Source organism: Homo sapiens, chromosome 16 (assembly GCF_000001405.40).
Source record: "Homo sapiens chromosome 16, GRCh38.p14 Primary Assembly".
Taxonomy (NCBI): Eukaryota; Metazoa; Chordata; class Mammalia; order Primates; family Hominidae; genus Homo; species Homo sapiens.
The window spans coordinates 20,307,129-20,449,269 of record NC_000016.10 but is presented as its reverse complement, the minus strand read 5'-3'; the positions used below and the strand labels follow the sequence as shown (position 1 = coordinate 20,449,269).

The window sequence follows — 142,141 nt, the reverse complement described above, 5'->3', positions numbered from 1 at the left end:
CTTTTGACTATTTTACGTTGACAGCATTTTGGTCACAACCATTTAACCAATCTCTAAGAAGTTTCAAACTTTCCCTCAACTCTTTGTCTTCTTCTGAGCCATCCAAACTCTTCCAACCTTTTCCATTGCCCAGTTCCAAAGCTGCTGTCATATTTTCAGGTATCTTTATAGCAATACCCTACTCCCTGGCAACAATTTCCTGTTGTAGTCCATTTTTCATTGCTATAAAGAAATATCTGAGGCTGGGTAATTTATTTCAGAAATGTTTATTAGGCCCATGATTCTGATAGCTGGAAATTTCAAGATTGGGCATCTGCAGCTGGCAAGGGCCTCGGGATGCTTCTATTCATGGTAGAAGGTGAAAGGGAGCTGGCGTGTGCATGGATGACATGGTGAGAGAGGAAGCAAGAGAGATAGTGGGGAGATGCCAGGCTCTTTGCAACAACCAGCTCTTGTGGGGAATAATAGGATTAGGACTCACTCACTCCCTAGGGAGGGCATTAATTTATTCATGAGGGATTCTCCCTCATGACTCAAATACCTCCTGTAAGGTTCCATCTCAAATTTCAATATGAGTTTTATTGAGAGCAAACATCCAAACTGGAGCACCTCAGAACACTTTTCTCCTTGGAAATGTCTGTCCTTATCAAGTAGTCAACAAATATTGACTGAGTGTTACTCTCAGGTAGACACAGAGGTGACCATGACAGATTCATTCCTGTTCAGAAGTGACACAGATAATAACATGTAAAGTAATGAAGTTCATTTTATATACTGTAAAGGATAAGTCAGAGGTCAGATCATGTCACACCTCTGCTCACAACCTACCGGTGAATCTCAGTTTCATGCAAAATTAACTTCAGAGTTTTTACCTCATTATTCAAGGTCTGGTAAGATTTTCACACACTCTCTTCATCTCTGGTTTGATGTCCTGTTCCTTTACCCCCTTATTCACTGCATGTCAACTACAAGGGCTTTCTTCCTGTTCCTTGAAGTCACACTCTGCCTTTAGGGTATCTGCACTTGCTGTTTCCTCTTCTCAGACTGATTTTTCATAGATATCTACATGGATAACTCCCTCTCCTACTTTATTTCCTTGCTAAATATTTTTGTCAACTTCTCAATGAAGCTTACCTTGACCACCTTCTCAAAACGGCAACCCACCTCCAAGTTGGTTCTTCCTCCTCCTCATTACTAGGCACTATTGTCTCTAATACTCACTACCTGCTAACATACTTACTTACTATTTTTGCCTCTCTCTCCTTCCATTAGAATCTAAGCTTCATGAGGGCAGATATTTTTGCTCATTTTGTTCAATGATTTAGCTCAAGGACTTTTAACGGTAGCTAGCACACAGTAAACATTCAGTAAATAGCTGAGAGAATGAATAAGGGCTGTAAAGAAAAGAAAACATGTTGTTATAATGTGTGTGCCTGTGTGAAGTACATAGCTGTGTATGTGAGATAGCCTAAGTGCATGCATGTATGTTTTTGTGTGTGCACATGTGACTGTGGGATGTATGTATAGCTGTTATGTGTGTGCGGTTCTGTGTGTAAAGACATGTGTGTAAGGTTGTGCATGTTTGTGCCCATGTGTGCCTATGTGTCAGTACATGGATGTATGTGAGACTGTGTATGTGTACATGTGTGCAAGTGTGTGTAGAGCTGTATGCGCAGGTGTACAGGTGTTTATGTATACTTACATGCATGCATGTGTGTTGGTAGATTTGGATGTGTGTGAATGTATGTGTGAGACTGTGTATGTAACTATGTGTGTGACTGTCATGTATATGTAGCTCTGTAGTTAAGTGTATGTCTATGTATCTGTTTATGAGTTTGGCATGTGCATAAGATTGTAAGTGTAACTGTGTGTATTCATGTGTGTGAGTGTCTAGAAGTGTGACTAGATATTTGTGTGTGCTTGCATGTGTGAGTGTCTATGTGTGGCAGTGAAACTGCAGATGTGTGTGGCTGTATCTATATTTGTGTGTGTGTGCATGTGTCTGAGTGTGTGTAAGTCCTAAATAGCACTCACACTATTTACAGTGGTCTGAAAACACCTCTCTGGGTGCTCCTTTGCACCTGGCCACTGGGGACACTGCCAAGTCATGATGCTGGACTTTGCTGACTTTCTTTTCCATTCTTTCTGTTTTTCAAATGTTGACCTTTAGACACATTTCAGGACAGCACATTCCTGTGGGAAATCTGTGAGGTGGAAAATCAAAATTCTCCTGATGACTGTTTATAAAGAATAACGGCTAGCTCATGTCTTCAGTGTTTTATAGAAGTGCTCACATGTAATCTAAACAAGAACTCTACAAGAGAGGTATCCAGAGCCACATTTTATAGATAAGGAAATTGAGGCTCAGAGAGGACTAGAAATTTGGCTAAGCTCCTGCAGCTGGTAAGTGCTACAACAGGACTCAAATCTAACTTCAAAGTCCAGTGTCCTTCTCATAGGGAACACCGTGTTTCGGCAAAGAGCCATTTTAAAAGAAAATGGTTTGAAATGGTCACTGTTGGAGGCTGTGCACAATCAGCTGGCCACCTTTGTGTCCCTAGAATCTGACCCACAGTGGGGATTCAATGTTGGGGGAAAATAGAAAAAGTGCTGGAGTTGCTGGGGAAATGCTGGGAGCAGAACTCCGTGGTGGGGGCTCAGAATTTCCCAGGGCAGGGGGTTTTCAGTCAGGAATCATCGCGGGAAAAACAGATTTTCTTTATCACATTCCACCTCTGATTGTCTCAGGAAGTCTTTGGTGGTCTGGCTGGATGGAGCCAAGGTTTTGGAGGCAGCCTGGAGCAAGAGACAATGCCTGAGAATTGCCATCAGAGGACCCATTTTAAATCTCGGCTGTACCACTTACCAAAAGAACACACACACTGACCCACTGTGCCTCAGTTTCCTCCTGTACAAAATGGAGATAAAAATAGCATCTATCTGGTAGGGTCATGGTAAAGCCTGAGTAAGACAATTCTGGAGGCTTCTCAGTTGTCCGGCTGCCAGAGGGGTGGGATGCTGCTCCCCTAAGACTCTTAGATGTGGAGAACAATGCAAAGTGCTAGACTTCTGCAAAGCCTTATGTTTGATCTGAAAAACCTGCTCAAAAGTATCCATGTGCTTCAGGAGATAACTTTGTCTCTGCTTCTCACTTTCAGAGTTGGGGGCTGCATCTGACAAGTGGCCGTGGTTTCAAGTCTCTGGAGTCCCATTTTTTTCTCTTCCATGGAGTTTGTTTGCTGCAGTTTGAGGAGCCGAGGCATATGATAAATACCAGGTACATAATTAGTGCTTTGGAAAGAAACTGCTATTTCAATGGTTATTAGGAGCTTTCACGAGGCAACTCACCCAGAGACCCCTTGCATGAAGGTGGGAAACTCACCAGTCTTCTGGGGTGCAGAATCTTAATGTCCCCTCCAGAAAATGGGGCTGTAGACTGAGTAATAGTAACTAGGAATAACATTTATTGGTTGGGCGCAGTGACTCACACCTGTAATCCCAGCACTTTGGGAGGCCAAGGTGAGTGAATCATCTGAGGTCAGGAGTTCGAGACCAGCCTGGCCAACATAGTGAAACCCCTTCTCTACTAAAAAAAATTTAAAAATTAACTGGGTGTGGTGGTGGGCACCTGTAATCCCAGCTACTCAGGAACCTGAGGCAGGAGAATCGCTTGAACCTGGGAGGTGGAGGTTGCAGTGAGCTGAGACAGCGCCATTGCACTCCAGCCTGGGGGACAAGAGGGAAACTCAATCTCAAAAAAAAAAAACAAACAACAAAAAAAACAAACAACAACAAAAACACATTTATTGAGAGAGCATTTAGTGTGCCACAAACTGTGCAGGTGTTTCGTTCAACCACCTCTATAACCCTAGCAGTTATCTATTATTATCCCCAATTCAGCATGTGGAAACTGAGGCTCAGACAGTTCAAGTCAGCCACCCAAGGAGGTAAGTGGCACCACAAAACCTGAACCCAGGTCTGGTTCACATCACGTCTAGCTCTTAAGCACTCTGCCGATGCCCCAACACCTACATCCTCAGTGTCTGAATTGAAAAATATGAGAAAATGAGAAACAAATGCAGGTTTTGGTGGTATCGGGCCTGGCATTCGAATCCCAGCTCTGCCACTTACAGCTGTGCAAGTTTGGATGAGTGACTCCATCTTTCTGAGCCTCAGATCTCTCTTCTGTAAAATGGGGATCACCAGGCGATTGTTTCTGTCTCAGGGCCTTTGAACCTGCTCTTCTGTCTCTGGGACAGTGTCCTCCCCGACCCCCACATCTGCACAGCTCGCTCCCTCACCTTTCGGTTTGCTCAAACGTGGTCCTCGCAAACCCCTTCCTGGCTACCCTATTTAAAATCCTGCACCACCATTCCGTAGTCCCTATTCACTACTTGTACTTTATTTTCCTCCTTAGCACTGACACTGTCCGACATACTCTAATTTTTAAAATTAGATTTGTGCAAAAGTAATTGCGGTTTTTACCATCAAAAGGAATGGCAAAAACCGCAATTGCTTTTGTACCAACCTAATAGTTCTTTGTTTGTTATCCCTCTTTTCACAAGGTTGCCATTTCCAGAAGTCAGGGGTTTCTGTCTCTTTCATTCACTGCTGTATCCTCAGTGCCTAGAACTGTGCTGGGTACAGAGTAGGAATAGAATCATTTTTTGCTAAATGAAGGGATGAATGAAAGATACCTACTTTATTGCTTTTTGCGGGGCTTAAATGAGATAATGTCTAGTAAGCCCACACTGAAGTTCAACAGTTAAGAAAGAGCTCAACCAGTGGTAGTGGTTTACTATCATCATCATCACCACCACCACCCTCATAATCCTCTTCATTACTGGAAGTGTATAAGGTGAGCTGTGGATTCTCAGGCAGAAACCCTGAAATGAAAGGATCAGTGTTCCCATCTTGGCATATCTTGGACTTCCTTGATTCTCTCCTTACCTTAAAGATGTTGCTTGTGAGGCTGGACACGGTGGCTCACGCCTGTAATCCCAGCACTTTGGGAAGCCTAGGTGGGTGGATCACTTGAGATCAGGAGTTTGAGACCAGTCTGGCCAACATGGTGAAACCCCATCTCTACTAAAAATAAAAAAATTAGCTGGGCATGGTGGCGCATGCCTGTAGTCCCAGCTACTCGGGAGGCTGAGGCAGGAGAATCACTTGAACCCGGGAGGAGGAGGTTGCAGTGAGCCGAGACCATGTCACTTCACTCCAACCTGAGTGACAGAGTGAGACTCCCTCTAAAAAGAAAAAAACCAAAAGTTGTTGCTGTGATTTACCACATTGCACAATAGGAGGTTGGGCCCTTTCTAGCTAAGGATTATTTATCAAAACCAAGATAAAAACTGAAACAAGAAAAATAAAATAAAATTAATAGCTAACATACAAGCGTCATTACCCAATAAAAGCTGACACCACCTCAAATTCTGATGGACATAGTGGATTGGAAGAAGTATGAACTTTGAGAGAAAATCTTTCCAAACATGATGGCAGAATGATAGAAAGGAGTCCACAGCAATGGAAAGGCTGGGGAAAGTAGGTCTAGTATTACACTCCAGCCCCCAATATAGAGATGTGGAAAAAGAGGCCTAGAGAGGGAAAGTCACCTGCCTGTGTACAAGATAGAACTGTTAGGTTTCTATTAAGAATTTTTCAGCACTCAAGAAAATAAACAGATATATTCATTTGGAAAGAAAAAAGAGGTGAACGGTCTTCAGGTGTAATTCTTGCTTGACGCCTCTTCAGCTGCTTATTCCCCTCAATTAGTATCTTATTTTTCATTCATTCATTCATTCATTCATTCATTCAATGACTATTTACTGATACCTACTAGGCAGCAGGTCCTGATATTGGCACTGGGAAGACGGACAAGACTATCATCTAGCCTATGATCTAGAAGAGTCCACAATCTACTAGGAAAGACAGGCAAAACAAACCTAAAATAATAAGCAATAGCAATGAGCTATGACACCCATGAAAGAGAATGTTAAATGGGACTTCCTCTGTTGTCTCAGAATCTTGGCTGAAGCTCCAAGTGGAGACCAGGGTAACAGATAACCACCGTTTAATGAGAGGGTGTTACATGACATGCTCAGAAGTAATCCCAACTTGACTTTGGAGCTTCACTCACCTCCAGCCTGTGTATGACAAAAGGCTGCTGATAAAGCCAGCAGGTGGGCTTGATGGAAGGGAATTGTAACTGCTCAGTGGGTTCGCCTTGCCCACTGCCTAGACAGAGCCGATTTATGAAGTCTCATTCTGTCACCTAGGCTGGAGTGCAGTGGCGTGATCTCAGCTCACTGCAATCTCTGCCTCCCGGGTTCAAGCAATTCTCTTGCCTCAGCCTCCCGAGCAGCTGGAATTACAGGTGCACACCACCACACCCGACTAATTTTTGTATTTTTAGTAGAGACGAGGTTTCACCATGTTGGCCAGGCAGGTCTCGAACTCCTGACCTCTGGTGATCCACCCGCCTCAGCCTCCCAAAGTGCTGGGATTACAGACATCAGCCACTGCACCCAGTCCAGGGACTTTCTTATAGAAGCCTCCCTGATACCCTCAGTCCCCTGAGTCTTGATCAGTTCCTCCAGTCTGTGTCTTAAATGTATTCTTTTCTTCATGGCATTACAATTGTACATTTACTTGCATTATTCTGTGATAAGTAATAATGACCTTCCTACTAGACTAAACTCCACAAGGATTTGGGCTGAAATGTGTTTCCCCAAATTCTTATGTTGAAGTCCTAACCCCAGATACCCCAGTTCCTCCCAGTACCTCAGATTGTGACTGTCTTTGGAGACAAGGTTTTTAAAGAGGTGATTAAGTTAAAGTGAGGTCATGAGGGTGGGCCCTAATCCAATCTGACATGATAGGTGTCCTTAGAAGAAGAGGAGATTGGGCCCCAGACACACATGCACAGAAGAAAGACCACGTGAAGACAGAGGGAGAAGACGGCGATCTACAAACCAAGGAAACATCCTCAGAATGAAACCAACCTTGCCAACCCCTGATCCTAGACCTCCAGCCTCCACAACGGTGAGGACATTAATTTCTGTTGTTTAAATGGCGCAGTCTGTTGTACTTTGTTATGGCAGCCCCAGAAAACTCACATAGGTAGGGACTAGGCTGGCTTTGGTGTATCACTGCAGTCTCAGAGCTCAGTACTGAGTAGGTGCTCACTGAATTTTCCCTGGAGGGTGTGGAGGTGCTGGGGGTGGGGTCAGCAGCACTGGGATTGCTTCAGTTTCCATCTGCTGCTTTTCCTCCAGGGTTGCTCCCAGAACCACCCTTTCCTGTTTGCAGGCCTGAGCTGTGGCTGCACGTCTTTATGCCCCTCCTGGATAAGACATTGTGACGGTTAATGTTAGGTGTCAACTTGACTGGGTTAAGAGTCCCCAGATAGCTGTGAACATTACTTTTGGGTGTCTCTGGGAGGTGTTTCCAGGTGATATTAGAGATAGAGCCATAGACTAAGAAAATCTGCCCTCACCCACGTGGGCAGGCATCATCCAATCCATTAGGGCATGAAGAGGAGAAAAAGGAGAAAAGAGGAATTTGCTCCTTCCTTTTGGGCTAGAACATCTGTGTTTTCTTGTCCTCAGACGGTGAAGCTCCTGGTTCTCGATCCTTTGCACTCGGACAGGGAGTTATAACATTGGCTCTTCTGGTTTTCAGGTCTTTGGACTCAGATGGAATTATACCACGGGGTTTCCTGGGTCTCCAGCATGCAGATGGCAGATTGTGGAACTTCTCAGCCTCCAAAATCGAGTGAGCCAATTCCCATCATAAATCCCCTCTCCTGTGTCTAAATATGTCCTATTGCTTCTCTTTCTCTGGAGAATGCTGACTAATACAGACATAATACAGCAGTCTTTGGGGATGATGTATGAGTATGTGGAGGAAGAACTAGACATGAAGCAGAGTGTGCTTTCTTTAACATAACTTTTTCATTAAAATAGTTGTATGTGCTTCGTACAAAAACTTGGAAAATACAGAAATGTAATGGAAAAAGGAAGAAGAAAAACTACCATCCATTATTTTCTCTCCCTCCCTCCTCAATCTCCAGGAGGATTACAATTAACCACAGTTTTCCCTTTATTTTTCAGAGTTGGGATTCTCCAGTATGAATATTTTTGCTCTGATTTTTAAAATTAATATAGCTTACACTTTTCCCAAGACATACTAAACTGCTCTCAAATATTTTAGTGGCTACATCATATGTAATTGAGTTAATCTACTACAATTTTGTTAATCATTTCCTTGTTGTTTGGATGTTAATTGTTAATTTTTTCTTTTTTTTTTTTAGTTTTAATGCTGTGTGATCATCTTAGTGCACCACACATTTTCTGCATTTTGATTTTTTTCTTTTGTGGTGACTCCCGAAGATAGAATTTCTGAGCTAAAGGATATTTTATTTTATGTTCCTGCATACTTTTGCCAAATGGTTACATACAAAGGATGAAGCCTTTACATTCCCACTGGCAGAAAATGAGTACCCACAAGTGCCCCAAGTCTATGGTAACCTGTCCTATGGAGGGAAATCTGAAAGCTCTTAGTGAGACCAGTGGGCAGATGCTGAGCCTGCCCCCAGACAGAGGGAGAAGTCGAACCACCAAGCATTTGCTAGGCGGCGCAGCATCTATGTGATCAGGGCCAATGATATTCTTTTGCTCTTTCCAGCATTGCCCAGTGATCCTGGGGATGCCGTTTGGAAGCTGCACACCTTTGACATCTTTAGGGTCGAAGAGATGATGCTCCCCATGGGGACTGACCAGTGATCCATTAGTTTCTTGTGGAGTCTTCGGAGGTCTACGGGGCCTTCCTGGGGTGCACCTCATTTCCCCCACTCCTGACTTCGCAATTTACTCCTTTGGATCTTTCCAGAAACCGTCTTTGGCAGTTCTGAAACAAAGGCCACCTAGTGACCAAACACAAAACAAAAAACACTTGGAAATCATCATTTCTCAAAAAGACTTTTGTTTTGAAAGAGACAATACTGTCTGCCTGTCCTTGGAAAGCGTCCCTGATTCAGGGTTTCCCCCTAAATGGCCAGAAGCAAAACAGCTGGAGCCTGGAGCACAGGATCATTTTGACAGCATTTGAGCACTACCTCTTGTATCTGATTTGTGGTAGGGATCAGGCTGTTCTTAGAGTAGGAACAAAATGTGCTTTGGGGAGAATCCAAGTGAAGAAATACAGAAAAAAGCTGAAGCAGCAGCCAGGGTTACAAGTTTCTCCATATCCCCAGTGCCTGGCACAGGGCCTGGCTCTGAGTGGGAGCCCAGGCAGAGCGTGCCCATCTGATTCCCAGATCACTGTGCCCTGGAAACCCTGATATTTACCTTCCTGGGGTATTTGTATGGAGCAGTCACCCTTTTCACATGCTCCTGGAGTTCCCGCGTTAGTGCCTCTGGGTCATGAGAGGAGTAGGCTGGAGTAAGGACTATAAATGCCTTTACCACCTGCAGGAAAACAAAATACCCAGAAAAGATCAGGCCTCGTATAACAACTCTTTTCTCCTTAAGTGAGGCTTGAATAAGTGCCTACATTTACCTTTGCACCATGAAAGTTCTACTAGTTTTTTTTGGGCACAGCCAATGACACAAACAACATCAATTTTTCTTTTGCTGGCCCTTCCAGGTGTGACTATTAGGAGGATTGACCTTTCTGGGATGATTTCAAACTCCTACCTCTTTCTCAAATTACTCCCCATACTTGGAATGACACCATTTGAAGCCAACATCGCTTCTCTTAAGAAGCAAATATTTTGGAGAAAAGAGGTTCATAAACTCCTAGGGCCATTTTCTTCCAGATTTTCCTAATGAGAAAGGTAGGTAGGCATGAGTTTGAACAGGTGGGATTGAGGAAAATGCAGGCACTTGCAAGGGGAACTAGGTCTTTGGGGGTCTGCGTGGATGAACATTTGCAATCAGCAGACCCTGAACTGCACCACTTCTGTTCCAGACATCCCGAGGGACATTCTGCATCTTGGGTCTCTCTGCCCACAACTTTCCTGCAGGCTGTCTTATGCCAGGCAGGAGGAAGTGTCCCAGACTCAAGCACAACAAACATAGTTTCTGTTAGGAATGGAAGGTCACTTGGATGCTTATTAATTCCAGCATTCCTATCTGTTAACAGTATTCTATTAAAGGGGTAGCTCACTGTCCTTGCATACTTCCCACAGGGAGGAAGGCCACTATCATTTCATGTTCAGACAGATATGCTTTTAGAAAGAGCTTCCTCTTACTCTTACTACTGTAACTACGAAACATTTGTTGGACACTTTTTTTTTTTTTTTTTTTTTTTTAAGACAGAGTCTCACCCTGTCGCCCAGGCTGGAGCTCAGTGAGGTGATCTCGGCTCACTGCAAGCTCTGCCTCCTGGGTTCACGCCATTCTCCTGCCTCAGCCTCCCGAGTAGCTGGGATTATAGGCGCCCACCGCCACGCCTGGCTAATTTTTAGTATTTTTAGTAGAGATGGGGTTTCACTGTGTTAGCCAGGATGATCTCGATCTCCTGACCTCGTGATCCACCCGCCTCGGCCTCCCAAAGTGCTGGGATTACAGACATGAGCCACCGTGTCCGGCTTATGTGTTGGGCACTTTCTACACACCAGACTCAGTTCTAAGCACCATACATGGATTAAGTTTGAGCACACAGCCATTTGTCACAGTCCCAGTTAACTCACGGCATGCAGAACTAGGCATACGTTTGAGGTATGATTTCTTCAGCACATCAATGGGACTCCACACCTCCCTTATTATACATTAATGGCTTTGGATTTTAGAGGGGAATCACTTGGCCAAGAATGGCTGGCTAAAATGCAGATTCTCTGGGCTGCATTCCCAGTAATCATGATTTGGTAAGTCTGACTTTAGGTCTACAAATCTATATTTTAAACAAGAATCTCAGATGATACAGTTGCAAGCAGTCCAAGAACCAGACTTTGAGAATCTCTCCTGTGGTCTTGATGCTTCTGAGAATGCAGGCTAATGTTGCACTAACTTTCAAAAGGTAACTGTTGTGCTTTAGGATTATGTTGGATGTAAGCCAGTGAAAAGTACCTAAGTCTGCCTGTTAGCTGATCTTTCCCATAATATGCATTCCTCTGGGACCCACAGAAAGATTTCTCCTAGCCGGGCACGGTGACTCACGCCTGTAATCCCAGCACTTTGGGAGCCGGGGTGGGTGGATCACCTAAGGTCAGGAGTTTAAGACCTCCAGCCTGGCCAACAAGGCAAAACCCTGTCTCTACTAAAAATACAAAAATTAGCCAGGTGTGGTGACATGTGCCTGTAATCCCAGCTACTGGGGGGGGTGCTGGGGCAGGAAGATCACTTGAACCTGGGAGGCGGAGGTTGCAGTGAGCCAAGATCATGCCACTGCACTTCAGCCTGGACAACACAGCAAGACTCCATCTCAAAAAAAAAAAAGGATTTCTCCTATGAAAGCCCAGCTTATTAAATTTGGCCCATCTTTCTGGTATATGTAGGTCATTTTGGATACATATTCTATCCCTCTTAGGTTACAGCCATCAGCAACTATTACTGGTGTGCTTGCTATGTCCTCATCTGCAAATAGAAAAGACTTTTTATTAGACAGGATGGATAACAGAGCCTGCACCTCCCCCAAGATCTCCTGCCCCATAGCCAGCCTCTCTGGGATGTAGTTGTGTCCATTTAAAAGCAAAGTGTTGGTGTTTTCCCATTATGTCCCTTTAGAGAGTAATTGTATCTCTAAAGACATGAAGGCAACGTGTGTCTGATGGTGGCATTTCAACTTTGTGGCACAAGGATGGAGGTGAAATACAGGACAATCTGAGCCTTCCTGCTTGTTCTGCTGGGTGCTAATAGGTACAGAAGCAGGAGGCCATGTTCTTGGGTGCACTGGTTACCTCTCCCCTGATGGGGTCTGGGCTGCTGACCACAGCCGACTCCAGGACAGCAGGATGCTCTGCCAGGGCACTTTCCACTTCAACAGGCCCGATCCGGTAGCTGGAAGGGAAAAACAAACTCTTCCAAGTGGGCTTCCCTCAACCCCCATGAAATTTCAAAGGAAGGAGGAAAGTGCAGACAGCTTGACCTTGAAGAATTGATCACATCGTCGTTTCTTCCCATGAACCAAAAGTAGCCATCCTTGTCCATGCGAGCTCGGTCCCCTGTGATGTAAAAGTCCCCTTGTTCTGATGCAGCTGTCTTCTCAGGATTGTCCTGAAAGACAAAGACAACCCGTGAAGGACCCTCTGGGAACAACTGCTAAGGCCAGTTACTGCCCCAGTAGCCCCCTGTAGGAAGCTGGAGACCACTCAACAGAAAGTTCAGCAGTTCCTAAAGTCCCGGCTGCCCAGAGTTCCCCAATGGACAGGGAGTTATGGCCCTGTTTAGTTGTGGGATTTCCCTCTTTTGATTGGAATCAAGCTGCCAGCCAATGGTTAAGGGCAGTCACCCACCACCATCCTTAGAAGGGGGTCTAGAAAGCATAGTTGAAAGCAGGAGGGTGGGCACAGGGCCACTGGCTGTGGTTTTTAGGACAAGAGAACACATGAATACTCTTTGTGCTCAGGAATCACTGAGGGTAGAAAGTGAAGGGCTAGGCCGGGTGTGGTGGCTCATCCCTATAATCCCAGCACTGTGGGAGGCTGAGGTGGGTGGATCACTTGAGGTCTGGAATTCGAGACCAGCTGGCCAACATAGTGAAAACCTGTCTCTACTAAAGACAAAAAAATTAGCTGGGTGTGGTGGTGCATGCCTGTAATTCCAGCTACTCGGGAGGCTGAGGCAGGCGAATTGCTTAAACCTGGGAGGCAGAGGTTGCAGTGAGCTGAGATTGTGCCACTGCACTCCAGCCTGGGCTATAGGGCGAGGCTGTGAGATTGCACCACTGCACTCAAGCCTGGGCTACAGGATGAGATTGCAAGATTGTGCCACTGCACTGCAGCCTGGGCTACAGGGCAAGACTTCAAGTAGGAAACAAAGGAAAGGAAGGGGAGGGGAGGGGACGGGAGGGGAGGGGAGAGGAGAGTGGGGAGGGAAGGGAAGGGAAGAGAAGGGAAGAGAAGGAAGAAAAGAAAGAGAGAAGAAAAGGGAGGGAGGAAAGGAGGAAGGGAGGGAGGGAAGAAGGAAAAGAAAGGAAGGAAGGAAAGAAAGAGAAAAAGAAAGAAAGAAAGAGAAAAGGAAGGAAGGAAGAAGAAGGAATGAAGGAAAAGAGAAAGAAAGAGAAAGAAAGAAAAAGAAAGAAAGAATGAAGAAAAAAGAAAGAAAGAGAAAGAAAAGAAAGAAAGAAAAAAGGAAGGAAGAAAGAAGGAAAGAAGGAAGGAAGGAAGGAAAGAAAAGAAAGAAAGAAAGAAAGGGAGGGTGGGAGAAGGGCTCACCAAAAAGCTCATTGGTGTGGGGCAAGAGTAGAGGAAAGAGAAAAACAATGAAACTCTGATTCTCAAAGTTTCAAAGAAAAAGCTACTACTCAGCAATAAAAATACATGAAACCACACAGATGACTTGCAGAAACATCATACTGAGTAAAAGAACCCAGACAGATAAACTGGAATAGTTTGTGATTCCATTTACATGAAGTTCTTTTTTAAAAATGCAAAATTATTATATACTGACGACAAACAATGTATCAATCGCTGGGTCTGGAGTGGAGAGGATTGCCTGTCAAGGGAGTGAAAAATGTTCCCTATTCGACTGTGGTGGCAGTTACACAGGGGCGGACATGTGTTAAAAGTCATTGACTTACACACTTAACGTGGGTGAATTTTACTGTAGGTAAATTATATCTCAATTCAACAAGGACCTTCTGAGAAAAAAGAAAAAATATAAGCTACCCTAAAAATACATCTAACACAAAATCTCTGAGATGTGTATGGAGAAAACTTAAAACTCTACACAACATTAAAGAAGATATAAATAAAGTGAAAGAAAGACTTAATCGGCCTGGTGCAGTGGCTCATGCCTATAATCCCAGCACTTCGGGAGGCCAAGGCAGGTGGATCACCTGAGGTCAGAAGTTCAAGACCAGCCTGGCCAACATGGAGAAACCCCATCTCTACTAAAAATACAAAAACTAGCCAGGTGTGGCGGCAGGCGCCTGTAATCCCAGCTACTTGGGAGGCTGAGGCAGGAGAATCACTTGAACCCGAGAGGCGGAGGCTGCAGTGAGCCAAGATCACACCACTGCACTCCAGCCTGGGTGACAGAGCAAGACTCTGCCTCAAAACAAAACAAAACAAAAAAGACTTAATTAATAGAGATGTCAATTATCCCTAAGTTGTTTTATAGGCAATACAATTCTAATCAAAATGCTAGCAAACATTTTCCAAGGAACTTGACAAGTTGATTCTAAAATACAAATGAATGAGCAAAGGGCTAAGAATAGGTAAAACACTTCTAAATGAGTTGAATAACAAGGTTAGAGTTGTTCTCCCACATGTGAAGACTTATGGTAATGCTTTTGTGGATAAGACTTTATGGTATCAGTACAGAGACAGAGTAAGTGATCAAGGAAATACAAGAAAGTGCCAAAGCCTATGTATGACTATATCAAACTTTTAAAAAATGATTTATTTATTTGAGATGGAGTCCCACTCTATTGCCCAGGCTGGAGTGCAGTGGTGTGATCTCAGCTCACTGCAACCTCTGCCTCCCGGGTTCAAGCAATTCTCCTGTCTCAGCCTCCCAAGTAGCTGGGACTACAGGTGCCCGCCACCACACCCAGCTAATTTTTGTATTTTTAGTAGAGAGGGTGTTTCACCATATTGGTCAGGCTGGTCTCGAACTCCTGACCTCAGGTGATCCACCAGCCTTGGCCTCCCAAAGTGCTAGGATTACAGTCGTGAGCAACCACACCTGGCCTATATTAAACTTTTATATCTGACAAAATTAGCATGACAGATAACTGGGAAAAGGAGGATTTATTCAACAAATTGGCTTTTCATATAGAAAAAAATAAAATAGACCCCTATCTCATATCATGCATACATCAACCACAGATGGATTATAAACTTAAATGTCAAAAGCAGAATTATAAAACTATTGGAAGAAACTATTGAATATGTGTATTTTCTACCCTAAAGTTGAAAATGATTTTATAAGACACAAAAAGCACTATCCATAACATTTAAAAACTTAATGATTTGATGACATGGAAATAAATGCTTCTGTTCAACAAAAATAGCTTAAAGAAAGTGAAAGAAAGTGAAAAGATAAGCTACAACCAAGGAGGAAGATGTTAGCAACTCTTAAAACAAACAAAGGACCGATATCAAGAATATATTAAGAACTCCTATAGGCTGGGAGTGGTGGCTCATGCCTGTAATCATAGCATTTTGGTGGGCTGAGGCAGGTGGATCACTTGAGCCCAGGAATTCAAAACCAGCCTAGGCAACATGGTGAAACCCCATCTTTACAAAAAAAAAAAAAAAAATTAGCCAGGTGTGGTGGCATGTGCCTGTAGTTCCAGCTACTCAGGAGGCTGAGGTGGGAGGATCAGCTGAGCCCAGGAAGTCAAAGCTGCAGTGGCCATGATTGTGCCACTGCACTCCAGCCTTGGTGGCAGAAGGAGACCCTGCTTCCAAAAAAAAATTGTATTAAATAGTTGCATAATATTTCTGTGTGGTGGTGATATTATGCATTTGAACAAATTCCTGGATTCTTTTTTTAAAATTTTTTCTCTCTTCTTTTTCTCCTTTTCTTTTGTTTTTTTGCTTTTGTTCACAATGCTATAATATAATCCTTTACATAACTAATTTCTGATATTAGAAATTTAGATAGTCCCTCCACCTTTTTTATCTGTTATAAACAGCCAGCACTATAACAAATATTTGTGCATTTGATAATTTGTTTCCCTAGGAAAATAAGCACATTCCTTATATGGGATATACAGTTGACACGGGCATATTCATTTAACTGACATGTGCAATTTCAGCTAAATGGGAATGACCAACGTGAATTTGAAATGTTTATGTTTATTGTAGGGGGAGAATGAGCTTAGCTTATCAAAACTCACAGAACAATTTTGGTCTGAGATCCTCTATAATAATTTTCACATGTTTCCTGATTCTCACGAAGACATTTAATATTTTTCTCTTAATTAAGAATGAGCTGGGCCGGGCACTGTGGCTGATGCCTGTAATCCCAGCACTTTGGGAGTTGCCCGAGGCGGGCAGATCACTTGAGGCCAGAAATTCCAGACCAGTCTGGCCAAGGTGGCAAAACCCTGTCTCTACTAAAAATACCAAAATTACCCCGGTGAAGTGGTGTGCGCCTGTAGTCCCAGTTACTTGGGAGACTGGAGCGCGAGAGTTGCTTGAGCCCAGGAGGTGGAAGTGCAGTGAGCCAAGATCGCACCACTGTACTCCAGCCTGGGCAACAGAGTGAGAAGACACTGTCACAAAAAAAAAAAAAAAAAAAAAAAAAAGAATGATCTGGAAAGAAAACTAACTGTTGGTACAGGTGACGGAAAGAAACAGTCAAAAAAACTAGATTGTTGTCTAGCAAATAACTTTTCAAATTACTTTAGTACACTCAGTGGAACAATCTCACAACCAGAAAGAAAGTGTACAAGTGCAGTAAGTACCAGAGTCCTGCTCCACACTAAGTACCAGAGTCCTGCTCCACACCGAGCGGCACGAAGTCGACAATAAATAATGAATGAATGCATTTTTTCAGTGGGGTCAAAGATTTACTATTGCTTCCAAGACTGATTAGCAGAAAATACATTAAATGTTAACATGATCTCAGCTTGGCATGATTACTATGTTGTGGGATTTTGTAAGTTTCTGTGATTTTAAACAAAATAAAGTAGAAGATTATTTCTCTTGTAGTGACAGAAAAACCACTAAAATGCAACATTTTGAAAAGAAATGGACTGATTTATTTCTGCTCCTTCTAATTCTGTAGCTGATTGACAGCTTAGTAGACACATGAGATGGCATTTCTATTAAGCAGTGGCTCTCAGGCTTGACATTCGAATCGCCTGGGAAACTGATCCACACCAACAGAAATGTTGATTTTAATTAAGCTGAGGTGGGGCTCAAGCATCAGCAATAACTGAGGCTTGCCAGGTGTTTCTAATGCACAGCCAGGTCTGAGAGTTTTATAGAGAAAGCTGTGAAGAAAAGAAAGCCCGACATAAACACCACCCAAGATGAATACAAAAGAGAAGCAGTTACTGAATTATCCCAGAAACTTGGACTGAAATCCCAGGTTTGTGCCCTGCTAGCAAACCACAAAGAGAATCCTGAAGACAGCTCTGACACAATAGTGCAGTTTGACCTTTATGTATTTATTTATTTTATTATTATTATTATTTTTTTTTTTTGATACGGAGTCTCGTTCCCTCACCCAGGCTGGAGGGCAGTGGAATGATCCTGGCTCACGGCAACCTCCCTGGTTCAAGCAATTCTCCTGTCTCAGCCTCCCAAGTAGCTGGGAATAGAGGCGTGCGCCACCATGCCTGGCTGATTTTTGTATTTTTGGTAGAAACGGGGTTTCACTATGCTGACCAGGCTGGTGTTGAACTCCTGACCTCAGGTGATCCACCTGCCTCGGCCTCTGAAAGTGCTGAGATTACAGATGTGAGCCACTGCACCCGGCTGCAGTTTGACCTTCAGAAGCTCCTTTCCTTTACTGTACCTCGATTTTCACCTCATTAAAACAACAGTGCTGCCCTCATGTCATGTTTACGCTTTCAGACACACCCACATTTAAATCCCATGTCCTGCCTGTACTATTTGCATGATGCTGGATAAGTCACTTCCCCTTTGTAGTAGCTTCCTTATCAATAATAGTCTTCCTTATCAATAACAGAACTTTATTAATAATAGTAGCAACCTACCTCATGCAGTCATTGTAAGGATTAAACAAATAGATATTTACAAAGTGTGGTGCACAATGCTTAGCACACAGTCACTGTCATGAGAACGGCTGTTCCCCGTCTCTTACCAAATAGCAATTGAAGAAACAGAAGGGCCGAGTGGGTCTGATACGGACGGCAACATTCCCCTCTTCTCCAGGAGGCAGGACGTTGCCCTCATCATCCACAATCTGGTAAGGAAATCATCACAGAGGTGCATACGTGAGTGTCTACACCCTGGGCCTCTCCCAGCAGCCCAGCAGCCCGTGCCAACCAGGCCTGTGTGTCTTTCTCCTCTCCATGCCAGGCCTTGCCAGAAGTTGGGGGAGGCTGCTACCTGCACATCGTAGGGTGGGGACGCCTTCCCCATGGATCCAGACTTGATTTTCATGCCTTTTGGATTGGCACAGATGACAACCTGGGGAGAACGCAGTACAGATAAAGAAGAGCCTTTCCACTTAGCTTCTTTCCTGGGCCATGCCTTTCTCTCACCCTGCCTGATAACTCTTTCTCTCATCCTCTTTTTTCTCCTCCCTCACTTTCTTCTTTCTTTCCCTTCTCCTCTCTCCATTTCTCTCCATTCTTCCTCCCTTCTTTCTTTTCTTTTTTCTTCCTTGCTCACTCCTTCCTTTCCTCTTTCTTTCCTTTCTTTCCCCTTTCCTGTTTTCTTCCTTCCCTCCTTCATTTTCTTTCCTCCTTTTTTTCATTCTTTTCCCCGTTATTTCATTCTCCATTTTCCTCTCTCCTCCCTTCTTCTTTGTTCCCTATTTCCTTCCTTCCATTCATCTTTTTCCCTTCCTTTCCTCCTTCTTTTCCTTTCTCTTTCCTTTATTTCCTCCCTCCCTTCCTTCTTCATTTTCTTCCTATTTTCTTCCCTCTTTCTTGCCTGTCTTTCTTCTTTTCTTTCCATAGTTAACAAACAATTATGGGGCACTCCAGTGGGCACTCAAACATAAAGAACTTAACCCATCTCTAAGCCAAAAGACTCAGTTGATCCCCAGATCTCTTCCTAGATGACTATAGAGGACGCTGCTTAGAATCTTGGACTCTGAACAGTGGCAGATGTAGACTGTCTTGGTGGAGACAAACAATGCCTTCAGCAGTGAGGGCTGGTTTGCTGGTCATGGTATAATTGTAAAAGTACTTTAAATTACCTTTTTTTAATTTATAAGTAGTGTGTGTGTGTGTGTGTGTGTGTGTGTGTGTGTGTATTTCAATAGCTTTTTGGGTTCGAGCGTTTTTTTGTAACATGGATGAATTCTATAGTGGTGAATCCTGAGATTTTAGTGCATCTGTAAGCTGAGTAGTGTACATTATACCCAATACGTAGTTTTTTTACCTTCACGCCCCTCCTCTCACCTTCTTCCTTCTGAGTCTCCAAAGTCTTTTATACCACTCTGTATGTCTTTGCATCCTCATAGCTTAGCTCCCACTTATAAGTGAGAACATATGGAAATCAAAAGGGAAGGAAAGCTGATGGAATTTTGTTATCAGCTTCTCCCCTGGGGGAAGGGTGGTCCCTGAGAAGCTTCAGGGAGGTGACAGCCGGAGAGGCAGGAAGCTCTCGAGGGGACCTGGGGGGTAGGGACCTGGCCCCTCCAGCACTCACCGTTTCAGACTGGCCATAGCCTTCGTACAGCTCCACACCAGTCTGGTGTTTCCACTTCTCCCTCACGTCAGGGTTGAGGGCCTCTCCTCCGGTCAGACAGTGCCTCAGGCTCTGAAACTGGTACCTTTCTCAGACAGGAAAACAAGGCCACCTATGTCAGGATCTTCATATCACCCCGCCCTCTGGTGCCACTGCCCAGATGCAAACACCACAGGCACTAGAGGGTAGATGCCCCTGCTTTTTAATCTTCTCTAAGTGAGTCCACCCACTGGCTTTGCAACCATGCTCCTCATGGACAGATAATTTTTAAAAGATCCATCCTATCTGAGTTTGAGATAAAATCAGAAGCTCATATAATAGGTTTTGGCATAATATGGTGAGTTCCAGGTAACTTGGCCAAAATAATTTAGTTGGAAAAAAACTGATAATAAATTGGTTAGGACAGTAATCTGATTGAAAAGGATAGATGAATTAGAAATTGAAAAGATAGGCCAGGCACCATGGCTCACACCTGTAGTCCCAGCACTTTGGGAGGCCTAGGTGGGCAGATTGCTTGATCTCAGGAGTTGAAGACCAGCCTGGTCAACGTGGTAAAACCCCGTCTCTACCGAAAAATACTAAAAATTAGCTGGGTATGGTGGCACATGCCTGTAGTCCCAGCTACTTGGAATGTTGAAGTGGGAGGAAAGCTGGAACCTGGGAGGCAGATGTTGCAGTGAGCTGAGATCATGCCACTGCACTCCAGCCTGGGCAACAGAGCAAGACTCTGTCTCTAAAATAAATAAATAAATAAAAATAAAAGAAAAAGGAAAAGAAAGGAAAGAAAAGAAAATGGAAAAGATAAAAATTAGACCCCTAAGAATCCCAAAAATTCCTACAGATATTAATTATGTTGCAAAATGCCCTCTCTGTTCAACAAATCATCCAAATTATAAAAAAGAACAGTGACTGCAAGTACATTTTTAATCTTGGAGGAGAGGGGAGATCAAATTGGCTTGATTAAGTTACTTATTATTACCAAAGAGCATTCAACGACATTGTTCTTAACGAGGTACTTGGAGCTTGCTTTCAGCCAAAATCATCATGTGGAGATGCACACATCAGATCAATGAATGGGATGATTTTCTTACATTGGAGAAGAATTCACTTTTAGAAGCATGTAAGAACTCCCTTTTTTGGACACTTGGTGGGTAGATTCATGTGATTAGGAAAGATGAGAGGACGACTCCTCATGACTTACGGGAGGACAAAAGAGGGAGAACAGGTCAGGGTTGGTGGATACTGAAGGACAGTGGGCCTCTCTCCATATACCCCAGCAACCAGCCCTGTTCTGCTAGAAGATGTTGCTTTGGCTTCACCCAGGATGGAGCCATCATCAGTGCCTTGTCCCTTTCTCTTGGGTGCCCAATGGCATGTGCTCAGAGAACAGTTGGCTGGGGTTAGTCTGAGGCTGAGAGTTGGGGCATCTACTGCGGTGCGGGCTTGTTAGTTTCACCACACCTGAGGGCCCTGGCCACAGACCCCACTCCACAGGTGGCTAACAATTTTCCAATCATTTCTCTCGCCTCACAGAAGTAGCAGACACACTGCTGACAGAATAGCCCATGGGTGTATGGTGTGAGGAGAAGCCTATCTCAGGTGCTAAAATTTCAGTCTGCCTTAAATCTATTTAGTTCCATCTGGATGCAAATTTTGGGGGGCCAGAAGCTTGTTCTTGAGGGGCATCTGTGAGATTTACAGGTATGTTGACTTGTCAATGTGTACGTGTATAAATGTGTGTGTGAGAGAGAGACAAAGAGAGAGGCAGAAAAATATATAGAGGGAGAGACAGAGAAAGAAAGAGAGTTGGAATGAGAGGGTAGTTGTGTGTGTGGATACCCATGCTATATATTCACATACTTAGGCCCTCAAAGCACGAAATAGACGGGCTGTACCTGGTCAGATCCTCCTGCACAAGCAGCCGAAAGATGGTTGGGACACAGCAGAGGGTGGTTATCGGGAATTTGGAGAGAGTCTAAACAAAAACAAAGGGTGAAAGATGTCCTTAGAATCATTGGGGTGGGACCATGAAGATGGAGCCAAATGCATCTTTATAGTCTCAGTACCAAAGCAGAGAAGCTGAAAACTATGTGTGGAATCCAGCAGCCAAGATGGTGTCCAGTGACTCCTACTTCCTGGCATGTGCACCTTTGGAGGATCCCCTCTCACCTCATACCAAAGTGGGTCTGTGACAGCAATGGCATACTGCCAAGGTGATGAATACCACTTTCAAGATTCGGTTATACAAAGACTATGGCTTCTGTCTTGGATATTCTTTCTCTCTGCCTTTCTTGGATCCCTTGTTCTGGGGGAAGCAAGCCACCATGTTTTGAGTATGCTCAAGCCATCCTACGGACAGGTGCACACAGTGAGAAACTGGAGACTAGCAAACACCCAGTGAGAAATTGAAGTCTACTAAAAACCACCAGTGAGGTTTTTGTTTTGTTTTTTGTTTGGTTTTTTGAGATGGAGTCTCACTCTGTCACCCAGGCTGGAGTGCAGTGGCAAGATCTCAGCTCACTGCAACCTCTGCCTCCCGGGTTCAAGCAATTCTCTGCCTCAGACCCCTGAGTAGCTGGGATTACAGGTGCCCACCACCAGGCCCGGCTAATTTTTGTATTTTTAGTAGAAACGGGGTTTCACCATCCTGGCCAGGCTGGTCTTTAACTCCTGACCTCATGATTCACCCGCCTTGGCCTCCCAAAGTGCTGGGATTACAGGTATGAACCACTGTGCCCGGCCACCAGTGAACTTTTAAGCAATTTTCCAGCTTCAGTCAATCCTTAAGATGATTGCAGTCCTAGCAAATATCTTCTTTAAAATTATTGTGGCAAAATACACACAACATAGGATTTGCCCATTGGAACGGTTTTTAAGTGTATAGTCCAGTGGGATTAAACATTTCCAGAGTGTTGTGCAACCATCGCTACCATCCACCTCCAGAACTATTTTTATCTTCTCAAACTTAAACTCTGTACCCATTACACAATAATTTCCCATTAATCTCTCCCCTAACTCCTGGTAAACACCATTGTACTTTCTGTCTCTATGAATTTGACTACTCTTGGAATCTCATGTAAGTGGAATCATACAGTATTTGTCCTTGTATGACTGGCATGTTTCACTTAGCATAATGTCCTCAAGGGTTATCCACGTTATATCATACAACAAGATGTCCTTCCTTTTTAAGGCTGGGTAATATTCCATTGTACATATACACCACATTTTGTTTATTCATTCATCTGTGGATGGACACTTGTGTTGCTTTCACCTTTTAGTTATTGTTAATGCTGCTATGAACATGAGCATACCTTGCTGACCTCTTGATTGCAACCTCATGAGAGACCCTGCTCCAAAAACCCCTCATTAAGCTACCTCCAGCTTCCTGACCATCAGAAACTGTGAGATAAATGCTTGTGTTTTAAAGTGCTAAGTTTCGGTATAATTTATTACATAGCAATAGATAATGAAAACACTATATCAGAGCTGGGGACAGTGCAAGGAGAAGGTCCATACATTGGCTGATCAAGCACTACATGGATAATGATGGTGATGAGTTTGATCATGATGATAACAATCAATATGGGTTAAGAATCTACTATATTTGGTCCACCATGTGATACCAGCTTACTCCTGCAAGAATGGCCATAATCAAAATATCAAAAAATAATAGATGTTGGCATGGATGCAGTGAACAAGGAACACTTCTACATTGCTGGTAGGAATGTAAACTAGTACAACCACTGTGGAAAACAGTGTGGAGATTCCTTAAAGAACTAAAAGTAGAACTACCATTTGATCCAGCAATCCCACTTCTGGGCATCTATCCAGAAGAAAAGAAGTCATATGAAAAAGATACTTGCACATACATGTTTATAGCAGCACAGTTTGCAATTGCAAAAATGTGGAACAAACCCAAATGCCCATAAATCAACAGGTGGGCAAAGAAAGTGTGGTATATAAATATATATAATGGAATACAACTCAGCCATAAAAAGGAATGAATTAATGGCATTCGCAGGGACCTGGATGAGATTGTAGACTATTATTCTAAGTAAAGTAACTCAGAAATGGAAAACCAAATATTTTATGTTCTCCCTCATAAGTGGGAGCTAAGCTATGAGGATGCAAAGGTGTAAGAATGGCACAATGGACTTTGGGGACTTGGGGAAAATGGTGGGAAGGGGGTGAGGGATAAAAGACTACAAATTGGGTGCAGTGTATACTGCTCAGGTGATGGGTGCACCAAAATCTTACAATCACCACTAAAGAACTTACTCATGTAATCAAACACCACCTGTTCCCCAATAACCTATGAAAATAATTTTTTTTTAAAAAAAGAATCTACTATGTTTTGAAGCAACCTAAGTGTCCATCAACAGATGAATGGAAAAAGAAGATGTACATATACACAATGGATCCATAAAAAAGAATGAGGTCCTGTCATTTGCTGCAACATGGATGGAACTGGAGATCATTATGTTAAGTGAAATAAGCCAGGCACATAAAGACTAACTTCACATATTCTCACTTATTTGTGAGATTTAAAAGTCAAAACAATTGAACTCATGGAAATAGAGATTAGAAGGATGATTACCAGAGGCTGGGAAGGGTAGTCGGGGGCTGGGAGAAAGGTGGGGATGGTTAGTTGGTACCAAAATAATAGAATGAATGAATAAGACCTGTTATTTTAAAGCACATCAGGGTGACTATAGTCAATAAAAACTTAATTGTACATTTTAAAATAACTGAAAGAGTATAATTAGATTGTAACACAAAAGATAAATGCTTTGAGGGTATGGATACCCCATTCTCTATGATGTGATTTTCACGCATTGCATGCCTACATCAAAACATCTCATGTACCCCATAAATATATACACCTACTATGTATCCACAAAAATTAAAAATTATTTCAAAAAAGAACCTATGATGTGCTGGCCCCTTTGCCTTGTATCATTTCATTCTCGCAGCAAATCTATAGAGAAATGTATCCCTTTCTTACAGATGAGGCTGAAACTGCAGCTCAGGAGATTAAGCAGCTTCCCCAAGGCCACACAGCTAGCGAATCAAAGGTGTAGGATCAGAGTCCAGGTCTGACTCTTTGACTGATGGCACAGCCTATGCAGTTAGCTACCATGTGATACAGCTTATCTCAGTACAAATAATATGAGCAGAAGTGTCCTCTGACATTTTAAGGAATGACAGGATGTGGGGGGTGGAAGAAAGGTGACCTGTGTCTTGACTGGGGCCACCAATCTCCTCCCTCCCCATGAGAAGACCCTGAGAGGCTGAGCAGGAGTCACCAGGACTCTCTAGTTGGGCCAACTACTCATGTTAAGAACCATGGACAGTAGCATTTGGAGTTGAGGCATAGACTGATTTTGCCTAAGGGTTTGACAAATACCTAGGGTTTTGGCAGGAGCATAGGGAAGAAAGTGGTGGAAACAAGGGCACCCCATGCAAAAGAAATAGCAACAAAATGGTCTTACATCTAGGAATGTAGCTAGAGCATAGGCAATGATTGAAGGGAACCAGGTGGTCAGGAACCAGATTATGGAAGGCCAGGGAGCCACACCAAAGAAGCCTTAAATTCACTGATTTATGTGTTTTCTCCTGCAGTCTGAAATCTATATCCCACTCATCTCATTTGTACCCAACACATATGGGGTATTGTTGGTTTTTCCTCTTACATTCAGGATAACTTTGGCATCAACTCGGGGCAGCTCATGCACAAAAATGCAAGATCCATTAGGCCAGGCAGAGAAGAGAGTCCAGGCTGCCTTCACCCAGCCAGTGTCAGTCGTGTTCCAGAAGATGTCAGATTCGGTCAAGGCCACCCACCGTCTGCCAAAAATTAGAGAACGTCAGTAACCTTGGCAATGACTCTACCTTTAAAAAGGATTGTATTATCTATATCACCACATTTGGAGCCCTGCTCAGTGGGTACTCACTTATACTTGTGAAACCTGAACAAGACCATCAAGTCAACTATTGTCTCAACCAGCATCTTCCATGTACCTATGCCCTAGGCTAAGAATACAGAAGCAAAAAGAGTTTCCAGAAAGTTCACAGTCCAGTGGATGTGATATATAAGGGGAAAAAATTAACCTCAATACTCTGTGCTAAGGTCACTTTATTTAGCCAACATTTATTTAGCATTTAGTCTGGACTTAGCACTAGGGATCTAGAAATGAACGATTAGTCTTGCTTTGAGGGCCTTATAGGAAGCCCCTGGAGAGCATGTTTTAATAGAGCTAAACACAAAGCCTTGTGCAATTATAGAGAATAGGCACCTAACCCAGAGCAATGATGGACATGGGTTTCTGAGAAATGCTCTGGTAGAGGAAGTGACACTTGAGTTAGACATAAAGAATAAATAGGGATTATATAGGTGAGGCAGAGAAGCAGGAGCATCCCAGGAATGGGAAACAGTGTCTGCAAACATGGAAGACATAAAAAGCGGTCATGCACTTGAATCCTGGGACACGCGCACTCCTGGTTCTCCCCATTTCATTGGCTGTTCCCTTCTCAGTCTCCTCTGCTGAGTCCTCCTGGTCTTCCCCTTCAGTGCAGAAATGCCTCGGGCACTCAGTCCTGAGACCCATTCTCTTTTCAGTTTATATTACACTTTGCTGATCTCATCCCATCTCATGGTATGAAATACCATCTTTACACTGATAAGTTCAGCATGAATCTTTCTCATTAACTTCAGACATGTGTATCCAAATGCCCACTCAACATCTCCACTTTTAACAAGGAGATGGAGATTTCTAAGAAGACTCTCAAATTGACAACTCCATAAACAAACTGTTTTCTTGCCACCAGACAGCTCATCCCACAGTTCTTCCCCCATCATTTAGTGCTTCCAGTTGTTCAGGCCATTCCTCTTAGAGCTCTCCTTGACTCCTCCTTCTCATTCCACACTGATTCTGTCAGCAAGCCTTATTGGGTCTAGGTTGAAAATACATTCAGAATCTCATCTCTTCTCCCACTACTGCTCCCCGGGCAAGCTACCATGCTTGCCTCTTAATGCACTGGTCATCTTCTTTACCTGTTTCCCCTACAGTTACATTGTCAACCCAACATCCTGAGTGAGCCTTTAAAAAACATATTAGATTATGTCACTCCTCTGCTCAAAATACCCAATGCTTCTCAAAAAAAATTAAACATAGAATTACCATATGATCCAGCAATTTCATTTCTGCATGTATATCCAAAAGAAGTAAAAGCAGAGACTCTAACAGATACTCACATGCCAGTGTTTATAGCAACATTATTGACAATAGCCAAAATGTGGAAGCTACCCAAGTGTCTATCAACAGGTGAATGGATTATTTAAAATGTGGTCGAGGCCAGGTGCAGTGGCTCATGCCTGTAATCCCAGCACTTTGAGAGGCCAAGGCGTGAGGATCATGAGGTCAGGAGTTCGAGACCAGCCTGGCCAACATGGTGAAACCCGGTCTCTACTAAAAATACAAAAATTAGCTGGGTGTGGTGGCGGGCACCTGTAACCCCAGCTATCTGGGAGGCTGAGGCAGGAGAATTGCTTGAAACTGGAAGGCAGAGGTTGCAGTGAGTGGAGATCGCACCACTGCACACCAGCCTGGGCAAAAGAGCAAAACTCTGTCTCAAAAAAATAAAAATAAAATAAAAAATAAAAATAAATAAAATGTGGTCTATCCATACAATGGAATATTTTTCAGTCTTAAAAGGGAAGGAAATTTTGACACATGCTATGACACGGATGAACCTTGAGGACATTATGCTAAGTGAAAGAAGCCAAATTGCAAAACAAAAGGACAGACTGCATGATGCCAGTTACACGAAATACCTAGAGTATCAAATTCACAGAGATGAAAAGTAAAATAGAGGTTACCAGGGGTGAGGGGAGAGGGTAATGGGGTGTTATTGGGTAATGGGGGCACAGTTCTCATTTGGAAAGATAAAGTAAATTCTGGAAATGGATGGTGATTGTGGTTGCACAACAATGTGAATGTATTTAATGACATTAAACTGTACACTTAAAATGGTTAAAAGGGTACATTTATGATATATGTATATATATGTTTATATGTGTATGTATGTATATATATGTGTGTGTGTATATATATATATATATATATATATATATATATATATATATAGCCACGATTTAAAAAGAAACCTCCCATGGCTTTTCACCTCACTCAGAGTAAAATCCAGAACCATCAAGATCCTTCCTAAGCTGCTCCTATTGGCTTCTCAGTAATTCTGTTGGCTCTCTGACCTCCGTTCCTGACACCTTTCCCCTCACACCACCCCCTCCAGACCACTCCCCACTTTCTGTTCTTGGATCCTCTAGACAAGCTGCTCTGGTACCTTCCGCTGGCCACAAAACCCAGTCCGTAGCTGCTCTGGGAGTGCTCGACCATCTTGGGGGCCCCGGTGGTTCCGCTGGTAAAGTAGATGGCCAGCGGGTCTCGACTCTTTGTCCTCATGCAGTTGTGCTCTGTAGAAGCCTCCCTGTAAAACGTAAATACACTAGGTGGCACTACCACGGTAAAAACAGTTAGTAGCACCAATAATATGTGTAACAACAATATGACTACCGTTTCATAAATACCACATGTGAGGTGCTGTGCTGAAAGCTCTGGCTTGGGTAATCTGCAACCACCTCATGGGGTAGGTACTATCATTATAACCCTTTTGCAGACCAGGAAACTGAGGCTCAAAATAGATAAATAATTCACGCAAAAGAGTCCATGCTTTCTTACCAAGGTATGAGGACTTTCTGGTAGAACACACACATGTCCATGTCTATAATTCTGCACATTTAGGCACAGCTTCCACCCCCATCCCAATTTCTAATAATTTAGAACTCTTTTCTAAAGGTTTCCCCCAATATGGGGTTTTGAGATCTAGGTAATTCCCAAAGTTCTGTGATCTGGATGATCAGCTAATCCACGGGCTCTCATCCCTGGCTGCACTGTGAAGTCCCCTGGTAAATTTTTGGAAGAAACTTGTCTGTATCCACCCTGAACAAAATAAAATCAGAATCTTTAATGTTTTCTTAAATGCTTCTCAGTAATTCTAGTAACAGCCAAAATTGAGAACCACTGATCTAGGCCCACCTGACAGCTCTCAAAATCATATGAGCCGATTTTTTTTTGTTTTGTTTTTGAGATGGTGTTTCGCTTTTGTTGCCCAGGCTGGAGTGCAATGGCGGGATCTTGGCTCACTGCAACCTCTGCCTCCCGGGTTCAAGTGATTCTCCTGCCTCAGCCTCCCAAATAGCTGGGAATATAGGCGTGCGCCACCACGCCCAGCTAATTTTGTATTTTTAGTAGAGACGGGGTTTCTCCATGCTGGTCAGGCTGGTCTCAAACTCCCGACCTCGGGTGATCTGCCTGCCTCAGCCTCCAAAAGTGCTGGGATTACAGGCGTGAGCCATGGCGCCTGGCCCTATGGGCTGATTTTTTTAAAAAAGATCCCCAGGGCTCTTGCTCAGCTGTGTCTGGTTAAGTAGGTCAGATGTGAGGCCTTGTCATCTGTATTCAAAACAGCAGCCAGGTGAATCTGATGCAGCTGGTCTGTGGGGTGAGCATTCATAACTCAATGGTTCAGGCCCCTGAGAGGCTCCTTTTGGGTTCTGGCTTCCAATCAGGACAAAGTCTCAAATTCTGAGATGGGTTTCCACCAGGCCCTTGCTCCAAGGCACATCTGCTCTCGGCTCTGCCCACTCCTGACTTGACTACTTTTTAGCACCTTGGGCAAGTCACTTTAGTTTTCCAAGTCTCAGTTTCCTCATCTGTAAAACTGGGTTAAAGGGCCCATCACAATGTCCTGTTCAGGGATTAAATAAGGTGATGTTTGATCCATTATGGTGTTCTGAACACCAAACACAATGCTTGTCGTGAAATAGATGTTCATTAAATCTTCGCTGCATGAATGAATGAAGGTGAAGGCTTACATAGCACAGTATCTAGCGATACACTAAGTACCCAATACATGGCCACTAGTTTATTATTAACTGACCACCTGCTATGTGCTAAATGCACCATATTGGTTATTTCATGTACTCTGAATGGTAGCTCTAATAACTACCACCGCATTATAGAAGCAAATGAAGCACAGAAAAGCTGCTGACAAATCCAGCACTGACTGAATGAGGGACCTTGAACATTAAGGTAGGGACCAGGATTATGCTCAGGTCAGCCTGGCTGCCAATGGGAGTGCTCCTCTCTGATTCGCTCTCTATGTGTGGAATCAGCAATGCATTTCATCTTTTGTTGCTTAAAGGGGAAATGACTTCATTTTTCTGCTGTTCTGGAGAGCCCCAATTCACCGGAGGAGTTCCCTGAAGTTCAACCAGCCTGGCCGACTGCTGTCTGACACCAGCAGCTTGGTCTGGAGGGAGGGGCATTCGGCACTGATGGCATCCACCCTTGGAGCTAGGGAGTCACTGGTGATAATGGACTTGGCCCTGGACGCCTGCAGCCGGTACTTGAGGTCCTTCTCTGTCAGCTGAGTCACACCCGGAATCATCACAGTCCCTGGCATAAAACAGAAGGGGATGTTGAGTGGATAGCGGGGAAGGCCTTGGGTATAGAGGTAAGAGATGAAGGCAGGAAGGGGCTGGGGAGGGTTGGAATGCATGAGCTGGAAGACGTAACAATAATAATAATAACAGCCTAAAAACCCTAGCCGTCTGAATAAGTGCATGATCACTTATTCACTCAGCATCAGTGGAGGCTTGCTAGGCTCACTGTGGCCTCTTTCCTCCTCTGTTTCTCTGCTGAAGGAACCATTCTAAGAAGATAATGTTTCACTGCCCTGGACATTCATGACAACAGGAGGACCTGTCCCCCTAACCTCCTGCAAGGGATAATATCACTGGTTCTTTTATTTCATCTTTATCTTCCTTCCTTTGGGAGCTGGATGATGCTGTGATAATGAGAATCATAAAGTCTAAGAGTGAAACTAACATAGATTGGTTATAAGGGTCCCTCATCTATAACTGCATCGTTCGGGTAAAATTCTAGCAACTAAAGCAAGGCTCCCAAACCACAACCAGCAGAAAATATGCTTGATTTGTCCCAGTCAGGACTTTTTAAAATGATAGATGCCAACATTAAAAGACAGGGGGATTTTTCATAAAAATCCAGAGTTTTCAATTACAAATCAGAAGTTCTGATAACACTGGTATTCATTCTGTCGTGGGAACATTTGGTTCGAGTTGAGAAGCAGCGACCCCATTTGATAAAGCATGTGATCTCCAGTTTGCCGCAGTCCTCACAACTCCCTACTGCCTTGCACTGGCCTGCTTTTATCAATTACATCATTGTCTGGCCCCTACTATACAATCAAGTCTGTGATTGTTAGGCAAATAGGAAGTAAACACAACTCCACATACAGTTTATTTTTGCTCCATCTTCAAGACCCTGTGGACACTGCAAAGCTCTGGCAAGTTGTGTCTGCCCCCAACTAAAATTCCCAGCCCTGCTTACTGACCTGTCCGCATGCAAGCCACACTGACCAGCCACCACTCCGGGAGCCGTGGGAGTACCAGCATCATTCTGTCCCCAGGCTGCAGGCCGCATGCACCCCCCAGCACATTGGCTGCCTTCCTGGACTGCTTCCCCAGCTCCTCAAAGCTCCACTTGATCTCTGCTCCTGTGCCATTGACCCACCAGAAGGCAGGATTTGGGGGGCGGTGTCCAGCCTAGATGGTGGTACAGGCAGAAAAAAAAAGAAGCAATTTATTGAGAATTTTTGTTTGCTTGTTGCTGTTTAATGTTTTATAATAGTTAATATAAAATTCACAGGGTTCAAAAAGCAAAGCAATATGGAAAGACATGCATTGAAAAGGCTTGCTCCCCTCCTTATACCTACCTGCCCTGTTTTCCACTTCCTCTGCCTCATAAGTAACCAATTTTATTAGTTTTTTGCATATCCTTCCATAGTTTCTTTAGGCAAACACAAGCATATATTTTTTTCTACTATCTTTTTAATGCAAAAGGTAGCACATGATTAACACTGTTTTCTGTTTTTCCCTTTTTTATTGAAATATAATTCAGGTACCATAAAAATCACCATTTTAAAGTGCACAACTCACTGGTTCTTAGTATGTTCACAAGGTTGTGTAACCATCACCATTCTCTAATTCCAAAACATTTTTATTGCCCTAAAAAGAAACATTGTGCAAATTAGCTGTCCCTTCCCATTCCCTCCTCCTCCAGCTCCTGGTTATCACTTATCTGCTTTCTGTCTCTATGGATTTGCATCTTCTGGATATTTCATATGAATGGAATCATATGATATGTAGCTTTATGTTTGGTTTCTTTCACTTTGTACAATGCTTTCAAGATTTATCTATGTCATAGCATGAATTGGCATTACATTATTTTGATGGCTGAATAATATTCCACTGTATGGATAGACCACATTTTGTTTATCCATTCACCAGTTCATAGACATTAGGGTTGGTTCCACTTTTTGGCTATTATAAATAACACTGCTATGAGGATTTATGTACAAGTTTTTCTGTGAGCACATGTTTTCTATTGTCTTGGATATCTACTTAGGAGTACAATTCCTGGGTCAGTATTATAATAACTCTATGTTAACTTTCGGAGGAACTGCCAAACTGTTTTCCACAGCACTGCACCATTTTACATTTCCATCCAGCCATGTCTGAGGGTTCTAATTCTCTGCATCATCTCCAACGTTTGTTATTGTACCTTTTTTTTTTTTTTTTGCCATGCCACTGGTTATGAAGTGGTATCTCCTTGTGGCTAGGATTTGCATTTCCCTAATGAATAAAGATGTTAAGCATCTTTTCATGTGTCTATTGGCCATTTGTTTATATTCCTTGAAGAAATGTCTCTTCAGATTCTTAGCCCATACTTTAATTGGGTTATTTGTCTTTTTCACTGTCTAGTTTGAGTTCTTTATGCATGATAGATACTAGACCCTTAACCAATATGTGATTTTTCAGATATTTTCTCCTATTCTGTGAGCTTTTTACTTTGATATATAAATACTATTAATTTTCATGAAGTCCAATTAATCTATTTTTTATTTTGTTGCTTTTGCTTTAGAAACCATTGCCCAATCAGAGGTCACAAAAATATACTCCTATGTTTTCTTCTAAAAATTTTCTTGTACTTTATGTTTCTTCATTTAGGTCTTTGATACATTTTGAGTTAATTTTTGTATTTAGGGTCAGGTAGGAGACTCAATTAATTCTTTTGCATGTGAACACACAGTTGTGCCAGCATCATTAGTTGGAAAGACAATTATTTCACCCATTTAATTGTCTTGGTACCCTTGTTGAAAATCAATTGATGATAGATTTGTGGATTTATTTCTAGACTCTGAATTCATACCTATTTATCCAAGTCTATCCTTATGCTAGTGCCACACTGTCTTGGTTACTGTAACTTTGCAGTAGACTTGAAATAGAAAAGTGTGAGTCTTCTTTTTTTTTTTTTTTCAAGGCTGTTTTGGTCCCTGTGGGTCCCTTGCATTTCCATACGAGTTTTTGAATCAGGTTGTCTATTTCTGTAAACAAGTCTCCTAGGATTTTGATAAAGTTTGCATTAAATGTGCAGCTCAATTTGGGGTGTATTTTCATCTTAACAATATTAATTCTTTTAATCCATGAGCATGGGGTGTATTTCTATTTGTTTACATCTTTTCCAGTTTATTTCAGTAATGTTTTGTCATTTTCCATGTACAACCCTTATACTTCTTTGGTTAAATTTATTTATATGTATTTCGTTCTTTTTGACGCTATTAGTAAATGAAATCATTTCTTAACTTCATTTTTTATTGCTCCTTACTCGAGTATTGAGTATTAAGTTATCTGCTCTTAAAATACAATGATGAAGTAGGGATACCATAATAGTCAGAGACATATCCATTCAAACAATGAATTAAAATAAAAGGAAAACAATGAGTCACCAATCCCAAGCAACTCTGAATCCAACTGAGAAAACTCTATTAGGTTTCAAAGCCCTTAATCATCTGTGATTGTGGCTTTGCTTTCTAGTTGCTCAGCTCCACCCTCTGGGCTCCCAATTCCACATTCTTGACTAACAACTCTGCCCTAAATCATCTCTTCTTTTACAAGAAGGGTAACACATGTTTGTAGCTAAGTAGATTTAACCACCTGTTTCCTGCCTGTAGAATTTGGGGAGTCCAACAGCCTTCTTCTATATTTTCCTCTCTCTGTCCAGTACAAGATGGCAGTATTTCTGCTGATAAAACATTCTCAAGAAACTAGTGGTTCTCTCATGTATGTCTCAGTGATTCACCCCATTAGGGAAGTGGCTCCTCCACAGATCTTTTCCAGATAATCCCATCTCTATTGCTGGTTTCTGCCTCCATGGCTGAAGGAACTGAGGAACTTTGTCTAATCTCTTCAAAAAGCTCTCTGTGACTTTTTGATACTCGAATTGCTAGCAAAAGATTGTCCAACCACACTCTTGGATTTCCCTTTGCAGCATACTTTTCTGACAGTGAATATCCTAACTTTAATGTCTTTTATAATATAGGAAGGCTGAGAATTGTTCAAACCACCAGGTTCTGGCTCTATTTTTGCTTAACAATTCTTTCCTCTGTCTATTTCTTTCCTTCAGCATTGTAATATAACCAGCAAGAAGAAATCAGTCCACATCTTCAACACTTGGCTGGGAAATCTCCTTAGCTAAATATCCAAGCTTATCCCTTATAAGTTATTCTATCCATCTAGCTCTAGGACACCATTCAGCCAAAATTTCTGCCACTATATAATAAGGATCCACTTTCCTTCAGTTTCTGATATTACATTTTTCATTTCCTTCTGAGTTTTTATCATCTGTGCCTTTAATGTTCATATTTCTACTAACAGTCTTCATGATTCTTTAAAACAATACAGTCTCATCTGTCATACTCCTCCTTTCTTTTTGAGGTGTCGCTAGCAAAATCATTAATATCTGCATTTCTACTAACAGTCTGCTCAAGGCAATCTAGGCTTTTTTCCGTGCTCCTCAAAATTCTTCCAGCCTCTACCCATCACCTAATTCCAAACCTACTTTCACATCCTTTGGTATTTATTACAGCTCTCATTACTACTCTTGGTGCCAAAATCTGTATTGGTTTTGAATAATCCCATCTATTGCTGCTGTAATAAATTATCACAAACTTAATTGCATAAAACAACACAAATATACAGCCTTATAGTTCTGGAGATAAACAGTTCAAAATCAGTCTTAGTGGACTAACATCAAGGTGTCAGAAGAATTGTTTTCCTACTGGATGCTTTAGTGGAGAACCTGTGTCCTTGCATTTTCTAGTTTTCAGAGGCAATTCACATTCCTTGGATCGTGGCCCCACATCACTCCCACCTCTGTTTTCATTGTCACATCTCCTTCTCTGACTCTGACCCTCCTGCCTTCTCATAGGGTACCTTATGATTATATTAGGCTCATCCAGATAATCCAGAATAATCTCTTCATATGAATATCTTTAGTATAATCATGTTTGCAAAGTCTCTTGCCATGTAAGATAACATACTCACAGGTTTCAGGGATTAAGGTATAAAAATCTTGGGGAAGGGGTGCATTATTTTGATAACCATTGCCATGCTCTTTCTAGTTTCTTTGCGTATCTTGTAAATTTTTGTTGAAAACTATAAATTTAAAATTACATCATGTGATTACTCAGGAAATCAGATCCACCCCCACCCATTCCCCACAACTCCCCAGAGTTTGGTTTGCTGTTGCTGCTTGTTGTCATTTGTTTAGTGATTTTTGTGAACCATTTCTGTGAAGTCTGCATTATTTGTTCTGTGTGGCCACTGAGATATCTACTTGGTTAGCTTAGTAGTCATCTTATGATTAGACAGAAATATCTTTAAATGCCTGAAACCAATAAATCTCCCAGTCTTTGGGTGGGTGTTGGGGCACACCTTTAGCACTCAGCCAGGCAATTAACAATCCTGCCTTAGTGTTAATTTCCTGCATGCTCCAACTCTCAGTCTGCCAGAAGTGCGAGCTTAGAGTTTCCTCAGATCTTTTCTAAGCGTGTGCAAAGCCCTAGGAAAGCACACAGCCTTACTTAGGTGTGTTGATTTCTAGATTTCCAGGAATACAATAGAATTTTTTAAAGCTCCCATAGACATTGGATTCTCCAGCTTTTCTTTTTTCACTCTTTGGTGAATCTATTGTTTGTCCCACTGTTATCCATCACCTTAGGCAACAATGAAGCTAAAACATTTGTCTGTGATTGTTTTGGACAAAAACCCCCAGGGAAAAGGCTTTTCTCATTGGTTGAGCTTCAAGTTGATTCAAATACAGTTTTACAAGTAGGGTCTTCCAAAGAACCAATGGGCAGCTCAAATAACAACAGTTCTTCATAAGTGAAGCTTTGAAAAAACTCCAACTCCATTCTGGCCCATCTAATGGTTGCCGTGATGCACCAGAAATGGGGGCTGTTATTTTTCAAGGCTACCACATAGCTGGAAAGTCCTTATTCTACCATTTTTTTTCCTGACTTAATCCTGCTTGCTTGTTTTTATCATTAGGAGAAGTCTTCTAAGGATACCCCTAGTATTGCAAAAAGAACTTAGATTTTTGCAGGCCATCAGGAATGGAGCATCCTGGCTTCATGTCTTACATGCAATTCTCATTTAATTCTCACTATTACTCTAAGTAGCATATGGTCTGACTACCATTTTACAGATGAGAAAGTTGAGATCTAAAGAACTTAGGGCACTTGTCCAAGGTCACACTTCAAGTACACGGATGAACAATGTCTATCTGACTGCAAATCCTGCTTTTAAGTCTCAGTCATCCTCATACCACCTTCATAAGTTTCACTACATCTGCTGACAGTTAATTTTATTGTATCTACTAACAATGCCATTTACTTCATATTTTTTCTTTAAACAATCTCTTCTTATAATTAACATGAATACAATTCTTTGAATTAAATTTTATATTTCCAGTTTTGTATTCTCCAGCTTTTCTTTTTTCACTTTTTGGTGAATCTATTGTTTGTGCCTACTGTTATCCACCACCTTAGGCAACAATGAAGTTAAACATTTGTCCGTAATTGTTTTGGACAAAAACCCCTAGGGAAAAGGCTTTTCTCATTGGTTAAGCTTCACATTGGTTGAAATACAGTTTTAGAAGTATGTCTTCCTCTTATAAATGAAAAGTTAGTATCATGTAACACAAATAAAAGGTAACCATGAAATAGAGAGACCCAACAGACACAGATATAAGGGAAAATAAAGAAGAAAGCAGATGCACAGAGACACACAAAGAAATCAGGGTTATCTTATTCAATTCTATGTATCTGTTATGATCTGCAAAAAGCTTTGAGCCTGAGCCCTATTCTTTCCTTATTTTATTTTGTTTTGTTGTATTTTATTTTATTTTTTGAGGTGGAGTCTCACTCTGTTGTCTAGGCTGGAGTGCAGTGGCATGATCTTGGCTCACTGCAACCTCTGCCTCCCGAGTTCAAGCAATTCTCATGCTTCAGCCTCCAAAGTAGCTGGGACTACAGGTGTGCGCCACCATGCCTGGGTAATTTTTTTTTATTTTATTTTTAGTAGAGACGGAGTTTCACCATGTTGGTGAGGGTGGTCTCGAACTCCTGACCTCAGGTGATCTGCCCTTCTCGGTGTCCCAAAGTGCTGGGATTATGGTCATGAGCCACCGCGCCCGGCCTTCTTTCCTTATTTAGAAGAGAAGGGCGTGACAGTGAGAGAAAAACATCAAAGACAGAGTAGCAGCAAAACAAAACTTCCTCCTTCAGTTGATGAACAACTGGAAGGGAATCGGAAGGGACATAACTGTCTCACTGTGTGATTTGGGCTCAAGAATGCAGGACACTTCAGAGAAGGAACAAGCATGTCTAAGGCTCACAACACTGACTCAGAATTTTTTCCTAAGTCTCAAATGCCAACAGTTTACATTTTAGAACTAGCAAAATTCCCAGGTCCAAATTTCCTCATCAACATGCTTGGAGCCTTGAGTCTCATTGTGGTACATGAGGGCAGCCTCAGATGCCCCAGATGGACTCTAGGACAGAACAGGCTTCACCTCTTCCAGCCGACTCCACACATCCAGCACATCATGGGCGAAGTTGAAGTACTCAGGCACCAGCTGCCTTCCCAGGCTGATGGCTTCCCAGGTGGCCACGATCTTCTGAGGAACAGGTAGAGGTGCTGGCTTCCCATGAGACCCACAGAATGCCCTGGAGTTCCTCAGTGCCTGGAGGACTAGGTGTCTCAGCCATGGTCTCATGCAGTCGCCTCCTGTCTGTCACCAAAGAGAGGAAAGAGGGCATTGTCATAAATTCTGGGCTTTGGGGACAACACATAGGTTAGGAGAAACCTGTGGTTAGTGCTGATGGTGACTGTGATCCTTACTGACTTGTAGAATAAACTCTCCACCTTCAGTCTCAGTTCTGCTGTGTGATGGTCATTTCTCTCCTCTGACCCCGAGGTCTGTCCTTTTGACCTCTCACTGACTTGTGGGTATCTGGGTCTGAGGTCAGAACTCAGATCCCACTTCTCAAACCTCAATACTTCAAAAGGAATCCCTCAAAAAGGCTTTGGCCAATCCTGAACTGACCTTGCAAAGCTGAAGACAGCTCTAGGGCAGCACTGTCCAACAGAAATAGAACGTGAGCCACCTGTGCAATTTACAATGTTCTAGTACTTCCATTAAGAAAAGTAGAAGCAGGTGAGATTTATTATAATAAAACATTTTATTTAACCAGATAGAGCCAAAGTATGACCATTTCAATTCCTAGTCAATAGAAGAATAAATTGTTAAAGAGATATTTTACATACTTTTATTTATTTTTTGTTTTTTTTGGTACTAAGTCCTCACAATCTGAAATAGACTTTACCCTTACAAACACATGTCAATTTGGACTAGCCACACTTCAAGTGCTCAAAAGCCACAAGTGGCTGCTGTATGGCATGATGGGCTTTTAGTGTCTTTTTAATTTTTTTATTTAATTTTATTATTTTTAAAATTTTTATTATTGTTGTTTTTGAGACAGAGTCTCACTCTGCTGCCCAGGCTAGAGTACGGTGGTGCCATCATAGCTCACTGCAGCCTCAAACTCAAGCAGTCCTTCCACCCCAGGCTTCCTAGTAGCTGGGACTACAGGCACTAGCCACCATGTGTGGCTAACTTTTAAAAAGTTTTTTTGTAGAAACAGGATCTCACTATGTTGCCCAGGCAGGGCTTGAACCCCTGGCCTCAAGTGATCCTCCCAACTCGGCCTCCCAAGTGCTGGGATTACAGATGTGAGCCACTGTGCCCAGCCCAGTTTTAGTGTCTTGCTACTCAAAGTGTGATCTTGGGACCAGCAGATGGGACCCCACCCTACATATGTAGAATTAGAATCTGCAAGTTAACGGGATCTTCAGATGAGTCATATGCATGTTAAAGTTTGAGAGGCACTGGCCCGGGAGCTGCGTGTGACCTCAGTTTCAGTTTCCTTGCATTAAATTCCTCTTAGTAATAATAATAACAAAATATGGTAATAACAACCAACAATAATAACGTGGCACAACAAGAAAAACCATAACAGCTTCAGTCTATTGAAGGCCTACTGTGTACCAAGCATTTTAAGAGTGCTTAGAGGCATTATTTCATGAAATCTTTATAACAACTCTATGCTGTAAATGTTATTTTCTCCATTTAAAGATAAAGAAAATGAGGCTTAAAGGGGAAAAGTGACTTTCAGGTTTCACTTCCTGGAAAAACATAGGCCCCAGCCTCTGCAGTGGCCACCAGGCCTAGGCCTGCAGCCTCAGAGACTTCCTTTCTCTGACCCACCTCTCCCGCCCCTCACCTCTCCCGCCCCTCACCTCTCCCGCCCCTCACCTCTCCCGCCCCTCACCTCTCCTGAACTGAGCTCTGCCCCAGTCCTTTTCCTCAGTCTCCCACCCCTGGATTCCTCAGCCACCTAAACAGCTGATAATTTAGAATCCCCAGGCCTCCTTCCCATTCCCCGACACCATTTCAGATGTCACTTCTTGATTTAATCAGCAAAGGCCTCAGAGGCAGCTGATACCTTCGTCTGAAAAATTTCTTTCCAAATTACCTTGCTCTTGAACCAAAGTAATGCAAAAGGTCTCTGTTTTCTGCTTCAGCTGAGCAGAGCAGGGCTGAGTGGCTGTAAACACTCAGCTCCCTCAGAAAACAGCCTCCCACAGGGAACTTCAGCCCCAAATGCAGCCAAGAGTGGGCAGAGCCAGAACCCAGCAGCTGACACAGTGGCTTCCAGTGGTCAGGGTGCATTGAGCCAGTGAGAGTGGCCCCCTGCCAAGTTTTCTCAGTACTCACAGTGGCTGGAAGATCAGACCTCAACTGTCGTGCCTGGTGGGTGTGCCCAAACTGGTGGATGTATTCCCTAAAAATTCAAGTCGCCATCTAATCGGAAAAAGCAACAGGAAGATTATGACGGGTTTTTTTTTTTGTTTGTTTGTTTGTTTTGAGACGGAGTCTCCCTCTGTGGCCCAGGCTGGAGTGCAGTGGCGCGATCTTGGCTCACCCCAAGCTCTACCTCCCGGGTTTGCGCCATTCTCCTGCCTCAGGCTCCCGAGTAGCTGGGACTACAGGCGCCCACCACCATGCCCGGCTAATTTTTTGTATTTTTTAGTAGAGACGGGGTTTCACCGTGTTAGCCAGGACGGTCTCGATCTCCTGACCTCGTGATCCGCCCGCCTCGGCCTCCCAAAGTGCTGGGATTATGATGTTTTAACAGAAAAGGTGCAATAGTGATAATAATATAAGTCAGACTTTGTTTCTTTTCTGCTTAGAACCCTCCAGTAGATACAGAGAGAACAGAGGAGTGGTTCCAGGGAACGGCTCTAAGGCATCCCTTTGAAGTCATAGAATTGTTCTAAATTTGGATTGTGGTCATGACTGCAGATCTCTGTAAATTTACTACAAAAAATAGTAATAATAATTGTACACTGCCAAAAGAAGTTTTTTGGGTTTTTTTGTTTGTTTTTGGAGACAGGCTCTTGCTCTGTCGCCCAGGCTGGAGTGCAGTGGCGCAATCTTGGCTCACTGCAACCTCCACCTCCCGGGTTCAAGCGATCCTCCCACCTCAACCTCCCGAGTAGCGGGGAATATAGGCATGCACCACCATGCCTGGCTAATTTTTGTATTTTTTTGGTAGAGATGGGGTTTCAACATGTTGGCCAGGTTGGTCTCAAATTCCTGACCTTAAGTGATCTGCCTGCTTTGGCCTCCCAAAGTGCTGGGATTATAGGTGGGAGCCACTGCACCTGGCCCAAAGGTGGTTTTTCGAAAAAGCTTCCTGCAACTCCCTATCTCACTCACAGTCCAAGCCAAAGTCCTGACGATTGCCGGGTGGGATGGCTCACGCCTGTAATCCCAACACTTTGGGAGGCCAAGGCGGGCGGATCACGAGGTCTGAAGATTGAGACCATCCTGACTAACACGGCGAAACCCTGTCTCTACTAAAAATACAAAAATTAGTCAGGCGTGGTGGCGCCTGTAGTCCCAGCTACTCTGGTGGGCGCCTGTAGTCCCAGCTACTCTGGAGGCTGAGGCAGGAGAATGGCATGAACCTGGGAGGCACAGGTTGCAGTGAGCCGAGATCGTGCCACTGCACTCCAGCCTGGGAGACAGAGTGAGACTCCGTCTCAAAAAAAAAAAAAAAGTCCTGGCAATTGCCTACAGGGCCCCACAGGAATTCCTGTGAGCCTTTCGCCTCAAACCTCCTGTCTCAGTCTGCTCCAGCCATACCGGTCTTTTTGTTGTTTGTTCTCTGAAGTTCTTTTTAAATTATTTTTAATTTTTGTGGGTACATAGTAGGTATATACATTTATGGGTTACATGAGATATTTTGATACAGGCATGCAATGCGTTAGAATCACATCAGGGTAAATGGGGTGTCCATCACCTCAAACATTTATCCTTTGTGTTACAAACAATCCATTTATACTATTGTAGTTATTTTAGGTGTATGGTTACATTATTTTTGAAGATAGTCATCCTATTGTGCTAGGAAATACTAGGCCTTATTCATTCACTCTTACTACTTTTTTGTACCCATTAACCATCCCCACTTCTCCTCCAACTCCCTGCAACACTTTCCAGCCTCTGGTAACCGTCCTTCTACTGTCTCCATGAGTTCATTTGTTTTCCTGTTTAGCTCCCACAGGTAAGCGAGAATGTGCAATGTTTGCTTTCTATGCCTGGCTTACTTCCCTTAATGTAATGACTTCCAGTTCCATCCATGTTGTTGCAAATGACAGGGTTATGGGTGTCCTATAGAGAGGATGCTGAGCCATTAACTGCCTATCTTTGCAGTGATTCAAACTTCACCCTGGATTTTTATCCATCACTGTATGTTGTTCCCCTGTGACTCTGTCTCATTTCCTGGCCTGGCCAGTTTGGCCCATTTCCACGCAGGCAGCTCCTCTCCCTTGCCGCCAAGCTTGGCCACAGGGAACCATCTTATGAGCCCTCAATGTCCATTTGCTCAGCATTCAGTCCTCTACTGCGACCCAGGATACAACCTCATCTCTGAATCTGCAGCCAGATGTAAAGATACAATCTCTACCCTCAGAGGGGTGGACGGACTGTTGAACATTATTTCTCCAGCAGTCTAATCTCAATATCGTTACTCTCAATCAGTACTTTTTAGAAGAATATATAATCATAAGTCATGACAAATGTTTCATAAATGTTCAATGAAAGAACTGGATACACTTTATAGACAATATAATCACAATTTTATTTTTAAAAAGTATATATTAATCCCATACGTAACAAAATATGAATGTTTCTCTAAGTAAGATGATGTATGATTTCAATTAACTCATTTTTTCTGTATGTTCTATGTTTTAGAAATTAAATCCTGTTCTTTTCTAATCAGAAAGAAATTAATGTTATTTTATAAAAAGAAGCTTTAAGCCGGGCACAGTGGCTCACGCCTGTAATCCCAGCACTTTGGGAGGCCGAGGTAGGTGGATCACCTGAGGTCAGGCGTTTGAGACCAGTTTGGCCAAAATGGTGAAACCTCGTCTCTACTAAAAATACAAAAATTAGCCGGCCGTGGTGGTGCATGCCTGTAATCCCAGTTACTCAGGAGGCTGAGGCAGGAGAATTACTTGAACTCAGGAGGCGGAGGTTGCAGTGAGCCAAGATTGCACCACTGCACCCCAGCCTGGGCAAGAGAGCAAGACTCTGTCAAAAAAAAAAAAAGCAGCAGCAGCTTTATCAGTAAATGAGTATCATCATAAAAGTGCCTATGTTATGTCAAGAAACAACTGTGTGCAAGAGTGAAGGAAAATGAATGAAGGACATTTGGGATAATAACCCAAGTGTTTTAGTTTGTGACTAACAGTTGACAAGTGTGAAAGATGTCAAAATAATATATGCCAGACTAGATTGTTGATTTAGGCCTGGGAGAAAAAAGAGTCAAACACATCCCAGGAATTATTTGCAAACACAACATCCAGAAAAGGAATAATTGCCAAGAAAAGTTGAAAGGGACATGATGAGTTCAAATTAAGACATTCAGATATTCAGTGAGTGTGGTTCAACCAAAAAGAGCTTTTCTAATAGGCAGATGGAAAACGGTCTTAATAGTAAATGTAATCAATTGATCAAATCCTGGAGAGTAAATGAGAGAGTAACTTATAAAGGGGTGTATTTGAAGTCATGCATTTAAACAAGCCAACAAAAGTATGGAAGTTAAGTATGGAAAGAGAAGAGTGGGGCCGCATGCCGTGGCTCACGCCTGTAATCCCAGCACTTTGGGAGGCCGAGGCAGGCAGATCATTTGAGGTCAGGAGTTTGAGACCGACCTGGCCAATGTGGTGAAACCCCGTCTCTACTAAAAATACAAAAATTAGCCAGACGTGGTGGTGCATGCCTGTAGTCCCAGCTACTCAGGAGGCTGAGGCAGGAGAACCGCTTGAACCCTGGAGGTGAAGGCTACAGTGAGTGGAGATCGCGCCACTACACTGTCTCAAAGAAAAAGAAAAGAAAGAGAAGAGCAAAGCGCTAGGACTAAAACCCACAGATGTTAAAATTTAGTGAAATGAATGTTAGTCATCTCCATCAGTATTTAATAACAGTTGGGCAGCAGATAGCCAAAGGCTGCAAACTCTGACAGTAATAACGATGCTAATAATATCAACAGCCTTTTCTTTATTCATTCAACAAATATTTACTGAGCACCTATCACCAGGTAAGCAAAGTAAATTATGTGGAGTTTAGAAGAAAATTAATGCTATGAAGGAAAATAAAGCCTGGAAGGAGGATGAGGAACGCCTGAGAGGGGGATGGGGCACTTACAAATTTAAACAAAGTGGCCAGGAAAGGCCCAACTGTGGAAGTGACATTTGGGCAAAGACTGGAACGAGCTAAGGGGTGAACCCTGAGTCCACCTGGGTGAAGAGCCTCCCTAACAGGGGAAACCACAAGTGTAGAGGCCCAGACATTGTATTGGAGGACTGGCAGGGACACCAGTGTGGCTGGAGCAGGGTGAGTGGAGATCTTTCTCCCCTAGGAGATGAGGCCAGGGTGGTGATGCGTGAGGGGCTCCTGCCTTCTAGGTACTGAGCTGCTCGTTTTGCATAAATCCTCTTATTTTATCCCATCCCCCTCTCAGGCGTTCCTCATCATCCTTCCAGGTTTTATTTTTCTTCATATCATTAATTATCTTCTAAATTCCACATAATTTACTTTGCTTACAACACCCCCATGAGTTAGATGCCATGTAACAGGCATGGAAACTGAACCTCAGAAAGAGTAAGTGACATTCTCAAGGCCATACAGCTGTTCAAGACAGAGCTGGGATTCAAATTCCAATCTATAGGCACTGAGTTCAGAGCCCTCCTGGGCCATACCCAGCACCCCACACTGAGTTTTGTTTCTAGCCCCTCAAGCAAACTCAGCAAGGGCTGCCAGGCAGGGCCCCCTCTTACTCAACAATGGCCCATTCTTCTACAGGGTCACCCCTGGTCCTCTAGAACCCCAGAACTCAGAACTTTGCTGCTGAGGCTGCTGTGGCCTCTGTGTGCCCAGGAAGGGACTTCATTTCTGCCTGTGGATTCTTTAGAATGCCCAGTCGTCTGCGGGTCCTGCCCTGATCACAAGGAGAAGCCAGGAGCCTCCTCTTCAGGCTACAACCTTCCTTCTTAAGGGCCACAGAGTTTGTGGCCCCACCCCCAGCACAGCCCCACCTTGGCCCCAGGAACCCTGGGAGTGGCCTTGGCTTCCTGCAGGTATGAGCTTCAGTGAAAATGGGAAATCTGACTGATGGGCCCTGCCTTGGGAGGCTTTTCTCTACCAGGAGTCACCAGTTTAAGTTTTAAGTGTCAGTTTTGGTGTATAGATGGCTACACATTAGGATCAACTTGAGGATTTTAAAAAATAATAATAATGCCCAGACTCACCCAACCCCAGATCAATTAAATTAGAACCTACTGGGTTTGGGTTTGAACATCAGTATTTTTTATTAAACTCTCCAAGAGATTCTCAGCATAGTCATGGTTGAGAACCACTGAAATGAACCAATGGGGTTTGCTGTAAGAGTTAAATTAGGCCATTCATTCATTCATTCAACAAACATTCATTGAGTTCCAAATCTGGTACAGGCACTGTTCTGAAGGGGAGAAAACAGCTGTGAACAATGGTATTTACATTAAAAAGTTCAAAATGACAACAACAACAAAGTACACTCATAAATAATAATACAAAATATGATGCAAACAATGGTGATATGGCAGAGAGTGCTGAAAGCTGAGATGGGGTGAGACAGAGTGGCCCGGGAAGACCCTTCTGATGAGCGTGGATTCGAGCTAGGACCCAGAGAACCAGAAAAGGCTGACGATGTGAGGGAAGGGTGCCCCAGACAGAGGCAAAGGCCCCGGGTAGGGTGTGCTTGGGAAAGGGAAGAGGCCAGTGTGGCTCCCCAGAGTGCGGGAGGAGAGAGAGAGAGGAGGGCGATAAGGTCAGATGGGTCCAGAGCCAGTGGGGCCTGGTAGACCACAGAGAACAGTTTGGCTGGTGTGCGGTTTTGCGAATGGATTGTAAAAAAAAAAGAGGCAGAAGCTTTTTTTTGCACAAAAGTGAGCACCTTTTGATAGGCACAGTGGTGTGATGGAATTCCTGTGTCGAAAGGAAATCTCTGCTGGGCACGGTGGCTCACGCCTGCAATCTCAGCACTTTGGGAGGCCCAGGCAGGTGGATCACCTGAGGTCAGGAGTTTGAGACCAGCCTGGCCAACATGGTGAAATCCCGTTTCTACTAAAAATACAAAAATTAGCCGGGCATGGTGGCGGGTGCCTGTAGTCCCAGCTGCTAGGGAGGTTGAAGCAGGAGAATCGCTTAAACCCAGGAGGCGGAGGCTGCAGTGAGCCAAGATCATGTGATTGCACTCCAGCCTGGGCAACAAGAGCAAAACTCTGTCTCAAACAATAAAAATAAAAATAAAGGAAATGTCTGATTGTTGTGTGGGGAATGGGTTGAGGTGAAGCACAAAGAGTAGAAGCAGAGGCAGGATCAGTAAGGAGGTTACCACACCCTCTTGGCGGGAAACCACAGTGGCTGGGACATGGGGTCTCTCCACGGCATACAGGGAGAATGCACACAGGGAGAATGTGGAGGGAATGCACACAGTTGACACTCAGCACAATATGGCTGGTGACCAGCCCCTCGATTTTGGCTATTCTCATTAATAAAAGTTTCCCATGACAGCCACTCTCCTCTGAGTAGGGGGTAGGGAGCTGATGTTGGAGCTGAGCTTGGACTTTGTGAGGCTGGGGGACACAGCGGAGCCACAGTGGTGTCAGGCTAGAAAGGCAGGTGCCGGCAGAACCAAGGGCCAAGGCTGAGAGAATAAAGGGGCAGGTCAGGGCAGGCTGCAGGCAGGATGGCTGAGAGCACAGTCCCAGGGCTGGACAGGGTGGATGCTACAGTCTCAGGGGAGCCCTGGGATGCTGCAGAGCTGAGCCAGGTATTGTGGGAGAGATTGGGAGAAAAAACAGCAGCAGGGCAGAGAGAGACTATTTCTCCCACACTCCCAGAAATGCAAATACAGTAGTTCACTTCTTTGCTTCCCTTAGTCAAATGTCAACTTCTAAATGAAGCTTTCCCACGGTCACCCTATTTTAAAATATCAGCCAGGCACAGTGGCTCATGCCTGTCATCCCAACACTTTGGGAGGCCGAGGTGGGCGGATCACCTGAGGTCAGGAGTTCCAGACCAGCCTGGCCAACATGGCGAAACCCTGTCTCTACTAAAAATACAAAAATTAGCCGGGCATGATGGCACGCGCCTATAATCCCAGCTACTCCAGAGGCTGAGGCAGGAGAATCCTTTGAACCAGGGAGACGCAGGTTGCAGAGAGCCGAGATCGCGCCACTGCATTGCAGCCTGGGCGACAGAGCGAGACCCTGTCTCAAAAGAAAAGAAAAGAAAAGAAAAGATCAACACTCCTCCCTGACTCCAACACTTTTGAATCTTCTCTTATCCACCTTTTCTCCTTTGCATTACCATCATCTGACACACCATTGATTGCATCTATTTATCTCACTGCATTTCCCACTACTAAGATGTAAGGAATATTGTTTGTATCCCTAGCACCTAGAATGGTACTTAACATGTTTTAAGACTTCAAAAATATTTGATGAATGAATGAGTGAGCAAGTGAGTAAAGAGGAGCTGTGGCTGGCTCCGTGGAGCCAAAGGGAAGCCTGGTGGCCAGAGTCTGACCGACTGTGGAGGGCTCTGCTCACTAGCCAGTGGGGCTTGATCTCCGTCCTGTTGGACATGAATCACTGGAAACATTTGAGGCTTATGATCCAGCCTGCCCAGGTTAGCAGGAAACCTGACACCTCCCACTGCCCCTTCCTTGATCAGGAACTCAGGGCGAACACTCTGCCAAAGGCCTGGGAGACGAGGACATGAGAGGGAGCCCACTGTAGCTCCTCCCGCCTGGCTTTTGCTCAGAGGCTCAGCCCTCCACGGTGGCTGAGCTGGGCCCATGGTTCAGCTCTGTACCCTGAAGGTGTCCAGCTGACTCAGGGTCACTGGCCCAGTGTCCTCTGTCCTCCAGCAAGTGCCATCCACACCCCTCAGAGATGGTCTCACAATCTTGAATTTCAAGGTTTCTTCTCTGAAGGCCCCTTGAGGCTTTTGCAGATCTGGCCCTTTCCTGCCAGGCAAGGGATTCTGGGCACCGAGGAGGTTTGGAAGGTTTGAAGGGACTGTCAGGCCTAGGACGGTTCTGGGTGACCCTCCCTACCTTACGTTTATGTCACAAAGGAGGGGTTATTCAAGTGACTTTCTGTAGAATAAAAACTAACTCTCTAGTACTTTGATGTCTCCAGCTGGGCAAAGAATTCTTAGGCAGCCGTTTCTCTCACAAGTAAGTGAATCAAAGAACAAATAAACAAGGAAGTAAATTATTTCTAAGAACAAGGGTTCTACCTAATAGTCATCATGCTGTACCAGACTTAGTCCGGGCTGATAAGTGGCATAACACCTGGTGAATTCTGGGACCTTGAGATCATCAAGGACTCAAGGCTGGGCTGACAGTAATGAGCCCTTTGGCTGAGACACAGATTTAAATGGTCTGTATCATTTAGCTGTCCAGAAAACCAGGTTATCCACTTGCCCTTCTTCCTTTTCTCCACTTGCCCTTTGTTGGTTTCATTTGACCATGTGCTTCTCAAGCTACAAACTGAATGATAGATTTACCTGGGAGAGGCTCAGGAGACAAAACAAGCAATGACAATTCATGGATTTCATTTGAGTCCTGATTTAAACAGACTTAAAATTTATGAGGCCATCAGGGTAATTCGCACACTGTCTAGATATTTGATGATATGATGACATTATTGTGCATTTCATTAAGTATGATCATAGTATTGTGGTTATTGTGTTGTTTTGAAAAATCCTTACCTTTTAAATATTTATAATAAAATATTTATGGGTGAAATGACATGATTCCCAGAATGGATTCAAAATAATCCAAGGCAGGGAGTCAAGAATATAAATAAAATAACATTGGTCATGACAATAAGTGAAGTTGAGTGATGGGTACCTTGGGGGTACCTTGTACCATCTCTCTATTTTTGTACATATTCAAAATTTCCCAAATAGAAGTTGAAATAAAACAAAAGAATCATCTGGGGAGCTTTTGAAACATGTAGGTATCCAGACCCCATCCTGAGCAATTCTGAATTAATTGGTCTGGAGTGAGATTGAGTGTCAGTATTCTCCTAAAAGCTCCCCAGAGGATTTTCATGTGTATCCAGGGTTAAAAAGAGCTAACCAAGCTGCAAAAAAAAAAAAAAAAAAGTATCATCTGATTCCATTTATATTTAAAAATATACATTCAGGCTGGGTGCAGTGGATAATGCCTGTAATCCCAGCACTTTAGGAGGCTGAGGCAGGCAGATCACTTGAGGTCAGGAGTTCGAGACCAGCCTGGCCAACATGGTGGAACCCCATCTCTACTAAAAATACAAAAATTAGCCAGGTGTGGTGGTGGGCATCTGTAATCTCAACTACTTGGGAGGCTGAGGTGGGAGGATCACTAGGGTGAGCCTCTGGAACCCAGGATGCAGAGGTCGCAGTGAGGTGAGACCGTGCCACTGCACCCCAGCCTGGGTGACAAGAGCAAAACTCCGTCTCAAAAAATATATATATATATATATAGATAGATAGATAGATAGATAGATAGATAGATAGATAGATAGAGATATATTCAAAGGTATGTTTACATAGATATTTTCAATATCTGTAAGGATTCATTCCATACTTCTCTAAGAGTCACTTTCTCAGCAGTGAGAGAATGGGAGAGATTTTTACTTCCTTCTTGACATTTGTATTGTATTGCTTGAAACTTTTACAAGTGTGTATTATAGTTATGACTTTTTAAATATTTACACTTGATAAAATTTGTTCAAAAATTAAACAGGGTACACTGCAGGTAGTGAGCTTCCCTTCACAGGGGCATTCAAGCAGGAGCTGGAGGAGGGTGAAGTGGGGGCATTGTAGGCAGGGGGATTCCTGGGGGGCTGTGATGGGGGATTGAACCAGTTATCTCTGAGATCCAGAGGCTCACCCTAGGACTCTGAAATGGGACCTTATCTTTGCACAAGTCTCACCTCGTGGCTGGGAAGTCAGTGGGCTTGAGTGGTCTGCGTTTGCTTCAGCATCCAGCTGCTCCCAGTGGGTTCTTGCTGCTTTAAGCTTTCCCCATACAGTCACTACTGGGCCTGAGGTCGACCTAATACTTTGCTTCTTCTCCAGGGCTGCTGCCAAGCTGCAGGCATTGCTGGGAGGCAATGCTCAGGCCACATTCACCCTACATGGACCAGCTGGACAAGGAAGTGGGGGTGATGACGTGGGGCTCCACCACCTGTGTTGATAAGGTCTCTGTTCCTTCTCCGGCCCCTGCAGGACAGCCATGGACCTACTCTGGATGCCCCTGCTGCTGGTGGCCGCTTGTGTCTCTGCTGTCCACAGCTCACCAGAGGTTAACGCCGGTGTTTCCAGCATCCACATAACCAAGCCTGTGCACATCCTGGAGGAACGCAGTCTCCTAGTGCTAACGCCCGCTGGCCTGACCCAGATGCTGAACCAGACCCGCTTCCTCATGGTGCTTTTCCGTGAGTGCCCCCATCCTGGGTGATGGATGATAGATGGGATGAGGCCTGCCTCCTTGTGTGTGGGGACCAGAAGAGTTTTATATATTGCTAAACACATAAGAACACATATTATTTAAAACAGACATTTAATATATATAGACAGCATCATCTCCAATCTCCAGATGAGAATACTCCAGGGAGGTTAAGCAAATTGCAATATATTATGCCATCCCTGTAGTCTTGGATTTGTATGTGGCTCCTCTGTCCCACTGAAGAGGAGCCAGGCTTTAACCCGAGGTGTCTGTATTATTCCGAGCCTCAGTCTTTCTCCTCTGTAAAATGGGTGTGAACCTAATGACACACTGGATTATAGTGAAGATTAAATGAGATGTGATAAGTTCCTGGAACACATCTAGAGAGAAATAAATGATGGCAGCCTGGGGCAAGCTCTGGAGACAGTTTTTAGACCGTCACTTTTTTGTTTGTTTTGAGACAGGGCCTTGCTCTGTCTCCCAGGCTGGAGTGCAGTGGCATAATCCCAGCTCACTGCAACCTCCACCTCCTGTGTTCACGCGATTCTCATGCCTCATACATCTGAGTAGATGGGATCGCAGGTACCCGCCACCACACCCAGCTAACTTTTGTAATTTTTGTATTTTTAGTAGAGACAGGGTTTCACCACGTAGGCCAGGCTGGTCGCGAACTCCTGACCTCAAATGATCTGCCCACCTCAGCCTCCTAAACTGCTGGGATTACAGGCGTGAACCACTGTGCCCAGCCGAGACCATCACTCTTGCTGTCAGATTTGCATGGCCACTTTTGTTCTTTGGACATTTTGCATCAGCAGACATTTTGGGGGACAGAGCAGGCTGCTTCTTCCTGAGGCATTGGGACCAAGCCATGCCCTGGGACAGAATGTAAGGGATTTTCATAACAACTTCCCCATAGTGAGCATTCATGGTGTGCCTGGCACTGTCCTAAGTGCTTCATTAAATGTGACATCATTTGATCCTCACAACCCCGTGTGATGGGTACTAGTCATCTCCCTATTTGATAGTTGAGGAAACAGAAACTCAGAAAGGATCAGCAATTTGCCCAAGGTCACACAGCACAAGTGGCGACCACAGACCCCATGTTGTCCCATGTTCTGTATGGTAGGATTTGGAGAATTAGACCGCAGGTGTGAACACTGGATTTGGAATCCTGTGTTCAGAGCCACTCCTGGAAAATTGCTGGCTCCGTGTCAGTCCCTAAGGCCTGCTTCCAGGACGTGCCTGACCAGCACCAGGTTCCCAGAGGCTAGGCAGAGCCTAAGGTTCCAGGGAAGAGCAGGGCAGGGGAGGCAGGGTGCCTTTCCCTTCTTGGTTTTCACCTGCTTCCCAAGCTGCCCCTCCACCCACACTCCCCTATGCTCCTCCTCGCGGCTGTTGTTCTGAGACAGCCCTTTCTCCCTTCTCTGTGTGCTGCCCTCTGACCAGAACCATTTACAGACTCCCTTTTATTTCTAGTCCAACCAGTGCAATGTAGTGTGATGAGGTCAGCTTCAGGGGTTCACAGTCCTACGTTCAAAGGCTGAGTTCTGCCACTTACTGGACTGGTGGCCTTGGGCTGGTGATCTTGAGCATTCTGAACTTCTGTTTACTTGACTGTAAAATGGGGAATTTAATAACATTTATAGGCTGGGCATGGTAGCTCATGCCTGTAACCCTGGCACTTTGGGAGGCCGAGGTGGGAAGCTCTCTTGAGCTCAAGTGTTCAAGAACCAGCCTGAGCAACATGGCAGAACCCCATCTTTACCAAAAAGAAAAATACAAAAGTTGGCTAGGAATGGTAGCACACACCTGTAATCCTAGCTACTTGGGAGGCTGAGGTGGGAGAATCGCTTGAGCCCAGGAGGTCAAGACTGCAGCGACCCGTGATCATGCCACTGCACTCCAGCCTGGCTGACAGAGCGAGAACCTGTCTCAAAATAAATAAATAAATAAATATGTACATACATAAAATTTATAACTCCTAGGGTTATTGTGGGGATTAAGTGAAATAATGTGCTTAGCACAGTGACTGATGCGTAATAAGAACTTAAGAAGATGTTGGCTTCCACTATCATCATCCTCGCCAGTTTTCTCACCTGTACAACAAGGTTAATAATTCCTCCCTTGCAGGTTGTTGTGGTGATGAAAGTGGGCTCAGATATGCAGTCCCCTGTCACAGGGGGCACTCCACAGGCAGAAGCTATCACCATTGGGTTCTTATTCACCCCACACTTATGCAGCTCAATGCCAGGCAATGGGTGGGCTCTATGAGTGTCTTGGTTTCTGCTCTCAAGGACTTTACAGTTTAAGCCAGGAATGTCACAAGGCATGAGAAACCCTTTAAAACAAAGTGTGATAAAGTCATGCAATTAAAATAGTCTAAACTGTATACTTTGGGTGCTCTGAAGTGGAGAAGTAATGGTTTGAACTTGTCCTCAGAAGTGATTCTTTCAACTGCAGCAGCTGAGTGACGTTCTCTGGCTTGGTTCCTGCTCCCTCATGTCTTTGAGTGCACGAGGGATTCCCAGGCCAATGCAAATGCATCTGGAAGCTTGAAGTTTGCCTTGAAGTGAGAGACAGCATCTGTTGGGCTTCCACGTAATGCCCAGTGATAGATAATCAAAGCCAAAGAGTTAGTAGAAGTCGTTGAAATTTATGGTTGTTGATATCAATATTTAATCAAAGACCTCATGCCAAGCATTAGTAAGTTCTAAAGAATCTCTCTTAACCTGAATCATTCATGCATCTTGGTTCTTATGCAACATCAAGGTTTGGTGTAACATATATTGGGATCCAGGCAAGACTGAGTGTAAAGCCGAGTTCTTCCATAAACTGGATATGTGGCCTTGGGTGAGTTTCTTGTTGTCTCACTTTCACCTGTAAAGCGAGAATATTGAAAGTGGTATAGTCATTATAGGGATTAACTGAGAGGTTATCACCTGACATGTGGAAGTTGCTCAATAAACATGAGTTCCCATTCTCCCTTACCCTGTGGCACTGAGGCAAATGCAGTTCATCAACCCTGTGTCAGTTAAGACAGAGTTCAACTACAAGTAATTAAGAATCTGCTAATGGTGATGTCTTTGTCTGTTTGTGTTGCTACAAAGGAATACCTGAGGCTGGGTAATTTATAAACAATAAAGCTTTATTTGGTTCACAACTCTGCTGGTTGTAAGTTGGGCATCTGATGAAAGGTTCGAGCTGCTTCTACTCATGGTGGAAGGTGAAGGGGGAGCTGGTGTGTGCAGCAATCATGTGTGAGAGGGGAACAAGAGAGAGGAGCAGCGGCTGCCAGGCTCTTTTTAACAACCAGCTCTTGCAGAAACTAATAGAGTGAGAACTCACTCGTTACCTTGGTGACAGCATCAAAACATTCATGAGGGATCCACCTCTATGACCCAAACACCTCCTATTAGGCCCCACTCTAACACTGGGGAACAAATTTCAACATGACATTTAAAGAAAGTCGAACTAACCAAACTATAGCAGGTGGCTTACTCCAAGAGTTGATCTCACACACTATGTGAGGTGGGACAGGAAGTCAATGCCTGACATAGCAACTCCACAGTGTCAGGGACAAGGCTTCTTCTATTTTCTGACTCCCTCATCCTTGACACATTAAAACTGATGGTCACAAGATGGCTGCTATGCTTCTTGCATTGCACTGCACGTTCCAGCTAGAAATAAAAAGGGATGGGCAAACAACAAAGGGATAAAATACGTCAGCCACCTATGTCCCTTTAAAAAAATCAAACTTTCCCAGAGCTGCACCCAATCACTTTGGTAACATCTTATTGGCTAGAACTTAGGCCCATGGATGTTTCTAACTGAGAAGTCTGGAATGGTGAATGTTTTAGGTTTCCAACCTCTTTAGTTGAGAAAGCAAAACAAAAGGAGGTTATAAATGGCTGATTCTCAGTATTTGCCATAAGATCCAAGGTTATAGGCTAACTTAAATGTGTCAAGCATCTTATTAGTTCTTTACATATCATGGGGTCAATTAATACGAGATCAATGAAATCCCTTAAAGAAATAAATTATATATGTATTACCCACTTTAATACTCAAACTTCTTCTTTGCTCTAATTTTGACTAGTTATCTTAAAGATCACTGTGTTTACTGGGAAAGCTAACTGCTATAACAATCACCAAATCTAGGTTCATAAGGGTCCATATCATCTTAGTCCCAGGTGGGTCTGCAGAGAAGCTCTGCTCCATACAATCATTCAGGCAACCAGTCTCCTTCTACCTAGGACCTCAGCCACCCCTTAGGGCCTAGAGTACTCCACAGAAACCTCTGCCTCCAGCCAGCAAGGTGGGAGGGAGACGAGGATGTGCCTCTGGGTCAGGCTAGGCCTGGAAATGATGCCCATCTGTGCTACTCAATGTGTAGGCCATAAGCCAGCAATGTCAGCTTCACTCAGGAGCTCATAGAAATGCAGACTCCCAGGTTTCATCCTAGAAGCACTGAATCGGAATCTGCATTTTAACAAGATTCTCAAGTGATTCACATACATTAAAGTGTGAGAAGCACTGGTGTACATCATTTCTACCCACATTCCATTGGCCTGATCACTGCCCTATAGCCGTGCTTATCTGTAAGAGAGGCTGGGAAATGTAGTATGGCTGTATACACCAAGAGGAAAAAGAAACCAGGCCTGGGGAACCCACAATATTGCCTTCCTTTAGTCACATTGCACCTGCTTTTTGCTATAAAAGCCTTGAAATGACCTTTGTTCAGAAACAACTCAAAGCTGGGCAGGCTGAGAGGCAGCCTGGTGGAATAAGCTCTTTCAGACAGTGAACCACCAGAAAGAGTTCTCTTCTGGGTAGGAATGTCAAAAACTATTTTCTCCAAGAGATTGCCTTGGCTCAGGCTAACTTTCAAGGGACAGCTGTTTCTCAAATCCCGTGGACACTGGACAGCCCTCACCTTCCTTGACCTTCTTTGCATATTCATGCCAAGACCCCCTAGTGCCTGGTTTCAGTGAACTCAGTCTCTTCTGGTTCCTGTGTATCTCTCTGGCTCCTTTTTCACAGTTCTTTTCTATGACTCCTCCTCTTTCCCATAACATTGAAACTAAGGATATAACAGGAAGCCCAGGAACTGAGCCCATGAGCTGGCAGCTGGCCCATGCAGTGTTTAAAAGAAATGAAACATGTCACAGTTAAAACTGAATGTGCATCAGCTCTTCAAAAAATCAGAAGACCTGGAAGCTCTGGCCCACAGTCCTGCAAGGTGACAATTGGCTGAAGCTGAGTTGTGATTTTTCCTTGTGGTCAGAGAACATGCTTATCAATTTGCCATATTCCTATCCAGCCAACCTCACACTGTCACACTCTCTGCTTTACCCCCATGACATTTGAGTCTATGTCCCCTGCCAGAAATTCGGTCTTCCAAAGCTCCTTCCTCAATCCTTGTCCTTCTCATTTGAGGTATACTCTGTGAGTGGTGCCACTTAAATGAGGAAATTTGGGGATATGGGAGCATCAACAACTCAGCCCCCCTGAGTCCTGGTGCCTCCCCTGCTAGGTTATGCTGCCACTTCATAGAAGCATGAATCACCTTCTTTTTCTACCGTTAACATTTATAGTTCCCACAAGGAATGTCCAATTGGGTCATTTTTGCCTCCATCCAATATTGAACATGCGTGTTGCTTGAAGTTTCATCAATGTAGTTCCAAGCTTGTGACCTCCCTCTAACTCAGGCTGTTCTTCAGGATGCCAGCTTGATTTTACTTCAAAGCCCTTCGAGCAATACCTTGTAAGAGAAATCCAGCCTAGGCCATTTTCTTTACATGAGCCTGTGAGCACGGCAGGCATTTCCACTTTGCTGAAAGACTCCTCCAGCTAGTTCTGCACATCCCTCATCCACACTAGAATTCAGGCCAGCACTTGTGCATCTATTTCATGGTGACTTTTACAGGGAGGAGCAGAGAAACTTGCAGTCTCACTCCACTTGCTGTGGAATTGGTAAACTAATGGTTTACATAGATAAAACATCCAAACCATCTCTTTTGCTGCAGCCCTAATTTCTAATCTGAGACCCTCAATGGAGGTGTTAAAAGGCTTAGAGCCATACATTTACACAAACACATAACACACCTCAACACATTCCCCTTCCAAAAATGGTGCAGTGGATGGATAAGGCTGGGAAACCTGTCCAGTCCACATGAGAATAGAAGGCTCTGCTCTGTTTTAACCAGGGCAGAAGGGTGAGTTCATGGTTCTTTAATTCTTATGACTTAAGAACTGACACTAAATCTGAGGCTACAGAGGGAACCAATCAATTTCACATTCTTGAATTGCATTTGACACAACCAACATGCATACTTTAAACCTAAAGCCTTTCCACTAGCAGGTATTTCAAAGCAGTGAACTCAACAACAGCAGAAATTTTCTTATCTAAAAGGGACACTCAATTAATCTCATTACATTTGCATCTTTGATTCCTGCCAATACATAATTAAATTCAAAATGAGTTCTTAAAAAAACTAGCCGGCCTTCTAAAGTGGCCTTTGGAAAAACAAATCACTTGGGGAAAGCACTATGAAAGCTTTCTTCAAGGGTAAATGGGCTCTTTGCAAAAGAGATTATTTTCAGACACTGCCCCCAGGGACCACCCCAGTCTCAGATCCTTAATGGGTGACCAGCTTTCTCTTCTCTCTGAGAACTCCAGGCCAAGAGCCAGTGGTTGGGGGAGCTTTCCTCTCAATGTTCTTTGCAGTCCCACATTGTCCACATGTGGACATTGCCACATGTCCACGACAGACCTCAGCATCTTTGATTTGGTCCCAACAATCTGCTGCTCCTTATGTCCTGCCTTCACTGAAAGTACCACCATCCACTCAGTATCAAAGTCAGAAACCTCAAGGTTGTTCTTGATTCTTCTACTCTCACATGTAATCCATCACCACGTCCTGTGGATGCCACTTTCTAAATCCCTTTGCAATCTCTGTTCTCCCCATCCCACCACCACTGCCTTGGTTCAGGCCTCATTATTCCTCACCTGAACCACTGCAGCAGCCTCTGAGATGGTCTCCCTGCCTTCTCCAATGCTGTCCTGCAATGCATCCAGAGAGACTTCCTCTAAAATGCAAATCTGATCAGGTCATTCAGTAGCTAAGGTCTTCTGCTTGATCTAGCCCACAGCTACAGCCTCTGGGCCTTTGCACTTGCAGCTTCCATAGTATCCTTCCTACACTCCTTCACCTGGATTGTGAAGTTTATGCCCCTCATTGGTAGGCTGTACCCACCTTCACTCCCACTTAGTCTGGCTGGGAGGCCTTCCTATGCTCCCACTGCCTTCTTTTTAACCTCTCTCTCTCAGCATTCGCTATATGGTATCAAAACTGCTTTTCATCGTGTACATTGCATGATGTTGGGGGCCAAATCTTATTCATCTCCTGATTCCTAACATTCAGCATTGTGCTTGGAGCATGGTAGGCTTCCATAGATGTTAAATGAATGAATAGATGAATGAATGAGATTTCCTTTGGCCCATAATTTTCTCCATCCACATTAACTTGAATGAATCAAGGAGAGAAGGACTCACTACCATTAGTGGAGAGAGGTCAAGATAAGATTAGGAGCTGTCTAGGGTCCTTTATCACTTGTCCCTAAGGCAGAGGTGACAAGATTCTGTCCTAGGAGTAGGTTAGATGATGATGGTGAGCATGATGTGGAGACGGTAATGTGGATGGAATAATGATGAAGATGATGATGATGATGACAATGGTGATGATGGTGATGGTAATGATTATTAATTATAGTGGTGATGATGACAATGGCGATGATGGTGCTAATGATGATGATGATTAACTATGGTGATGATGACAATTTCGATGATGGTGCTGGTGATGACGATTATGATGATGATGACAATGGTGATGATGGTACTGGTGATCATGATTATTAACTATGGTGATGATGATGACAATGGCGATGATGGTGCTGGTGATAATTGTTATGATGGTGATGATGACAATGGCAATGATGGTACTGGTAATAATGATTATTAACTATGCTGATGATAATGACAATGGTGATGATGGTGCTGGTGACGATGATTGTTATGGTGATGGTGATGACAGTGGTGATGATGGTGCTGGTGATGATGGTTATGGTGATGATAATGACAACAATGGTGATGATAACAAAGGCCATTTATCAAGCACCTGTGTTTCAGGCACGGCACTTGAAAACCTTGTCCCCATCTTGTATATGAAGCACGTAGGTGTCAGAAAGGTTAGATCATTTGCCCAAGGTCACACAACTGGTAAGTGGTGAAGACTGGATTTGAGACCAAGCTTGACACCAAAACTGGTGCTAAATTCATCTTCTTGCACTGTGCTGATCATTGGAAACTTCATTCCTTCAGTATTTATTGAATACGGTTATTTCCCAGATATATTGTAGGCACTGAGGATATAGTGGTGAACAAAACAGGTGATCATCCTTGCCCTCCTGGAACTGACATCCTAGTGAGAGAAGACAAAAGAAAAATAAGTAAAATATATAGTATTTCCTACGGTTAAAAGTACTATGGAGAAAAATACACAAGAGTGATAGGGAATGCATGGGGTGGATGGAGATGGGGCTGTAGTATTAAATAGGATGGCCAGGGACAGCCTCCCTGGAAAGGTAACACTTTAGCAAAGATCTTAAGGTGGTGAGGCAGTGATCCATGCAGATTTAGGGCAGAAGGAACAGAGAGTAAAAATACCCTGGGGTGAGGGAGATTGTGCCCATTTGGCTAAAGATATAGGGTTTCTGAAGAGAAGAGGACTAAGAAATGAGGCCAGAAAAATAGGGAGGTACAGATCTTTTAAAAACTTAAAGGCCATTGCAATGGTCAAAACAAATTGGTGGCTGGCCCCTGAGAAACAAGAAGAGATTGATGACAATCCTGAAGTCCCTATCAGCTGTGAGTACCTCTGTATACTGTACATGGCCCTATGGAATGGGCAGAGGGTTATTCTCAGAATATTTTTTTCATGCTTGATCAGAAGTTGGATCTAAAGTAGGGTTTCTTATCCTAAGCCCTACGGACATTTGACTAGATAATTCTTTGCTTGTGGGGCTGGGGGCTGTCCTGAGCATTGTAGAATGTTTAGCAGTATCCCTGGCCTCTACCCACTAAATGCCAGTAGCATCTCTTTTTCCAACTGTGACAACCAAAAATGCCTCCAGACCTTGCAAAACGTCCGACATTGAGAACCACTGGTCTAAAGAAAGGCAGACTCAACTTCCTTGTGCTGGGATCAAACTCCAGTCCCTATACTCATCACCTCCCCATCACCCATCAGCCCCTCCTCTGACTCACATTCACTGCTCAGAGAAGGAAACCTGGGGTTTTCTACTAAAGACCAGGCAAACGTTAATTCTAGGTCCATCAGCCATTAACACATCTACACACCAAGCAGACAGTCAGGGAGCCATTGCCTATTCTAACATGGCCCTGAGTCCCGTGTGCTTACCCTGAAACCCATGTGAGAGCTCCATAATAGGCCTAGAACTTGTGGTGGATGGTTTGGTGATGGTCACTGTTGTTCCCTTTCATCAGTAGCCGGAAGATCTTTGGGGTTCCTGACATTGCCATGGGACCCTCCCTTCCCAGAGAGAATCTGGTCAGAGCAAGACCAAAGAGTCTCCACCTATGTCATCAAAATAGCTAATGTTTATTTGTACCAAAGTTTTGCACACCTTGTCTTATTTTGTAGGATCACTCTGAGACGTAGGATCTATTAATAACCCCACTTTTTATGAATGAGGAAACTGAGTCACAGAGACTTAAAAAAATAAAAACAACTTTCCTGGGCCACAAGGAAAGTAAACCACCATAACTGCCTCTTTTTGATGAGATAGCCTAAGGAATTCACATTCATTGAGCATCTAGTATATGGCAGACAATGAGCTAGGGCCTGAGAGAAGTTGGGTCCATGGGCACCCTTGGCCTCTGCCTATCTACAGCCCACTGGGCACTGCTCAGCCTAAGTGCCAATATACACGTGAATTGTCTCCATACCTGGCCAAACTGGCATTTCCAGTTGACCAGGGCAGAATGTAAATGCTGAGACCTGAGGAGTGTATGCATTCATTTCACACCTACAAACTTGGAATTCAAGGTTCCAGAGCCCAGAAGGAAAACCAATTTGCAATTTTTTTTTTTTTTTGAGATGAAGTTTTGCTCTTGTTGCCCAGGCTGAAATACAATGGTGCAATCTTGGCTCACCGCAACCTCCACCTCCCAGGTTCCAGCGATTCTCCTGCCTCAGCCTCCCAAGTAGCTGGGATTACAGGCGTGTGCCACCACGCCAGGCTAATTTTGTATTTTTTGTAGAGACGGGGTTTCTCCATGTTGGTCAGGCTGGTCTCAAACTCCTGACCTCAGGTGGTCTGCCCACCTTGGCTTCCCAAAGTGCTGGGATTACAGGCGTGGAGTCACCACGCCTGGCCCAATTTACAAAATTTTTAAAGAAAGAAGCCAGAAAATCGGACTCTAAATTTTAAAGAGTGGCGTTGGCTGTGTAGGTTGTCTCTGCTCTGATGGGAACCACCTGGAACAGAAGAAATGAAAAACATGCCCCCATTAATCTGCTCCAAGAAAAAGATTTTTCAGACCAGCTGGCCAATTTGGTCATTTAGAGCATGAACCTTGGAGCCAGTCAGCCTTCGAGTTGACTCTCAGCCTAACTGCATACTAGCTGTAAGACCTCTGGGTTTCCATTTCCTTATCTGTGATATTCCTGCTTGTAATCACAGATAACTCACAGGATTGTTCTGAAGATTAACCAGGGTAATGCATGGAACACTAAGCAAGTACTTAGCACAGTAAGGGATCAATACGTGTTGTTATTATTACTATTCTCATTATCAACATCGCCATCAATATCATCATCATTATGGCGATGATAGTGACATCATCATCATCTTTCCATAGAAGATCCTACATAATCCTATGTCACTCAGATAAAAACCTCAGAGACACCCTTGACTCTTCTCTTTCACCATGTTCCATATCCAAACTCCTCCTCCCAAATCTCTCTAGAATGGAATCACTTCTCAGCCCCTCCATTACCACTCTCCTGGCCCAAAGCCATCACCATCTCTTGCCTGGATTACTGTAGTAGCCTCCGACTGGTCTACCTGCATCCTTTCTCTTTCCCTTTTTGTCTAATCTCCATATAATATTCAGAGAAATCCAGTTAAAAAGTAGCTCAGATCACCACCTAAGGACAGGAGTTCAAGACCAGCCTGGCCAGCATGGTAAAACCCCATCTCTACTAAAAATACAAATATTAGCAGGGCCTGGTGGTGCATGCCTGTAATCCCAGCTACTCAGGAGGCCAAGGCAGGAGAATCACTTGAACCCGGGAGGTGGAGGTTGCAGTAAGCCAAGATGGTGCCACTGTACTCCAACCTGGGTGACAGAACAAGATCCGTCTAAAAAAAAAAGAAAAAAGAAAAAAGAAAAGAAAAAGAGTAACTCAGATCACCTCCACCTCTGCTCCAAACCCTCTGGTACCATTCCATATTCTGGGAAAAGTCAAAGTCTATTCAGTGGCTTGCGAGACCCTACATCACCTGTCCCCTGGCCCCAGCTCACTCTGCTCCAGACCCAATGGACTTCTTGTCATACCTTGAACATGTCACACATGCCCCACCTCAGGGCCTTTGCATACACTGGCCCTTTACCAGGAATTCTCTCCTGCTAGATGTCTACATGGCTTGCGCTCTCATTTCTTTCCATCTTTATTAAAACATTGCCATCTTTAGCCTCCTACTTAAACTTGCAATTTCCCTAATACTCCCAACCTCCAACTCTCCTGTTCTTTTCCAAAGCACATATTATCTAACACAGCACATATTTTACTTTGTTATTCTGCTTATTTTCTGCCTTTTCAAGTGACAGCAGGGGTTTTTATCTGTTCACTGTTATATCCCCAATCCCTAGGACAGTGCCTGGCACATGGCATATCCTAAAAGTTTCATTGTATGAATGAATAAATGAATGAATGCATAAAACGAATGAATGAATCTCCATTACTATTATCATAGGCCCCATCAATCTAGCTCTCAGACCCCAGCACTCCGGTTGCCACAAGCTCTCTCTGTCACTTCCATTTCAGACACCCAGGGGCACTGGGTTGTGTGTGGAACCTCTAAAATTTGCTTTACCATCTGGACAATCATTCCAAGTGTTTCTCTTGCCCTGAGCTTCCGCCCTCAGAAACTCAGATTCGGATTCTATGTCAATCAGCAATCCTGAGCCCAGCATGGCCACATCCACGAGGAAGCCGGGGAGAGCCCCATGGACCAGAGCAGCCAGCAATTGGCCAGTGCATGCTGGTGATGATGGATAGGGGATATCAGGGGATATCGAAGGCGATGACGGTGACAAAGCAGGCAGTGGAGGGGCATCGATCCAGGAGGGAGGCACAAAGTCCCCGCTTCCGGTCCATTGACCGGGAGTTTAATGAAAGCGATCATTCACTTTCCGATCCCATTGCAGGAGCAGGCGTGCTGACCAGCAACGGGGCCCTCGCCAGCTGTCCCGGGGCCCTGCTTTCTGAGCGGCACTTTACAAAAGACCTCTCTGTTGGACTTGGAACTTGCCCTCTGCAGCAGAGGTCATTTGCACTTTCTCCAAGTGCTCCAGATGGACCACGGGGGTGGGCGGCAGTGAAAAAGATAAAATGTTCTGGCTTGAAAGGCAATCAATGACCCCCTGCCCTGGCTCAGCCCCCCTTCCTCAGTCATGGGGTAGCGAGGAACCTGCAGCCTCACAATGTTATCAGGAGGAAGAAAGGCACACTTGGGCGCCTTTTAGTCCCCTCCGTTTAGCCAGAAAAGCCTCTTGCACTGCCAAGGTCACGTGCCAGCTCCCTGATACCGCTTCCAGAAAAGGGCTTCCCCAGTCCCTCCCCACTGCCCAGCAACGTGAGGGGCCAAGGCGTCCAGATCAGATCTCTTAATGGAGAGTTCCAGGTCTCTTCGAGACAAGAGGGTGGACTCAGGGGAACACCACAACCTCCCCTATCCCCGCCCTCCCCACACCTGGTTTTCCTTACCTGCGAAAGTCCCCTGTCCAATTACATGCAGGGCAACTGCAGGGGCTCAATTTGGCCTGTTAGCTCCAGGACGTTCCACCAGATGGCGCTCATGAGCTCTCATGCTTCCTCTCTGTCTCCATAATTTCTGACCACAGAATTTTTTTAAAACAAAAAATTTTAATAGTTTGGAAAATTTCCCTCTAGACTTCTTTTGCCCTGGGCATACACTTTTTAACAATTCCATAAATGTGATCATCGTGTCTATGCTATTGAGTGGTTTGTTTTTGTTTATTTCAATAGCTTTGGGGGTACAAGTGGCTTTTGGTTACAGGGATGAATTGTGTAGAGGTGAGGTCTGAGATTTTAGTGCACCCATCACCTTAGTCATGTTCTTTCTACCCAATATGCAGTTTTTTTTGATCCCTCACCCTGCACCCAGCCTCCCCGCATCTGAGTCTCCAATGTCCATTATACCACTCTGCATGCCTTTGTGTAATCATTGCTTGGGTCCTGCTTTGACCACAGAAATTTTACTATAATAATGGAAGCAGTAATAAGAACGCAGCATGTACTTAACTTGTGCCAGGCATTATACCAAGTGGTTTACATGCCTAGTGGAGATTAGAAAAGAACTCTACAGCCAGACAGAATGGGCTCTTATCCTGGCCTTACCTCTCACTGTCACAGGGCTTTGCGCAAGTAAGTCATTTGTTGTGCTTCAGCTTCCTCATGTATAAAATTGAGATAATAATAATACCTATCCCACAGAGTTATAGAGAGGAGTAAATGGCTTAATGCACGTAAAACTCTTAGAAAACAATAAGCAATTATAGCTGGTTGTGACATAAATCTCATTTAACTCTGACGATTCCTTGAAGTAACCACTATTATTTTCACCCACTTTACACAAGAGAAGTGGAGCTCAGAGAGATGGAGTAAAGTTGCCCATGGTTGTGTTGTTTCCAATGCTACTGAATCCAAAGAACCTTGATAGACATCTCCCAGATTGTCTAATTTCATGAACCATTGTGTCTCACATCTTGTCACATTTATGAAAATTCAGCCATTAACCGCTGAGCACAAGAAAGGTTCCGGGAGCTAAGCAGGCCCAACAAATAATCTACTGTTGGAGATGGGGAGCGAGGAAAGGCCTCTCAAATTTTGTCTTCATACTCTTTCAGACAACCCATCCTCAAAGCAATCCAGGAACTTGGCGGAAGAGCTGGGCAAAGCTGTGGAGATCATGGGCAAAGGCAAGAATGGGATCGGCTTTGGCAAAGTGGACATTACCATAGAGAAGGAGCTTCAGCAGGAGTTTGGGATTACCAAGGCCCCGGAGTTGAAGCTGTTTTTTGAGGGCAACAGGTCAGAGCCCATCAGCTGCAAAGGTAATGGTGCTTGTGTGTCACACTTGTTTCATGCTCATGGAAAGTCCACTTAACAGCTATAGGGTAAAGGTGGGAGGCTCTGCTCCATGCAGCTTCTCGGGGACCCAGGATCCTCCAGCTTGTGACTCTGCCCTTCTCTAGGGCCTTGGAGCCACCTGCTCTTTCCTCTGTATCCAGCCAGCAGTTGGGGTAAGGGGTAGAAGGTCACCACGGGTACTGTTCATGGCCCTGGCCATGAACAGTGGTAAGTATCACTTCTATTCACATCCCATTGACCAGAATTCTGTTACATGGCCAGAACCAGCTGCAAGAAAGGCGGAGAAATACAGTTCAGCTCTGTTTTTAGAAAGAAAACGGGTTTAGTGAATATGTGGCTGCTTCTACTACAGCTTGAAGCTCAGCTGATGGGCCCTAGAAACACCAAGAAGTGGGAGGGTGGGGTGCATGGCTTAGAAACTATCAGACACCAGAGATTAAGTTCTAACTCCACTTCCCACTCCCAATCTTTGACTTTAGAATGATTTGACAGAGTCCTAGGACTAGGGAAGCACTATTTAGCCAAAAGGGAAATTGGGAGATGATGGAACAAGACAGGCTTGGGATGCAATGTCTACCAAACACCTTACGTTCTATCATATTTTTCATTCATTGATTAACTCGTTCATTCATTTATTCAGCATCCATTTATTGACAAGCTACCATGTGCCAAGCCCTATCTTGATGTTGAGGATGTGTGGAGAATAAGGTACTAGTATGGCACATATGGTAGTCCCAACTTTTAGAAAGTTACATATATGAAGGCATTCATGGATGCAGGATGGATAAATGGATGGAAGGATGGAAGTAACAAAACTGATGAACACAGAAGTGCCTGTAACAGCCATGCCAGTAGAATGTTCCCATTATATATGTTAAATTATTGAGTCTTGAGTAACGGAAACTGCCTTCCACTGGATCTGGTGTATAGCCAGCTTCCAATAAGCTGGATTCAGTGTTATTTGCAAGAAACACACATCCAGGGGCTGCAGGATGCTTTGCAGTTCTCAGAATGGACACAAGAGGGCATGAAAGACACAGGATAGACCCAGAGAAAGGCGCCACAAGAGAACCTCGGAGCAATCACCTAAGGGCAGGGCTGCAGCTCCCAGCAGGCTTGTGGGAGGGTGGTGGCTGCGGGCGCCAGAGAAGAGATGGGGAGGGAGGGCGGGAGCAGTGAGAGAAGCAACAGAGGATGCTGTTTCCTATAGATACCAGGGGATGACCCTCAACAAGGGGGACTCGCTGACACCAGCAAGGAGCCCTTTGTGATGTGTTTGCTCTGGGGAGAGCTGTGAGGAAATGAGAGGCCCTAGGTCATCGGAGCCCATGACTGCTAATGGAGTGGCCCAGGTGCTGCAATGACCTTCCCTCCTGAAGGGCAGGAGAGAACTGACTCCACTTAGAGGCGACAAAGTAACAATATGGCAACTTCCAGACTGTGGGTGAAACTAGCAGAGAAGGTCCCCAAGGCATTTGACTTCTGAGCCCCCTTCATCAGGGAAACCAGTGCCTGGGACCTCGTCTGCCATACAGGAAGCTTCATCATCACCCCATCTAGGAAGTCTCCCCTGACTGCTCAGGCCAGGGTGCCTGCTCCACCTCTGTGGCCTCACAGCATCTGTGTTTTCCCCATCAAGGCCCTCGCCTCAAAGAATTACATCTGCTACTTATTGCTTGTTCTCTACAGAGAGCATCACAAGGGCAGTGGCTGATCTCACTTGCACTCCTGGGTCCTCTAAAGAGACTGCCAGAATTGACAGCACTCCCCTCTGCATCCAAATCCTTACCACAGGCTTAAGAAACAATCACTGCCGCTCGTCGAATCTCAGTTTTTCCATCTGTTAAATGGGGATGGTGAAAAGATCTACCCCTCTACACTGTTGGGAAGATAAAATGATGTTTGCAAGGCACACGGCCTGACACATACCTGTAGCATATACTGTGTTCCAGGCATTGTTCTAGACCCTTCTCCTATGTCATAACACCCCAATATAAGAGGTGCTTTTACAGATGGAGAAACTGAGGCACAGAAAGGTAGAATAACTTCCTCAAAGCTGCCCAGTGAGTAGTGGTGGAGTCAGCAAATGTTTTCTGCAAAGGCCCAGATTATTAATATTCCAGATCCTACAGGCCAGGCAGTCTCTGTTGTAACTACTCAGATCTGCTGATGCAATGTGAAGGCAGCCACGTGTTAACAAATGGGAATGACTGTGTTCCAATAAAGTTTTATTTATACAGTCAAACAGCAGGCCAGATTTGGACTACAGGCTATAGTATGTTGAAATCCGCTTTACATTGCGCTGTACTCTAAGCAAGAGGCAGATGTGTTCATTATTATTATCAGACTATTAGTTTTCTCATTCTAGTCCAATGCCTGGAACAATTAAGTTCTTAACAAATAGTTTTTGAGCCAGGTGCAGTGGCTCAACCTGTAATCCCAACACTCTGGGAGGCTGATATGGGAAGATCACTTGTGCCCAGAAGTTTGAGACCAGCCTGGTCAACATAACAAGACCCTGTCTCTACAAAAACCTTAAAACTTAGCCAGGTGTGGTGGCAGATACCTGTATTCTCAGCTACTTAGGAGGCTGAGGTGGGAGAATTGCTTGAACCCAGGAATTTGTGACTGCAGTGAGCCATGATTGCACCACTGCACTTCAGCCTGGGTGACAGAGTGAGATCCTGTCTCTAAATTTTAAAATAATAATAATAAAAGTTTTAGATTTTGAATACAATGGAATTGGAAGCACCCACTGCAGGTGGGCATAGGGTAAAGTACCCACCCATATTTCTGCTGGGCTTGCTTCCTCAGTATTACTTCTAACCAGAGAAAGGGCAAAGGGAATGCCAGGATGAAGCTGGGACAGGGATTGAGGATGCCTGGATTTTAGGATGAGCAGTAACCATGGGAACTTCAACGAGCCTTTTACAACCAGGCTTCCAATTTCTCTTTTTTTTTTTTTTTTTTTTTGAGATGGAGTCTCACTGTTTTGCCAGGCTGGAGTGCAGTGGTGCGATCTCGGCTCACTGCAACCTCCGCCTCCCGGGTTCAAGTGATTGTCTTGCATTAGCCTCCCGAGTAGCTGGGACTACAGGCATGTGCCACCACTCCCAGCTAATTTTTAGTATTTTTAGTAGAGATGGGGTTTCACCATGTTGGCCAGGATGGTCTCAATCTCTTGATTTCATGATCCACCTGTCTCGGCCTCCCAAAGTGCTGGGATTACAGGTGTGAGCCACCGCACCCGGCCCAATTTCTCATTTTCTAAACAGGATGAGTAAGGCCAGTTCTGCCTACTTGCCAGGGCTCCTCTGAGCTGAGAGGAGACAGTGCTTTACGCATCTTCTGCAATGTGACTTTGATGAAAACTCCTCTTAGGACACTGGTGGGATTTAGTCCTTGCAGGGTCAAAGCCCCAGTCCCATTCTCATCTAATCTCCAAGGATTGATGGCAGGAGACTTGGCCATGGCCATTGCTCTGGAAGGAGGGAGACTCAGGTTGCCTCTAGGCCTCTATTAATGATGCAGCCACAGTCTGTGCCTGGAAATATGCAGCCCAGTGCTGGTCCTAGTCAATCATTGACATTGCATTCACACCTCAGTTGTCACCGTGTCCTCTGGCACAGAGCCAAGCACCAAAGGAGGTCCCTGACAAGGGCAGTGCCTGATCTGCAGGCACAAAGGAATCAACAATTTGCAGAGTTCATAACTACCTCGGTCCCACAGGGGCCAGAGGGGCAAATGGAGCTCACACGTCCCCAAGAAGATGGCCCAAGATCAAGTTTCCTCAAGCCAGCTTCCCTGATGATTCATTCAGCCCATTCATTCATTCTAGAAAGATTTCTTAAGCATCTACTATGTGCCAGGCATTACAGGAGCTTACTGGGAGCTCACACTGAACAAGCTAGTGAAAAATCATTCTAATAATTTCAAGAAGGGATAGACTCAATGAAGAAAATAGGGTAGCTCGGCTGGGCACGGTGGCTCACGCCTGTAATCCCAGCACTTTGGGAGGCCAAGGCGAGTGGATCACGAAGTCAGGAGTTCAAGACCAGCTTGGCCAAGATGGTGAAACCCCATCTCTACTAAAAATACAAAAAATTAGCTGGGTGTGGTGGCGGGCACCTGTAATCTCAGCTACTCCGGAGGCTGAGACAGAGAATTGCTTGAACCCAGGAGGCAGAGGTTGCAGTGAACTGAGATCACACCACCGCACTCCAGCCTGGGCAACAGAGTGAGACTCCATCTCAAAAAAAAGAAAAAAAGAAAAAGAAAATAAAAGAAAAGAAAATAGAACAGGTCATAAGACAGAGAGTGATTGGCTAAAAGAAAAGAAGAACCAACTGAGAATTGAACAGGCAGAAGAAGGCACTGCCCTTGAAGAGCTGAGGAAAGGGCAGCCCATCAGGAGGGACAAGCCAAGGCTGAAGCCAGTGTTCTGGAAGATAACTGTAACGTTGGAGTGTGGAAAGGGCAGAGGGTGGCACAAAGTGACATCAGAGCAATGGTTCTGATGACCTGAAATTTAAATTCATTTGGCAGGTTTTGTTTTTGGATATTTTCAGATTTTGTAAATCAATTCCTTTTGGATCACTTACAATATACTTTTGCCAGACAAAAGCATATAAGAGAAACCATTTGTTTCCAAGTGTGACTTATTTTTACCTAAAGATGGCTGGAAACACTGTACAGAAACTCAGTGTTGAGGCTGATATCTCAGAGGAGGGAATTACAGCAGATGTGGGGTACCAAGGTCTGAGGGTGGCATGATGCCTCCTCCTTCTCTCTTCTCTTGAAGCCACCATATCAGCTTCACATGAATTTCCATAGGTTTGACTCATTGTGGCTTTTAACATGACCTTAACTATATCTACTAAAGTTGAACATGGCATCTGCTATGACCAGAAATTCTCCTGCTGGCTATACACCCAACAGAAGTGCATACAGTGTGCCCCAGAGACATGCACAAGAATTCATTCAGAATAGCCCCAGCCGGGCATGGTGACTCATGCCTGGAATCCCAGCATTTTGGGAGGCTAAGGTGGGAGAATTGCTTGAGCCCAGGAGTTCGAGACTGGCCTGGGCAACATAGCAAAACCTCGTCTCTACTAAAAATTGCTTAAAAATTAGCCAGGTGTGGGCTGGGCGTGGTGGCTCATGCCTGTAATCCCAGCACTTTGGGAGGCTGAGGCGGGAGGATCACCTGGAGTTCGAGACCAGCCTGGCCAACATGGTGAAACCCTGTCTCTACTGATACTAAAAAATTAGTGGGGTGTGGTGGCACGTGCCTGTAGTCCCAGCTATTCGGGAGGCTGAGCCAGGAGAATCACTGGAACCCGGGAGGCAGAGGTACGGTGAGCCAAGATTGAGCCCTTACACTCCAGCCTGGGCAACAGAGCAAGACTCTGTCTCAAAAAATAAAAATTAGCCAGGTGTGGTGGTACATGCCTGTAGTCCCAGCTACTCAGGGGGCTGAGGTGGGAGGATGGCTTGAGCCTGGGAGATCGAGGCTGCAGTAAGCCACGACTACACCACTGCACTCTAGCCTGGGTGACAGAAGGATAAACTGTCTCAAAAAAAAAAAATGCCCTAAAATGAGAGCAACTAAATGCCCATTAGCAGAGAATGGACAAATAAGTTGTGGGATATTCACAGCAGTGGAAATGAATCTTCAAGTACATGAAAAACTGTGGCTGAATCTCACAAACATAATGAAACCAGAGCCAAGAACATTTATATGAAGTTCAGGAACAGGCAGACTAATGTAATCTGTTACAAGTTAAGGTGGCAATGGAATACTACAAAGCCATAAAAAGGAATGAGATCGTGTCCTTTGCGGGGACATGGATGAAGCTGGAAGTCATCATTCTCAGCAAACTAACACAGGAACAGAAAACCAAACACACTCACTCATAAGTGGGAGTTGAACAATGAGAACACATGGACACAGGGAGGGGAACATCACACATTGGGGCCTGTCTGGGAGTGGAGGGCGAGGGAAGGGAGAGCATTAGGACAAATACCTAATGCACGCGGGGCTTAAAGCCTAGGTGATGGGTTGATAGGTACAGCAAAGCACCGTGGCACATGTATACCTATGTAACAGACCTGCATGTTCTACACATGTATCCCAGAACTTAAGGTAAAATAAAAAGAAGAAGAAGGAGAAGAAGAGGAAGAGGAAGCAGAAGAAGAACAAGAAGGAGAAGAAGGAGAAGAAGAAGTAGTTAGAGTGGTGGTTACTTTTGGATTGAGGGGAGTAGAGGCTGGGAGTGGGCACAACAGGGACTGCTGAGGATCTGGTGATGTTCTAGTTCTCGATTTGGGTTGTAGTCACACAAGTGTGTTCGTTTTGTAAAAATCCATCTAACCATACATTATCATTTATGCACCTTTCTGCATGTAAATATACTTTATTATAAGTTTTTGAAAAGCCTTCATGTTCTCATGAAATAAAACAAATATAACGAAGGTAGAGCCTTTGCAGTTGATTTAGTAGCTCAGGGTGCATTCATCCAGCCTCAGGTAGCAATTTGTCCTGCTGCAGGACTTTGTATAGGCTGTTTCTCCTAGAAGACTTTCCCTCTCCTTAATGCCTCCTAGTTAACTCCAGAGCATTCTTTTCTTTCTTTCTTTTTTTTTTTCTTTTTAAAGACAGAGTCTTGCCCTATCTCCCGCGCAGGAGTGCGGTGGTGCGAACTTGGCTCACTGCAACCTCCACCTCCTGGGTTCAAGCGATTCTCCTGCCTCAGCCTCCCAAGTAGCTGGGATTACAGGCGTGTGCCACCATGCCTGGATAATTTTTTGTATTTTTAGTAGAGATGGGGTTTCACTGTGTTAGCCAGGATTGTCTCGATCTCCTGACCTTGTGATCCGCCCTCCTCGGCCTCCCAAAGTGCTGGGATTACAGGCATGAGCCACTGCGCCTGGCCCAGTGCATTCTTTATTTTACAGCTCATCCATAATTTCCTCCAGGAAGTCCTCCTTGACTTCACAGTCTAAGTCAGGCATCTTTGCTACAGACTCGCAGAACTTTGATTTCAAACATTTCCTTTGGGTGTAATGATGCCCTTGTTCATGCATTTATTTGATTGTTGTCTTCCTCGACAGAATGAGAGCTGTGAAATGGTGGTAATGTGTTTGTTTCTGTTCATCCTTATATCTCCAGGGCTGAGTACAGCACTTGATAGTAAGCACTCGGTACATATTTGCCAAGTAAATAAATGAGGGAAGAAATAAATGAGTGCGTAAATGAATAACAGTCTGTGGATGTAGTTCAAAGCTACTCACAACGAATATTGCTTTATCTCATAAATTTATTTATTTATTTTAGAGACAAGGTCTCACTCTGTCTCCCAGGCTGATTGTAGCTCACTGCAGCCTTGAACTCCTGGGCTCAAGCAATCCTTCTGCCTCAGCCTCCCAAGTAGCCGGGACTACAGACACATGCCACCATGCCTGGCTAATTTTCTTTTGTTTTTTGTAGAGCTGAGTGTCTCGCTATGTTGCCCAGACTGGTCCCAAACTCCTGGCCCCAAGTGATTCTCCTGCGTTAGTCTCCCAAAGTGCTGGGAAATAGGCATAGGCCACCATGCTTAGCTCATAAACTTATTTAAAATGTTCAGTTTTAATGTTCTATAGCAGATACAAATATATAATATTTTACATTACTTTCCATCATGTGAAACTGATAATCCTAGAAAAACACACGTTCACCTGTGTATAGCCTTCTGTACCTTCTGGCTCACCAATTTGTCTTCCCAGATATAGTATATGTGTCTTAATTTTGGAAGCTAAGACTTTTGTGTGCTTGACACCAACCATGCTATAGCTGAGAAATGGCAGTCAGGAGTGGATGACCTTAAAGGGCATTTGGATCTCAGCTGAGGAATGGGGGCTGCAGGAAGATAATAGGATTTTCCCAAGGTTACAGAGCTATGTGGTCTTTCCAGTTATATTTTATTGAGATTTTAAAATATAAATCAATCTTCCTGTCACCTTGGAGAGTTCATAAGAAAAGAAGTCTGGAAATGCCTCCTCCTAAATTTGATCTTCAGGTTCTCTAGTTGGGTGCCTGTTGGCAGTTGAACCTTGGTTTCTTCATCTGCAAAATGGGGAGAGTAAAAGTGTCTATTTCATAGGATTATTGTGAAGATTTAATATATGCAAAACGTTCAGCACAGTGTCTGGGCCTTGTTGAGTGCTCAGTAACATTTAGCTGCTGTTGTTAATGTTCGTGCTTGGAGCTTGGGGAAGAGGGGAATGGAGGAACTGACTTTGGCCTTCAAGGGGTGGGAGCCTGAGACAAGAAGGTTCTATGCATTAAACTTGAGAAAGACCAGCTTCTTGCTTTGGTTCAAGAGGAAACTTCTCTGGTATCTATTTGACTGTGTCTTTCTCCAGGAGTGGTTGAATCTGCTGCCTTAGTCGTTTGGTTGAGACGACAAATTAGCCAGAAAGCATTTTTGTTCAACAGCAGCGAGCAGGTGGCAGAGTTTGTGATATCCAGGCCCTTGGTCATCGTTGGCTTCTTCCAGGTACTGGGACCAAGAGGTGGGAGGAGGCTTTCAACTGATGAGAAGTGCTGTGTCTGGGAGGGGGTGGTGTGAGGAGACTCTTCCGTTTTGATTGCCCAATTTTCTCCATCCAATGATCTGGTTTTTAGGGGAAGCTCCAAGGGTTCAAATGAACAGGAATGGAAAGAAAAGAGAGAAGATTGGCATCTGTATTTAATGGGTTTTAACAGTGTGGCTAATCATTTTAGGGGTCCATTTAGAACATCACTTAATAAAAGGATGTCTTAGTTTCTGGTTTCAGAGCCATTGTTCTCTATGAATCTGAAGGCCACCAGCCATGCTTGGGCCAGGCCAGTTTCTCTCCCTAACCTCTTTCCAAGCATCCTCATATATTAAAACCGATAGCACAGGATAAACATGCACTCATTCGAAAATACACCAACCCTTAGAGGTGCAGTAGGAGATGTTTGGGGAAGAACATAAGTAACTTAGATACAATCATGAAACGTCTCATAATAGCCTTTCATGTAGATTTTTTAATGTTTATAAATAACTTGCTAATTGTTTTTGCTTTAGGAGAATGAGTTTCTCATGTGTCCTAATTCTTTTGCTATAAGTTGGTGACTTCTCTCCTCCCAGTAGAAGGCAGAACTTGGGCATTATATTTAACACAGAGAGACTATCTGCCTCTCTCCCTCACCCCTTGTTACTTCTTTGAGAGGTGTTTGGCCTTGATTTTCTTTCAAGCTAAAGAATGAAGGCTGAAATTCTTGACATTAAGTTCACATTTTGTATTACATGTGGTAAAATCAATTGCCTCTTCTGAAAGTAACTAAGGAATAAATGTTAAAAGTCTCATTGGGTTAGAACACCCTTTAGAGATTGGAAAAGGTCACATTTATCATTTCTCTCTGTTGATCTCTGAGGACTTGCCTATTTTGGCTTTATTCATAGCCAGAGAAGCATTTTGAGTATGAAATACTCATGAAAGAGGATTTGGGTGACCCAGGCAAACCCCAGAACTTGAAAAAGTGAAGAGACGAATCAGCCACCACTGCCGTCTTTCCCTTATATAAACCAGGCACCTTGATTTCTACCAAAGCCTTTCCAAACATCCTTTCCCAAATAGGATTTAGAGGAAGAAGTAGCAGAGTTGTTCTATGATGTGATCAAAGACTTTCCAGAGCTAACGTTTGGAGTCATAACGATTGGCAATGTCATTGGGCGTTTCCACGTCACCCTTGACAGCGTCCTGGTGTTCAAAAAGGTAGGATTTTGATCCTATTGCTAGTGAGAGGTCTCTGGTTCAAAGTAGTGGAATCGTATGAGCTTTGGGTACAAATTCTGGTTCTGCCACTTGTGAACTCAGTGGCATTGGACTAGTTGACTTCTGTGAAGTCACAGTCTCCCAGTGTTGCTCCAACCTTTCCAGCCATTTACCATCTTAAGCTCCTTCTCTTTACTTAACTAGTAAATGCAGTTCATCAAGGCTCAATCCTATGCCCTCTTTTCTTCTACTCCATGCTTCCCCTTCTACCCTTCATCAGCAATTACCATCTATGCTATACACACATCTTATAAATATCCATCTCCAGTGAGATTTCTCTAATCTGCAGACCTTTATGTGCAACACCAGGCATCTCAAAATGGCTAAGCCCAAAGTCATAATCTCCTCTCCAGGTCCTCTCCCAGTGTTTTCTCTTGCTCCAGGAATGATGCAACCACCTCTCCCATCCAGTTAAACAAGCCAGAAAACCCAGGCAACATCCTAACACTTCCCTCTCCTTCACCTCTCATAAGCAATCCATCACCACAACCCTACTGATTTTATAACCAAAATATCTCTTTAACCATTCATTTCTATCTTTATTGATACCATCCTAGATCAACAGTATAAAATGAGGGAAGAAGCCTTATGCCTAGGGTTCGAGACCAGCCTGGGCAGCATAGTGAGTCTACATCTTTAAAAAAAAAAAAGTTATTCAAGCATGGTGGCAAGTTCTTGCAGTCCTAGCTACTCAGCAAGCTCAGGCAGGAGGATTGAATCTGGGAGGTTGAGGCTGCAGTGTGCTGATTAAACCACTGTACTCCAGCCTGGGCAACAGAACAAGACCCTGTCTCAAAAAGAAATACAATAAATAAAAAGAATAATAAAGATAAAAGAAAAACTTAAAACAAGTTAAATTGAAGAGCTTAATTGAGCAAAGAACAATTCATGAATCAGGCAGCCTCCCAAGCCAGAGTAGGCTCAGACAGACTCCAGCAAAGCCAAGTGGTGGAAGATTTATGGACAGAAAAAGCAAAGTGATGTATGTACAGAAAACAGAAGTGAGGTTCAGAAACAGCTAGATTGGTTACAGCTCAGTGTTTGCCTTATTTTAACAATGATTGAACAGTTGGCCACCTTTGATTGGCCAAAACTCAGTGATTGGCACAAGTGTAGGCTATGACAGTCTAGTTACACCTCCGTTTAGGTTATAGTTCACTATGTATAGTGAAAAGTTTAGGCTGAACTTAAAACATGTAAGGAGGCAGCTTTATGCTAAACTTGATTTAACACCTATCAGAGAAGTCCTGAATCTCCTGGGACTGGGTTTGTCTTAATATGAATGAGCCGTCAATCATTAGTTGGAGCAGTATGTGAGAAATTTCTCAGCCCTGGCACAGATATTTTAATATTTGATGGATTACACAGCATGACAATGGCTGGGGCTGTTAAGTCAATTACACTCCTTGTGGCCTGCCGTAGATCTGAGATTTTCATGGCTGTCACCTACCCAGATTCTACCCACTGACTAATCTGGCCAGCCCCTCCTAGTTATTAACTACCTAGATTACAGACTACACCTGATACCATTCCTCAGTGCTTTCCTTTTATCCAAGGAGAAAATTGTGCTATTTATATTTATTAAGTGGCTATATCATGAAAGCTACTGTCCTCCAATATGTTTCTCCTTTTGTACAAGGGAAAAATTGTGAACCGCCAAAAGCTTATTAATGACAGTACCAACAAACAGGAACTCAATCGTGTCATAAAACAGCACCTTACAGATTTTGTGATCGAATACAACACTGAGGTCAGTGAGTAAATGGTCCCCGGAGGAAGGGGAGCTGGGGCCACTGTGTGTGCTTGGGATGACATATTTTCCTGGTCATTTCAGAATAAGGATCTGATTTCCGAGTTGCACATCATGAGTCACATGCTGCTGTTTGTCTCCAAAAGCTCCGAGTCATATGGTATCATAATTCAGCATTATAAGCTGGCATCAAAGGAATTCCAAAACAAGGTTTGTAGAGTGCACCATTGCTCTCTGGGACTCCTGGATGAGGATCCAAGACCTGCAGACCCTGAGCCCATTTGCCTGCCCTGCTTATTATAAATTGAATCAGGAAAGATTGGCACTTGCAATTGCCTGTCAGTTTTCTGATTTGCATGTCAATGCCACATATCATTTACTATTTAATTTTAAATATGCCTTCTCCATTCTTCCTGCCCAGTGTCTCTTCCATGCCAAATCTACACTTCTTCACTCTTCTTTGTAATGAGTCTACTCTGAGAACATGAAGGCTTGCCTGCTTTTTTGATGGACCACTAAGTGGACTCCATACACTAAGAGTGGTATCATTTGGCCTGGAGGTGGGGGCAGGAAAGACCACTGCTGTTTGAGGTCAAGGACTATGAAAGCCTGAAGGTGGGGAGTAGCACAGATTGTCTGGCAAGTAATTGCTAAGATTCTGGGCTTTAACATTGTGCAGACCCAAGTTCAAATTCTCTTTCTCTGGCAAACTACACTGTCTTAGGTGAGTTTCTTAACCCCATATTGAGGTCTCCTCATGCATGAAATGGACTGTTGTAGTAAGAATTAGAAAATATATATGTAAAGCAATGAGCTTTACAATCAATGGTGCTTTTTATTATTATCATCATCACCATTAGAAACAAAGGTTTCCCCTAAGCGCTGTTCCTGTATTTAAGGTAGTTAGAAGTACCTGAACTATGGAAGCTAGTTGATTAATTTTTCTCTTCATCTTTATAGGAAGTATAATCATGGCAGGGTTTTTTTTCTCTTTTAAAAAAATTAATCTGAAATTAAATAAAACAATTGAGAACTTTGTAACCTAAAATAAAGAAAGCCACTAGAATATAACACAAGTAATGGTCATGCTACATTCCACCACATTATTTTCAAAAAAGATGGTTCAAATCACAGAAATAATTCCTCTTGTTAAATATATGTCTTGGGGGTCTTTTTTTTTCCAATTTTACTCTAAGTTTTTGGATATAGTTAAATTGATTGCAACCTGATTGCTTTTTCTCTGTTTCTCCTATTTTACAGTAGTCAATGCTTAGCCATTATTTTCTTCCATTTTTTTTAACTCTTCAATCTCCCTGGTATTTATTTTGGCTTACATCAGAAGATGAAGTTCTAAGTTTCAGTCACCCTAGTGAATTCCCCAAATGCCTTTTATAGACTGTGATCCATTTCACAGACAACGCTAAACAGTTGAATTAATACTGTTTCAACAGATTGCACCTCTTATCTTGTTCACCTCTGTGCTCCAGTGCCAACAGAAGGTAGCAAATATTTATTGAAAGTACACAAGGATGGTTTTAATATGTTTGCTGTGTTTTTCAATTTCCCTGGCACCTAGAAGAGGAGCACACAGTGAGGCCTTTAATCTTCTGATGAATGAATGAACTGCAAGTATCTGACCCTAGGTGGCTGCAGTGGCCTCTAACTCATCTCCCTGCTTCCACTTTTGCTTCTTCTCTGCAACCAGAATGACCTTCTCAAAATTATTATCATGTCACTTTCTAGCTTACCATCCTTCAGTGGCCCACTATTATATTCAGACTAAACCCAAGCTCCTTACTGGACCTCTGACCTCATCTTCGACAGTCTCTGACCTTTTCTCCTTTGTCTCTCTCCCTCATGGTGCTGAAGCTGTTACTGGAAAGGGGTCCGGTTCCAGACCCTAAGAGAGGGTTCTTGGATCTCGTGTAAGAAAGAATTCAGAGCCAGTCTGTAAAGTGAAAGCAAGTTTATTAGGAAAGTACAGGAATAAAAGAATGGGTACTCCATAGACAGAGCAGCCCCGAGGGCGGCTGGTTGCCATTTTTATAGTTATTTCTTGATTATATGCTAAACAAGGAGTGGATTATTCATGCTTCCCCTTTTTAGACCATATAGTGTAACTTCCTGACATTGCCATGGCATTTGTAAACTGTCGTGGTGCTGGTGGGAGTGTAGCAGTGAGGATGCCCAGAGGTCACTCTCGTCACCATCTCGGTTTTGGTGGGTTTGGGCTGGCTTCTTTACTACAACCTGTTTTATCAGCAAGGTCTTTATGACCTGTATCTTGTGCCGACCTCCTATCTCATTCTGTGACTAAGAATACCTAAATCGTCTGGGAAAGGAGCCCCGTAGGTCTCAGCCTCATTTTACCCAGCCTGTATTCAAGATGAAGTTGCTCTGGTTTAAACACCTCTGACAAAGCCACACTGACTTTTCTTTTCTATTCCCAGAACACTCTAAGCTCTCTAGGTGTTTGTTTTGTCTTCAGGCCTTTGCACTGGCAGTTTCCACCACCCGGAATAGTGTTCCATGACTTGTTACTATCAACTATGTCCCAGCTGAAATGTGACCTCCTCAGGTTCTCCTCTTGACCACCCTACCTAATCCTGAGCCCCTACCTTACCCCATCGGGGCAGTTACTCTCTATCACATTGCCCTGTTTTATTGTCTAACTGGCACTCATTGCTGTTTGGCTTTGTAAGTTCATTCACTCATTTGTTGCCTGTCTTCTCCACTAGAACATAAACTCCTTGAGGGCAGGGATTTTGTCTGCTTTGGGCAGGGTTGTGTCCTCAGTGCTGAGTAAAATGGCTCACACATAGTAGACACTCCATGAATGTTTGTTTAATGAATGAGTGAATGAAGTCATGAATTTCCTTGATAGAATAATTTTGAATAATAATTATTCAAATAAAAAATAATAAGAATTGTCATGTATTGAACACTTTCTACCTGCCAGTCCCTGAACTAAGCCTTTCCATACATTGTCCTGTTTAATTCTCACAGCAACCCTATGATAGTCACTATGATAATCATTTTACAGATCAGGAAACTGATGAAACAGTTTGAAACAGAATGAAAGCTCAGGACTTCCTGACCTCCTGAAACTGTGTGGATGGAGCACACCACAAGGAGGCTGAAGCCAGGCTGGTGGCTACTGCCTGCCATGCATTTCGGTGCAGAGCTCCACCTGCCTTTGTTACATTTTGCAGAGGTGCTCCACAGACCCCACCATGTGCATCCCCTTAGTCCACAGCCTTTCAGCAGTTTTTCTCCACTGGCAAAGGATCCAGAGAGACAAGGGTTTTGTTTTCTTTGGCAGATCCTTTTCATCCTTGTGGATGCAGACGAACCCAGAAATGGACGTGTCTTCAAGTACTTCCGGGTCACAGAGGTCGATATCCCATCCGTCCAAATCCTAAACTTGAGCTCTGACGCCAGGTACAAAATGCCTTCAGATGACATAACCTACGAAAGCCTCAAGAAATTTGGCCGCAGCTTCCTGAGTAAAAATGCCACAGTAGGTTTTTTCTTGGACAAGGTTTATCCAGAACCTCAAAATCATCTCCTTCTCATAATTCTGTTGGCCTTGATAATTCTCCTCACCTGTATGTGGAGGCAGAATAAAGATCAACTTTGTGGCTCAATGTGGGGAAATCCCCCATCTCCCCACCTCAAATCTATCCAACTTCTGACCTATCCCAAGCCTTTAATTCCTCCACTTATTCTTAGTTGTAAAGTGGAGGCATTTCCTTTGCAGGAATTCACAATAGAAATGCAGGCACTCAGTAGTGTTAACTTGCACTCTGAAAGGAGGCTCTTCTTCTCCTATCACCTCCAATGTGAAAGATCTACTTGGTCCAAGAGTAGATGCTTGCTTTGAGGAGGAGAAGGGAGATGGAGCCACAGGGCAATCAAGATGTAGCCTTAAAAGCTTTAGGGACCTTTTGGTTGGATGGGGTTAGAAAGGGCATAGTCTATTTCGCTGACAGGAAGGAGAGGCTGCAGAAACACATGGAACACGTAGTCACCCACTGTCTATGTCTCCACAGCTACTCTGCTGAGTAAGGTAACCATATTATTAATTTTCCAAATTGGGACATTATGGGAGTAAAGGATTCTGGAATGGGCCAGGTGCGGTGGTTCATGCCTGTAATCCCAGCACTTTGCAAAGTTGAGGTGAGAGGATCACTTGAGCCCAGGAGTTCGAGGCCATACCAAGATCACATCTTGACAAAAAATTTAAAAATTAGCCAGGTGTGGTGGTGTGCATCTGTAGTCTCAGCTACTTAGGAGGCTGAGGCAGGAGCATTGCTTGAGCCTAGAGATCAAGGCTACAGTGAGCTACGATCACACCACTGCACTCCAGCCTGGGCCACAGAGGAAGACCCTGTCCAGCACCACCCCCCCAAAAAAAGTCTGGAACAATAGAAGTAAATCGAGACTCCAGACAAACCCAAATGATGGTCCCCTTACCTGAGTCTTCTACAGCCTTTTGTCCATTCTCCCAGAGACACAGCTGCCCCTATAGCCTTTTCTGTGGAAGCTGTCTCGTGTGCACAGCATTTTCATGGGCTGAGCGGTGAGGCTGCTGTCCTTCTTTCCAATTCCAACCCATTTTCCTTCTTTCATCTTCAGAAACCCCAGATGCCTTGGATCCCATGCTTTTTGACCCTGTGCTCCCACCTCCTTGTTGCTGTCCTCTGACTATCTGCCTTCACTCTCTGAGGACTTAGGCTCCTGATGGCAGCCTTTCCCTAGCCCCAACTCTGCTGTCATTTCCAGAGATGTCAGTGTCTACGACCCTGGTCTCTCTTCTCCAATAGCTGACGTGTCCATGCCATGTCAGCTCCCTGCTCCCATGCCCACAACCCGGAGATTGCAGTACCTCCCAATGCCTGATTTTTCCCTCCAGGACACACATGGCTACGATTCCTCATCCTTCTCATTGCCCTCACCCTCCTGATCCCATTTCTCTTTAGTGCCCCCTCTGTGAACTTGCATTCCATCATTCATTGCTCTGATGATGATTCCCTTACCTCCTTTATCCCCTCCATCTTCCACCTCCTGTATACCCCATAGTACTCACCAGGCAAGTTCCAACTCTGGTTGAACCCCCTTAACTTCCCTGCTTCCAGACCAACATCACCACGAGGGTGACTGGCTTCATGGCATTGCAAACCAGGCTCCCATGGACTCTGAAAAGTGTCCTGGCATCCATATGGAAATTTCAGTTAGTGTGTTCATTTTTAAATCTCAGAGTCTCTCTCTCCTCATATCCCATTCCCACTCACTCTCAGCTGAGTACTGTACCCCTAGATCACTAAGAAAATAGATGTCCTCACATTGGAGGCCTCCTCACTTTCCATTACCACATCTAAAATCCTACCTATCCTCTCTCTCTTCCTTGCAGTTAGATCTGAGGTGGTGTCCGTCTCCCTCGCAAAGGCCAACATGTCTTCTTATGCTGTTAGAGGAGAGATGGGCATCCTCTACAAGATCTATGAGATCCACCTGATCTGAGCCATTCCCAATTCCCCACAATTGTCACCATTTTCTATCTCCCATGCCCCATGGCCACCCCATGTGTGCTCCCACTGAAAGAATCTTTAAGTGCTTTCCAGAGGCTAGAGCGGGTGTGGTGAGGGAGGACACTGTGGAAGAAGAGGCTGTGAGCCAGACAGAGGCTGCACAGCAAGGGTCAACATGGTAAAACCCCGTCTCTACTAAAAATACAAAACATTAGCCGGGTGTGGTGGCACGCACCTGTAGTCCCAGCTACTCAGGAGGCTGAGGCAGGAGAATCGCTTCAACTCGGGAGGTGGAGGTTGCAGTGAGCCCAGATCCCACCACTGCATTCCAGCCTGGGTGACAGAGCGAGACTCTGTCTCAAAAGGAAAGAAAGGAAGAAAGAAAGAAAGAAAGAAAGAAAGAAAGAAAGAAAGAAAGAAAGAAAGAAAGAAAGAAAGAAAGAAAGAAAGAAAGAAGAAAGAGAGAGAGAAATAAATAAAGAAAGAAAGAAAGGAAGGAAGGAAGGAAGGAAGGAAGGAAGGAAGGAAGGAAGGAAGGAAGGAAAGAATTTGGTTTCCTAAGAGCAATGAGAGAAGCCAGATTTGCATGGTAGAAATAGAGCCCTGCTTATAGAGAATAAAGGTGTGGGAGGATTGGGAGGGGACGGGGGGAGAACATCTGGAGGCTCTTCTGGCAATCAAGATGAGAGATGGAGGCTACCTGGATTTGGTCAGTAACCACACAGATGGAGAAAATGATGTGGATTCAGGAGACATTCAGGAGGCAATGGTTGTAGATAAAAAATATGTTTTGAGGTTTCCAACACTTACTTCAAAAAGAAGCAAAAGCTGAGCTCATTTTTTGTTCATTCAGTTGCAAAACATTTATTGAGGATCTACTATGTAACAGGCAATGGATGCTCAATGGCGAGGAAAGAAAAATCTCTTATGACATTCCATCTATTATGGTAGAGACACATTAATCAAATAATTAGAAAAATAAATATAAATAGTAAACGTGAATAAGTGATACAAGAAAAAGTGCTGAGCATTATGAGAATTTATGGCAGCAAGTCCTCATCTAGATGCGGGGAGGGTCAAGGAAGTCCTCCCTTGGGTCATTCTGAGACATACATTTTGAGTTACCCAGATGAAGAAGGGAGAGTAGGAATCAGGAGTGGGGAGGCCTGTCAGCCAGAGGGAACAGCATTAACAAAGGCCTGAGCTGGGAGGAAGGTTGGCCATTTGGTTAAGCTGAAGACCAACATGGCTGAGGAAAGAAAAGAGAAGACTTCCTTTATTGCAGGAACCAATCAAAGTGTGATCAAGGTTTTATAGGTCATGCAAATGGTCTTGATCTTGATTCTTAGAGTAATTGAGGACAACTAATTTTTTTTTTTTTTTTTTTTTTGGAGACGAAATCTTGCTCTGTCAACCAGCCTGGTGTGCAGTAGCGCAATCTCTGCTCACTGCAACCTCTGCCTCCTGGGTTCAAGCAATTCTCTTGCCTCAGCCTCCTGAGTAGCTGGGATTACAGGTGCATGCCACCATACCCAGCTAATATTTGTATTTTTTCTTTTTTTAGTAGAGATGAGGTTTCACCATGTTGGCCAGGCTGGTCTCAAACTCCTGACTTCATGATCCACCCGCCTCGGCCTCCCAAAGTGCTGTGATTATAGGCGTGAGCCACCGCGCCCGGCTTAAATCTTCTTTTTATAAAATCTGAGAATCCATCCCAGTTTGAAGCTTTGTCTGCTCCTCAGTCCCCTGACCCCAAATCGCCCTGAACCATCCAGGGTTGACATCAAGCTCATGATCCATCTCAGTATTTCAAACCCTTTCCTAAGGCTCTTGTGAAAAAAACACGAGAAAACCTTTAGTGGTTTCCAATCAAGGTGGGGAGCCCCACAACTTCAAGACCCTTTATGAAGACTCTTAGGCCTCTCAAATGTGCTTCCTAGAAACATCAATCCAGTGAAGAGATTCCAAAATACTGGGACCAGGGACTGGTTAAGCAGCTCGTGGGGAAGAACTTCAACGTAGTCGTCTTTGACAAAGAAAAGGACGTATTTGTGATGTTCTGTAAGTATCTCCAAGAGGGGTTCTGAGGCAACGGGTGCCAAAATTATGTTTCAAGTGTTTCTCCTGAATTGTTGGGCACTGAAATCTCTAAAACCCATCAATGCACCATGCCAAGGATGGTCTTCAGATACCCAAAGGGATTGACTCAAGATGCTATCAGGAACAATGCAACTCTTTCCCCCAGAAATGTAATTATTGGAATGTATGCAATGCCTTCCACATAACCCAGGCCTATGGCTGTTTGTAAAAACAATAATGCTCATGGCTGACAATGTTTGCTTGGATGCTGTAGTATATTGGGCTTTATTCTAAGCCATTGCATACATTATCTCATTTAATCCTAACGACATCCTTTTGAAAGTAGCTACTTTTATTGCTCAGACTTTGCAGATGACTAAATAGGGTCTCAGGGAGGAGAAGACATTTTTCCATTATCTTGCAGTCAGTAAGTGCCGGAACTGGGATTTGAACTTAGGCATCTGACTTCAGCACCTACACTCCTAACTGCTGTACAGGATTTCTTTGCTTCTGGCTTTAGATGACTTATCAAATGGCCCATAGGAGGTGGGGACCCCAATCCTCCATGTACAGTACTTAGCACAGCGTCTGGCATATTGTAAGCACTTGATAAGTGACAATTGCTACTGCTGTTGTTATTCCTATCATTATAATTACTTCCAGGGCTTATCTAAGGACTATTGCCCTTTTCCCATTGTTTCTGATTTGCACGTGGGAGACAAAGCCAGAGATGTTCTCTCCCACCCTGAGACACAGAGAAAGGTGATACTGAAGTTCCTTCAGACATTTCTTTTATTTTAACATTTAATGAGCCCTTACAATGAGTCAAGCATGAGTTTGCTGTTGACACACCTGCTCTAATGAGCTGTGTAACAAGTTTGTGAGGAAGGTATGGTGGTTTTCCCCATGTCACAGATCAGGGAACCCCATCTCAGAGAGGTTAATGATCTTACCCTAGGTCACACAGTAAGTAGCAAGACAAGAAGTTTAACACAAGCTCTAGTGCTATTACTTTCTGGAGGGTAAGACAAGGGCTACACTGCATCATGCAGGCCTTTTACAATCACTCTGAAAGGGACTGTTATTCACAGAGTGAGGTGCTTAAGGTCTGTGGCTGAATCACCAAGATCCGCTGCCTTTCAATGAGAGGCTAGATGCAGCTGTTCTGTACTTAAGTCACACCCAGAATTGTAAGACTGTCCATTTCATTTTGATAAAAGGCAACAGCAGCTTCATTTTCTTGGAAGTAGGGCCACGGGATTGGCCCCCTGGGGCTGCAGCCATTATGCCCCCTCCTGTTCTGACCCAGGACCCGCTGAGTGCTAGGGGGGCTGCCAGAGATGCTGCAGGCAGGGGGGATGGCCATGGAGACACTTGGCTTGTAAATGGGGTATGATCATCCAAAAGTGGTGTGTCTGGGGGCTTTTGAGGCCATTTCGCTTACAGAGCCAGAAACTGAGCTTTGAGCTCTAGTAGAAGGAAAGCAGGAAAGATTTGCTTTCCCTTGGGTTGGAGCTGGTCTCTGGTTTCCAGAGGCCCAGGAGCCTGGACCACACTCAAAGACCAAAGAACTGTCCACAAGAAAGTTCAGTGTCCCCTGTCCAAGAGTAATTATACCTGTCACACTTCTTGGGGATGTTCTCCTCCTCTGAATTATATATGTATAATAACATGACATGTAATTACCTATAAATGACATGACATAACATAACATAATATCTATATGTTATGTTATATTAATGCCTACCTGTGGTATAGTGGTCACAGGTCAAAGCAGCCTGTCTTTAAACCCCACTTCTTCTGCTTAATTACTCTGGTCTGAAAAGTGCAATTACTGCATAGCTTTGGGCAAGTTCCCAAACCTCTATTGTGAAAACCCCCGTGTGCTGTAACACATATGCACACACACACACACACACACACACATACACATACACAAAAACACACACACACTTTTTGGAAGAACATTAAAGTCATCTAGCGTAAATATTGTTCTTGGCTTTCTTCTTCTACTAGAGTGGAACACTATGTTAAAAGAAAGGAATTTGAAAAAAAGAAAAAAAGCAAGCTGGGCACAGTGGCACAAGCCTGTAGTCCCAGCAAATCAGGAAGCTGAGATGGAAGGATCTCTTGAGCCCAGGAGTTTGAGTTTGAGCCTAACCTGGGCAACATAGCAAGACCTTGCCTCTAAAAAGCAAAACAAAAAAATAGAAGAAAACATGAACACACTAAAAGTGTTAGTATTTAGGTGGAAGAGGGCTAAGCTATTTTTTTCTTTTTGTTTTCTTTTTCTTTTTCTTTCTTTCTTCCTTTTTTTTTTTTTTTTTTTTGAGATGGAGTCTCTCTCTGTCACCCAGACTCGAGTGCAGTGGCGCAATCTCGGCTCATTGCAACCTCCACCTCCCGGGTTCAAGCAATTCTCCTACCTCAGCCTACCGAGTAGCTGGGATTACAGGTGCACGCCATCATGCTCGGCTAATTTTTGCATTTTTAGTAGAGATGGGATTTCACCATGTTGGTCAGGCTGATCTCGAACTCCTGACCTTGTGATCCACCCGCCTCAGCCTCCCAAAGTGCTGGGATTACAGGTGTGAGCCACTGCACCCAGCCAAAACTATTTTTTTTCTAATTTATCGAATAACAATTGGGAACTATTGCTGAAATGTAAAAATAATCTAATATATGATTAAAAGAAGGAGGGAGTGCAATTGGCAAAACAGCAGGACCACAAGTGGAACACAGCGATGCCATGTGTAGGGTGGCGCCAGCTTTCTGGATCTTCATCAATGTGAGCCTGAGCCATGGACCTTCTCTTCCAGATGCACCCTGGTCTAAAAAGTGCAAGATGCTGTTCCCACTGTTGGAGGAATTGGGCAGAAAATATCAAAACCACTCCACAATTATCATTGCCAAGATCGATGTCACAGCAAATGACATTCAGCTGATGTACCTGGACCGGTACCCATTCTTCAGGCTGTTCCCCAGCGGCTCTCAACAAGTGAGGGGCTCTTGGGACGCACATGGCTGAAAACAATGTTATGTTATTATCAGGGACTCAGTTTCTCCCTACCACCAGCTGCGCTTTCTACCAAACCAGTTTTATTCTCAGCTGTAGCCACTATCCATCCTCTCACATTCAAGTTCAAAGATTATTTTCCAGTAGTTTGCACCAAAGTCCTGAGACTCACTATCATTGGGTGTAGCTTGCATATCCCTGACCCAACCACTGTGGCCAAGTGGATGTGGGTGTTTTGATGGGCAGGCCTGGTTTTATATGGTTCCTGCTAGCATTGGGGCTGAGCTCTGCCCTAACTATCTGAAATAAGGTGGGAGGAATCTCCATGAGAATATTGGATGTGGGGTATTACCAGGTGAAGGCAAAAATACATGCTAGAGACAAACAATGTCATTTCCACCTTGGGATTACAGTCATTGGCCATAACCAGTGTTGATACAACCCACACTCCATGCCATGTCCATGCATGGGAAAGAGCATCAGTCAAAGAAATGTGAGCCCAGGTTCCTGCTCCTTAGAAGAGTATGGATGAATGCAATTGAAATCAAGGGGGAGGAAGAGCTTCTGGAGGGCAGATATGGCTGCAAGTCTCCATGCAGACCCAGGACTCTGCAGAATGGTGGGGACTTAAATCAGGTTAGAGGAGGGACTGTGTACTACAGGTAGGAAGTGTGGTCTGAACAAAGAGGTGGGCAGAAGGGTGACCCCAGCACTGTGGCAAGATTCCACTGTGACCCACTCTTTGCTCAGTCTGCACTGCAGAGGATGCATGTCGGGGAGTTGTGTTACTGAGGCTGGGCTGAGAGGATGAGGCTAAGGTAGTAATCTCAAATTATCTGAAAAGAAGCTTAGGTGACCTGTGGGCATTAAGCAGCTTCTGAACTTTCCTAAAGAGGAAAGGGAGTCGGGCGTGGTGTCTCAACGCGTGTAATCTCATTACGTTGGGAGCCTGAGGCAGTTGGATCACGAGGTCAAGAGATCCAGACCATCCTGGCCAACATGGTGAAACCCCGTCTCTACTGAAAATATAAAATTAGCCAGTCGTGGTGGTGCATGCCTGTAGTCCCAGCTACTCAGGAGACTGAGGCAGGGGAATCGCTTGAACCTGGGAGGCAGAGGTTGCAGTGAGCTGAGATCACGCCACTGCACTCCAGGATGGTGACAGAGCAAGATTCCATATAAAAAAAAAAAAAAAGAGGAAAGGGAACTTGTGATAATGGAGCACTGACCATGTACCAGATGCTTCCGAAAAGAACTATTCTTCCTCTTATTATTGTTGCTATGATAGTAATAATAATAATAACAAACGCCTATCGTGCTTATCATGAACCAGGCGCTGTTTTCAATACTTCACATACATTACCTCATTTAATCCTTATAACAACCCTACGAGGTAGGTACTATTTTGTCTCCATATTAGAGATAGGAAAAGTGAGTCAGAGAAATTAAATAAGCAGACCACACTGCAGTAATGCAGCCAAAGTTTAAGGCTTTGCTGTGTGGTTTTACAGTCCGTGCTTTGATCCACTGCATAACAACCCTATGTCAGAAGCATTTTTATTATCCTTCCCTTGGAACCATGGCACTGGAGGCTAAGAGAGGTTAGGGAACCTGCATAACATACCCGGGGTTGTTAGGAATTTGACCCTGGGTTTACCTAGGTAGCAATCCTCGAGCATCTCTGCGGGAAGAGGATCCCATCCTGACCCTGTTCCATTTTCATCCTAGGCTGTCCTGTATAAGGGAGAACACACCCTGAAGGGCTTCTCTGACTTCCTGGAAAGCCACATCAAAACTAAGATTGAGGATGAGGATGAGGTAAGGGGCAACAGAAATACTCTGAATTATTCTGTCCCACACAGAATCCCTAGGAACTTAATGGACAACAAAAGAGTATGGCTGGAGTTCCATAATCTTGGGAGATGGTTGAGGATGGATGGAGAAGCATCCAGGTTGGGTGACTCTACTAGTCACCTTTATTTCAAAGGCACTTACTATGGGAAGCAGAAATGGCAAACTTTAGAAACATCTAGAAAGACCAAGGCTCTGAGGTAACACACAGCTCCTTGCCTTGGGCCGCTTCCCTGGCACTGACCAGATGTCTTGGTGGGATTCTGCCCTCTGGCATTACTCTCCTGATGCATAGGACCACAGTCCCCTTTCTCCCCTAGCCATGCCTCAGTGAGGCCCTCTGCTGGACAGTGCCCTCTGTATTAATTAAGACTTCCACTGGAAATTTCAGACACTACTCTTTGCTTTAAGCAACAATGGGAATTTATCCCATATAACTGGTAGAACATCAGGTGTGGGTGGATCCGGAACCCAGACTTGCTTTCTGTCTTCCCATCTCTGTTTTCCTCTATGTTGGTTTCATTCTCAAGTAGTCATTTCCCCACAGAAGTTCAAAGATTACACCACAGCTCCAAACTATCATCCTCCCAGTTTAGAAAGCAAGCATCTACTTCTTAGATGTCCCAGAAAATGTCCTGGACAGAGATCTCATTAGCTAAGACTGGTCACCTGTCCAGTCCTGGAGCTAGTGGTGCAGGAGCCACATCTACAGACTTAGAACCTTTGGTTCCCCCAAAGGTCCTCTTACCTGAAGGGTGAAACCACAGTTGGGCACTTTACCTCTGAAACCAAACGGATCTTCAGCATCTGTGAAAACCCTGCAGTCCAAAGACTGATTCTCTCTGGGCACTTTCAGAAAAAGTAGGCTTGACTATTACAACCACAATGATGACATATTTCTTGCCTCTTTATTTCTTTCTCCCTTTCTTCCCTCCCTCCCTTCTTCCTTCCACCTTTGCTTTCATAGCTGTTGTCTGTTGAGCAAAATGAAGTGATAGAAGAGGAAGTGCTAGCTGAGGAAAAGGAGGTGCCTATGATGAGGAAAGGGTTACCTGAACAGCAGTCGCCTGAGCTGGAGAACATGACCAAGTACGTATCCAAGCTGGAAGAGCCCGCTGGGAAGAAGAAAACATCTGAGGAGGTGGTGGTGGTGGTGGCTAAGCCAAAGGGACCTCCAGTGCAAAAGAAGAAACCAAAAGTCAAGGAAGAACTTTAGCTTCTCCAATACCAGGAAAAAAGATGCTTATTTTCCAGATCCTGGCATCATTTTCTGAATGGATTGATTCCAATAAAAGCATATATCATTGTGGTAGGGTAGGTGGGGCGGGGGTAGGGGTGGATAATAAAGCCTCTGAGTGTCCTTGGCTCTGTTTTACTCATGACCTCTTTTTCCTGGTTGGTGCAGTCTTAGAAGAACTGTTTGACCTAGAATTCAGACACGACTGCAAGGGAAGCCACAGTAGCAACATTCAATGAGTGTGTGCAACATGCTCGGCATTCATCTAGTTCTCACACCATCACTGAGCTGGGGTTCCTTATCCCCATTCTATAGATGGGAAAAACTGAGTCACAGAGAGGTTAAGCAACCAGTCAGGATCACACAGGTAGAAAGCTGTTGAGATGCAACCAATCCCAGGCAATCACACTCCAAAGACTGTGCATTTAACCACTATGCTACCATCTCCTACGAGGTTAGGTGTCCCCAGAGTTTGGCTGTCTTTCAAATAAGGTGGATTGATTGGCTTACACTGCATTTGGGCACAGTAAGAAAACGATCAAATCCCAAACCTGTCCTCAGACTTCCACATCTCAGTAAGTGGCCCATTCACTCAAGCAATCACTCCAGAATCATCAACAACTGACTTTTTCTTTCTTCCTTTTTTTTTTCTTTTTTTTTTTTTGGAGACAGGGACTCACTCTGTCACCCAGGCTACCCTATCCAGCCACCCACCTACCCTACCACAATGATATATGCTTTTATTGGAATCAATCCACTCAGTGCAGTGGCATGAACACGGCTCACTGCAGCCTCAACCCCCTAGGCTCAAATGATCCCTCCGTCTCAGCCCCACAAGTAGCTGGGACTGCAGGCACGCACCACCATGCCCAGCTAATTTCTGTGTATTTTTGGAGAGATGGGGTTTCACCATGTTGCACAGGCTGGTCTTGAACTCCTGAGCTCAGGCAATGCACCTGCCTTGACCTCCGAAAATGCTGGGTTCAACTGCCTTCTTTTACTATCATAAAAGTAGCTTATCCATCCATGTAATTCTACCCACTTCCCTTCATCTCCACTGACTGTCACCCGCCATTTCTCAGCTGAAGTCTCCTAACTGGTCTTTTTGCTGCCCCTCTGTGCCTCCCTCCCAGCCCCCATCCCAAACCCCTCCATATTCCATGCAATCACTGAGGCTATCTTTTAAAAACCCATAGCCTTAAGCACTTGCAACATCACCTTGTCTAATTCTGTAATGCAGAACGGATCGCTGACCCGTATGGGTAGGTGTCCTGTCAGGAACCCGGCGGCACAGCAGGAGGTGAGTGGCGGGTGAGTGAGCATTACCGCCAGAGCTCCACCTGGGTATTAGATTCTCATAGGAGCCCAAACCCTACTGTGAACTGGGATATGAGGGATCTAGGTTGCCGGCTCCTTATGAGAATCTAATGCCTGATGATCTGGCATTAGATCTGTGCCATTGAAGAGGTTCATCCCATTTCTTATTTCCTAGTTTCATACCATTTCCCTCCTGACCCCCCACGACACCCTCCGACCCCCTCCACCTTCCCACCCCCATCCCTGGAAAAATTGTCTTCCAGGAAACCGGTCCCTGATGCCAAAAAGATTGGGGACTGCTGCTGTAATGGCATCTTTATTGCTTTTAGAATAAAATCTAGTCTGCCTACCATGCCTTCAACACCTTGAAAGGTCTGGCCCCACAGATCTCCTCCTCTCCCTCTCCCCCTCACATTCTAGGCCCCAGCCACACTTCCTGTCTACTCTATGAACAAGCCAAATTCACTCTCTCCTCATGTTCCCTCTGCCTAAATGCACTCCCTTCAAAATACATTTCCCCCAGTTCCTCACATAGCCATGTTCTTTTCTTGGTTCAAATCTCAGCTCACCTGTCACCACCTCCAAAAGGCATTCCTGGAGACTAAAAATTGAAAGCATCTTATTTTGTTGTGCAATGATATATTGCCTGATTCTCCAATTAATATGTAAGCTCCACGAAAGTAGATATATCTATTGTTTTTTTTCTTGCCGTATTCCCTTTGCCTAGAACTCTGCTTGACACATAGTAGATGCTCAATAAATGCTCGTGGATCAATCAAATATTCCATTTTAGGTGAGAAATACATAATTTCATAGTCATCCCAAAAGGCAGAGGTGCTGACAGTGTTGTCCCCAGATCCAAACTGGAATCTGTATTCGTTCCCTATTTTTGATCTGACAAATTAACACTTAAGTGGCTTAAAACAACACAAACTTACTCTCTTAGAGTTCTGGAGGCTAGAAATTAGAAATCAATTCCACTGGACTAAATTCACGAGTTAGTCCCTTTTGGATGAATTCCCTGCTATGCCTTTTCTAGCTTCTGGGAGGCCCCTGCATTCCTTGGTTTATGGTTCTGTCCTAGAATCACTCTGACTTTTCATTTCATCCTTACACCTACTTCCTCTGACTCCTCCTGCATCACTTTTATAGGCACCACTGTGATTGCATCCAGCCTGCCCAGACAACCTCTCCATCTCAGGATCTGTAATCACACTGCACAGTCCCTTTTGCCATAAAAGGCAACACACACAGGTTTGGGGATTCAGAGGTGAACGTATTTGGGGGTCATTATTCAGCCTACCACAGATTTAACTCATGGATTTGTGTCATTCATTTCAGCCAGGCCTTCTCTTGAGAAAAGAAGGGCAGCATTCTTTTAGAAATTGAGGTCTCTAGAAACCACCTGGGTCTCTCCACTCCTCACCTGTCATGTAAGGCAAAGGCTATTTGTGCTTTCTCATACCTCCAGAGACAGCTCCCATGCCCCTCACCCTGAACCTGGCCTGTCCACAACCAGAGGAAGCAGGGAACAGCCTGCGGCTCTGGAACTCACCTGAGCCGAATTCCCCAACAGGAGCAGGTGTTAGTATTCAGGACACGGTGTAAGGCTCACCTGCCTCGGCCTTGAGGTCATGTGGCTGCCAGTTGAAGGAGGGTTACGGGGGGCTGCCTAGACTAGATCATGTGGCATAGAGCCCCTGACAGGCCACGAGCCAGAGAATGGGTGTGCCACCTCCAGGTCCCCCAGGCGTAACTGGAGCCTCAGGAGGTGTGTGCTCAGAGAGGTAGGTGGGACAGGTAATACCCCTCTTTTGGGGGATCTTCTCCCTTGGCTCATTTTTTGCCGCTTTCTGACACACACCAACCTCTCATTCTAAGTTTTTGTGTTCTGTTTGATCAATTTTTCAAAACTCTCCACCCTTTAGTTTCACTCTTTCCAAAACTACCTAAAACCACTTATCCTTCTAAGACCCTGTCATGGCTGAGCATGGAATGTTCTGTAACCCAAGGAATGCAGGTAAATCTGAGTGAGATTTGAGTTTTAGTCTGGATTTAACACTCGCTAGCTGTGTAATCTTGGGGGAGTTACTCCACCTCTCTGAACTTGTCTTCTTCCCTGTGACGTGGGTTGTTGTGTTTCATTGTTTGAGACAATGGAGGCAAAAGCACTGAGCACAGTGTCTGACCCAAGAGAAGTGCTCAGTGGGTGATTGTTCTCAGCATTATTAAGATCAAGTCTCCTACCCATGTTTGAAAGTTAAGAGAGAAAAGTGTTTCAGGCTGGTTGTGGTGGCTCATGTCTGTAATCCCAGCACTTTGGGAGGCCGAGGCAGGCAGATTACCTGAGGTCAGGAGTTCGAGACCAGCCTGGCCAATGTGTACAAAAAAAACACAAATTAGCCGGGCATGGTGGTATGCACCTGTAATCCCAGCTACTCGGGAGGCTGAGGATTCAAGGATTCAAGAGAATCACTTGAACTTGGGAGGTGGAGGTTGCAGTGAGCCAAGACTGAGCCACTGCACTCCAACCTGGGTGACAGAGCAAGACTCCATTAAAAAAAAAAAAAAGAAGAAGAAAAAGAAAGAAAGAAAGAAGAGTGTTTCAAGAGCGAAGTGCTGAGAGATTAAGGTTCGTTCAAAAACAAATATTTATTGTGCACTGTCCTAGAGGTAAGATAAAGAGAAAAATATTGATTGAATTTGGTAACATGGATGTCTTTGGTGAACTTGATGAGCAACAGAGCAGGAAATTATGGCCACTGACAACTTGTTATACTCACAGATCCCAAGAGAAGGGGACACACCACACTGGGCAGAGGGGCTGAAGGGAGAGGAAGAGCTGCTGGGAAGTACCAGGGTCGGTCAGGAAGCAAAGAGAGCAAGGGAAAAGGCAGGAAAGAGCCTTTATTGTAGTTTCTGCAGGAAGGAATGGGAGAGGCAAGGTAAGCAGATTTAGGATTGGCTTAGTTTGAATAATTTCAGAGACCTCTGGGCCATAGGAGTTGTCTCTAGTTGTCTGGTACCTGGTCCCTTGGGGTGATCTAAAGCAGCAAGTAGTGACCCTAAGTGTAAAAGCCCCAAAAAGGAGGCCAAGGGTTGGGGGTATGTGGTCTGGATTGATTGATTTGCAGTCGGAAAGGCACATTCACAGATAAGTCGTTTTTGATCTCTAGTAATTATTGAGCCCTGGGAGGGGCAGTCCCTCCATGATCAGTAAGGCCCCAAAATGTACAAGCACCAAATACAGAAACTAGAAAGCATGGTGATTACACTTATGAATAGATTCCAACCCAAACTCCCCATTTTCCTGCCCAAGTCTTTGTCAAGAAAACTCCAGAAGCCACCTGGGGTCACTGTCTTTAATCCTTTGAAGACACCCATAATAAGGTTTAGACAAGGCCTCATGAAAAAGGTATAGGATAAAAACGACTAGTTCAGAAAAAAAAAAGTAAATAAATGAAGAGATAACTTCCCTTTTCATCAAAGAATTGCAAAAATGAACAATAATGAGATCGTTTCCACTTATCCTTTTGGCAAAGATGAAAGCAAGTTACCAATGCTCAGAACTGGTGAGTAGTGTTGGTGGGATTGTAAACCAATTTATAATAATTCTCTGGGGTGCTGTTTGGGAAGAGGAGTCAATATTCCTACAGCTGTGCTACCTCTTTGACCCAGAATTTCCACTCCTTGGACATAATCCTGAGGAGATGACAACACCAGTGCCAGTGGTTACCCTACCACTGAGTGGGACAGGATGGAGAAATGTCCTGAAAAGAGCAATTCACAATAGCAAAGACTTGGAACCAACTCAAATGTCCATCAATGATAGACTGGATTAAGAAAATGTGGCACATATACACCGTGGAATACTATGCAGCCATAAAAAATATGAGTTCATGTCCTTTGTAGGGACATGGATGAAGATGGAAACCATCATTCTCAGCAAACTATCGCAAGGACAAAAAACCAAACACCGCATGTTCTCACTCACAGGTGGGAATTGAACAATGAGAGCACTTGGACACAGGAAGGGGAACATCACACCCAGGGGCCTATTGTGGGATGCGGGGAGCGGGGAGGGATAGCATTAGGAGTTATACCTAATGTAAATGACAAGTTAATGGGTGCAGCACATCAACATGGCACATGTATACATATGTAACAAACCTGCACGTTGTGCACTTGTACCCTAAAACTTAAAGTATAAAAAAAAAAAAGATCAATGCAGTGATCATGGTGATATTTTCCTGCTCAGCCCAAGTTCACACATATTTTATTTTTCTCAACATGATGACAGCCACTCTCACACTGACTTTTGGAATGTCATGTATGTTGAACTGGGTCTGAAGACATGGTTTTAACTCAGGCTCTGTCATTTTCTACCTCAGTGATTGCACAACAGCAAAGCAGAATTTTCACTACTTCCATGAATATAATCATTACTATATGACTTTACTTGCATCATCTCCTTTGGTTACTATTACTACTGTGGGAGATGGGTATTCTCATTTTATAGACAAGGAAATTGACCTCTGGACCTCAGGAAGGTTAAGAAATGAGCCCACTGCCACACAATAAACACCAGATAAAGGAGGCAGACTGACTCCAAAGTCAGTCTATTTAAGTGCAAATTTATTTCGCCTCCAAAGGGACCTCCCAGTCATCAGACCTGATTCTTTGTTGTACAGAGTGGGTCAGGTCCAGTGATGTCTGAACTACCTTCTGGTTCTGACTTTCAGCCATTCTCAGCTCCTCTCTTGCTTGTGTCTGGATTCTAAGGCTGATCTCATGAGAATGGGTGTTTCAGAAGGGTGCCCTCTCCAAGACAGGTGCACCTCCCATCTGGGGCAGTGAATATCCCTTTTGTCCTTATGCAGCCTGGCTTCAGATACTGGCTTCTGCCTGGCTCCTTGATCCCACCCTGCCCTTGTCAGTGACCAAGAAGAAGCCCAGCACCTTGGCACTGCTTTCCCAGTTAATTTCTAACTATGGAATCTCTTGCTGTTAGAAGGTGCGAAACAGTGACCTTGTATTTCCGGGCACAGGTGTGACCCCCCAATGTCAATCATTTGGGGTCTCTAGCTATTAGGAAAAAGAACAACAACAACCTCACAGCTTGGACAAGGCAAACATTATGCCAGGAGGAAAAAATATTCCACCCCCAAGAAAACAATATCAAAAAACAGAACTAGAGACTAATTGGAGGAGAGATTGCCAGCCTGGGGCAAATGTGTATATATAAGTATGAGGCACATCATGACCAGACTAACTCTACCTTTCTGGCTTCAGGTAAGGCTATCTGTAGCTGTCTTCTCCTAGCCCAGCTTCTCCCCATCCTATTTGAGGGAGGTAGGAGAGGAAATTAAGACCTTGGACACTGGGGTCAGACCTGGATTTGAGTCATTATTCTGCCAATTATTGGCTTCATGATCTTTAGTAAGTTAGTTTTCCTCTCTTTGATCCTCTCTGTCCTAGTAACAATGACTACTATTTTTTGACTTATTCCATGAATATTAGTTATGCACCTATTATGTGCCAGGTACCAGGGTTACAACAATGAACAACTTGCTATGTGCTGGGCCCTGCTCGACATATGTCATCTTAGTTAATCCCAGTGACAATATGCAGTGTTTTAGGTCGCATCTTATTAGCGGGTCATAAAATCATTCCTTTTGTGGGTTATATCCAGGGACTTCTTTTAATTAAATATAATAGAATATGTCAGTAAGCAATACAAATTTGAGGCAAGCAGTTAGCCTCTTTGTCCCCCTGTTTTCTCATCTGCAAACTAGGATAATACTTATCTCATAGGGTTGTGGTAAGAATTAAATCACTTAATGTAGTAAGGATATCAATTGTCTTATAAAATTTTATGTGTGTGTGCACATACATGCAGAAGCGACTGCACTAGATCATGACATAAAATGTTTTTCTTTCTTTCTGTCTTTTTTTTTTTGGGGGGGGGGGATGGACTCTCTGTCACCCAGGCAGGAGTGCAGTGGCACGATCTCAGCTCACTGCAACCTCTGCCTCCCAGGTTCAAGCAATCCTCCTGTCTCAGCCTCCCGAGTAGCTGGGATTACAGGCGCCCACCACCATGCCCGGCTAATTTTTGTATTTTTATTAGAGATGGGGTTTCACCATGCTGGCCAGGCTGGTCTCAAACTCCTGACCTTGTGATCCACCCCCTCAGTCTCCCAAAGTGTTGGGATTACAGGCATGAGCCACTGCACCTGGCAACATAAAATGTTTTTCTTTTAGTACATCATGGTCACGAAGATCTGGAAAACGTTGCTCTAGGACCCAATGCCTTTGAGCACATGAATGTCTTTGAACTGAGCCTGGCCCATCATAGATATTCAGTTTGTGAAAGCAACAATCTCCATTTCACAGACAAAAACGGAGACTTAGTAAACTGAAATACCCACATCACAGTGTTAGTGATCAGTAAAGCAGGGATTTGAACCTCAGGTGCAGGCTGCAGCTCCTACATACTTAACCAACATGCCACCCTATTTTGCTGCTATAAACACTGGGGTAATACTGGCATCCACCCTGGACTATTTTTCCAATTGGAAGAAATAGTAAGTGACCACTCCAGAAACATTTAAATGCATTGTGAAGGTTAATTACCTCTCAAGTTGCTCGTCTCAAGCCACTTCTTTACGATATGTGAGTTGCATGAAGGAGCAGACTGCCATGTTCATTGTTCTCCATGGTGACTAGCTCCCTGTTTGGCACAATGTAGCTACTCAATAGATGTTTGTTGAATGAATAAGTGATCCAGGCAAATTGAAAGTTTCCAGGCAGAGGATCAGTTAAAATCCAAAGCTGCCTTCAGTAAAGTGGTGAGTCCAGAACACTATTCCATCTGGCTACTTCCTGCTCCAAATGACTGAGTTCTTCAAAATGTGCAATGTGCTGAGAATTGGGGAGCCAAGACTGGGATGTTGGTGAGGTAAGGAGGGGGAGTACAAGGGGTAAAGTCCCAGCAAAACAAGGGCTGCAGTGTTATGCAATTTTTTAGTCCATATAAGTGACACCTCCTGGAGTTGTATACTATACAATCAAAGCACTCCTTCCAGCTGTGGGGAGGAGAGTTAGATCATGCATTTGTCCCATCCATCTCTGTTCACAGGACACCAGACATCAGAGACAGAGAGAAAAATTCAAAGGGCCAACCCGTCTTTCCTTTGGGCAGGTGCTATCTAGACCTGAAGTAGCGGGAAGAGCAGAAAGGATGGGGCAGCCATCTCTGACTTGGATGCTGATGGTGGTGGTGGCCTCTTGGTTCATCACAACTGCAGCCACTGACACCTCAGAAGCAAGTAAGTGAAAAGTGTGTGTGCGTTGTATATGTGTGTATGCACGTGTATGTGTGAATGTGTGGGGGAAGCAATGTAGCACCTGTCAGAGGTGATCTCAATCCTCCTATCGCACTTGAGACTTGCATTGTCTTCATTCTAAGTCCATTTCTTAGACTCAATATGCACAGGACTGACTTAGAAATTTTGCTAAAGTGCATATTCTGGTTCAGCAGATCTGCAGTAGGACCTGAGATGCTGAATTTTTAACAAGCTTCCAGGCGATGCTCATACTGGGGTCCCTGGAGTACACATTGAAAAGCAAGGGGCTAGAACATCTCTAAGGCCTGCAGGCCCTTTATTGGAAGTCAGAAACATACTCTATCACATAGGAGATTTGAACCCATGCAGGAGGATCCAAACACCTTCCCTTTCAACTTTAAGAGGTCATTCCATTGGGTTGAGATTTGCTGTCACCCCACTTTCATTTTCTCCCTGGAGTACGTTGGGGCACGATGAATACTATTGCGGTGTCCTGGTTAAAAGCACATATTTTGTGGTCCTGCCATCTGCGTTTTTATCCTGGTTCTACTTCTTACCAAAGGAGTAAGGGGCTTAATCCCTCTGAACCTCAGTCTCCTCATCTTTAAAATAAGGATACATAAAAAACTGACCTCACGAGGCCCTTGGGAAGTATTCAACAAGATAGTGAGTGAAAAGTGCACATCCTATTGCCTGGCATATAGTAATTGCTTAATAAACAACAGCTTCTTTTTTTTTTTAATGGTTATTTTTATTACGGAGGAACAAAGTACAACTGCCCAGCCAGGTGGAGTTGGAGGACTCCGCAGAGAGGAGGCGACACTGAGCAGGGTCCTGATGAAGATTTCACCAGCCAGGGAAGCAGAAAACATAAAATGTGCAAAGAAAGGGAGGGGCAACAGGTTCACCGTAAATCCTACCAAAGTATAGGAATTCTGCGCATTACTTTTCTGAATGTGGCTATTTTAAAAGAAGACAGCTTGAAAGCAATGCTTAACACAAAAAATGAATGGTGGAGCTGGGCGCGATTGCACGTGCCTGTGGTCCCAACTTTTTGGGAAGCTGAGGCAGGGTGCGGTGGTGGCTTGAACTCAGGGAGTAGAACGCTTGAACCCAGGAATTGGAGGCTATGGTGAGCTATGATCGCACTACTGCACTCCAGCCTGGGCGACAGAGCAAGACCCCTCTCCAAAAAAATAAATAAAGTTAAAAAATACAATGAAATAAACACAGAATGAACGGTGGAGGCTTGACATCATCAGAGGAGTTTTGTTTCTTTGCTTCTTTCCTTGTTTTGGAGGGAGCCCTCTAGGGAATAAGTCTTAAAAATAATGAGTTCCCTGGAGAATGAGGGAAGGATCTCTGGGTGGCCATGGGCCCAGCTGCCCAAACCCTGAAGCTGGGCTTTTCTGTCCACAGGATGGTGCTCTGAATGTCACAGCAATGCCACCTGCACGGAGGATGAGGCCGTTACGACGTGCACCTGTCAGGAGGGCTTCACCGGCGATGGCCTGACCTGCGTGGACCTGGATGAGTGCGCCATTCCTGGAGCTCACAACTGCTCCGCCAACAGCAGCTGCGTAAACACGCCAGGCTCCTTCTCCTGCGTCTGCCCCGAAGGCTTCCGCCTGTCGCCCGGTCTCGGCTGCACAGACGTGGATGAGTGCGCTGAGCCTGGGCTTAGCCACTGCCACGCCCTGGCCACATGTGTCAATGTGGTGGGCAGCTACTTGTGCGTATGCCCCGCGGGCTACCGGGGGGATGGATGGCACTGTGAGTGCTCCCCGGGCTCCTGCGGGCCGGGGTTGGACTGCGTGCCCGAGGGCGACGCGCTCGTGTGCGCGGATCCGTGCCAGGCGCACCGCACCCTGGACGAGTACTGGCGCAGCACCGAGTACGGGGAGGGCTACGCCTGCGACACGGACCTGCGCGGCTGGTACCGCTTCGTGGGCCAGGGCGGTGCGCGCATGGCCGAGACCTGCGTGCCAGTCCTGCGCTGCAACACGGCCGCCCCCATGTGGCTCAATGGCACGCATCCGTCCAGCGACGAGGGCATCGTGAGCCGCAAGGCCTGCGCGCACTGGAGCGGCCACTGCTGCCTGTGGGATGCGTCCGTCCAGGTGAAGGCCTGTGCCGGCGGCTACTACGTCTACAACCTGACAGCGCCCCCCGAGTGTCACCTGGCGTACTGCACAGGTCAGCCGGAGTCTCCCCACAGTCCTCATCCCAGGCCTGGAAAGGCACTGCAGAGGACGGGGGTGCGTCCTTATTGATTGTCTGTCTGTCCCTGTGACCCTGCAGACCCCAGCTCCGTGGAGGGGACGTGTGAGGAGTGCAGTATAGACGAGGACTGCAAATCGAATAATGGCAGATGGCACTGCCAGTGCAAACAGGACTTCAACATCACTGGTGAGGCCAGTGGGGAGGAAGCGGGTTGTTGAGAAACCTGTCACTGCCTGGGGGAGGGACACATTCCTCCCCTGTGAGATTGGGGCCATATGGGTATGACGCAGGGGATATATATCCAACCTGAGTGAAAACAGAAGATCCACTAATACCCATTAAAGCCGGCAAGAGGCTCTCTGAGGCTCCCTGAGTCTCCCTTTAGTTGACTTCAAAGCTGCCAAAGATTTGGGGACCTCCTCGCACCCAGCCTTCTTTCTGAGGCCCACACCACAGTGGGCACCCACGTTGCTGCCATCTGGGAGCCAAAGACCATCTGAGCCCTATTCCTGCAGCACCAGAACACAAGCCCGGCCCGGTGAGCAGTCCACCAATCAGCTCAGGCCTGATGACCAGTCCACCAATCAGCTCAGTACTCCGGGCCAGGCACAAGCCTCAGATTTCTCATAGGTACAATTATTGAAGATGAAAATAGTATTTTCAGACTTCAGTCATGATTTTAGTTACATCCAAGTGCCAACTTTACAATTGGCACCCTGGTTCACTTGCTTTATCCAAGTGTTACCTGTGCCATGACTTTTATTAAGTTGTTTTTCTTCTAATGGACTGAATCTCTTAAGCAAATTTGGAATGTTGATGGTCAGGACTTCATCTGTCTGTGGCAAGTTATGCTTACCTTAGACAGAAAGTTAACTGTAAAAATAAAAGTTACTAAAAAGAAAAGAAGGTTACTAAATTTCAGCAGTTGTGTAATACTTCCATAAAACAAATTTTAAAAAATAAATACTAAAAATTAGAAAAATACTTCAATTTTTAAAAAATTAAACAAGAATTCTGGCTGGATGTTGTTTCCTGCCCCAAACTCTCAGCCCGAGGCCTGCTCTCTGTTTGAGAGGGAAGTTAGTGGGCCGGGCGCAGTGGCTCATGCCTGTAATCCCAGCACTTTGGGAGGCCGCAGCGGGCAGATCACCTGAGGTCAGGAGTTCAAGACCAGCCTGGCCAACATGGCAAAATCCCATCTCTACTAAAAATACAAAAACTAGGTGAGTCTGGTGGCAGGTGCCTGTAATTCCAGCTACTCGGGAGGCTGAGGCAGGAGAATCACTTGAACCCAGGATGCGGAGGTTGCAGTGAGCCAAGATGGCACCTCTGCATTCCAGCCTGGGCTTGTCGCCGAAGAGAGAAACTCCGTCTCAAAAAAAAGAGAGAGAGAGGGAAGTTAGTGAGTACATGGCATTAAAGACATTAGTGGCAAGCTGGGACTGTCTCCTTGATGTGAAAAGGGTAGAAAGTAATTGCAGCTTGCTTGCTTTTTCTTTCTTTCTTTCTTTCTTTCTTTCTTTCTCTCTTTCTTTTTTTTATTATACTTCACGTTCTAGGGTACATGTGCACAACGTGCAGGTTTGTTACATATGTATACATATGTAACTTGCATCATCTCCTTTGGCTACTATTACTACTGTGGGAGATGCGTATTCTCATTTTATAGACAAGGAAATTGACCTCTGGACCTCAAGTAATCTGTCTGCCTTGGCCTCCCAAAGTGCTAGGATTATAGGCATGAGCCACCGCATCTAGCCTTTTTATTTTTTTAAACGAGTATTCATTGTTATTTAATGCTGGGACATCAAAACCCCCCAAAACCGTCCTGCATTTGGTATATAACCCACATTTAGGGGAACCCAAGACTGAGTGGTTGGTCAGTGGATGTATCCATTGATGTCAGAGGTCCAATCTTGAGTCCCCATCACATTGGGAGGGGACAGATCAGCTCAAGGCTATGCTGAGCACTTCCAGATGGTGGTCAGCCCAGCCAGCTGGACCTGGCCCCTGGGGATGTGCTGGGCCCCCAAGCTATAGACACACGTCCTCAATCCCACCTAACCTGTTTCAGATATCTCCCTCCTGGAGCACAGGCTGGAATGTGGGGCCAATGACATGAAGGTGTCGCTGGGCAAGTGCCAGCTGAAGAGTCTGGGCTTCGACAAGGTCTTCATGTACCTGAGTGACAGCCGGTGCTCGGGCTTCAATGACAGAGACAACCGGGACTGGGTGTCTGTAGTGACCCCAGCCCGGGATGGCCCCTGTGGGACAGTGTTGACGGTACGTCCTGGCCAGTGGGGGACAGAACCAGAGCACTGCCTGGTTCAAGCTTCAGCTCTATCACTTCCTAGTTATAGAAGCTTTGGGGAGTTATTTAGCCTGGCTGTGCCTCAGTTTCATCAACTGTAAAGTGGAGAAATAATAGTACCTACTCCACAGGTGTATTGAGAGGATTGAATGAGTTAATGTGTTGAAGTGATTAGGACAGTGACTGCACACAGTAAGTGCTCAATAAACATCAGCTTCAAATAAAGAAAGCAATTCATGGTGATAGTTCTCCATTTTACAGATGGGAAAAGTAGGGCCATAGTAGGGATTGTCTCAGCCAGTAGGCATCAGCATTGGGTTCAGAAACTAGTCTATTTGTCTCCAGTGGTCCTGGAAGGCAAGGTCTGTATCCTTAATGTACAGAGAATCAGGACCTCACCTACAGAGGCCTCCTCAAATGAAACCCAGAGGTAAATGTTTGTGTGAGCAGAGCATTATCTCCTGCCACCTCCCTCATTACCAGAGGAAGAAAGAAAGAGAAAGAGAGGAAGAAAGAAAGAGAAGGAAGGAAAGAAAGAAAGAAAGAGAAAAAGAGAGAGAGGGAAGGAAGGAAGGAAGGAAGGAAGGAAGGAAGGGAGGGAGGGAGGGAGGGAGGGAAGGAAGGAAGGAAGGAAGGAAAGAAAGGAAGAAAGGAAGAAAGAAAGAAAGAGAAAGAAAGAAAGAAAGAAAGAAAGAAAAAAAAAGAAAAGAAAGGAAGGAAGGAAGAAAGGAAGAAAGAAGGAAAGAAGAAAGAAAGAAAGAAAGAAAAAGAAAGATTTAATGTTGGCCGGGCATGGTGGCTCACGCCTGTAATCCCAGCACTTTGGGGGGCCGAGGCGGGTGGATAACTTGAGGTCAGGAGTTTGAGACCAGCCTGGCCAACACAGAGAAACCCCTTCTCTACTAAAAATACAAAAATTTGCTGGACCTGTTGGTGGGCACCTGTAATCCCAGCTACTCGGGAGGCTGAGGCAGGAGAATCACTTGAACCCAGGAAGCAGAGGTTGCAGTGAGCCGAGATTGCACCACTGCACTCCAGCCTGGGTGACAGAGTGAGACTCTGTCCCAAAACAAACAAACAAAAAGAAATAATTCATGTCATTTTCCAAGGATGGCATTTGAAATTCCATTGATGGTGACTTGGCATATGGTTTTCAGTTTTCAAGAGAGGAAGCACGGGGTGCTGAAAACAGTCTAGTCTTGTGAGATGTCACATATTGTGGGCAATCCCTCAGTGACTCTGTTACTATGAATCTCTGTCTTCTTGTCTGGGAAGCAGGGATGTGGCAGCGCCACTTGTTAGGGTCACTGAAGGAACTAATGCTATGACTCAGGAGGGGTATTCCACTCGGGGTCTGGCACATGACATATGCGCATGAATGGTCATTGCTGTTGTAACTTTTTTTTTCTAATTTATAAAGAAAAGATGATTAATTGGCTCGTTGTTCAGGCTGCACAGGGAGTTTTTAACTGTTGTGGGATTTTTTTTTTTTTTTTTGAGATGGAATCTCCCTGTCGCCGAGGCTAAAGTGCAGTGGCACGATCTTGGCTCATTGCAAGCTCTGCCTCCCGGGTTCAAGCGATTCTCCTGTCTCAGCCTCCCGAGTAGTTGGGATTACAGGCACCCACCACCACGCCCGGCTACTTTTTGTATTTTTAGTAGAGACAGGGTTTCACCATATTGGACAGGCTGGTCTCGAACTCCTGACCTCAGGTGATCCGCCTGCCTCGGCCTCCCAAAGTGCTGGGATTACAAGCGTGAGCTAATGCGCCCGGCCACAGGCAGCTTTTTATCAAGGAGACTAGGAGAGCGGCTCACAAGTAGCCAGACATGAGACCAGCAGATTTAGCTTTGAAGTCCTACTCAGATTCTCATGCCCCTTTCTCTCATCCCCACCCCCCCTCCACCCCCATTCCCTGCAACAGAGGAATGAAACCCATGCCACTTACAGCAACACCCTCTACCTGGCAGATGAGATCATCATCCGTGACCTCAACATCAAAATCAACTTTGCATGCTCCTACCCCCTGGACATGAAAGTCAGCCTGAAGACCGCCCTACAGCCAATGGTCAGGTGTGGCCAGAGAGGGTCCCTAGGGCCCCTAGATGGTTCTAACCCCAAACCCCTTAACCATGAGCTTCCCTGTCAACTGCCACCCACAGGGAGCTGGGAGTGAGGGCTGGGAATCAGGGTTGCCCAATGGAAGAGCCAGGAATTCTGGAGCCCAGGTTCAAATCTAGACTTTGTCATAAATGATGGTTATGCCCTGGCCAGTGGGGGACAGAGTCAAAGCACTGCCTGGTTCAAGCCCCAGCTCTGTCACTTACTAGTTGTATGAGCTTGAGTGAGTTATTAAGCCTGGCTTTGGGAAATTGATAGTCCCTCTCTAGGTGTCAATATTTTCATCTGTGAAATGGGTTTAATAGTACTCTAAGAATTAAATGATATGGGAGGATCGCTTGAGCCCAGGAATTTGAGGCTGCTTAGAGCTATGATTGTGATGTGAATCAGATTCAACCATTAAACTGATGTAGATGATTCAGATGTGAATCAAATATTAAAGTCTCTACTTTTCAAAGAGGCAGGGTGGTTGTGCCAGAGAGCAGGAATGGTCTCAGTCCAGACTGCTATGGAATGCTGGGCAAATCATATTTCATATTTGGACCTCAACTTCTTTCCTTCTCTGTGAATGAAAGGAATTTGATTAAAGAGGATTTTAAAAATTACGCTCCTTGCAAGTGTCTTGGTAGGGGCCAAGGGAGGTGCCCTGGCAGAGTGCCTACAGGGGTAAACTATTCATACTGGGTGCCACGTAGTATTTTATTTTATTTTTTTTAAAAGGAATCTGTTGCTAAATAAAATTGAAAATCTTCAAATAGGATGAATCACAGGCCAATGATGGAAAATTATAGTTGTAATAAGAAATAAGATTTATTGATTATTTATTTATTTATTTATTTATTTATTGAGACGGAGTCTCGTACTGTCGCCCAGGCTGGAGTTCAATGGCATGATCTTGGCTCACTTCAACCTCCGCCTCCCAGGTTCCAGTGATTCTCCTGCCTCAGCCTCCCAAGCAGCTAGGATTATAGGTGCCCACCACCACACCCAGCTAAGTTTTGTATTTTTAGTAGAGACGGGGTTTCACCATGTTGGCCAGGCTGGTCTCAAACTCCTGACCTCAGGCAATCCACCCACCTCGGCCTCCCAAAGTGCTGGGATTATAGGTGTGAGCCACCGTGCCCTGCCAAGAACTAAGATTTATTGAGAGCTTACTATATCTCAGGCATTATAGCCAGTGTTCTGCCTGGAACATCTCATCAAACTCTTACAGCAGCCCTAGGAGATAAAGGTATCATTATTATTACTATTCCCATTATACTGATGTGGAAATTGAGGCTCACAGAAGTTTGAGTGACTTACCCAAAGCTGTAAAGTCTAGCAAGTGATAGAGCTGGGATTCAGACATCAGGTCCAGAGCCTCCACTTGACCATGACCTTCCCTTCGAAGCTTGCCCATGGTTTTCTGCTCTCTTGGCCAGCCAGACTCAGGAAAGGATGCTGGGCACTGATGAGGGTGCACAGCTGACTTGGAGGAAGAAGAGTGCTCATTGCAAGCTGTTGGCTGGAACCTCACCTGGCCTAGCAGTGTCCTGGAGCAATGTGGCCCCGTCCTCGGCCTGGTAGGCTCTGGGGAACAACAAGTGTGCCCACATCTCTCTGTTTTATGGTTTTGTTTTGTTACGAATCCAGGTCTCACTCTGTCACCCAGGCTGGAGTGCAGTGGCACAATCATAGCTCAATGCAGCCTCAAATTCCTGGTCTCAAGCAATCCTCCCACCTCAGTCTCCCAGGTGGCTAGGACTACAGACACATGCCACCACACCACCCTGGGCTATTTTTAAAAATATTTTTATAGAGACAGGGTCTTGTTACATGGACCAGGCTAGTCTTAAACTCCTGGCCTCAAATGATCCTCCTGCGTATGCCTCCTAAAGTATTGGGATTACAGGCGTGAGCCACAGCACCTGGTCCCTCTCTCTGTCTCGAGTTAGACATCTCACCCCAGTCTTCACTGATAACTCAGTTCTCATCTGTAAAATGGACTTCCACATTTCGGAGTATTTCTCATGTGCCTTATTTCATGAGGCATCAGCCTTACAATGTCCTTTGTTGGATCATCCAGTGAAGTTCACATCAGTGTGGCTGTTTTCAGTGTGGTTAAAAATAACTCATTTATAAACCTCAATCTTCTGATATAGATGTTAGTACATCACGATGGAGGCCAGGACGCAAGTTGTAGGCCTCATCATAGCTCAATACCTTTTAACCTGTTCTAGATTGAGACCAAAGAAGGAATCCAGGTGTTCCTGTCAATAATTTGTTTTTTTGCCATCTTGAAAGCTACAGGGGTAGCAAAGCCTATAGCAGTAGCAAGTGAGGGACTGGATGTGTTACTTGAGATGTGATTGATCCATAGACCAGCAGCATCAGCAGCATCCAGGCACTTGTCAGAAATGCAGGACCTTGAGCCCCACCCCAATACTCACCAAATCAGAGCCTGCATTTTATCTAGATCCCAAGTTGACCTGCGTGTACTTATTGCGGTTTGCAAAGCAACAGTTGGTGGGTTCCACTCTTATTGCTGGATAAAAATGCAAATAACTGCAAGGGACTGCCTAGGAATGCAAATCAGAGAAGGTGGCCTATCTGCAGATGTTCTCAGCCCGGTCCTCTCACCAACCCTTCTCCCCTGGCAGTGCTCTAAACATCAGAGTGGGCGGGACCGGCATGTTCACCGTGCGGATGGCGCTCTTCCAGACCCCTTCCTACACGCAGCCCTACCAAGGCTCCTCCGTGACACTGTCCACTGAGGCTTTTCTCTACGTGGGCACCATGTTGGATGGGGGCGACCTGTCCCGATTTGCACTGCTCATGACCAACTGCTATGCCACACCCAGTAGCAATGCCACGGACCCCCTGAAGTACTTCATCATCCAGGACAGGTAAGGCAAAGGTTCCTACATGGGAACTCATGGGTAGAATTCAGAGGGGGTCTTTGGACTTGGATGGAGGAAAATTGCATCTTTTTTTTTTTTTTTTTTGACAGAGTCTTGCTCTGTCGCCAAGGTTGGAGTGCAATGGTGTGACCTCGGCTCACTGCAACCTCCGCCTCCTGGGTTCAAGTGATTCTTCTGCCTCAGCCTCCCAAGTAGCTGGGATTACAGGCAGAGGCCAGCAGGCCTGGCTAATTTTTGTATTTTTAGTAGAGATGGGGTTTCACCATGTTGACCAGGCTGGTCTTGAACTCCTGACCTCAAGTGATCCACCCCCTTGGCCTCCCAAAGTGCTGGGATTACAGGTGTGAGCCACCACGCCTGGCTGAAAAATTGCATCTTTATATTCATTACCCTTTAGCTGAACCTTAGCATTCCCATCCATTATAAATACAGGCAACAAACTACAGAAATATTAGCAGGTCGTGTGAAGCCATTTATAGTCATCAGTACTTTTTAGTTACTATAGCATTAGAATTTTCACTAGACCTTATTATTTAATGAATTATCAATACATATGTATTGGCAAATATATATTTATGTATTATATATATATATATATATATACACACACACACATATATATACACACACACACACAAAGATATAATGCATTTTGTATTTCAAATGTCTTTTTTTTTGGTCGTTTGATTTGGTTTGGTTTTTTTGAGACAGGGTCTCATTCTGTCACCCAGGCCGGAATACAGTGACTTGATCATAGCTCACGGCAGCCTCAACCACCCAGGCTCAAGCGATCCTCCAGCTTTAGCCTCATGAGTAGCTGGGACTACAGGCACACACCACCATACACAGCTAGCAAATGTTTTTAATATTTTGAGAATGGTGCTTCAATTTAATTGATTTCCTTTATAATCTTTTAAATATTTTATTTTAGGCATTTAAAAGTATTATTTCTGAGGAGGGATGTACAAGCTTCACCAGAGAGCTGAGTAGGGTTTATAATTCAAAAAATGGTAAGAAACTTGATGGAAAGGCTTGCCCAGGGCAGCAGGCAGCCCAGCACCTGGGGGAGGAGTAAGACATGGGCATGGTTAGCCAAGGGCCAATTGAAACTAGGACACAAGTGTGCTACCTTTTACTCAAGAGGCACTAGATGACTATGAACCTTACCATGAGACGGTGATTCACTTTCTCGTTCATAAGTTGAAAAGATATTTTGGAAGCTTGCTGTGTGTCGGGCTCTGTGGATTTCACAGTAAATAGAAGAAACAAAAACCTCTGCCCTCACACAGCTTATATTCTAAAGGGGGAGGGCCAACTATTAAATGAAAGTGAAATATATAGTATGTTAATGACAAAGAGGTTGTAGAAGAAACAAAGCAGGAGAAGAAAGACATTTGCAATTTTAATTGCATTGTCAGAAAAAGCATTCCTGAGAGACAGTGGTCTGTTTCTGCCTGGTTACACCAAGGGAATATTTTCAGGTGAGTGCCAATGTGATGTTCACACGTCTTTGGAATCTCCCTTTGCAATAAAAATAAAGCAGAAGTCTGTTTCAGAGCATTTTGCAATTAGCAGAGTCTAACTCAAACTTAATACAACTCTTTTGTTGATCTTGTCCTCATTGTATGGTCCTGTTCTATTTATGCAAGTGATACTTGTCTGCCATTTGAATTCATGACCTAAAGATTCTTCTAGTAAGTAAATGTATTTCAGTAAAAAATACAAGTGGATTTAAAGAAAAATAGTAAGTAAATAATAATACAGATGTTGGGACACACAGGAAAACGCTCATAAAGGTGGTATCTCAATAAAGAAAAAAAGAACTGAAAGTTGGAAACTGTTGGCATGACCTTGATTGGAGTATCACAGAGATTTGGGTTCAAATCTTGGCTTTGCCATTTCTTAGCTTTAAGAAACAGGTTAGCTCATCTCTCTGGGTTTTTCTATTCTCAGACGTAAATGGGGATAAATAATACCTGCTATGCTGGGATTTTAAAACTTGTTTTTCATGAGTATAACGGGCACGATGGCTCACGCCTGTAATCCCAGCACTTTGGGAGGCTGAGGCAGGCAGATCACCTGAGGTCAGGAGGTCAAGACTGGCCTGGCCAATACAGCAAAGCCCATCTCTACTAAAAATACAAAAAAATTAGACAGGCATGGTGGTGGGCGCCTGTCATCCCAGCTACTTGGGAGGCTGAGGCAGGAGAATTGCTTGAACCCAGGAGGCAGAGGTTGCAGTGAGCCAAGATCACACCATTGCACTCCAGCTTGGGCAACAAGAGTGAAACTCTACCTCAAGAAAATAAAAATAAAGCATAGCAGGGAGGCCGAGGCAGGTGGATCACGAGGTCAGGAGTTCGAGACCAGCCTGGTCAACATGGTGAAACCCTGTCTGTACTAAAAATACAAGAATTAGCCAGGCATGATGGCACACACCTGTAATCCTAGCTACTCAAGAGGCTGAGACAGGAGAATTGCTTGAACTGGGAGGCAGAGGTTGCAGTGAGCCAAGATCACACCACTGCACTCCAGCCTGGGTGGCAGAGCAAGACCCCATCTAAAAATAAAATAAAATAAAAGTACAGCAGGGACATTGCGGAAAACTTGGAAAGTTTTGAAAAAGAAGCAGGAAAAAATGTAGGGTGTGTCTATAAGTTGCCATCTGGGTGAGTGTGGGAGCTGGGGTGAGAACTACCAGTGTAGGATAGGTGTCAGAACATCACAAGGCATGAAAAGAGGAGACAAGTCGGGGAGACAGTGAAAGTGACTGGAGGGGACACATGGATGTCCAGGTTGGCTTGAGCACGTGGAGCCCTCACAGGCCATACTGTCTGCCTTTCAGGAGTTGAGTCCACTTAACCTCAGGGCTTTTCTCTTGCCAGGCAGAGTCTGCACTTTTGGAGCCAGATCTGAATTATGGGAGACACAGAGCTAAGAGTGAAAAACACTCCCAGAAGCTCCCGTCTCAGTTTTGCAGTCAGTGTTCAGCCTCCCTCCGAAATCAACTTTGAGGAAAGAGTGCGGAATGGCAGAGGGGGTGCCCAGTTTGCCTCCCCAGAAAGCCTATGGGTATCCTGACCCAGCCCAGCACATGTGGGAGTCTCTGCATGCTCTATTTCGGGTTTCTCCTTCTAACTGTGTTTGGGTGCAATTGTGTATACGTGCAGATGGGTGCACACACTCCAATTTCATCAGTGGCTCTCGGTACCCAGAGGTTTCCATTGTTATAATTATACCAGGCATATTGTAGATAGCACATAGCAGCTAATAATTTTTGAATGTCATTGCTGGGAAATCAGGAAGTGCTGACTTTTGGATAGTTTCAGCTCTGCACTGATGACAGTTTCACTTTAGTATCAAATATATAAAGCACCTATGGCATGCTACACACAGTTCTACGCACTTTGAGAAATTAACGAATTTAATCCTTACAGCTATCTTATCACATGGGCTGCGATCATTTCTTATGTACAGATGGAGAAATTGAGGTACACAGAGATTAAATAAGTTGCCCAAAGTCACACAGCTGAAAGGTGACAGAGCAATATTTGAATCCAGGAAGTCTGACTCCAGAATCTTTATTTAACCAACCACATTAAATGATGTGTAACCCTCCCAGATGCCCACACACTAGAGACTCAACTATCCAAGTGGTGGAGAATGGGGAGTCCTCCCAGGGCCGATTTTCCGTCCAGATGTTCCGGTTTGCTGGAAACTATGACCTAGTCTACCTGCACTGTGAAGTCTATCTCTGTGACACCATGAATGAAAAGTGCAAGCCTGTGAGTTGACTCCCCTCCCCCAGCCCATCTCTTGTAACCAAAGACATTTGGCCACAAAGAAAACAAATCAATATTTCTTCCCTGTTTCCCTCTTTTACCAGAGGGATAGAATGAGCAATAAGATGAGGTGGGCGTGGCTAGGCAGGAAACCTAAGCTGCAGGGGAAATCAGGTGGGATCAGTAAAGTGCGGCAGGCTGGTAAGAGCTCTGGCTTATCTGCAAGCTTGTGTTCAAATAACAGGAGCTGACATTTTTAAGCACTGTGCCCACTTTATTTGTGTTAGCTTTTAATGCTTCACAGCAACTCTATAAGGGAGGTATTACTGGTTCCCTTTCCTCATGAGGAGAGGGGCTCAGAGAACTTCAGTGGCTTGCCTGAGATCATGCATCTATCTAACAAATGGCAGAGCTGGGACCTGCACGAGCCCCGGTATACAGGTCTCCTAACAACTTCTGCCTGGGGCAAGGGAAGGCACCTGTGAGGTGGGCAGTCCACTCCACGTGGCAGAACCACATTCAGGCTCCTTCATGGAGGGTGTTTTTCTATTGCCCTCTCCCTGTAGACCTGCTCTGGGACCAGATTCCGAAGTGGGAGTGTCATAGATCAATCCCGTGTCCTGAACTTGGGTCCCATCACACGGAAAGGTAAGAGAGCCACTCGCTCCTCAACATTCCTGGCTGGGAAAGATTTCTGGAGAGGAAGAGGGATAACAGAGCCTGGCACCTTGGCACCTTACTGAGCTCTGAAGAACTGGGAGCAAGTGGATCCTCTGGGGCAAGGTGGAATACAGACTGCCTTCCTTTCACTATTCCCATTCATACACCCATTCATTGGACAAATATGATTTGTAGATGAATGTAACACAGGACACGGGGGAGGCCAGACAGGCAGGTAGGAATGTAGATCATCCAGACAAGTTTGCACACACATGAGGCCACAAACATACATTCATATTTGTAGTAGATGTGTGCCTACTCTGTGTCTGGAGGTCTTGTGATGAGCAGAAGTAGATGGCCCTGCTCCCATGGAGCTTGTGAATCAGTGAAGAAGGTGCCATTTGAATAATCCCCTGTAGATGTGTAGGATCTGGGTGATCCATTAAGTGCAGGGTCTACAAAATATCTCAAGCACTGATCTTAGGAGTGGTTTAGGAAGGGTCAGAATCTTGTGGCTTCCAGCTGCATGACTCCTAAACCTTAATTTCTAATCTTGTAGCTAATTTCTTAGTTCTACAAAGGCAGTCTAGCCCCCAAGGCAAGAAGGAGGTTTGTTTTTGGAAAGGGCTGTTATCGTCTTTGTTTTAAACTATAAACTAAGTTCCTTCCAAATTAGTTCAGCCTACACCCAGGAAGGAACAAGCACAGCTTAAAAGTTAGAACCAAGATGGGGTTGGCTAGGTTGGCTCTCTTTCACTGTCTCAGTCATAATTTTGCAAAGGTCATTTCAAGAGTACAGCTTGGGCAAAGGGCCTGTGGCAGGAGGGAGCCTGGCCTGTTAAAGGAACCCAGAGAAGGCCAGGGGAGTTGTGTGGGATGAGCTGCTGCAGACCTTGTGGAGCCTTGCAGTTCTTGCTAAGGGTTGGGACCTTTCTCCTGAAAGCAGTGAGAGCCCCTGATGGGTCTGAAGTAGGGGAGTAACATGATCAGATTTGGGTTTTGAAGAGATCAGTCTGGCTGCGAAGTGAAAAGTAGATTGAAGGGGTTTCTGTCAGGATGCTTGCCAAATCTCATGCATTCTTTATTCACTGATCCTTCTGTTTTCCTCCAAAGGTGTCCAGGCCACAGTCTCAAGGGCTTTTAGCAGCTTGGGTAAGTTCAGGTCCTTTCTGCAGTGGGACCTGTTCCAGAACTCTCCTGGGGGGCTTCTATCTGTTAACTTGTAATGCTTCATAGCAACTCTATAAGGGAGGTGTTACTAGTTCCGTTTTCTAAATAAGGAGAGTGGCTCAGAGAACCTGAGTGGTCCTACTGAGATCATGCATCTCTCTATTAATTGTAAGAGCTGGGACATGTGCCCCAGTATACAGATCACTTATTTTATACACAAACTTATTACAAACCCAAAGGATATGCACACACTCCAGATCTGCATCTTGGGCACTTACTGAAGCTCCAAGCCTCCTCTCTAACACTTTTTTCTAGATTCATTCAATAGGTGACAAATAGGCCAGGCGCAGTGGCTCACGCCTATAATCCCAGCACTTGGGGAGGCTGAGGCGGGCGGATCACAAGGTCAAGAGATTGAGACCATCGTGGCCAACATGGTGAAACCCCATCTCTACTAAAAATACAAAAGTTAGCTGGGTGTGGTGGCGCGCGCCTCCCAGCTACTTGGGAGGCTGAGGCAGGAGAATGGCTTGAACCACGGGGGGCAGAGGTTGCAGTGAGCCAAGATCACGCCACTGCACTCCAGCCTGGCAACAAAGCAAGATCCATCTCAAAAAAAAAAAAAAAATAGGTGACAAATATTCCTTGAGTGCTACCATGTGCCAAGAGCCATGTTTAGTTCTGGGGTAAACACAACAAATAAGAAACCCCACTTCTCTGCTTCTTTGCTCCTCTAACTCCCTGAGGTCCCAGGGTGTGCTGGAGGGCTGGGCTTGAGCTCTGAAGAGGCAACTGTATCTATGGAAATGCCTGGAGTGCCTGGACTTAGGGCTGTACACATGCACACATACCTATGCTGTGTCCCAATAGTACATATGTGCACACAGACACAGGCATGCCCAGATAATCACATGAGAATGTAGGTCATCCAGACATGTTTACCCACACACACAAGGTCACGTACATGCATTTATATTTGCATGTACAGATGCACAGAAAGCTGCAATTGTCTGCATGCATATTTGTGTGTGCAGATGTACACACACTTATTGGAAACCTGTACCCAAAGGATATGAACATACCCCAGATCTGTATATTGGGCACTTCCTGAAGCTCCAAGGCTCCTCTCTAACACCTTTTTCTAGATTCATTCAATAGGTGATGAATATTCGTTGAGTAATACTATATGCCAAGAACCATGCTTAGTGCTGGGGCAAACACAACGGCCAAACAAGAACCCCCACTTCTCTGCTTCTTTGCTTTTTCTGACCACAAAGGCCAGGGACAGGTGGCATTTTTATGGCCCATGGTTTTCATGGCACTGAATTGTCTAAAAATCTAGGTGAAAAGCAAATCTATGCAACAGCTACTGGTACCTGGATCCAAGGAGGTTCTTACACTAACTTGGCTTTTTTTTTTTTTTTTTTTTTTGAGATGGAATCTGCTCTGTCACCCAGGCTGGAGTGCAGTGGTGAAATCTCAGCTCACTGTAACCTCTGCCTCCTGGGTTCAAGCGATTCTTCTGCCTCAGCCTGCCCAGTAGCTGGAACTACAGGCGTGCACCACCACGCCCGGCTAATTTTTGTATTTTCCAGTAGAGATGGGGTTTCTCCGTGTGGCCAGGCTGGTCTTGAACTCTTGACCTCAGGAGATCTGCCTGCCTTGGCCTCCCAAAATTCTGGGGTTAAAGATGTGAGCCACCCCACCCGGCTAACCGGGCATTTGACCTGAACTAGTTCAGCCCAGTGCTGGTGAGCTCAGAGATGGAGAGTCACAGCACTCCTAAGAGGCTTGCTCTCTGTGACTATCCCCCAAGGTCTCTAAGGATGGTTGGATAGATTGGGCACTTCACAAGAATGCCCTTTGCCCTTTTGAGGAGGTACCAAGCCTAGTGCCGGAGGAAAGATTATCTTTTTCAAATCGGTCCACCTTTTTCAGGGCAGATAAGGAGGAAGCTTCCTTTTTCTAGGAGAGCAGCCCAGAGAGGGTGTCCTCTTCTGATTGGTCAGCCTAGACGAGGCAGCTTATGTTAATTTGCACAAAAGTACAGCAGTACTAGCAGTTGCCCTGTCACTGTTTTCTTTTCAGGGCTCCTGAAAGTCTGGCTGCCTCTGCTTCTCTCGGCCACCTTGACCCTGACTTTTCAGTGACTGACAGCGGAAAGCCCTGTGCTCCATGGCTGCCATCTCACCTCCTGCTGGGCAGGGGGCATGATGCGGGCCAGTGCTCCAGCCACAGAAAAGAAAGTTCATGCTTTGTTCAGCCTGCCTTCTTTTCTCCCTTTTAATCCTGGCTGTCGAGAAACAGCCTGTGTCTTTAAATGCTGCTTTTTCTCAAAATGGGACTTGTGACGGTGTACCTGAGGCCCCCATCTCCTTAAAGAGTGTGGCAAAATAATGATTTTTAAATCTCAGTCTTTGAAGTCATCCATTCATTCAACAAGTATTTACTGAACTCTACCATGTAGGCACTATGTATGGTGCTAAGGATCCTACGGTGGGAAAAAATAACCCCCCACACTGTCCTCATGGAGTTCACAGTCTGCTCAGTGAGACTGGGTTCTGCTGTGTGACCTTAGATAGGATACACAATGTCTCTGAGCTTCATCTATTTATTCATTCGTATTTGCTGAGCATCTACTATGTGCTAGCTGCCGGGGATATAGCAGTGAACAAGCCAGACACAATCCCTGCCCTCCTTGGAGTTTCTTGTCTGGTAGGAGAGAGGGAACTTGAACAAGTAATTCTAAGTAGGTCAGGCATTTCAGAAATGAGAGCATAGGCCAGGTGCAGTGGCTCGCACCTGTAATCCTAGCACTTTGGAAGGCCGAGTAGGCGGTGGGGATCGCTTGAGCCCAGGAGTTTGGATCAGCCTGGGCAGCATAGCAAGACCCCGCCCCTACAAAAAAAATTTTAAAAATTAGCTGGGCATGGTGTCACGTGCCTGTAGTCCCAGCTACTCAGGAGGCTGAGGAGAGAGAATCTCTTGACCCTGGGAGGTCGAGGCTGCAGTGAGCTGAGATTGTGCCAATGCACCCTAGTCTGAGTGACAGAGCAAAACTCTGTCATCAGAAAAAAAAAGGAAAAATAAATAATGGGGTACCAGAGCCTGCTGGTTCTGTATCATGGAGACAATAGTGACGTCCTCAGAGGGTTCCTTCAGTGTTCCAGAAACATTTATCTGAGCATGTCATATGTGCCAGGCACTGTTCTAGGTGCTGGGAAACACTGATGAATAAGACAGACAATTAAATACTGATGAGTAAGTCCTTGCTTCCAGGAGTCTCCCAGTCCTTAGGGGTAATAAGGAGTAAGCAACTCAAGGTCAGGTGCCTGCAATGTCCGCAGGACTCCCTCCAATCATTGAACATCTCCCTCACAATCCAGAAGATTCCCTGGAAAACCAACTTCCAGGGATACATCAACAGTGGAGAAGAGATCAATGATCCCCATTGGTAGGGGATGCTTTGTGGGGTATGGGGGTCTCCAGCATGGGGCAGCTGGTTCCAGGAGACCCCGATGCCCCACGGGTCTCTGGACGTCTGCGCCAAGTGGTTAGAAGAAAGCCAATTTCGATGGGAACTGTCTGCTCTGCTACCAGCTGCTTCCCTGGACTCCATCTGTGGCTTTTCAGGAGAGGCCAAGGCCCTCCTTAGTACATTATTAGAACTTTCTGATCCCAGGGAAATCCACACATGTGTATCAGCAAATGGGGGCTGCTAGGACAGTGTGTCTTAAGTCAAGGGCCTCTTATCACACAGACATGCACAGAAAACATTGACATAAGAGCTTTGTGGAGGAAGACTATGGGCTGATCCCAGCCCCTGTCCACTGTCAGGCCATGGTCAGTCTGTGGCTGATGGCGTACACATCCATCTGTGCTTGCACTCCAATACAATAGAACATAAAGGAAAAATCTGGGCCAAGATCAGTAAAGATAAGGACCAAAGACAAGAGCTGGGATAAAAAAAAAAAGCACAACAGAATTACTCCTGCAGTCCCTCGGTTCTTTTTCTTTGCCTTTCTTGTTTTCTATCGATTATTCAGCTCAGTATTTTCAACAGATATTTGGGGCATAAATTCAATACCAGGCAATTTTACATGTACCATGGAAACAGCAAATAACCAAAAGAGAGCCCTTGCTGGTAGAGAGCTTACATTTAAAAGGCAGATACATTTAAACAACAACTATGTGCAATGTGATAGATGGCGACAAGTTCTGAGGGGGATGAAAAAACAAGGATGAGGGATAGAGAAATGTGGGTGTTATTTGACATAAAATGATCAGAGAAAGTCCCTCTGCTAAGCAGAGGCTAAAAGAAGTAAAAGAGTGAACCAGGGGCATATCTGAAGAATAGCATTGCAGGCAGTCAGAATAGCAGGTGCAAAGTCCTGAGGTAGGATCTTGTGTCTTTCCTGCAAGGCTGACTGCCTACACTTGGACAGCCAAAAGTTTGAAGAATTGCTCACTGCAGAGGGTCTAGGGATGCATTTTATGAATTTGTCCATGTGTTTACTCAAGAAGTACTTACTAGGTACTGATGAGGACTGCAGAGACAGGCTTCCTGTCCACAAACATCTTTTTTTTTTTGGGCGGGGACAGAGTCTCGCTCTGTTGCCCAGGCTAGAGTGCAATGGTGTGATCTCGGCTCACTACAACCTCCACCTCCTGTGTTCAAGCGATTCTTCTGCCTCAGCCTCCCGAGTAGCTGGGACTGTAGGCATGCACCACTATGCCCGGATAATTTTTGTATTTTTAGTAGAGATGGTGTTTCGCCATGTTGCCGAGGCTGGCCTCAAACTCCTGACCTCAAGTCATCCGCCCACCTTGGCCTCCCAAAGTGCCTCCCAAAGTGCTGGAATTACAGGCATGAGCCACCACACCTGGCCTCTGTCCACAAAGGTCTTAACAGCCTTCAGAGGGAGACAGATAAGTTGGCAGGTGAGTGTAATTGGAAGCAGCCCTGAGAGGCCTAGGAGCAGAGAAGAGGAGTACCTGTGGAGTTAGGAAAGGCTTCCTGGGCCGGGCACAGTGGCTCACGCCTGTAACCCCAGCACTTTGGGAGGCTGAGGCAGGTGGATTACCTGAGATCAGGGGTTTGAGACCATCCTGGCCAACATGGTGAAACGCTGTCTCTACTAAAATACAAAAATTAGCTGGGCGTGGTGGCGGGTGCCTGTAATCTCAGCTACTCGGGAGGCTGAGGCAGGAGAAACACTTGAACCCAGGAGGCAGAGGTTGCAGTGAGCCAAGATCATGCCATTGCACCCAGCCTGGGTGACAAGAGCAAAACTCCACCTCAAAAAAAAGAAAAAGGAAAAGCTTCCTGGAAGAGGTGATAACGTAGGAGGAGGCTGGGTGAAGAGTGATGCAGGCTGAGGGAATAGCGTATGCAAAGGCTTGAAGATGAGGAAGAGGCCAGACAACCACAGATTGGCTGGAGCATGCAATGTGTGGTGGAGAAGTCATAGGTGAGGTTGGAACTGTAAAGAGGGGTCAGATCCCAGGGAGCATAAAGTGCTGGGAATGGGAGATAATGCTGACAGATGGTACACTGGCCTCTGGCTGCAGGGGAGAAAACAAACAAAAATAAGAATGAAAGCAGGGAGACCTGTTGGGCAGCTATTAAAATGACTCTGGACAGGGCGCAGAGGCTCAGGTCTGTAATCCTGGCACTTTGTGGGGGCAAGGCAGGAAGATAATTTAAGCCAAAATGTTTAAGACCAGCCTGGGCAACATAGCAAGATGCTGCCTCTACAAAACAGTTTAAAAATTAGCCAGATGTGGTGGCCTACAACTGTAGTCCCAGCTATTCAGGAGGCTGAGGTGGGAGGATTATTTGAGCCCAGGAGATCAAGGCTGCAGTGAGCCTATGATCACGTGACTGCACTGTAGCCTGGGCAACAGAGCAAGACTCTTGCTAAAAAAAAAAAATTACCTTCATAAGGAATGGTGGCCCGAATTTGGATTGGTGAGGTGGAGATGGAGAAGAAAGGATTATTGGAAATGGGAGCAGAGGGAGAAAGGAAGGAGCTTAGAAAGGAAGAGGCCAAGTTTCCAGCTTGGATGACTGGGAGGCAAGTGGCACCTTTGATTAAAATAGATCATACAATGAGGAGGAGAAGATTTAGGTGACTTGATGAGCTCAGAGTTGCACTTGCTGAGTTTGAGGTGTCTCAAGCATCTCAGCGGCAGTGAGAGGTCCAGCAATCAATAGGTAGATGGAACTGAAGTTCAAGGGAGTAGCGAAAGCTGGGGATACGGATTCAGAACTCACCAGCCTGGAGATGGTATGTGAAACCATGAGATAACTTGATACCTCCCAGGGAGAGTTTATGACGTGAAAAGAAAAATGGGACCTAACCAGCATTCTTAGAGACAGGATCTTGTAGCAACAGAGCAGAAATCTCCAGGTAGAAACAGGAGAATCAAGAAAATATGAACATGCGGAGTCAAGGAAATGCAAGGTACCCGGAACAAGCAGTAGGCAAATCCAATCACAAAGGAGCAGAAACAAACTACCCAGTGGATTTGGCTATAAAGTTGTAGCTACATGGTTCAGATTGGAATGGAGAAGCCAGAAGAGGGATGGAGGAACTGACTTTGAAAAGGAGGAACATCGCCTTATCAGAAGTTGGAGGGGGAAGGGGTGGAGGATGGAGACCAGTATTTATATGTTTACAGGGGAAGGAGCAAGGTCAGGTGTTGTGGCCTAAATTGTTTTTGAAGTAGGGTACCAGATATCTGCTGAGAAAGGTGGTGTGAGTGGGTGATAATAGCTGCAGAGACCATTTAAGAGGAATGGGAAGGTTAAGAGTGGCCACTGGGGAGACTGGGATGGGCACCTGGCCAGACTGAATGGATCAGTAGGTGATTTAGTGGGCCCAGTTGTCACAAGTTCCACATTTTAGAGACTATTTATTCTCCAGTTGCTCTGGGAGTAGAGAAGGTGGCTTGTAGCACCTTTTCTTTTTCCAGGTTGAGGTTTTGTAGAAGGTGTTACCAATGCCAAGACCCTCCTGCTCCCTTGACTCCAGTTGCCTTGGCTCCTTAAGGAGTCCCAGAGTGACAGAGAAGAAGCAGTGGCCATTTTTTCTGCAAAAGCTTTGGCTCTTTTATGAAGTCCATGATTTCTACCATGTCATGAAAGCCAGGTCCAAGCCTGGAGTTAATAAGTCCAAGATCCTCTACAGCCTCTTCTCAGTCTCATGCCTTCCAATCTCTAGGGCAGCCTACATATCAAAAGGGATTTACAGGGGCTACTCTGGTGCTTCTTTTGTCCAAGAACCTTTGTCTGTCCTTTGCCATTCCAAAATCCATCATCACCAAATTAGCCATTCCAAAACTGCTCAGCATTAGAAATCCGGAGTTGGGTAGATTCTATGGACCAATAAATGGAATTTTTCGAAACATCCACACTCCCTTCTTTCCTTTCCTATGTGTCCTCTTAGTCTAACTGGCCCCAAGCTCAGTGGCCTTCAGACAGAAGCAGAAATGTTCCAAGATGATTAGCTAGGAACACAAGGTACAACTGAAAATCCATTGTGCAAACAAGTGCCTGTTTGATTTTCTCTTCACTTCCCTTTGGGTATTAAGCTTCCTTTCAATTCGTGTTTGGTTTCTGGTAATAAATATGGCACCAGTTTCATTGATTAATTATGAAGATTAAATGTGAGAAGTCAAGAACGCAAAGCAGTGCCCAGCATGTTCAGCATTCAGCACACAGCACTATTGTTTGTAGGAAGCATTCGCACAATGCTGAGACAGCTGGAAGGGTTGACATTGTGAGGGGAGGGCCCTTCTTTCACCATCCTTTGCGTAAATGGCTTATCTCACCTCCACTCAACAAGCCCAGTGTATGGCCTAGAACTCCCATCATACCTGTGCACCAATTGAGGAGAGACACATGGGTGGGAAATTGCAATAAAAAGACGGCCCACAGCAGGCTGCATTCCCATGGCTGGCCAGAGGAGGAACGCTTTGTGTTCTCATCGGAGGTAAGTCCTGCTTTAAGCCCCAGGAGGCTTCCTCCTAATCCTGGGAAATCTTGATCCACTGGACATGCTAGGATTCTTTGTTTCTGGAAATTTTTAGAACCCAGCAAGTAGTTTGGACCCTGGCCATTGTCAAGTGCTCCAGGTACCACTCTATGTCCAACTCAGTCATGCTTCCAGTCATCTGCGATGCTCCAGGCCTACGGACGCCACCCTCTTCCTTGTCCCAGATATTCCCACCAGGGAACTAGGTCTCTATTGGGATCTCATCTCTAAGAATCACCAATCCTGGGTGCTTCCCTATCCCTGCTGTCTCATAGCATACTCATGGTATCCCTGCCCGAAACCGATCTCTATTTTCCACTGAAGTCTTCCAGAGGTTGTAGGAAGTTATCCAAAGATTTGGCCATTTAGGGAAAGTATTTCCCAGAAAAGTAAATGCCATCCAAATGCTGGCAGGCTTTTTTGCAGCTCTTTCTTTCTGCCTCGCCACCGCCCCCAACCCCCATTGATTTATTTATTCATCCTTAATCCTCTACTGAGTACTCCTTGTGTGCCAGATTCTGTACTAGGAGCAAGGAACATGAGGCTCGGTTTGGCATGGTTCCACAGTCACAGAAATCTACATCCATAGAGGACATTTCAGGGGGCTCTTAGCAGCACCCAATGCATAAAACTAAGAAAGGGCAGCCATTACTTTTGTGTGCAGGTATTCACAGGTACCATATCCCTTTTTCTCTATCCAATCTCCAAAGAGCCTCTACTTCCACCTGAGCAGGGACCATCCTGAGACCTTTCTAGGACATTCTGCAGTACTAGCCAGCTCTAAGCTTGCCTTTGGTTTGCTTACTGTCAATTTTATCACCCATTATCTCGCTCTATCTGTCCATAAGTCACACCTACTTTGAAACAATGCAGCTCTTTATGAAGGAAGTCAACGGATCTGTTTCTAAGAACATAGACCTATGCCCTAATCTTATCTTGGTCTTTTCTTTCCCATAGCTGCATGGGAAGTCTGCATACAGCAAAGTGACCTGCATGCCTCACCTTATGGAAAGGATGGTGGGCTCTGGCCTCCTGTGGCTGGCCTTGGTCTCCTGCATTCTGACCCAGGCATCTGCAGTGCAGCGAGGTAAGTATTCTGCTCACCTGGCATCTCAGATGTCAAGGAAGACCTAGCAAGTGAGGATAGAAGTGCAGAGAAGGTGGCTCAGGTAAGGAAGAGGAATTGGCAGTTCTAAAGCAAAAACTCAGAGCTAGAAGTCAAGGGAAACATAATGAGAAACAATGGAAATCAAGTCACAATCTCTCAAAGAGCCTAATCAGAAATTCCTCTGAAAGGGCAGTGGGAGCCAGTTAACATAATTTCCCATGCCCATATCTTTGGGAGATTAGAGACCCCAGATTAAAGAAGATCAAGAAATACATAACTCAGTCACCTTGTGCTGGCAAGTGCCTTCTCCTTTTCCTGAAAGGGCTAGATTAAGTGATCTCTTTATGAAGTGGGCAATTCAGATACTTGCAGAAAGGAGTCTCAGGCTTAGAATTAGAGTGCAAATTTCAGCCCCTGGAGGAGGGTGGGAGAGGGTACTGAGCTCATTGGAGGCCTCCAGTGGAAAAATACAATCTAAGAATAACAAATGCAGTGATTCCTTGTCTTAAAATAAGTACATGCATGAGCAAAGTTTGAAAATCTTTTTTTCTGAAAGGCCCTTCTAATGTGTATTATAAGCATGTGCAAAGCTTGAAAATCTCTTTTTTTTAGAAAGCCCCTTTAATGTGTATTGTAAGCACATGATCCTGTGTGTGCACTTAGCTCCTTCTTCAGGCATCTACAGCATTCAACAAAATAGAACTAGAGAAGACAATTAGCTTGACCCTGGTGCTGTGCTTGGCATTTTACACATATTATCACATTTAATCCTCTAACAATCGTTTAAGGCTTTCTTTCCCCAAATGAGGTGTATATATTCCAAGATGGTTCTGGGGGTGCCTGGCAAACTCTTAACAAGTTTTTAATGGCTGTATGTTTATTTTTTATGCACATCTAAAAAATATAACTAGCACATGATATCTATGTTATCACAGATATTATTCTTTAAGATGAAACTAATTCTTAAAAGATAATCATTGAAAGAAACATTTTAAGTCAATAATAGGACAGGCAAACACATGTATGACAAAGGTCATGACCCAAAGCGTAGGAACGGATAAAGTTTGAGAACCACTGGTTCACAGGTGTGGTTTTGCCAATGAGTCTCAGGGGACTTAAGTCACCTGCCAAGGTCACCCAGCCAGCAGGTGTAGAATTGGATTTAAACTCAGCCTGACCAGCCTGTGGTCTTCCTCCTTCACTTCTCTGCCTCTTCATACATCACAGTTTCTAAAACTGTTTTTAAAAATGGTAGATCAACAATCAGAAATGGTCTTGTTAGATCAGTGGTTCTCAACTGGGGGCGATGCCCCCCAAGAAGACATTTGGCAATGCCTGGAGACCACTTTGGGGCATGCTGGTGGGATCTGGTAGGTAGAGGTCAAGGATACTCCTAAACATTCTATAATGCACAGGATGGCTCCTCCAGTGAAGAATGACCTAGCCAAAATGTCAATAGTGCCAAGGTTGGGAGTTCTTGCAATAGACTGTGCTACTGGTATGGAAAAATGTCTATGTTATATTAAGTAAAAAATGCAAGTGGAAAAAAAGATGTTGCACAGAATTAAACTTATTTTTATTTTTAAGAAAGCAATATATTTTAAACTTGCCTAAGAAGAAGGCTATATTACAAATTTATTGTTACTTCTGGGGATGAGATGGGCTTATGACAACTTTCATTTCTGCTTTATTAATTTTAATGATGTTTGAGGTTCTTTTTCAGTGAGCCTGTATTACATTTATAATGAGAAAAACAAATATTGGTCAAACAAGGCTGCTGTTTGCATGATGCACAGGAAAGAACTTTGTTACTCTGAGGCAGGGAGGGAGGCTGTGCAGGACGGTAGCCCTGATGTCCTCAATGCCTGTAAAATACCACAGAAGGTCCTCACTGATTATTCTGCCCCCAAGGTGATGAAGTTGATGTTTAATTAATGGACCGTGTGTGTATTGTCCTCATTGGAGTCCTTAGCACAGCCAAAATAGAGCATGGAGGGGAAAAAATCCTGTAGGTTCTGGCATTGCTCAGTAAACCCAACTGCACTCTGTCACTTTCCCAGGTTATGGAAACCCCATTGAAGCCAGTTCGTATGGGCTGGACCTGGACTGCGGAGCTCCTGGCACCCCAGAGGCTCATGTCTGTTTTGACCCCTGTCAGAATTACACCCTCCTGGATGAACCCTTCCGAAGCACAGAGAACTCAGCAGGGTCCCAGGGGTGCGATAAAAACATGAGCGGCTGGTACCGCTTTGTAGGGGAAGGAGGAGTAAGGATGTCGGAGACCTGTGTCCAGGTGCACCGATGCCAGACAGACGCTCCCATGTGGCTGAATGGGACCCACCCTGCCCTTGGGGATGGCATCACCAACCACACTGCCTGTGCCCATTGGAGTGGCAACTGCTGTTTCTGGAAAACAGAGGTGCTGGTGAAGGCCTGCCCAGGCGGGTACCATGTGTACCGGTTGGAAGGCACTCCCTGGTGTAATCTGAGATACTGCACAGGTGAGCAGCAGAGCCCTGGAGGAGGCAGCTACACAGCCAATGAGATGCCTCCCAGGCTCAGTAGAGTGAGTGGAGCAAGTCAAGAGGAGACAGGAGAGGATGCAGAGCAGCCTCGACTCAGCTCCTGCCCAGTGAGAACTCAACACAGGGGTTGAGACCTTCCAACATTTCAAGCCAGAAATTCCCATTCAAGGGTGAAATTTCCCAGTTTATAAATGTGTGTAGCATAAAATCCAGAACTCATGCTCGTTCCGATTTTGGCTCCATTTGAGAAGTTTAATTTGCCTCCCTGAGCCTCAGTGTTCTGATCTGAAAAAAAGGGGGGGGGGGTACAGCAAAAATAACAGCTAATACATAATGCTCACAATGTCCTTGTTGCTATCCTAAGTACTTCAAATGTATTAACTCATTTGATCCTCTCCCCAGTTCCACGAGGTAAGTGCTACCTAATTACCCCAGTTAGGGGCACAGAGAGATTAAGGGGCTCTCCTAGTATCACAGAGCTGGAGCATGGTACAGCTGGGATTTGAACTTGGCATTCTAGCTCCAGCATCCATGGCCTTAACCACCATGCTGTCCTTTCTCATTTTGATTGAATAGGCTAATACATTCCTTGTCCTTAGAATAGAGTCTTGCCTGTAGTAAGTGTTCAGGTGGCAGCTTTAGGGCTCTCACTTATCCCATTGGACTGGGAGTCAGGCTTGATGCTTCCACTAAGTATCACACAACCTTGGCAAGATTCTTGTGCCCCGGTGAAATGAAAGGGTTGGACTTGGGGGCCTCAAGTCCAGCCCGCACTGCATCCTGATCTTCTCTCTCCATGCCCCATCACCTAGACCCATCCACTGTGGAGGACAAGTGTGAGAAGGCCTGCCGCCCCGAGGAGGAGTGCCTTGCCCTCAACAGCACCTGGGGCTGTTTCTGCAGACAGGACCTCAATAGTTCTGGTGAGCTGCTCACTGGGCAAGTAACTACCATCCTGAGGGGGCAGGGCAGGAGGGAGGGAGCTTTAGAGGGTCAAGATAAGGTATAAAGCAGAGTCAGGGGCATGGACCTGAGGTCAAGGGAATGTGGGCTCTCCAATCCATTTGCTGTAAAGCCAGTGGGTTTGCAAGGATAGGAGGGCAGGGTTGGAGCAAATTTCCAGGTCAGCTGCTGGGCCGTGGCCTCAGGAAATGGTTCTGACATGGGCAGGCTTGACCCCTGAGGGATGAAGACACTGAAGATGATAATTCTGCTAATGTAGGAGCTATGTTTTCATAGCCACAGGGTCTTCATGTCAGGGACATGGGCAGACTTCTGGGGACAAGTCACTACTGTCTCTGAGCCTGAATATCCTCATCTGTAAAATGAGGATAAGGTAATAATAATACCCACCATACAGGGCTATTGTGAGAACTAAATCAGAGCAGTCCAATTGGGCAGGCTCAGGAGGTGATGAATTTCTCGTCCCAGGAGGTAAGCAAGCAGAGTGAGATGTCCCATGGGTAGGGATGTCATAGACAAACAAGCACTAAGCCCTGGACAGGGGATGGATGAGCCTCCCACTGAGATTATTTCCCTCCATCACTGAACTCTAACAAGGGCCTTTGATCTTGCCTTTGGCACAAGCATGCCTTCCTCTGAGCACACTACAAGTCCCTATGGAAGAGAGAGTGTTCTAGGCAGCAGGACAAGAAGGAGCATGACACATTTGGAAAACGGAGCCACAGTGTGAACAGGGCGATGCTTAGATGTGCCCAGCAGAAGCACCCTGGGAAATGAGGGGTAGGGAACAACCAACAACCTTGATCTCCTTGAAGACTCTTTCTGCTCATTGAGTGGATAAGGCCCCAGAGATTCAGTGTGGTTTTCTGGGGTTTGGGCCCATCACAGAGTCAGATTTTGGGCTTTAAGGAGGCCCTCCCTGTACCTGGATGGGCTCCAAGGACAGTCTCAGCTGACTGAGTGAGCAGGTGGCCTGCCTCAAGTCTTCATCAGTGGCCAGCACAATGATGAGTGTCCAGTGGGCCCCATTGCTTGCAGACACATCCCTCTGTGCTCTGACTTTCACTTCCATCTCCTTCTCCCACACCCTGCTCTCATTTTAGGTTCCTGCGCCTCTGAACTCTGAAATTCCACAAATGCACCATTCCCTCTATCCCATCTCCATGCTTTTGCCTCTCCTGTTCCCTTAGCCTGGGATGCGTTCACTTGCTTTACTGACTTGCAAAACTCCTACCCACGTTTCAAATTTCATACCACTGTGAATCCTTCCCTGACTTCACCAAGAGACTCAGATAGACCTTCTTCTCTGCTCCCCCTGCATCTGTACATACTTCTGTCTGTATCTTTATCATATTGAAGTATAATAAACTGTTGATATGTTGGTGTTTACACAAGACCAAGAAATCCTCATGGGCCAAGTCCATGCCTTATTTACTTCATGTTGAATGCACCTAGCATTTGAGAAGGTGGTTGGTAAAGTGGCTCATGCCTGTAATCCCAACAGTTTGGGAGGCTGAGGCCGGCAGATCGCTTGAGGTCAGGAGTTTGAAACCAGCCTGGCCAATATGGCAAAACCCCATCTTTATAAAAATACAGAAATTAGCCAGGTGTGGTGGCTCATGCCTGTAATCCCATGCCTGTAATCCCAGCCTTGGGAGGCTGAGGCAGGAGAATCACTTGAATCCAGGAGGCAGAGGTTGCAGTGAACTGAGATTGGACCACTGCACTCCAGCCTGGGCAACACAGCAAAACTCTGTCTAAAAAAAAAAAAAAAAAAGAGAGACAGAGAGAGAGATAATGTGGTTGGTAAATATATATTGAATCAATGCATTAATGAATGCAATAGAAACTGTCTTCCTATTAGTTTACTATTTGTCTCCCCTATTCAACTGTTAGCTCTATAAGAGTGGGAATTTTTTCAGTTTTGATAAGTGTTGTAGCCCCAGTGCCTGGCAGATAGTAGATTCTCAAGAAGTTGTGTGTTGAATAAATGTTGAGTTAAAATATGATAGCTCTGAACTTGGTCAGATGTGCTGACTCAACAAGGTAGCATATATCTAACTTTGATTCTAGTATGGAATGCAAGTCCATCCTGCCTCCCCAAATAACACAATCCCCAAGAGGAACTAGACTAAAAAACCTTAGCAAGCCTGCACATAGGACACTTGGAAATCTTGAATGAGGGGCCCCCTTTGCCAGTCCCACCTACTGCCAGCCTAGGCATGAATTCCATCTGGATCCCAGGGACCTTCTAGTCTACATAATCTTCTGGGTCATGGAGATGTTACCAAAGAGTAGGGAAAGTGGGCTTCCAGACTCATGTCCATTCTACTTGCCTTCATCTCTGCTTTGCAGATGTCCACAGTTTGCAGCCTCAGCTAGACTGTGGGCCCAGGGAGATCAAGGTGAAGGTGGACAAATGTTTGCTGGGAGGCCTGGGTTTGGGGGAGGAGGTCATTGCCTACCTGCGAGACCCAAACTGCAGCAGCATCTTGCAGACAGAGGAGAGGAACTGGGTATCTGTGACCAGCCCCGTCCAGGCTAGTGCCTGCAGGAACATTCTGGAGGTAAGTGGCTTTCACACCACTGCTGCCAGAAGGTATGTGTTGGGCTGATGGGACCTATCATAGTAGCTCTGAGATCTTGGACAAGCCACTTAGCTTCCCTGAGCCCCCAGGGTTGTGTGAGAGTGCACAAGTTGGTTTACATAAAGAGCTTAGTATAAGTCTGACATGTGAGTTTCATAAACGTAAGCTACAATTACGATAATTTCAATTAGGGATGGTGGGGGAGGGATGCACAGAGAAGCAAGCTTGTTGGTTCCTGACTCTTCCCAAGGGTCAATAATTTATCGTTCTAGTTTTTTGCCTGGTTTCCTCATTCGCCTTCCCATAAAGTGTCAGTAACACTGAAGGAAGAGGTCCCTTGACCTCCATGAGCTCAGAAGGTAGGGTGGCTGCATGGTTAAGCAAATTGACTCTGGAAATCAGATCTGGATTTGAGATACACCTACATACACATACACATAAACATCTGTATGGTTTTGTTTTTTTGCCAAAGAGAAATCAAACCCATGCCATCTACAAAAACACCCTCTCCTTGGTCAATGATTTCATCATCAGAGACACCATCCTCAACATCAACTTCCAATGTGCCTACCCACTGGACATGAAAGTCAGCCTCCAAGCTGCCTTGCAGCCCATTGTAAGGTATGGCATTGACCCTTGCCCTTTGACCCATAACCCTGGCAATAGTCACATCACACTTACTTCAAGTGCAGACTATGATGTCCACACCATACTGCCAGCCTCCTCCAGGAGCCTCCAGTCATTCAGTCATTCATTCCACAAGTATTCATTGATTGTATATTAAAGATGTTCAGCATGAACAAGGCAGACATAGACTATTCCGTGGCTATTAAAGATTGTTATAACTAGGCAATGCAGCAACATGAAACAGTGCTTACTAAATGTGCTAGAAAACAAAAACACAGGACAAGTTCAAAGTTCATTCACCTTGAGGAACAAAGGTATTAAACAACTAATTAAACCAATAATTACTTATAAGCAAGATGAGTACAATGTAAAAGAAATGTGGGGTGCTTTGGGAGCAGGGAACAGGGGTTCCAGACCCCTGTTGGTGGTGGGTTTGATGGGGACAGAACAGCTTCCCTGCAGACGTGAGATTTAAGCAGAGACCAGCTTTTATCGGATAAACAGGCACCCCCGTCCCCAGCAGAAATAGCATCAGATAGCAATTTGGGCAGGGGCTTTTCTCTGTTTTGTTGTGTTTCTGTGCTGAAATGGGGCCCTGTTGAATCAGTTCCTTAGCATCCCTAGACTTGCTAGGGGACTTTCTGAGATGTCAAAAATCCAGAGTGCCCGTCTCATTCCCTATTGCTCCCTGGGATCACAAAGCAACAGGATCAGAAGGATTAGACATTTTCTAATTCAGTGGTTTCCAGATGGTTTGGTGCTGGGGCTCCTGGTTCATAAAAAATCAAAATGAAAGCCATTTATCTTGTTAAAATTGGTGTTTCACTGAAGACTGTGGAATGCAGGGAAGAGATCTGTTGCTAAAAAATGTGAACACACAGAACTGGTTCTCAGCCCCACTCTGCAGGTGAGAAGATGGAGGTATACACTCAGTTATTCCTTCAGCAAGGGAGATATGTGTAACCTGTCCTGCAGGGAGGATCGGTGGAAATCCCAGAGACAGACTTGTCTGTCAAGTTTAGTGCCTAGAAGCTAATAAATGCTCAGTTTAAACGACTGATTGACTAGTTCACTTAAGGATCCAAGATGTGTGTCCTTGCCTTCGTAAGTGTGTTAAGTAAGTGCAGGGCTTGATTTATGTTGTTCTCTGAGGTTTCCACTCTTGTGGCTTTCTTTTTCTCAGTTCCCTGAACGTCAGTGTGGACGGGAATGGAGAGTTCATTGTCAGGATGGCCCTCTTCCAAGACCAGAACTACACGAATCCTTACGAAGGGGATGCAGTTGAACTGTCTGTTGAGTCCGTGCTGTATGTGGGTGCCATCTTGGAACAAGGGGACACCTCCCGGTTTAACCTGGTGTTGAGGAACTGCTATGCCACCCCCACTGAAGACAAGGCTGACCTTGTGAAGTATTTCATCATCAGAAACAGGTAACGAGCAATTCTGGAATTATCATTTGGCCTTACTAACGTTTACAGGAAAGTGTTCATCTCATCCATCCCCAGCAGACGTGTAAGTTGTACTACATATCATAACCACAATCTTTGACCCAGAAATATCACTCCTGAGATTTTAGCCTAAAATATTAATACTAAACAGGTGGGCAGGGTAAATAAATGTCAATATTTTCCATTTCAATATCGTTGATAACTTTGGCAACAGGCTGATTGTTCAAAAATAGGGAATCAATTTGGTAGTGATGGATTATTACACAGAAGTGAACACTGGTCAATATGAAAACAATATGATAAATGTTGTGGGGTGAAATATCATTAAACATGCCCGGCTGACAAAAACAAGGGAAAAATGCATTTCTATAGATCATGATTTAAATTATAGTAATAATCCTAGCTAATATTTGTCATTGAGCTATGGCACATTAGCTATGTGCCAAGCAATATGTGGATTATCTGATTAAATGCTCACATCAGTCTCATAAAGTGTATATTACTGTCTCCACTTTACAGATAAGAAAAGTAAGGTTCAGTAAGGATGAGTAACCTGCCCATAATCACTTAGCTAGAACGTGGGTCAGGCTACAGTATAAAACCAGTCTGTTTCACTCCAGAGACTGTGCCCTCAAATAATTTAAGCCATGTGCGCTTATGGATAACATCTTGGAGGAAACAGAGGAACAGAAAAAGTCCACGTTATCATGATGGAGGGAACCCGAGGGACTCTTTAATTTTCTCCACTGCTGTTTTTAGAAGTTACACCTTTGCCCCTGTCACCCTCCCAGCTGCTCAAATCAACGTGATTCCACCATCCACGTGGAGGAGAATGGGCAGTCCTCGGAAAGCCGGTTCTCAGTTCAGATGTTCATGTTTGCTGGACATTATGACCTAGTTTTCCTGCATTGTGAGATTCATCTCTGTGATTCTCTTAATGAACAGTGCCAGCCTGTGAGTGTCTCTTTGAACTGAACTCTTCAGAGCCTGGCATGGAGCCTGGTACCTGATAGGCTTTCCATATATATTTATTGGAATTATAAACGCAGGGAGGGTGGGAGGGAGGGGAAAGGGAGGGACAGGAAGAGAAGGGAAAGGGGAAGGGGAAAGAGAACGGGAAGGGAAGGGAAGGATGGACAGAAGGGAAGGGAATGGGAAGGTGAAGGGGAAGAGGAAAGGGAAAGGGAAGATTAGGGAAGGGGACGAGGAAGGAGAAGGAGGGAGGGAAGGGAAGGGAGGGGAAAGGGAAGAGAGAGGGAGAAAGGAATACAGGAGGGATGGAGAAAGGAATACAGGAGTGATGGAGGAGGAAAGGAGGGACAGGGAAGGAGAGAAGGAAGGAAGCAGGATGAAGAGACGGAACGAGATAGGTAGGTGTATGGATGGGAGGGAGGGAAAAACGAACAATAAATAGATAGACTCTAGATCTCCTAAAGGCCCATATCTAAGCAATTTTTGTGTCCCCAGGAGGCAGATTTGATAAAGAAATCTGTCTACTAGATTCCATTGGCATCTTTTAAATGATTATAATCATAGATGACTTTTTTAGTGCTTGCACTTTGTCAAGCACTATGCTAAAACTTCTGCATACATTTTTTAATGTAAGTCTCAGAACAACCCTGTAAGTAGATTATTTTGCCTACTCCACTGTGAGGTTCAGAGAAGTCCTTGCCCACAGGGCCACACACAATTAGAAAATATCAGAGCCAGGGTGTGCCCCAGCCGAGAGGTGGCTCCAGTGCCCCTGCTCTTGCCTGCATTTGGAACTGCCTGTGAATAGTTGGCATTTTCCGAGTGCTTACTTTGTGCCCATGTGTTGCAGACACATCTCATTTTCATCTTCACAACCAGGTAGGTATTATTTAGTTATTGTAGAAAGGCAAAGTCATTGGCCCCAAATTATATAGCTAAAAGAAAGTCTCTACTTGATGAGATTCAAACCCAGATTTGTTTGGCATGACAGTGATAATTTTCTAGATTGAGATAACCACAGCATCGGAATTAGGGCCATAGCGTGAACCAGTTCTGGACACAGTTCTTGGTCCAGAGCTGCCCATTGTAGGAGCAGTCTAGATAGAATCCAGGCATTTAAATTTTGATATAATAAAAGTTCATCATCCCTACAGTCTTGCTCAAGAAGTCAAGTCCGCAGTGAAGTACCGGCCATCGACCTAGCCCGGGTTCTAGATTTGGGGCCCATCACTCGGAGAGGTAAGTGGCCAAATCCCAGTGACAAGACCAGCTGGCTGAGTGTTGACAGTTAACCACAGATGCCTGGGGTCACCAACTCAACTTCTCAGGGCTCTTGTACCACCTCAGTCTGACCCTTACTGAAAAACCTATTCTTTGAGATGCTTTGGGTAATAATGACAATATTGTCATTTGGACCTCCTGTGTGCTTAGAGACCAGGCTAAGCTCTTGCATCCATCAATTCACTTAATCCTCCCATGCCTATGTCCATTTTACAGGTGAGAAACTAAGACTCAGAGAGATTAAGTGACTCGCCCAAGATCCCCCTACTCATGAGTGGCTAGAGTTAGGATTGAACCCAGCTCAGTCTGATTCCAAAACATGTGGCCTTTTCCTTATTCCACCTGCTTCCAGGTCCCCATAATTCAGTTCCTTATGGGTGAGGCGTAAGTCCTAAATCCCGTCTAAATGCAACTTTGTTTTCTGGTGAATGACTGTTTTCCAAAATTCATTTACAGTATTCTGGAGTATAATATAGGGGAGGCTTTCCAATGACTCCTCATATTTTCATCCATCCTACTCATGGGTTTACAGTAGTGTTTAGTTAGTGTTTTTATTTCCACCAGGATGGAGAAGTGAAAGAATGAAAGCCTTTTTTTTCCCCTAAAGGAATTAAGATGCAGTAATGTTGGTAATAATAATACTTTCTTTGTGCCTGGCACTTTGTCAAATGCCTTTATATGCATGATCACTTTGAAGGCTCACAGCAGGTGAGGGAGGTAAGCATTATCACCATTTCCATTCTCCAGAGCAAATGGAGGCTGTCTCATGAAGTAGGCTCTGCCCTGAGTTTTCCTACCATTTCACTGAGCTCTCAACTTGAAGCCTCAGGTGGCATCACAGGGTAACTTGGTGGAGGTTAGGAACTTCCACTTTTGAATCAGACATACTGGGGTTTGAATCCCAGCTCTGCTACTGACTGGCAAGGTCAACTTGGCAAGTCCCTTAACATCACTGAGCTCCAGTCTTCTCATCTGTCAAATGGGGATGAGAATACTTTCCTCACAAATCTGTTAGGAGGATTAAGTCTAAGATGCACGCAAAGTGTCTAGAAAGGTGCCTGTGCCAGATTCTAGATGCCCCCACAATGTGGCCACAAACTTGCTGGTGGTTGCGATGGCCAGGTCTAGGAGGATGTGAAGCAGTTATGGCCACAGTGTTGCAGTCACTGGAGCATGACTGAGGAAACCCACCCCTTCTGTTCTTGTTCACAGGTGCACAGTCTCCCGGTGTCATGAATGGAACCCCTAGCACTGCAGGTACATCATTTTCTCATGCCTTTCCCACAGCTTTCCCAACTCTCCTTTCTCTTTTCAATTCTGCCCCTTTTATGGCCCAGACCCTATGCTAGGGACACTGACATTAATCAGACCTAAGATTGGCCTTTGAGATGCCCACAGTATAGTGGAGGAGGTAGTCCTTTAACAAGAAATATATACTGAGTGCCCACTGTGTGCCAGGCCTTCTTCTAGGCACTGAAGATGTGATGGCAAACAAAACAGCCCAGGTGCCTACCCTCATAGAGCTTATGCACCAGTGTGGAAAGTAGAAAATAAAAAAGTAAACATGGTACTTTAGAAATAAAAGAAAGTGATGTGATAGATAATGCCTTAAAAAAAAAAGAAATTCATTTCTTTTTTTTTCAAACTCAAGAACTTTTTTTTTTTTTTAATTCATTTTACTTTAAGTTCTGGGATACATGAGCAGAACGTGCAGGTTTGTTACATAGGTATATATGTGCCATGGTGGTTTGCTGCACCCACCAACCTGTCATCTAGGTTTTAAGTCCCGCATGCATTAGGTATTTGTCCTAATGCTCTCCCTCCCCTTGCCCCCCATCCCCTGGAAGGCCCTGGTGTGTGATGTTCCCCTCCCTGTGTCCATGTGTTCTCATTGTATAGACATTCATTTCTGTCACACATAAATGAAGCTTAGAGGCAAGCTGTCCAAGGCTAGCGGGGCAGCACCATAAAGCTGTCAAAGACCCAGGCTCCTTCCAACTCATGCCTCCACCATCTTTGAGGTGTGGCCATCATCTTCATGTTCCAAGATGGCAGCCAGAGCTCCAACCTTTGTATCCAGGCAGCAGGATGGAGGGAACAAGGAAGAAGCCAATGAGTGTTAAAAGACATTCCCGAAAGCTGGCACCTTATATCTCCACTTACATCTCATTGGCCAGTGCTTGGTCACATGCCACACATTGCTGTGAAGAAAGCTAGGAAATGTAATCTTTACTCTGGGTGGGCCATGTGCCTAACCAATGTTTGATGGCTTTATTAGCAAGGTAGGAAGGAAGAATGACTATCAGAATGGATAAGTGGTCAGAAAAACTTTCAGAGTAAGTGATGTTGAAGCCAATTGAGAAAAATGAGTCGGAGGTGCAAATGTTAGGGGAATGAGCCCCATATGCATGGGAACATCAATAATTCATTGCACAAGTGAGACAGACACTTGAGCAAATAAATGACAAGCAAGTAGATAGTACAGAAAGAGTACATAAAAGGCTAAATAACTGTATTGGATAAGGTCTGGAAAGAATTTCACCAGGTAGTAACATCTGAATGGGGTTTTGATGAATGACTTGGAGCTAAACAAGCTAACTAATAAAAGAAATATCACACTCACACACACACACGCAGAGAGAGAGAGAGAGACAGAGAGACAGAGAGAGAGAGAGAACATTTTTACATTTTTTTACATATTTATAGGGTACTAGAAATATGTCTTGGACAAAATGGAAAGCACATACTATTAAGATTTGCTTTCCCACAAAATGACTTATATTGGTGAACCCAAACATGAAAAGGTTCTTTCCATCCTCAAAGCCCAAACTTAGATGGCAGTTTTTAAATTTCCCAAATAAGTCCAAGATGGACTCTCTATGTTCCGTGCTAGCATTCAGAAAATGCTAAGAAAAGTCACGCTCATTGAGAGGAGTGGTTAGAGCTCATTCTAAAAGCAGCTTAGGCCAGGTGCGGTGGCTCATGCTTGTAATCCCAGCACTTTGGGAGGCCAAGACAGGCAGACCACCTGACGTCAGGAGTTCGAGACCAGCCTGACCAACATGGAGAAACCCTGACTCTACTAAAAATACAAAATTAGATGGGCATGGTGGTGCATGCCTGTAATCCCAGCTACTTGGGAGGCTGAAGCAGGAGAATCACTTGAACCCGGGAGGAGGAGGTTTCGGTGAGCTGAGATTGCACCATTGCATTCCAGCCTGGGCAACAAAAGCAAAACTCCATCAAAAAAAAAAAAAGCAGCTTGAAGTCAAGAACCTCAAGTCTCATTCCTTTCTGCCAGTCCTTCTGGTTAGCCCAGTGCCTGGAACAGTGTGGTTTCCCAGTAGAGTTTGCCAAATTGACTAATTTCTAGAATGGGTGGTAGATTTTGGACGCTTCTGGACAAGGAGGGGATCAGTCTGATGTTGAGACAGCCTACCCACTACAAGAGGGCACTTGTGGTTTTCATTGTCTGCTATCACAATCATCTTTGATGTTTTAGAATTAATTGAACATCAACCTGTTTTTATAATTATAACTTTTTGTCATGTACTGTTCTGAAATTTATGATATTTCTCTCCTCACTTCTAGGACATCAGCCAGTTACTTTGAAATTGGGGTAATGGGGAGATTTTACAATTTGGTAGTATGGCAGGAAGGCTCACATATTTCTCCTAGGCCCTCTGATACAAGACCATTATCATCTGGGATCCACGTCCTTCACTGAAACTGAGTACACAGTGATGTGCCAAAGAGATACAATCCCAGCAGAACTAGATCTTAGAGTCTAGCTTTTAAAACCAACATTTATATAGTGTTTACCATGTGCCAGGCAATGGTCTCAATGCTTAATATGAACTCACTCATTTAAGCCTTACAAAAATCCAGTGAAGTCACAGCTGCTATTAATATTTCTCTTTGGCATACAGGAAAATACAGGCAGAGAGGTTTAATAACTTTTCTGGGACTGCCCAGCTAGGTGTAGAGCTGAGATTCTAAGCTAAGTAATCAGGCATCAGAGGCAGTGCTTTTTAACCTCTGTGTCTTTCTGCCCCTTCAGTATTAGTCAGCATAAATAATGCTAGCTGCTGTAACAAACAGTCCCCAGTCTTCTGTGTCTTTAGACGACAGTATTGTTTCCCACTAAATCACTGGGGGAGGGGATGCAGTTCTGCTCCATGTAGTCGTTAGGAGCTCAGGCTTCTACTACCTTCTGGTAACTTCTGGTAACTCCACTATCCCCTGCAAGTCCTATCTTGGATCCTCTGCATCTGCTCCCTAGATGGTTGATGAGAGAGCAACAGGATATATAGGAGGCTTTAAGGATCAGACCTAGAAATGGCACAGATGACTTCTATGCACATTTTATTGACCAGATTCGGTCACATGGCCCCACCTAGTTGCAAAGGACACTGGGAAAAATTGCATTCCTGTGTGTCCAGAGGAAAATGAAAAAAATGGTTGGTGATTAGATTGCCTCTACCATGTGAGTCCCAGAGACTATAACTAGGCCAGATATCAAAGATGCTTTGCCTTTCTCATCCTTGTGTTGTGAAAGACAAAGAGGCCAACTTATGTTTGCTCCTGACTCCCAAAGCCCAACACTTGACAGTCATATTTCTTGTATTTCAGGGTTCCTGGTGGCCTGGCCTATGGTCCTCCTGACTGTCCTCCTGGCTTGGCTGTTCTGAGAGCTCCGCTGAGCATCTGGCCTTGAAGTTTGTGTTCTTCCCTCTGGCAATGGCTCCCTTCAGCACTTCTGCTTTCCACTCCAATTCACACAGGCTTGGTATTAATAGAATCAAGGCCAAGCTAGGTTAGGAAAAGGGAAGAGCTTTCACCTTCTTTAAAACTCTCGGCTGGGCGCAGTGGCTCATGCCTGTAATCCCAGCATTTTGGGAGGCTGAGGCAGGTGGATCACCTGAGGTCAGCAGTTCAAAATCAGCCTGGCCAAAATGCTGAAACTCCGTCTCTACTAAAAATACAAAAATTAGCCAGGCATGGTGGCAGGCGCCTGTAATCCCAGCTACTCGGGAGGCCAAGGCAGGAGAATTGCTCGAACTCAGGGGGTGGAGGTTGCAGTGAGTTGAGATTGTGCCATTGCACTCCAGCCTGGGCAACAGAGCAAGACTCTGTCTCAGGAAAAAAAAAAAAAAAAAAGAAAAGCAACATAGTGGGGTTTCTGTCAATCTGTCCTCGGCTGCCCTTCTCATTTGTTGATGGGACCTTGAAAGCAAGCTTGCTAGGTGCCCTCTGTGGCTCCAGCCTTTACCGGAAGTGTGGTGCATGTTTTTAACTTCAGGGAAGCGGTATCCTGTCACTGGGGTATGGGATGAGCATGGAGAAGAGGCACCAGCCACGATTCCTTCCTAAGCATCTCCTGTTCTGACTGCTCATGAATTGAAGAAACTGACCCTTGTGTTCACTCTGCTTCCTCTGATTGTTTCTATCATGGTTTCCAAAAATTGCCATGGGAACATGTCAAAGGGCCACTTTTGGAGACTCTGCTCCAGGAAGAACTAGTCCCCATAGCTCCCCTATCCCCCACCATACCACAGACATGCTGTGACTTAGAGAACTACACAAACATCCTTGGGACCTAGATGCTGGAGGAATGACTTAATTTGATGCAGAAACTCCATCACCCAAGGGAGTACCTCTCACTGTAAACAGTGCTGTGCTTGCTCTGAAGGATTAAGCAAGAAGTCCCAACAGAAGCAATGCACCAGTCCTGCTATGGGAATGAAACTGCAAAGCCTAGGAGATGGGTGAAGTCCCTTTCTGGAGACCTTTAATGAGTACTTCAAAGCACCCGACACAGATGCAGCAAATAGGGCATCACACATACACAGGCATTAATACTCACGGGCATATAGATGCTGACATGTGTACACTGACTTACGCCCTTCCCACAGCTACAGATAAGGCCTCGCAAAGTTGGCCTCAGAGACACATCAGGAACCAAGGTGGACCAGCAGGTGCCGAGCCTGTGTATCTGCTTGGAGGAGACGTTCCAATGTGCTGCCTTGTTCAGAGATGGTGTAGTTGCAAGAAACAGAAACCCACCACAATTTCTCAGGCAAAAAGGGAGTTAATTATAAGGACATAAGAGCACAAAGTTCCAGTGCAAGAGATACATCCAGGCTGCACAAGCTCCGGGAGTGGGGCCTGGCAAGCCAAAAGAAACCAAAGTTTGTCTTGCCTTCTGTTCCTCTTTCTGAAGCCACATAGCCTTTTATGACTGTGTATTTTTGCATCGCTTTTGTTTTCTTTTTATGTCTCTGAAGCCAGCTTTTCCTGTTCACTCATCCCTTGATTAAATATGGACATTCTAGCTTCACATCACTTCCTAATTCAGGGACCAACAGAGACTGGTTAGCATGTTGCTATCCCACCTCCAAATTGCATCAGGGAATTTGATTTTGCTGCTTGGGTCAGGGTCCAGTAGTCTGGGCCAGGGGACTGGGACCATCTAGCACATAGCCAAAGGGGCTGACCTAATGGGGCAGGTCTGACACAAATGGGGTCATTTCTTGGACAGACATCCCAAGGGCCACTATGATAGTGGCTTCTCTAAAAGACGGGTTCCTGAGAAGAATTGCATTCTGTTTCCCAGTGAGTTAGCGGAGTCATACTTACTACATCCCAAGGCAGGTGGCATGGTAGAAACAGGCCTGAAAGAGAGGTCAGGTTCTAACCTTCTCCCCTCTCTGAGGCTCAGCTGCTCCCTTCTGTAGAATAAAAGGGGTTGGTCTGTAACAAGATTTTCAAAAATTTATAGTAGTGAAACTTTACAATTCGACTTGGACAACCAGAGATTAAAAGCAAATAGATTCTTGTTGATGTCAGGTGGGGAGCTTAGCTCTCCCATTCTGTGATTCCTTCCTCTGAAGGCCCTCAAAGCAACTCCATAATAACTCACAGAGCTGCCAGAGCCGATGTTTTGGAGCACCCTGAGACATATGAACTCTAATATAACTTCCAGGAGAAAGTACATAGGATTCCACTTAGAGCCAATCTCAGCTGTCTATCTGTCTAGCTACCTGTCATCTATCTATCCATGTATCTATCTATGTATCTATCTATGTATGTATGTATCTATCTATCTATCATCATCTACCTCCTATCTACCTATCGTCTACATACCTCCCTACTCAATTATCATCTAGCTAGCTAGCTATTTACACCTTTTTGTTTTCTACAAATGGGCATGTTGTCTGAATAACAATCTCTGAATGTCCAGTCCACTTCATTCATTCATTCAGTCAACACAAATTTGCTTAGCAGTTTTTATGTCCCGGGTCCAAGGGCCTGGGTACAATAATTAATTAGACACAATCCCTTCCCTAGGAATGTTCCCAATCCTGGCAGAACACAAACTCACATAGAGGCACTCACAGGCAAACCACAAACACACATGCCCACTTAGCCCCCCACACAGGCCTGTATACCCAGAGGCGTCTATCCACACCAACACACACATTCTAACAGACACACATATCAACCTCACGTGCCCAAAGGCACAGATGCACATGCAGAAAGCCTCAGAGACCCTCAAGTCAGCCACTTACATATTTATTGTCATGAATTACTTTGTAACAACCAATATTTTTTAACACCCCCTACGTATAAGGCATTATTTTAAGTGCATTTTGGGCATTATATCATTCCACCCTCACATTAGACATTGAAGGTAGCCACTATTATTACCTTCAATTTAGTGACGAGTAAACCGGTGCTTTAAAAAGATAATTACTCAAAGGCCTATAGCTTTTAAATGCTGATTTCAGGGCTTGAACCCAGGTAGCCAGACGTTGAAGCAAATGCTCTAAACTAGACTCTGTATCCTGCCTCCATTTATATATAACACTTAACACACACACACACATAAACACACACACACACAGTGCGGCACCCATATACACACAAACGTATATGTGTATAACATATATGCACCCACTTGCAAACAGGTATGTGGACAGACACATGCATTTTCCAGCAAAGGCCCTCACACATACACAGGCATTAATAGTCATGGGCGTATAGATGTTGAGATGTGTGCGCTGACTTATGCATCATGATTTAGTGCAGACACACCAATGGAACTTCACATATAACTTAATACAGAAAAAAAACCCACAGAGACACTCCAATGTGTCATACGTGCACACACATATGTCTGCACATGCACGCATACATATACACATAAACACACACATACATCCCTACGAGACACAGGATCTGGATCCAACTCTCCTAGAACCAGGATTCCTGCCATGTTTCTCTCCCATCAGCTTACATCTCCCACCCCCAGTGCTGTTCAGCTGGGCTCTGGGGCAAGATAAATTCCAGCTGCAGAGGGCTCAGTGAAATGGGCCCTGGACCCAGCATCTGAAAGTTCTGGAGAGTAAGGATGTTGGGGATAGCCAGAAGCAACCTGAAGACTAGTCTTCCATACCCAGGAAGACTGGCCTCTCAGGTTTGAAGAAGCCTTTGCAAGCAGCTGGTAGAGGATACCGAGTGGCTTAAGGTGCCCTCCCCTCCAAGAACTTCAACTCTTCTTGGGGAAACAGAATGCAGATACTGGGCAGCAAAAGCTTAGTAGTGTAAGACTGAGACAGATACTGCAAGACTCAGAGAAGGGAGAGCTCAGCCCAGCCTGGGAGAAGAGGGAAGGGCTCAATCCCAGTCCCTTCATTTCATGGATGGAAATTAAGGTCCAGCAAAGACAAGTGGCATGTCCATCCTTAATGACCAGGCAGGGATGAAGGTGGCAGGGAGAAAG

At 44.8% G+C, this 142,141-nt stretch overlaps 4 protein-coding genes and 1 long non-coding RNA gene across 27 annotated transcripts, besides 1 other annotated feature; 4 read left to right on the top strand and 1 right to left on the bottom strand.

Moving 5' to 3' along the window:
• On the top strand, positions 1,991-7,877 carry LOC105371119 (uncharacterized). 2 transcript variants are annotated; one of them, XR_007065019.1, is made up of 4 exons: positions 1,991-2,403; positions 2,749-3,277; positions 6,882-7,044; positions 7,684-7,877. It is a non-coding gene; the product is annotated as an uncharacterized LOC105371119 (long non-coding RNA). The 2 variants fall into 2 exon arrangements; XR_950898.4 differs by having other exon boundaries at positions 1,999-2,403; positions 3,159-3,277.
• A 56-nt stretch (positions 7,878-7,933) lies between these two features.
• Positions 7,934-39,736, bottom strand: ACSM5 (acyl-CoA synthetase medium chain family member 5). Of its 4 annotated transcripts, none has more exons than NM_017888.3 (14): positions 39,605-39,736; positions 37,582-37,800; positions 31,001-31,211; positions 29,835-30,042; positions 27,869-28,012; positions 25,201-25,354; positions 21,403-21,482; positions 19,469-19,592; positions 18,197-18,277; positions 17,949-18,050; positions 12,091-12,218; positions 11,903-12,002; positions 9,351-9,470; positions 7,934-8,926 (listed from the first exon to the last, which is right to left on the bottom strand). In NM_017888.3, exons 2-14 carry the CDS (start codon positions 37,783-37,785, stop codon positions 8,843-8,845), a joined length of 1,740 nt encoding a protein of 579 aa, NP_060358.2. In that variant the 5' UTR covers positions 37,786-37,800; positions 39,605-39,736; the 3' UTR covers positions 7,934-8,842. The 4 variants fall into 4 exon arrangements, with proteins under 4 accessions (NP_060358.2, NP_001311301.1, NP_001311300.1 ...); NM_001324372.2 differs by having other exon boundaries at positions 7,934-8,910; NM_001324371.2 differs by having other exon boundaries at positions 37,582-37,796.
• Positions 39,737-44,532: 4,796 nt separating this feature from the next.
• On the top strand, positions 44,533-90,095 carry PDILT (protein disulfide isomerase like, testis expressed). 5 transcript variants are annotated; one of them, NM_174924.2, is made up of 12 exons: positions 44,533-44,774; positions 49,963-50,171; positions 64,419-64,625; positions 73,069-73,202; positions 74,311-74,448; positions 76,148-76,258; positions 76,343-76,468; positions 79,581-79,778; positions 83,730-83,850; positions 86,688-86,866; positions 88,613-88,702; positions 89,703-90,095. In NM_174924.2, the coding sequence occupies exons 2-12, from the start codon at positions 49,970-49,972 to the stop codon at positions 89,949-89,951; spliced, it is 1,755 nt and encodes a 584-aa protein (NP_777584.1). In that variant the 5' UTR covers positions 44,533-44,774; positions 49,963-49,969; the 3' UTR covers positions 89,952-90,095. The 5 variants fall into 5 exon arrangements, 4 of the variants coding, with proteins under 4 accessions (NP_777584.1, XP_011544067.1, XP_011544066.1 ...); XR_950754.2 differs by lacking the exon at positions 86,688-86,866; XM_011545765.2 differs by lacking the exons at positions 86,688-86,866; positions 89,703-90,095 and having other exon boundaries at positions 79,581-79,699; positions 88,613-88,694.
• Positions 62,214-62,747: an enhancer, noted in NCBI's record as "H3K4me1 hESC enhancer chr16:20397845-20398378 (GRCh37/hg19 assembly coordinates)". NCBI's record gives its function as "activates a minimal SCP1, AML or CMV promoter by ChIP-STARR-seq in naive H9 embryonic stem cells {active_cell/tissue: H9 hESC(naive)}" and the evidence as "EXISTENCE:reporter gene assay evidence [ECO:0000049][PMID:30033119]".
• Positions 92,969-116,219, top strand: UMOD (uromodulin). Of its 12 annotated transcripts, XM_011545937.1 has the most exons (13): positions 96,555-96,581; positions 98,092-98,140; positions 98,494-98,620; positions 100,058-100,834; positions 100,940-101,047; positions 102,936-103,144; positions 105,098-105,246; positions 106,716-106,856; positions 107,934-108,179; positions 111,817-111,979; positions 112,543-112,624; positions 113,750-113,788; positions 115,895-116,219. In XM_011545937.1, the coding sequence occupies exons 3-13, from the start codon at positions 98,533-98,535 to the stop codon at positions 115,954-115,956; spliced, it is 2,064 nt and encodes a 687-aa protein (XP_011544239.1). In that variant the 5' UTR covers positions 96,555-96,581; positions 98,092-98,140; positions 98,494-98,532; the 3' UTR covers positions 115,957-116,219. The 12 variants fall into 12 exon arrangements, 11 of the variants coding, with proteins under 11 accessions (XP_011544240.1, XP_011544239.1, NP_001365163.1 ...); XM_011545938.1 differs by lacking the exons at positions 96,555-96,581; positions 98,092-98,140 and adding an exon at positions 92,969-93,076; NR_165456.1 differs by lacking the exon at positions 106,716-106,856 and having other exon boundaries at positions 98,092-98,250; positions 105,100-105,246.
• GP2 (glycoprotein 2) lies at positions 121,757-139,696 on the top strand. 4 transcript variants are annotated; one of them, NM_001007240.3, is made up of 12 exons: positions 121,757-121,803; positions 122,803-122,932; positions 125,014-125,454; positions 125,881-125,889; positions 126,291-126,401; positions 128,797-129,008; positions 129,502-129,650; positions 130,840-131,085; positions 131,895-132,057; positions 133,230-133,314; positions 134,569-134,613; positions 137,989-139,696. In NM_001007240.3, exons 2-12 carry the CDS (start codon positions 122,839-122,841, stop codon positions 138,045-138,047), a joined length of 1,614 nt encoding a protein of 537 aa, NP_001007241.2. In that variant the 5' UTR covers positions 121,757-121,803; positions 122,803-122,838; the 3' UTR covers positions 138,048-139,696. The 4 variants fall into 4 exon arrangements, with proteins under 4 accessions (NP_001007241.2, NP_001007242.2, NP_001493.2 ...); NM_001007241.3 differs by lacking the exon at positions 125,014-125,454; NM_001502.4 differs by lacking the exon at positions 125,881-125,889.
• Positions 139,697-142,141: the final 2,445 nt, after the last annotated feature.

What these genes read in the sequence shown, in the direction of transcription:
- ACSM5 (NM_001324372.2), bottom strand. Translation starts at nt 37,785, where the DNA reads ATGAGACCATGGCTGAGACACCTAGTCCTCCAGGCACTGAGGAACTCC. An exon ending in AACTTCAGGGAACTCCTCCG is followed by an intron (nt 28,013 to 29,834) that starts GTGAATTGGGGC and finishes TACGTTTTACAG; the next exon opens with GGAGGCTTCTACAGAGCACA. An exon ending in CCCCACCCTACGATGTGCAG is followed by an intron (nt 18,051 to 18,196) that starts GTAGCAGCCTCC and finishes TTTCCTTACCAG; the next exon opens with ATTGTGGATGATGAGGGCAA.
- PDILT (NM_174924.2), top strand. Translation starts at nt 49,970, where the DNA reads ATGGACCTACTCTGGATGCCCCTGCTGCTGGTGGCCGCTTGTGTCTCT. An exon ending in TCCTGAGTAAAAATGCCACA is followed by an intron (nt 79,779 to 83,729) that starts GTAGGTTTTTTC and finishes TGTGCTTCCTAG; the next exon opens with AAACATCAATCCAGTGAAGA. An exon ending in AGATTGAGGATGAGGATGAG is followed by an intron (nt 88,703 to 89,702) that starts GTAAGGGGCAAC and finishes TTGCTTTCATAG; the next exon opens with CTGTTGTCTGTTGAGCAAAA.
- UMOD (XM_011545938.1), top strand. Translation starts at nt 98,533, where the DNA reads ATGGGGCAGCCATCTCTGACTTGGATGCTGATGGTGGTGGTGGCCTCT. An exon ending in CACTGACACCTCAGAAGCAA is followed by an intron (nt 98,621 to 100,057) that starts GTAAGTGAAAAG and finishes TTCTGTCCACAG; the next exon opens with GATGGTGCTCTGAATGTCAC. An exon ending in GCCCTACAGCCAATGGTCAG is followed by an intron (nt 105,247 to 106,715) that starts GTGTGGCCAGAG and finishes TCTCTTGGCCAG; the next exon opens with CCAGACTCAGGAAAGGATGC.
- GP2 (NM_001007240.3), top strand. Translation starts at nt 122,839, where the DNA reads ATGCCTCACCTTATGGAAAGGATGGTGGGCTCTGGCCTCCTGTGGCTG. An exon ending in TTAATGAACAGTGCCAGCCT is followed by an intron (nt 132,058 to 133,229) that starts GTGAGTGTCTCT and finishes TCATCCCTACAG; the next exon opens with TCTTGCTCAAGAAGTCAAGT. An exon ending in TGGAACCCCTAGCACTGCAG is followed by an intron (nt 134,614 to 137,988) that starts GTACATCATTTT and finishes CTTGTATTTCAG; the next exon opens with GGTTCCTGGTGGCCTGGCCT.